This window comes from Carettochelys insculpta, chromosome 1, assembly GCF_033958435.1.
Source record: "Carettochelys insculpta isolate YL-2023 chromosome 1, ASM3395843v1, whole genome shotgun sequence".
Taxonomy (NCBI): domain Eukaryota; kingdom Metazoa; phylum Chordata; order Testudines; family Carettochelyidae; genus Carettochelys; species Carettochelys insculpta.
Window position 1 is genome coordinate 179,702,037 of NC_134137.1, and position 144,179 is coordinate 179,846,215.

General features: G+C 45.4%; 2 protein-coding genes across 3 annotated transcripts; both read right to left on the reverse strand.

The window, feature by feature from the left end:
- Nucleotides 1–14,099: 14,099 nt before the first annotated feature.
- Nucleotides 14,100–107,604, reverse strand: MRPS6 (mitochondrial ribosomal protein S6). Its single transcript, XM_074996476.1, has 3 exons — nt 107,446–107,604; nt 41,086–41,225; nt 14,100–14,691 (listed from the first exon to the last, which is right to left on the reverse strand). The coding sequence occupies exons 1-3, from the start codon at nt 107,488–107,490 to the stop codon at nt 14,511–14,513; spliced, it is 366 nt and encodes a 121-aa protein (XP_074852577.1). The 5' UTR covers nt 107,491–107,604; the 3' UTR covers nt 14,100–14,510.
- Nucleotides 84,007–107,583, reverse strand: SLC5A3 (solute carrier family 5 member 3). 2 transcript variants are annotated; one of them, XM_074996456.1, is made up of 2 exons: nt 107,446–107,583; nt 84,007–89,464 (listed from the first exon to the last, which is right to left on the reverse strand). In XM_074996456.1, exon 2 carries the CDS (start codon nt 89,146–89,148, stop codon nt 87,007–87,009), a length of 2,142 nt encoding a protein of 713 aa, XP_074852557.1. In that variant the 5' UTR covers nt 89,149–89,464; nt 107,446–107,583; the 3' UTR covers nt 84,007–87,006. The 2 variants fall into 2 exon arrangements, with proteins under 2 accessions (XP_074852557.1, XP_074852566.1); XM_074996465.1 differs by lacking the exon at nt 107,446–107,583 and adding an exon at nt 96,484–96,618.
- Nucleotides 107,605–144,179: the final 36,575 nt, after the last annotated feature.

Sequence of the window (144,179 nt, forward strand, 5' to 3'; positions counted from 1 at the left end):
GCACAAGCAAAAAAAGTGTAAATGAGACTCTGCCTAGGCAAGTAAAAGCATGTCTGAGCACAGTGGTCAGGCCCACCAATGGTGGCGGGGGTGGGGGAAGGGAGCAGTTGCCCCATGGCCCAGCTTTTCAAAGGGGCCCAGAGCTCTGGCCATCACTGCTTCCAAAGTAGTGGTGGCGGTGGGAGCTCCCGGACCCTGTGAAGTACCACAGTCTGCTGCTCTGTGTGGTTGGTGGTGGGGTGGGTGGAGGGCATGACTAAGGGCTTCCTGGCCTGGGTCCCATCCACTTCCACCATGGGCCCTGCCTCTTCCACGTGCCTGGAGCTGGGCCCTGCCCACTTTGTACCAAGGCCCACGGCAGCTGTTGGCCCCGCTGCCTGCGGCTGCGCACTCTACATGGCCCAAGTGGCATCTCCCCTACCTACTGCCATTTGTAGCAGATCTGTGCCTCTCCCAATGGGCACGTTTCTCAGCTGACTGCCAGAGCCTTACCTTGCTGCAGCCCTGAGAGAGCCTTTCACCAGCACATGCGGCTACGCCATGCAGTGAGTGTGGACACTGCCTGTTTTTCCCAGCAGTATGTAGCTACACATCCCCTGCACACTACTACCACAAGTGATGCACAATGTGGAGGTACCCTGACACATGCGCACACATATGAACTTTACACTAAGCGTATGAAATACTATTATTGTTCAGGCGTGAGCCACAACTGGAAAGAGCTATTTTATTTATTTAGCTTAGCAGTAACAAAAAGACACCTGCCAATGATCCTGCCACGCCGATAACAATACCGTAAATCCAGTGAGACCCCCAGGAGCAGCCCTACAAAGCCACATCAACAGGAGCTCAGCCAACTGCACAGCAAAGCCTTCATCCCCTCATTGCTTAGCCTCAACCCCATCAGCAGCAGTCTTAGGGTAGGTCTACACAGCAAAGTGATTTTGAAATAACAGCTGATATTCTGAACTAACTGTCCTGGCGTCTACACACCGCAAGTGCTATGCTGAAATAATTTCGAAATAGCGGTTGGCTTCTTTCAAAACTGGTAAACTTCATTGCATGAGAAAGAGCAGCTGTTCTGAAACAGCTCTTTCGATACAGGAGCTGTTAAGATAGGGAATAGGGCCTATTTCGAAATAAGCCATAGTGTGTCCAATGGCTCTGTTTCGAAACAGGGACTATCGTATGTAGACGATGTATTTTGAAGTAAGCTATTCGAAATAACTTATTTTAGAATAAGGCTGCTGTGTAGACATACCCTTATGCAATTAGTTACCCAGTGTGGGCTGTTTCCCACTAAGGGCAGCCAGCGAGTTTCAGCATCCTTTGCTTTGGCAGAACAGCGCAGGGACTGAGGCAGTCTCTCAGCACAGCTGGTTGTCTCCTAGCCCTGACGTCCTGATGCTGTGCAGCTCTCCTCCCAGTCACAGTCACCTGTGGCAACTTCGACTACAGCCGTGGTTGACAGAGGAAAAGAACGTAAGGCAAGTATTCCCCATTCTTTTCAGGAATCTTTTAATGCAGGTTAGAAGCTAGAAGCAAAGAGGGAAACAAGAGCACCAAGTACGAGGATGCTGTTTTGTGTAGGCGACAGTAGCTGTGGGTACTGGGCTTCTGCTTGCTCTTCTTCCCACTCCCCTGACCATATAAGGTAGTGAAGGGAAAGTACACGGATTGTGCATTACTCCTCTGCTCCTTCCCCTCACCAGCCAGCAGTGAGGGGAATGCTCACAAGCCACGGACTTTCCCCTCGCTCCCTGACAGCCAGGGGAACAGGCGGATGAGCAAACAGCAGCTGGATATCCACAGCTGCTGCACTCCCCCCATCCTCCCCAAAATGGCGCCTTTCATCATGTGAACCAGCAGCAGCACACAGATTCTAGTCCCATCACTGCAGCCCTTTATGATAGTGTCAGAGCAGTGCTGCTTAGTCATCACTGAAGCCATTCATTTTTAGGCAGGGAAGAAACTAAAAACAACACAGGGTACTTCACTAACTGCCAAAAAATCTGATAATTTTCTTGTCTCAAAGAGAAAAAAAAACCCTCCACGATGCTAGAACTCAATTTACATACACTTATGAAACTCTGCTCCTGAAGACAGGAAAACAGACAAACTGTTTTATCGTGAGAGGAGGTCTCCTGTTGTGCTCAAGATTGGATTGCTGAGACCTCTGCAGTAGCCTGAAAGTATGTGAAAGGGATTCGCTAATGGCAAATTGTACAAATAAACCCACAGCCTCTGGAATGAAAGCATAGTTCTGTGGCTATGCCTGTGAAATCATAGAGAACAAGGCATGTCTTGAAGCTGAAGGATGCCAGATCTGAATATGCTGAGTTGAACAGTAAATCATTTCTGTAGCACTGGCAAAGACAATGGCACTACTGGAATATTGTTAATTTCAATAGCGTTGCAACACTTTTTCCAAGACAGGGGTTCCCAAACTTCATTGCACAGCTACTCCCTTCTGACAACAAACACTGCACAACCCAGGAGTGGGGCTGAAGCCTAAGCCCAAGTAAGCCCCACTACGCCAACTGGGGGTCGTGGGGTCAAAGCCAAAGCTGCATGGCAAGAGCCCCAGGCAGGAGGCCTGAAACCTGAGCTGCACCAGCCGAGGCTGAAGGCCTTGGGCTTTGGTCCTAGGTGGTGAAGGTCAGGCTTTGGCCATGGATCACTGTCCCCTGAGAGGTGCAAGAAGCAGTGCAGGTCTCAGGACATTCTGGCTACCACTTCCCGCAGCTTCCATTGGCTGGGAAGAGTGAACCACAACCAATGGGAGCTGTGGAAAGCTGTACCTGCAGATGCAAGGTTAATATCCTGTCTGGAACCTGTTAAAGGTAAAATCCTAAGGTTTGGTTTAATGTTAAATATTTAAAGGTTTGGGTATTAACGTTCGGTGTTATAGGATATAGCAATCAGCGAAACAAAATGGAAGACAGGTCACATGTCCTGTGTCTGTCAGTTTATGATTCTCCCACCTTTGGTAAACAAGTCCCAGTATGAACCCGATTAACCCCGGAGAATCTGAGTTACCTCAGAAAATCTCTACAGGGTGTCCCTAGCAGGGGCTGATGCTACAGGGTCTTCCTTGCAGGGGTTTCCCGTCTTAGAGAACATGAAAGTCTGACAGCTGGACAGGTTGGAGCTGCCCATCCTAGAGGCAGGTGTGCAGGATTTTCCTTTGCAGGTCATTGGACTCCAGATTCAAGACATCTACAGCCATATGGAAGACTACACCACAGTCATCATCAGCCACCCTGAGCACAGCTTACCATCAGCTCCAAGGAGGGCTATGAGGGATCACTAAGAGTTCCTCCCCTGAGGCTCCCCATGAGCCAAGGAATATTGAGGTCCTGAGCAACCATCTGGGAACTAGCAAGAAGGTTGTTGTAAACTTCTGTTATTTTACTTACCTCACTAATTGGACTCAGCCACAATTATTCTTTTTCTCTGTGGGTTTGGGAGCTGATTATTGTACCATGTATTTTAACTATCCTTGCATTTCCCCCCCTAAATTCCCTATAATAAATTTACCTTTAATAAACCTGTCATGTGTTCGGTTCACATAAAAATTAGTCCTTTGATTTATTGGGTCACAGCCCCCGGTGGCCAGGTGCTGGCTGTCACAGGACTCGAAAAGCAGGTTTAGTTTGTGAGGGGGACCCCTCTGCAGCCTTATCGTTTTCCCCCACCTAACACAGCCAATGGCTTACCCTGACAAGCCCTGTCCAACTTTCAGGCCACAGGTTGCTCATCACTGCATCAGTGCAGGGAACTGGACTAGATGACTAACAAACTCCCTTCCAATCCCATATTTCTATGATTTAAGATAATATACGGGCAGAGGCATTACTCTCCTAAGGTCAGGGAGAAGGAGCCGTTTCTAATAAGATTATTCTGGACATACCCATACACACCAGCCACTCAATTTCTCCCTAACTTGAAGTCTCTTTAAACTGACTTACCAACTTTCCTTCCTCCTTCTCTGCCAATTCACCTTGACTGCAGGTTGCAATGACAACCTCTGGAATGAAAGCGCAGCTCAGTGGATATGCCCATTAAATGATTAGGTTGTTGCTGAGGCTTAACGAGGGTGCTAGCTAATGCCAATGGTACTTTTGACACTTGCCATCCAGGAACTGTGCTAAAAGCATAGCCACACCGTAAACAGATTATGCAAGAGCCCTGGAATCACAACAGCTCTCAATCACTACTGATCTGGGCTAGATTCAAACCAGTGACCTAAGAGTGAAAGTCAGCATGACCAGGCCCCTGAATTTAACCCATTATGTTAAATTCCACTTTCATTCATCAACCTGTATCATAAATAATCAACAATACCTTGGGACTGCTGTACCATATTCCCAGCCTAAGACTGGGCTGTTTTCCTTGCCAATGTTGGTTCTTTCTTCGGCCCAAATCTAACCCCCCTAAATGTATCTAAGGCTATGTCTAGACTGCAGGGTTTTGTCAACAAAATGGCCAAAATGGCCAGAGATCAGCCAGATTACAAAGTGTGTTCTGTCGACAGTAAGTTGACAGAACAGAGTGGTTTTGTTGATAGCCGTACGCCGCTTGCCACGAGGAAGAACACCTCTGTCGAGAGAGAATATACCACAAACCCTGGCCTACCATAGCCATGGGGACATGGAGTGGTGGTCGTGGGTGTGGGACCAGCTAAGGTCTCACTGCAGCGCTGTAACCATGGTGTGGCGGGACATGCTGGCCCAGCTGCCCACTGCTGCTCCCATCACCCAACACCCACCTGCCCTCCCGCAAGGTAACCTGGCCCCCCACCTGCTCAACAAAAGCCTGTAGTCTAGATAGAGCCTAAGAGGACTTTGATCAATCTCCAGATTACACTGGATGATTTTTGTTTCATTGATTTTTCTCCCTGTTTGGCTAAGCATGTCTCTTATGTAATTCTTTCATCACTATGCGGCCAGGTTTTGTTTGTAGAGGATTACAGGGATTACTAAAAAGTACCTGGGGGTAAGGGGTGGGGGGAAGCAGCAGAAATGTAGCACGCTGAAGACTAACAAAATGATTGATTGATTGATTTATCCCTGAATAAATCATTTCGCTAGTCTTTAAAGTGCTACGTCACTGCTGCTTCGGTTTGTTGGGGGTCCAGACTAACCCGGCCACCTCTCTGGTACAAAAAAATACCTGCTTGCACTGCCAGCCACTGGCATGACTTGCAATGCCCTGCGCTAGTCAACAGTTAATGAATTGGACAATCGAACAGTTCTGGTTGGGAGTCACTTCCAGCAGGCTGACGCTGCATCGGTTTTGTGTCCCAACTCTGAACCAGCTGGGCACAGACCCTCACCCACCAGCAGATTCCCACACTCCTCCGACTGCTCCAGGGGAAAAGGGAGAATGGTGGTTGTTCAGCCCAGAGTTCTGTGGCCAGCACAAGGCGTGGAGTTCTCCCCTTCCTCCACACGTGCCCATTACGCCATTGCTATGCTGCACCATCCTTCCCTCCAGGGAGCCCGTTATGCTGGCATCTCTACCAACTGAGAGTTTAGTATTGCTCCTTCCTACTCACCCACCGCCCCCTCTCCCCCGCCATCAGTCGCTGGCACTTTTAAAGTGCCCGCCACCGGGCCTTTGAGGGCCGTGTGGGCTCTGGAGCGCTCCCAGCCTACAGGCTGAGAGAATGGGACAGCTGCCCCTGGGTTAAAAAGATAATGACCACCTTGCTGTATACATTTACTCAGTTGTGGAGCTCCATTGAATGTTACACACGTGACTGGACACCTAGTTAATGTGTGCCATTTTCACCCTGCCCTTCAGACACAAAAATGGGACTAGGAACAACTGCAATATATGCTTTAGGGTTGCAGCTGAGCCTCTCCGCCCTACCTCATCCCTCAGAAATTCAGCTGCTGCCTTAAAGACCACCCGAAAAGGAAAAGCAAAATTGAGTTAAAGCCTTTAATCTTCACTTTGGAGTCCAAATGTCCCCAGTATGGCAGCTGTGGCAAAGCGTTCACCACAGAACTTCACTTAAAATTACCTCTCTAGAGCTGTTTTAGCCTTGGTGAGAGAGCAGGTCTCTGCCCGAGAAATGCTAGAAGTGTTCCAGACTGCATCACCTACCATTGTCTTTCTCAACATTTTTAATATCAGGGACCAGCTTGCTGCCTTCCTGGACTGTCGCAGGGGAATCTCAAGGACCAACCAGCACCTGTCTGCAGACTAGTCCTTAAAAGCCACCTTGCTACCACATCTGCATTGCCAGAGGTGCCTGCAATTACTAAATTCCCATGCCAATAACAATCCAGAGGGATTCTTTTGACCTATTAAGGCAGGGGTTCCTAACCTAGAGGGTCGTGGCCCAAACATGGGGTGCAATTAGATTTGGTAAGGGTCACCAGCTGGGCAGCTCTAAGCCGCATGTGGCTGTTAAAGGAGCCATTTGTGGCTCTGCTGCTGCTGCTCAATCCTCCAGCTCTCAGTCCCTACCCTGCCCTGTCGAAATGAAACACAATTGGTTTAATGGCCGGCAGGAAGGATCCAGCCATTAAACCAATTAAACTGAGTCCCTTTTCAGTGCTGCAGGCCAGGGAACTGCCCACACGATGGGTGGGGGATGGGAACAGGAGGGCTTTGGGGAGCTGCAGAGGAGGAGGCAATGGTGACCCAGCAAAGGAGCAGAAGCAGCAGCTCGCGGAACTCATGTGAGGTAGGTGGCAGGGCGGGGGGCAGGGCTGAGAGGAGTTTAAGGCTGGGTTTGGGGGATGGGGGCTCCCAGCTACTGGGTTGCGGGGCTGCTGGGCTGCAGGGTCCCTCTCACCCCCCCTGCAGGCAGGGATCACACAGCTGGCGTTGCCAGCCAGGGTTCCCCACCCGAGCTGGCTCCCAGCCACAGGGCTGTCAGGGTCCCCGCCCTGGTTTCTGGAAATCTTATGTGGGACAGGCAGCCCTGGCTGGGGATCCCACAAGTGGAGCTGCCTGTCCCGGATAAGTTTTCCAAAAGCTGACAACCCTAGCTGAGAGGGGTTTAAGCCAGGAAGAGGCAGGGGGACTGTTTTGGGGCTGAGAGGGGTTTAAGTTGAGGGGTCAGGGGGCATTTTTCCCAGGGGAGAACTTCCTCCCCCCACCTTGGTTTTGAATTGCCTTGGGTCACAAAGTCTTCCTGAACTGTCAAATTGGGTCCCCATCTCGAAAAGGCTGGGAACCGCTGCTATGGCATCTATATCTATATTCTTTAAACAAGAGTAAATTACATCCTGCATCTCTTCTACACGTACCTGACTGTTGAAGTCAATGAGAGTTTTGCCATTGACCTCACTGAGATCAGGATTTCACCTTTGAAGACTTCAGAAAGCAAGAGAATACTAGAGGAAATGTAGCATCCCTTAAGCAAGCTTCAGTTGGGAGCCTGAGCAGCCTGATGTTGACAAAAAGGAAACCAGAGAAATTACAGAGGTTAAAGAAAAATTCACTTGCAACAAGGATAGCTCAGTGGTTTGAGCATTAGCCACCTAAACCCAGAGTTGTGGGTTTAATCTTTGAGGGGGGCCATTTTGGGATCTGGGGCAAATAGATTTTTAAAAAAATGGTGCTTGGACCTGCCAAGAGGGCAGGGGACTGGACTCGATGACCTCCTGAGGGCCCTTCCAGTTGTCTGAGATGTGTGTATTTCTGTAAGCCAGAAAGCAAACCAACATACGTGTTTTGGTTTGAGAGTCAATTTTCACTTATAAAGCATCCAAACAGGATGAGCTTCAGGAGGCCAGGAAAGGCCAGCAAAATTATTTGTCCTCTGTAAGTTCCCCTTCTTCAGATGAGCAAAGTGCACCGTAGCCAACCACCATGAACTTATCATCAGACTTGTTTATTATCGTTGGTGGTTTTTCAAAAACATCCTGGAGTCCGGTGTTAAGATGAGAATCTGAACTTTAATTTCAGAATGATGTTTCCAGCCACCCTGGATGCACAGAGCAGTTTGAAAAAATGGCTGTTCAAGACAGAAAACCAGGATGCACATGAAAACAACCCCACTTAAAAATCACAAGGATTTTTTTTTTTTTGAAGCCAAGCTCAAGCTAGTTATGAGCCTGAAATTTTTAAAAATATGTTTACGGATCGCAATAATGGATCTGTTTGGCCAATCTGAGATGGAGCCGGGGCGGGGGGGAATATTAATATGAATGATTGATGACTTCTCAGGAAAAAATCAATGACAAACTGCTTCTGATCAACAGCTTTAAATTGAGATGGCTTTCTAAAGAAGGTTAGAAACTTGTGAGAAAATTGACATCGTCAATGCTAGACACAAGGTGGGTGAGGTCATAGCTTTTATTGGACCAGCTGCTGAGGGTGACCAATGTTCCCGCTAATCTTTTCCATCCCATGTGGAATAAATTTTTACATCCACTGAGGCATGTGTGAATGTGCACCACCAAGAGACACAAGAAACCTTGGTGTGAAACAGCTGGGTGGCATCTGAAGCTCCTCTGAGTGGCTGCACAAGCACAGTTTACAGGGAACACTGGTGGTAACAGCAACAAACTTTTGAGCTTGGCTTTAGCTACACTTGAGTTAGGTCAATATAACGCTGAGTACGTCAGCCTGCCCATATCTGTGTCTTGCTCATGACAACTTAACTGCCTCACTACACTGATGTAACTCCAGTTCAGCAAGAAGTGTGGGGCTTATGCCAGTGTAGTTAGGGTGATGCAGCGCCTGTGTAGACCCTGGGTGACTTACATCAGCTGTTAGCTGCCTTGCTGGACAATTTACAGGAGGTGTGAAACTGACACGAAAGTTGGACTGTCACTGGGCTGGGTGGGGAGCTCCAGCTAGAGCCTTTTGGCCACCCCCCCAGGCTGCCTGCTGGGCTGCGCACACACCCACTCCCAGCTGCCAGGTGGGCAGCTGCCCAGAGGTTTCAGGCTCCACACGGCTGGGAGCACTGCTGCTCCCCTGGCTCTCAGCTCCCTGCTCAGTAAGGGGAGCCCAGCTGTAGCAGGAAGCCAAGGGAGCAGCCTCACTCAGGGTTGGAAGCAGGGAGCTAGGTGGGCACAGCCTGGCAGCTGCCCAGAGGCTTTCCACTCCCCACTTCCTGCTGGGAGTCTGGCAGCTGCAGGGAGCGGAGAGCCTGGGCAGGCAGCACATTGGGGTGGGCAGCCAGGCTCCTGGTGGGAATGTGCCCACAGAGCTGATCCAGTCTCTCATCCCCCCCCCACGCTTGTCCCTTAGCTCAGCTGAAGCACTCACGGTGCGGATGTGCACCACTGACCCAAGGCAGCTAGTGTGGACATGAGCCGCTACAGGGAAGTTGACCCTGACTTAGCATTCGAGTGTGGACCTGCTCTTACACAGAGCCCTCCTTCAGGCCCAGCTAATGAGCAATGCGGTAAAAACCAAGGTGAAACAGTTTAACACAAGTAGTTGACACTTATTTCAAGGGATTATTCAAGATGAAATGTCCATTTCACTACCATGGGACCAACTTAGCTACAACCTTGGGCATCACCAAAGACAGGCAATACCTAAGGGCTTGTCTACCGTGTCACTTGACTGCATTGTAACTTTCTCACTCAGAGGTGTGAAAAAACACACACACACCCCCGAGCGCAGCAAGTCACAGCACTGTAAAATGCCAGTGTTAAAGAAGTTAAATTTGCAGATGACACTAAGCTAGGAGGAGAGATAGATAGGGGGCTGGAGCACATGACCTATGAGGAGAGGCTGAGGGATCTGGGCTCATTTAGTTTGCAGAAGAGAACAGTGAGGGGCAATTTAATAGCAGCCTTCAACTTCCTGAAAGGGGGCTCTAAAAAGGATGGAGAGAAACTGTTCTCAGTGGTGACAGACGGCAGAACAAGGAGCAATGGTCTCAAGTTACAAAGGGAGAGGTATACGTTTTTCCTAATATCCAACTATCTCACCAGGAGGGTGGTGAAGCACTGGAATGCATTGCCTAGAGGGTGGTGGAATCTCCATTCCCTAGAGGTTTTTAAGTCCCAGCTTGACAAAGTCCTGGCTGGGATGACTTAGTTGGGGTTGATCCTGCTTTACAGGGGTAGGGCTGGACTCAATGACCTCCTGAGGTCCCTTCCAGGCCTAGGAGTCTAAGCTACTAGTGCTGGGACCGGTGCTTCCAGCTCTCCTAGCTACTCCCCTGGTTTATCTACAGCTTTGGTGCCGGGACTATACTGCCACAACAGCGCTTTAAATTTGGCTTTGCAGACAGGTACTAGGCAGGTAAGTCGACTGCAGATACACAATTCTAGATAAATTGATTCTAGCTACACAATTGCCATATCTGCAATTGACTTACCTGGCCATCTTCACAGAGGGAGGTCGATGGGAAACACTCTCCTGTCACTCTCCCTTACTCCTTGTGATATTGAGTACAGGGGTCAAACTGCCAACCCTAGATAGTTCAATTTCTTGCATCTCTACCAGGTGCATGAAATCAAACTCCAGAAAATCAATCTAGACTAGGATGATCTTCCAAGTAGTCTTGACATACTCTAAGACTCTGGGCTACACCGGCTCCAGCAGCAAAGTATACATTTAAAATGCATCCTTTAAAATACTCAAATCTCCAAAATAACAGTGTTCTGTCAGCACTGATGCTCAAAGCTCTTGAAGTTGACACGACCATTAAAAAGTATTTGCACAGACTAGTCACATGCCAGCAACAGGCACAGACTGTGTCTTTACAGAACAAAATCACTGCAAGCAAAAAACTTACAGAAGCAAAAGAAGAGGCTCTGGTGAGGCCCTTGGAAAACTTGGCCTTGAGTACTATTACAGTACAGCATGCTGAGTCAGTGATGCTGAAGGAACTCGTGGAGATGCAAGATTTTGTGTGTGGGTGGATGTGTGAGAAAGGGTGTCAACAAAGAAGCTATTTAAGATAGAACAAGGGGACGTAGGGTCTGTTCACTGAAACCACACAGGCATACTTGTTGTCTGGCTTTGACATAGCCCATAGGAACCACTGTTGAGCTTTTGGAAGAACTGTCAATCAGTATTTTAATACTTACCCACCTCAGTGTGGTGCTGCAAGATTCTCAGATGGCAGGGACCATATAAGAAAATTATGATTTCTAGGAATACAAAACTCCTTCCCTTTCATCCTTGAGAGCGCAAGCTGAGAAAGGCTATAAATATTTTCAACATCTGTTCCTCTAGTTAATAAAATTATTTTTTTTAAAAAACATGCCAATGAATTTTGACATTTTAATGATTTAGAAGTGGTTTGGCAGTACAAAGTTTGTCAACTATCCAGCTTATGCTACACACTTGGAATTGTACTGCAGAAGATCAAGTCTCTCACAACTTATAGACCAGGGGTAGCAGAACCGGAATATCGCACTTGAAACAGCAGTGCTGTTTCAAGCACAGGGAAACGCTGCGGTGTTGCTATTTTGGGCTACACTTGCTTCCCGAAATAGCAATCCTGTGTAGACAAAGCCTAATATCTTCAAGGTCTCTTTAAACCTTCTTTTGTGGCATACTGGCACACACCCATTTAAAGCTGGGATAATTGGGTTTCGGCTTGACGTCTCTCAGGGAGGCGTACGATATTTCCACTAGCAAGTTGTGTCACACTTTGGCCCCTATTCAACTCATCTTGGAATCCCTGAGAATTCTGCCACTGATTAGACCAAGCTCTAGTCTGCCAAAAGAGGTATGAAAGTTTGTGACCTTTCTGAGGTCCCAAGCCTACAAGGACTTATGCATGCACTTAACATTAAGCATGCAGCCAATAAATGGATCTTCTTTTGGAACAGTGTACTTAAAAGCTAGGGATTGGAACCAAACCTAAGTAAGAAATCACATTTTACATTTCTACACTATACTCTCAAAAGGCATTAGGCTAACGCCAGCCAAAGCGCATTTATACACATACAGGGCTCTGTTAAAATTCTCTTCTTTCCCATTTTGCAAAGTTAAAGTCTTACAATTGGCCTTTTTGTTACAACAACACACAGAACACAAGATCCCAGCTTCAGGCAAAGCTTTATTAAACTAGATCCAAACAATTGCATTCCTTTTAGTTTCTTAAACAAATTTTACAGCAAGAAATATCTGACAGGAACCTAACAACAAAAGTGTAGTGTTCACGCCCTGGTGCAGTGAAATGTAGCATAGGTGTAGAGTAGTGTGGACAAACAAGCTAATTAGTTTAAGATGGAGCTCGATAAATTTATAAATGGGATTACTCGACAGGGTTGCCTGCAATAATATAACTGAAGAATTCCGTTCCTATCCTGCGTTCCCCTTTTTCATTTCTTCGATGTGCAAAGTAATGAATAGTTTGAAAAGGTGGAGAGGCGTGAAGGAGATTCTGCCTTATCTTAGATTAGACATTCTTGTCTTTGCTGTAGGAATCTGCAGCTGAAGGGAGAGTAGCAGGGTTATGGCTTCCTCCCCACCCTTGCTGGTCACTTTTCTTTTTAATAAAAAGAGAATTTGTTCTTATCTTTCACCTCATTTTAATTAAACTTCTTATGGCTACAGCATCACCTTTGGAAAAATGAAACGGCAGACTCCAGGAGCAAGATAAACGAATTCATTTTGCCTTTTAAGGGAGTACTTGCAGAGCAACGTAACTAACAAACCCCTCCAAAGCCCTGTGGGAGTCACAGTTGAGTTCTTAGATTGGTCTCTTGATCTCCACTTCAGGAAGGTTTACAGACACAGCAGGCCCAGTTGGAGAGCATCCTACATGGTGTGGAGAGAAGAGGGGCACAATGAGGATTTCCTCAGGGCTCTAACAGACTCATAGAAAACCTCCAGAAAGTAGTGCTCCATTGCACTGGTACCGTGAGCCCCTTCTGACAACAAAAATTACTTAAATGACCTCAGGAAGCAGGGAACTGAAGGGCTGGGGCCCAAAGTCAGAGACCCACTACTACAGTTGGAAGAAAACAAAGATCAGTGTCTTCAGTCACCGTTGGTGGCTTGTAACCCAAGCTCTGCAGACCAGGACTGAAGCCATCGGGCTTTGGTTTCATCCTTGCGTCATAGGGTGGAGCCCTAGGCTGAGTAAGTCTAATACCAACTTTCATGAGGATCATGACCCACAGTTTGAGAACTCCTGCTTTAGTGGTATTACCTACCATGTCTCCTCCTGCTTTCTCCAGCACCACAGGAATAGTGGAAAGCCAAAAGAGATTTTCTATTTTGCTTGAAATGTTTCTATATGTAAAATGTCAGGTGACTCCAGCTCATAGTAAAACAAAGGACAGTGTCTTGTATTTTTCTGCTCACTTTAGACCTGTCATTCTCAAAATTACCATTTGGAAGTCTCAAACCAGTCCAATAGAGAGTGTTGTTTTACTTAGAGGCAACCTTGGTGGTATATTCAGAACAGTACAGTAGGGCATCGATTTACATGAGAGTTCCGTTCCCACACAATCATGAAACCTGAATTTGGCATACATTGGGAGTGGCTTTTTCCCCAGGAGGAATGCATGTTCTGCAGCCAGGGAAGCAGCAGGAGCTCCTTTTGAAAGGTAGAGTCCTGGGGTTGTGGGGAAAGGGGGGTTGGGGAGGATTAAGCCTGGTGGTGGGTTGGGGCTGTTGAGAGGGGATACGGTGTAGAGCTGAGCCAGACCCACGCAGGTGGGGAGGCAGTTGAATCGGGGCAGGGGGAGTTGAGCTAGAGCCATGTGGCGGGGTGGGGACCTGGTCCACAGGAGGTTTCAACCAGGGCTGTGCACATGGAGTTTGAACTTGCGTGAGGGGGTTGAACAAGAGCAGTGGGGGGGGGGGGGTTGACCTAGAGCCATACTTGGGTGATGAGCCAGTAGGGGGTTGAAAGGGGCCAGGGGGGTTGTGCCAGAGTTGCGAGCAGGGGTGGTGAGGCAGGGCCATGCGCAGGTGGTGAGCAGGGCTTGGGGCGGGGTTCAACTGGGACCACACAGGGCCAAGGGAGATTGAGCCAGGGCCTGGTGGAGAGAAATTTTGGGTTGTGCTTGACTCACGTTAATGTGAGTAAAGTGCAACTCGAAATTGTGCATTTTGAGGGTTGACAGTATATTAGAATGCCTTATGGCAGGATGTATGTATAACATTTCCCTGCACTTTTCATAGTCTTCAACAATAAACAAAGCTTATTTTAATCACCTTTATTTTCCTCATTTACAGTTTAAAAAATCATATTACTATATAGTATTGTCCAACAGAGCTTTTCCAGTCTGTGTACATGTACAAAGTCTGAAATAATCTTACTGAAAAAAAGCTATTTTTAGTTTCCTGATGAGTAGACAGAACTTCATTGGATGTAATGCTTTACAAGCACAGCAAATCAATTTTTAACAATAGACTTCAACTATTAAGATAAGCATACCAATTAAACTATTTAATTTACAAAAAAAAACTAAAAAAAAAAACTAAAGGTTACATTAATTCCAGATGCCATAACACTAGAATAGATCACTCTATACAGCGACAAAAATTATGACTACAATTGCATTCCAAAGCAGCACTAAAATAAAAAGTTTCAGCTATGATCTTTCAGATAATCATTTTTTCTTGGTATACAGTTTATCTTCATAGTTGACTGGGATTATTCCACTGCATGCTACTGTCTTTGAGACTGGATGCTTTAAAATAGTAGACCTAATTACATCAATATCGCGTCCTAAATGGTCCATCATCGTTGAAACGATCGCAGGTGGGCCATCAAAGTCTACCAAAAAATACCTGTAATGGAAAACACACATAAACACCATAAAACAAAATATACACAGCACAAAAGCTTTTATTCATAGCATCATTCTGCTGTTACTGGAAGTTCCATTATTTTCAATAAATATCATTTATTTTGTTTTTTGAACTGTTTCAAACACAAAGCTCAGTAGTATTACGGCTTTCAAAATACAGAAGTCAATTTATATAAAGCTACACAAGTGAAAACACAATAAAGATGAGAATCTTTCCTATTCACAGGGAACCATGTCTGTGCTGAATCGGGGTCTCACTCTGTCACGACTTACTGCATGCATTTACACACCTAGTATTTTTCATGCCAGTTAGAAGTGACATTTATTTCAGTTAAACAAACTGTTTACTTTCCCTATTCGGATTCAATGCATTTCTCCTCAGAAACCCTTGCCCTGCAGAAAATGGACCAACAAACAGACGTCACTGTCAAACACCCAAAGTTTATACGTAATACGGGCAATATTTCTTCCATCCTACTGCTACTTTACAACTAACTGAGTGGAAGTTTAAAATAGCAGAAGGAAGTAAGAGGGAGGGGGAAAGAGGGAAGAGTTGGAACTAGCCCAAATGAGCATGTATTCGTTAGTGACGTGGTTTTAACGTCTGAAAACCAAGGATGCATGCTGAAATTGTGCAGAGGCAGCCCTAACTTGCACAACTGGCATCAATTCAGCAGCTCAGCACACTGTCAAGTGGTCGCGCTTCTGGTCCTGGATTGCAGAGGTCTTATTCCACTTATATAAAGTATCTCTGGTATTTTTAGCATAAGGCAAGCGTTCCTGGTTACCCTTCTGTTTATCGGTGACAGATGTACCGGATCTTGCCTACTGCAAGGAGAATCCCACTGTCCATTTATACGTCAGCTCTAGTATATCATTTCTGAAGCCACTCATTAAGTCAAGTAAAACGTGTCGGATCTTGTTCTGTTTCTCCATTTTTAATTTTGAAGGAGTCTTTTCGAATTCCAGCGTAATCAGGTGTACTGCTCTTCAGAAACATACACCGTGTGCATAAGTATAAATGCTCTCTCTGCCCCCAAGTATATGTCAGTAGAATGCAAACGTGAGACAACCACAAAGGGGAACCACATTTTCTTCACACAATCCAGAACAATCCACACTCAAAACAACCAGAGGCAAAGGTACCAACTAGTTTTACTTGGAAATTATACCTGACGTAGTATTTTTCCCTAAAGTAAGGGTCAGATTCTAATGCAATCTAATTTTAGATGATCACGGTGCAATACAAAGATGCTGATAAATGCAACATACGCCAGGCTTTCAAGATTAGAAACTGGGTCGACAGATGTGTCAGGATATGGAGTGCAGCGAATGTGTCGACAACAAAAAGTTAGATATATTTCATAATACAGAAAATATAAGGAAAACAGATATGTTGGTGGTGGGGGAGACTGGCTCCAGGCCCTCCTGGAAGGGCCAAGGCCTCGGGCAGAGAAGGGGGAGGTTGGGGGCTAGCCTGCCCTAGCCAGCCCCTCTGTGCTGCATGGACTATGCCAGCAAGGGTTCTGGTGGCTATTTAGAGGCCCCAGAGCTCCAGCCACTGTCATGGCTGCAGTAGCAGTTGCAGGGAGACCCAGATCCTTTTAATTTCCAGGCCCCAGTTTCACCTCCCCCCGCCCCCCGATCCCCAATGGCAGCCTTGGCTAGCATGCTAGCTGGAGTAGAGCTAACGCATGTCCGTCGACCCAGGCTGGGAGGCTCGCTCCTCACTACAGTACAGATATACTCTGCATGCCGCTTAATGAGCAAAAGTGGAGCATAAGTGCACTGTACAGCTGCACAGAAGTGAATGCTATGCACAAGCAGAAAGCAATAAAGGAAGATTTCCTTAACCAAGTACTCTTGAACCTCTTTAATCCAGCAACCCTGGGAAGCAGGGGACACCAGACTGAAGAATTTGCTGGGCTAGGGAGGGCGCTGCAGGCTCTGGGCATGACGGTGGGGTGCTCACCTGGCGCCTTGCTCTTGGAGACACACAGGGCTCCACACCCCTCACCGCTCCCAGGCACTGCCCCACTCCCCCACCACCACTGCTATGAGAGCAGCGGGGGAAAGCCTCAGGGGAAGCATGATACTCTACTGCTCTCCTCCCAGCTGGGGGTGGGGATGGGAATGGGACAGCAGTGTACACAGCCATTCCCTCCTCCACCTGCCATGGTCTGTACTACTGGTACCCCTGGATTACGGACACCCAGGATACAGAGGTTAAACGTATTCCCAGCCCCTCAAGGAATGTGTAGCTATGGATACCAATAACCTTGTGTAGCAGACTTCCAGCGGTTTAGAAAACCAAATTAAAGTCCCAGATTCCCCTGTATTAGGCTTGGATGGCAAAACCTCCCATGATCCTAATTAAAGGAGTTGCCTGTACTGAAGTAACTAGCTCCTTTGGGGCAGATCTTCAGCAGAGGTAAACTGTCATTGCTCTGTAGAAGTCAGCCAGAACAATGACAATTTACACCCCCTGACTTCAACAGGAATAGTTTTGTGAACAAAATTCTCTCATGATTGCTCTAATGAGATCTAACTGCAAAGTCTCCCCTCCAGAAGTTCAATGGAAAGCAGGGTTGGGCCAAATATATTTGGAAAACCTGAAATGTCTTAGTCCTTTCTTATCTCCAATAAGTAAGAGAAGTCACATACTTCAGATGTTATAAAAAATATTATGGGTAAAGCCTAACAACAGTGGAATAAATTACAACTCTAACATTTTCCAAAGACTGTGCCTGGCTAAGAAAGGAAAATCCTATTTTCTGTTAAAATATTGACTACCAAAGGAAAGATGCAGGACTCTGAAATCCTTTCATATGTAAAACCAAAAAGGAAAGGCAAGCAAGTTCTAATAGACTGTGTACTACAGCAAGCTTTGCATGCTCTTGAGCAGTTTGCAGTACCATTCATTCATAAACCGCCCTGCTTTTCCATGCTATTTTGTCTTGGATTTACAGAATTTCATTCCAGTTCTAAATGCAAGTTGTGTGCTGCTTTTTACTGTGCTCCTAAAACTGCAATAGCTTTTCTCCCAAAGGCAGGTTTACAACTCCACAGTCTCTCACACATAAGCAGACAGTGGAAATTTCCACTGACACACAGTTGATAAATGAAACGGGGGAGGGGAAGGATGAGCTGTGTCTTTTTCATAGAAGAGATATTTTATCTGAAGATACAAATATGCAGCAGTTGGAAGAATGCAATTTATAAACACCAAATACCCTCCCTTCAGTGTAATAAAGCACCAAATGCTGTGATGTATAAATAGGAGGGAGAAAAAAACAAGGGTTGGGGTTTTTGTTTGTTTGTTTGGGTTTTTTTTCCCCTCATTAATTTAATTGTACTTAAAACACAGAAACAAAACAAAAACTCTGCTGCGATTCATGAGCTGATCTGGAACCCTGGCCATAATGTCAAATGTATTTAGTCAATGACCTATCTAGAGGTGGATACAGGAATTTAAACCCGCAGTTCAATAGCGCACACAGCAGCCTAATATTTTTCTCAGTTTCTAACAGTAAGCTATGAATAGACATGCAAATATTGCAGATACTATTTGTCAGGTGACCAAAATAAAACACCAGCAATGCTGAGAGGAGGAGAAAAAAAAATCAGTGTAGAAGAGAAATAGCCTCTTTTGCAAGCACGGCTGGAAAATGGAGTTTCAGCTATCCTGGAGTTAGCTAAGTCACCACGGGAGAAATGCAGGGAAATTCCATTGACTCACTGCGAGACCACGGTTGTTTCTGTGACCCTGTTCTACTGTAAATAGAATAGTAATTTAAATACAGAACAACAGAACCTTTATTTGCTGAGAACAACAAGAAGTCCTGTATCAGAGGGGTAGCCGTGTTAGTCTGGATCTGTAGAGCAACGAAGGGTCCTGTGGCACCTTATAGACTAACAGAAAAGTTTAGAGCATGAGCTTTCGTGAGTTAACTCACTTCTTCAGATGCTGGTCCTGGAAATCTGCAAGGCCAGGTATAAATAGGCCAGAGTAAGGCTGGGGATAACGAGGTTAGCTCAGTCAGGCAGGCTGAGTTGTATTGTCATCAGTAGATCTGGAGGTGTGAACTCCAAGAGAGGGGAAGCTGCTTTTGTATTTAGCCAGCCATTCACAGTCTTTGTTTAATCCTGAGCTGAGGGTATTGAATTTGCAGATGAATTGTAGCTCAGCAATTTCTCTTTGGAGTCTGTTCTTGAAATTTCTTTGCTGCAGGATAGCTACTTTTAAATCCGCTACTGCATGTCCTGGGAGATTGAAGTGCTCTCCTATGGGTTTTTGTATATTGCCATTTCTGATGTCTGATTTGTGTGCATTTATTCTTTTACGTAGGGACTGTCCAGTTTGTCCGATGTATATGGCAGAGGGGCATTGCTGGCACATGATGGCATAAATTACATTGGTAGATGTGCAGCTGAATGAGCCCACAATGGTGTGGCTGATCCTGTTAGGTCCTGTAATGATGTTGCTGGTGTGTATATGTGGGCAGAGCTGGCAACGAGGTTTGTTGCATGGATGGGTCCCTGAGATAGAGTGACTGTGGTGCGGTGTATAGTTGCTTGTTAGGATTTGTTTTAGGTTGGCAGGTTGTCTGTGAGCAATGATAGGTCTGCCTCCCAAGGCCTGTGAAAGTGGGGGATCATTGTCCAGGATGGGTTGTAGATCCCTGATGATGCGCTGTAGAGGTTTTAGTTGAGGACTGTAGGTGATGGCTAGTGGTGTTCTGTTGGTTTCTCTCTTGGGCTTGTCCTGTAGTAGGAGGCTTCGTGGCACACGTCTGGCTCTGTTGATTTGTTTTCTCACTTCCTCAGGTGGGTATTGCAGTCTCAGGAATGCTTGGTGCAGATCCTGTAGGTGTTTGTCTCTGTCGGAGGGGTTGGAACAAATGCGGTTATATCTAAGTGCTTGGCTGTAAACGATGGATCGTGTGGTGTGTCTGGGATGGAAGCTGGAGGCATGGAGGTAGGAGTAGCGGTCAGTGGGTTTACGGTACAGGGTGGTACTGATGTGTCCACTGTGTATAAGCACGGTAGTGTCAAGGAAGTGGATCTCCTGTGTAGATTGGTCCAGGCTGAGCTTGATGTTGGGGTGGAAGTTGTTGAAGTCCCGGTGGAATTCCTCCAGAGTCTCCTTCCCATGGGTCCAGATGATGAAGATGTCGTCAATGTAGCGTAAATAGAGCCGGGGTGTTAGTGGACGAGAGTTGAGGAAGCGTTGTTCTAGGTCAGCCATGAAAATATTGGCATATTCCATCAATAATACTGAAAAGGTACAGACAGACAAAGAAAAATGGTGTTTGCGAATTTACGAGACTTGCTTTATGGATTTTAACTTTTATCTTTTAACATGTGTTGTTGACAATTTGTGTTTTAATATAAAGATTTAAATTTTTGAACCTCAACATCTACAGCCACTAAATCGTTGTCTAGAAGCCTCTACTGCAGGGGAGGGCAAACACCACTGCCGCTGTATTTTCCTGCACTTCCATCAGTGAGAGCTGTGGCAAGCAGTGTCAAAGTCCGTACCACTTCCTGCAGCTTCCATTGGCTAGAAATGGTGATCCACAATCAATGGGAGCTCTAACAACACCCCCATCTCTTCGTACCTGCAGAGGCACATGTAATCATAGCAGCAGCTACATCTGGCGACTTACCACCATTTTATTGCCCACATCTGCTCTACTGGTTGACCCCATATGATTTCCTGTAACTGTGAACATTTAAATATACGATAATTAAATTCTGCCAAACTTATCTACACTCCAGAAGAAGAGAACCAGTATGAATAGCAGTGACCACTCTTGTAGTTGTACTGGAAAATACAAGACGACATTTGTTTCTGCTCAGTCCTCACTGGACCATAGAATGAAGAATTTGAGGAATTTGCAACGCCGCATGAACAGGCAGCAGTTACACAGACAGATGCTGTAATGGTTTTGTTTGTACTACACATATGCCTTCTAAAATAATAACTTGTAAAAAACATAACAATTGCTGACAATATATCGATCCCAGCTTTATTGCGACCATCATTCAAGAAAATCCATTACATTTAGCCAGCGTGTCTGCACTAAAGATGTTAAGGAAACAAGTATAAGGGTCAACCATACCAGCACATCAGAACATCAAGATGCATACTGTGTCATTTCCTCCAGGGTACACAGAAATCGTCTCCCACAATAAAAATATGTGATGGCTCAAAATATCAATGAAGAAAGCCACATCTAGTGGAAGATGACTTTCAACCTACCAGTTTGCACCGCTACAGTACACAATATTTGAGACTGACAAGATGCAAGACAGGGTTAAAGAAAGAGAAGTTACTCACCGTAGTAATGATGGTTCTTCGAGATGTGTCCCCGTGGGTGCTCCACAATAGGTGTCGGGCTCGCCCGGCGCCACAGATCGGAATTCTTCCAGCAGTTTCTCCTGGATCGCTCCCTTGCGCGTCCCCGGCCACGTGCGCGATCCGGTCCCCGCCAGTTCCTTGACCAACCGCCTCAGATGCTCCTGAAAAACACTAGACAGAGATCTGAAGCGGGGAGGATGGGCGGGTGGTGGAGCACCCACGGGGACACATCTCGAAGAACCATTGTTACTACAGGTGAGTAACTTCTCTTTCTTCATAGAGTGTCCCCGTGGGTGTTCCACAATAGGTGACTACCCAGCAGTAACCCAAGAAAGGAGGTGGGTAATCGGTTTACATGCAGCTTGCCCCCGAAAGGACTGCTGTCGAGAGGCGGGTATCCTCTTGGAATACCCAATGTAGGGCACAATGCTTGGCGAAGGTGTCATAGGATGACCAGGTCGCCGCTCTACAGATGTCCTTCAACACAATGCCCTTAAAGAAGGCTGTTGACGCCGCCACTGCCCTGGTGGAGTGAGCCCTGGGTGGGGCCAGCAAAGGAGTCTTTCGAAGTTCGTAGCACATTTTTATATAGGATACAATGTGCTTTGAGATTCTCTGTGAAGAGAGACCTTCTCCTTTTGACCTGGGAGCGAGAGAGACTAGAAGCCTGTCCGTTTTCCGGAAGGACTTAGTTCTGTCTATGTAGAAGGCCAACGCCCTTCTCACATCCAGCAGATGCAGGCATGCCTCCTTGCTGGAGCTGTGAGGCTTCGGGTAAAAAGAGGGTAAAACTATTGGCTCGTTAAGATGGAATTCTAATGAAACTTTTGGAACAAAGGCTAGGTGCAGCCGTAAGGTTACCACCTCCTTTGAGAATACTGTGCAGGGCGGCGTTGCCATAACTGCTGCAAGCTCACTGACCCTGCGAGCTGACGTAATTGCAAGGAGGAAGGTTGTTTTTATCGTAAGGAGACATAGGGGAACCATGGCTAATGGTTCAAAAGGTGGACCCGTGAGCGTGCCGAGTACCAGGTCCAGGTTCCACGATGGCAGAAGCGGTTTCCGAGGGGGATACAGGTTTACCAACCCCTTCAAGGACCTGGTAACGATAGGATGGGCAAATACCGTGGGCCCCTCCTCTGTATGTCGAAAGGCTGATATAGCAGCGAGGTGGACTTTTAGCGAGGATAATGAAAGTCCGCCCCCCTTGAGGTCCAAAAAATATTCAAGTATGACTGGTATAGGAACAGCAAGGGGAGCTAACTGTTTGGCGGAACACCAGGCTATGAATCGAGTCCATTTCTGCTTATAAAAGTCTTCCTGGTGGAGGTCCTTCGGCTACTTTCCAGGACTTGTTGTACTCCCTCCGTGCATGTACTTTCTAAGGAGCTGAGCCATGGATTTAGCCATGCTTGTAGGCGCAGGCTCTGAGGGCTCAGGTGCACTATGGACCCCTGGGACTGCGTGAGTAGGTCCCACGCCACCAGTAGGGGGAGCGGTGGGCGGTCCGACATGCGCAGAAGCAACGGAAACCATTGCTGCCGATCCCACGTTGGGACTACTAGTGTCATGCGAGCTCTCTCCCTTCTGGCTTTCTGCAAGACCTTGTGGATAAGTGCTGTGGTGGGGAACGCGTAAAGTAGGGGGCCCTTCCATGGAATCATGAATGCGTCCCCGAGGGACCCCCGCCCCACTCCTGCCCTGGAGCAGTACTGGGGACACTTCTTGTTGTGCTGTGTGGCAAACAGATCGATCTGGGGAAACCCCATGTATGAAAGATCGGTCGTAGCAGATCGGCGTGGATCTGCCATTCGTGCATGAGTGCGAAGCGCCTGCTCAGCTGATCTGCTTTCACGTTGTGAGTGCCCAGCAAGTACGAGGCTTTCAACGTAATGTTGTTGGCGATGCACCAGTTCCACAGTCAGACTGCTTCCGCACATAGGGCACGGGATCGGGCTCCTCCTTGTCGATTTATGTAAAACATAGTGGAGGTATCATCTGTATTGATCCCGACTACTTTGCCACATGTGGTCTTGGAAATGCTTGCAGGCGTTGAACACTGCTCTGAGCTCTAGTATGTTTATGTGCAGTGACTGTTCTGTAGGGGACCATAGCCCTTGCGTCACCTTGTCGCCGATGTGCGCTCCCCATCCTATGTGGGAGGCGTCAGTAGTAAGAAAAATAGAAATTTGTGGTTGGTGAAAGGGCACCCCTGCTAGCAAGTTCTTGGGGTTTACCCACCACGCCAGGGATCTGCGCACCTCTGTCGTGGGCGACACTACCCCGTGAACGGTGTGGGATGCCGGTTTGTAGACGCTCGCCAGCCAATGCTGTAGGCTTCGCATGTGCAATCTGGCATTCTGTACCACAAATGTTGCTGCCGCCATATGGCCCAGCAGCTGTAAGCACGTTAAAACCGGCACCGTGGGGCTGTATGTAATGACTTGCACCAGCGTACTGATGGCGCGAAAGCGGGCGTCGGGCAGATACACCCTTGCTGTGATAGAGTTTATGCGTGCCCCTATGAACTCTGTGTCCTGTGTGGGGTCGGTCTTTGACCTTGCGAGGTTGATGACGAGGCCCAGCGAAGAAAACGTGTCCACTGTGACGCGTATCATGCGTAGGACCTCTGTCTTCAAGGCTCCTTCAGTAGGCAGTCGTCCAGGTATAGAAATATGAATACCCCCTGTCTGTGCAGGTAGGCTGACACCATTGTCAAGGTTTTGGTAAAGACTCTGGGGGCTGAGGAGAGGCCGAACAGAAGAACCCTGTACTGGAAGTGTTCCTTGCCGACCATGAAGTGGAGGAAGCGCCTGTGTGCCGGGTGGATCGTTATATGAAAGTAAGCATCTTGTAAGTAGAGGGCTGCAAACCAATCTCCATCGTCCAGTGCCGTGAGTATGGAGGCGACTGTAATCATCCGAAACCGTTGCTTGCGCAAGTAGCGGTTGAGGCCCCGAAGATCTAAGATGGGCCTCCAGCCTCCTGTTTTCTTCTCTGTGAGGAAGTAGCGTGAATAAAACCCTTTCCCCTGGAATTGTTCCGGCACTCTTTCCACCGCCCCTATGAACATAAGGTGGTCCACCTCCTGTTTGAGCCTCACCTCGTGGGCAGCGTCCCGGAGGTGGGGCCTGGAGGGAGGCTTCGTTGCTGGGAGTGACTGGAAGGGGATTGCGTAACCCGTGGCTATGATCTCCAGCACCCATTTGTCTGCGGTGATCTTTTGCCATTGGGAGTGAAACGGTCTGAGGCGATGATGGAACATGAGATGAGAGTGGCATTGCGCGATGGTAGTGATAGTGCAGCCCTCAACATGCCCGTCAAACTTGTTGCCTTTGGGCCTGTCCCAAGGATGTATGGCTTTGTTGGGAACGTCACCCGGGAGTTCTGTACTGTTGCTGCTGTTGATGTCACCCTTGGTCGTAGCCCCGCTGATACTGCGCACACTGTGGTTGGTATGGGTAGCTTCTTTGCTGAGGGTAATATTTTTTCTTCCTATATGGAGGGGTATAAATACTCAGGGTTCTAAGTGTAGCTCTCGAGTCTTTACTGGAGTGGAGGACCGAGTCGGTTGAGTCTGCAAACAACTTTTGCGTGTCAAAGGGAAGATCCACGATCTTCGCCTGTAGATCCCTCGGGATGCCCAATGTCTGGAGCCAGGATTCTCTACGCATGACCACTGCTGTAGCCGTTGAGCGTGCCGCCGTATCTGCCACATCCAGGGCGATCTGGACTCCCGTTCTCGAAGCGGTGTAGCCCTCTTGCACAATTGCCTTTAACACCAGCTTCTTATCTTCCGGAAGTGAATCCATGAGAGAAGTAAGCCTGGAGTAATTATCGAAGTTATGGTTTGCTAGGTGTGCCGCATAATTTGCCGTTCTCAATAGCAGGGTGGACGAGGGATATACCTTCCGGCCAAACAGCTCTAGCTTCTTGGCATCTTTGTCCGATCCCCCCGATTTCTACTGAGAAGTCTTTGATCTCTGCTGGGACGATTTGACCACCAGTGAGTTCGGTTGTGGGTGACTGAAGAGGAACTCCATGCCCTTTGCCGGGACAAAGTACTTCTTGTCCGCTCTTTTATTCATAGGCGGAACAGAGGCCGGAGTCTGCCATATGGTGGTGGCTGACTCCATCATGGCTTCGTCCAGCAGGATAGCAATTTTGGATGAAGCCGGGGGTCTCAAATTTTTCAGGAGTTTGTGATGTTTCTCCTGCACTTCTGCCGTTTGAATGTCTTGCGTGAAAGCCACCCTTTTAAACAGCTCCTGAAATTGTTTAAGGTCATCCAGGGGAGCGACATCCCCGGGGGCCATGGCCTCATCTGGGGAGGATGAGGAAGAACCGCTAGGGTAAACCTCCCTCGAACTCTCAGGTTCCTGCGGTCGATGGTGCACCTGCTCGCTGGAGGATTGCGAAGGAAAGTCTCGGGGTTCTAAAATTAACTCCCCTTGAGATAACTGAGTTTCCATCCCCGCCCGGGAGCGTCCACGGGGGGTATTGGCTGGCCGGGGGGGACCTGCACCTGGGTGTAGGTCTAGGGTGTCTGTGTCCAGCATGATAGGAACGACCATGGCAGCATGGGCCCGGGTCCGGGGACGGAGACCTGGACCACTCTTGGGGTGTGTACCCCCGATGTCTGGGAGAGTGAGACCTCCGTGATGACACAGATAGCGGTGACACTGGTTTGTGATAGTACTCCAGCGGATCCAATACCAGAAAGGGCGAAGGTGGCCCCAGCCATGGTGACATTGGTTGGAGGAACGGAGAAAGAGGTTCTGGATAGGCCGGTGGAGACCCAGGCCTTCTGGGTGGCGTGTGTAGCACAGGGGGAGAGCTTGTTGTTAGCAGCAGCACAGCCCTGTCCGGAGAAGGGCTGCGGTGCCGGGTTTTTGCTCTTGCCCTTCCCCTCCCCTGCGGGGCTGGCACCGCCCCCTGCCGCGCCGGGGATCTCGGCCCCGCTGTCAGCGCCGCGCTCTGCCCACTCAGCTGCGGTGCCCTGCGGATAACGTCCTCCGGTGCCTGCGGGCTCCGTGCCTACTGGTCCTGAACCGTTGGTGCCGCCTGTGGCAGTGCCCCCAGTTCCTGCGCTGGCCTGGCCGCCGCTCTAGGCGCTGCACGTGCCGGCTGTTTTGTAATCGGAGGCTCAGCCTCTGCCACGGTGCCGCTTGCCTGAATATGAGGCTGGGGGCTGTGTGCTCCGCCTGTCCCGCTCGCTGAGACCGCCGGCAGGGATCGAGCTGGGGAGAGCTTCCTCCGTTTTTGCACTGAGGGGATCAGAGAAGCTGCCTTCCTTTTGTGGAACCCAGAGGGCCCTTCTGATTGCCTCTCCGGCGCGTCTGGCTGGAGGGCCTTATCAAACAAGAGCATTTTAAGACGCATTTCTCTGTCTTTTCTTGCCCTGGCTGTGAGCTTAGCACAGTGGGAACACTTCTGGGTAACGTGTGATTCCCCCAGGCATCGGATGCATTCACTATGCCCATCGGAGGGCGGCATAGCTTCACGGCAGGACTCACACTTTTTAAAGCCTGAAGAAGCCATCTCGGTGAGTCTTTTACTGTTAATAGGGTACTTAGCACCTTATCCGTGCCTGTTTACCCGAATCTCAGACCCCAGCCTGCAGGGCAGCGGGCGGCCTACTGGCCTTCACGTCCACTCTTCTTCTCCGCTCCTCTCTCTCCTTTTTTTTTTTTTTTAATATTCTCTTTTTCCTCTCTCTCTCTCTCTCTTTTTTTTTTTTTTTTTTTTTGAAAAAAAGCAACAACAATTTACACGTAGAAACACTGTCTAATCTGACTCTGGCCGTAGCCTGAGAGGATTCCGTCTGCAGCCGATGGCGGTTGAGAAGGAACTGGCGGGGACCAGATCGCACACGTGGCCGGGGACGCGCAAGGGAGCGGCGCGCACCGGCGCATGCGCGATCCAGGAGAAACTGCTGGAAGAATTCCGATTTGCGGCGCCGGGCGAGCCCGACACCTATTGTGGAGCACCCACAGAGACACTCGAAGAACATTATATTACACAGAGAGAATGCATCGAATTCCAAGGTCACTAAGATGATCTAACAGATACAAGCAAAAGCAACTATGTCTGGGTGTGAAGTAACTATAACAATGTATGGATTGATTGCATCAGGAAGAGAAAGAGTGACTAAGCACACCGTACTTATACAGTAGACCCCTGATTTATGTAAGGGTTACATTCCCACGCACCCTCACATAACCCAAACTTTGCGTAAGTCAGGAAGCTATTTTCCCTGGTGGAACGTACTTTCTGCAGCCAGGGAAGCAGCAGGAGCAGTTGGAGCTCCTTATTGAATGGTAAGTCCTGGGGTTGGCAGGGGAGGGAGGGGGGCAGTGGAGGAGGGCTAAGCCTGGTAGTGGGCTGGGGGAGGGAAGGCGGGGGGTTAAGCCTGGGGTAGGTTAGGGCTTATGGGGGAGGTTGAACTGGAGCCACATGCAGAGGGTTTGCACAGGGCCGGGAGCACCCACAGCTGCCACTTCTCCAGGGCTTGGTTGCAGCTGGGAGGAGCCGCCCCGCCCCAGTAAAGGGTGAGCTGGAGCCATGTGCAGGTGGTAAGCAGGGTGGGGGGACTCAGCTGGAGCCGGGGGTGTTGAGCCAGGGCTGGGGGAACAGGATTTTGACTTGCGCTTAACTCGCGTTAATGAGAGTTAGGCCCAACTCGAAATCATGCATTTCGAGGGTTTACTGTACACGTTTATTTTTACCTGACTGCTCAGACACCAGCCTTCCAAGCACTTAACCGTGTGAAACCAACGGGACTATTTCATTTGGGTAAAGCTAAAGAGGTGGGGGGACACAGTTGCGAGATCAAGGCCTTATAGTTTTGTTTTTTGTTGCTCTGGATTTTAAACATTGTAAAGGCCCCAGAGAATTCTGTGGGTGCTTATTTTTACTTTGATCACTCCAAAGAAATAAAATTATACCCTGATGTTATGGGTTACTGAATAAAGATTCAAACCCGTTTGCTCAGATGGAAATACTGCTGTGCAACAAGCTACCTGTTCAAAAATAATTTGTACAAGGACAGCACTTAACCCCAAAATGCACAGTACCAAGAAACAGAAAAGCTTGAACAACACACTACTTGGCACTTAACAATAGTGCTTCTAATAAGCAAGCCAGTTTAAGAGCACTAAATTTGTGAAAAACACTCCTGAAGAAGTATCCCCAGTTTACACACTGGAAAACTGTGGTACAGAGACATAAAAGGAAAAAATCTTGTCCCCTGAGAAGGGAACAGAGTCATTCACTGCTTCATGTGTTCTCCTGGAGACCTTCCTCGACAGAAGAGGGGGAGCTAGAGGAAGAGCAGGTAGTCCCATGGTATCCAACCAGTTCTGAAGCAGTAGCCTGTACAATGGCTACCACTATAGCAAACTAGCCACGTTATTCTGAAAATTTATTTATTGTTCAAGCCAACTAGCCACACTCAGCCAACCAAACAGCCACGTGTGGTTAGTGGCTAGCGTGTTGGACAACACGGACCTAGCCAAACTACTCCAGGAGCCTGGGGTAACAGCTATGCAGTAGGTCCACTACAAAGAGCCTTCAAAAGCTACTCAAGCTGAAATGCCATATGACAATACCACTCTCACCTAGAAGAGCAAGGTATGCAACCTACGTTTCATGAGTTCTAGTCCTGGGTTCACCTGATTGTCTATTCCATTTTTATACCCTACTCAGGGATTCTGGTATCCGGGCATCTCAATCATAGAATCGCAGAATACTAGGACTGGAAGGGACCACGAGAGGCCATCGAGTCTAGCCCCCTCCCCCAATGGCAGGACCAAATACTGTCTAAACCCCCCCTGAGAGACATCCATCTAACCAGTTCTTAAATACCTCCAGCAATGGAGATTCCGCAACTTCCCCTGGCAATTTATTCCACTGTTTGACCACCCTGACCGTTAAGAACTTTTTCCTAACGTCCAACCTCACGTGCACCTCCCTTGCTGCAGTTTAAGTCCACTGTCTCCTGTTCTATCCTCAGAGGACAAAAAGAACAAGTTTTCTCCCTCCTCCTTATGACACCCTTTTAGATACCTGAAAACTGCTATCATGTCTCCCCTCAATCTTCTCTTTTCCAAGGGTAAAAAGAATCCCTAAGCCAAACCGTAAGACAAGCTCCAAAAATCCAATATAGCAAGAAGAAAAGCAAGATCTGAATTTGCTGTGTCAGGAAACAAACAGGCTGATAAGACACCCTAAAATAAACATAAAAAGAAAAGAGATGGAGTGGCATGTGAACAAATAAGTGAAGACTGCTACCTATGTAAAATTAAACTTGAAATGGAGGCAAAAAATAAGGTGGAAAAGGATGACAAATGGCACCTGGTACTTATACATAACCAAAATTATGCCAAGTTTTCAATGGAACTCACAAATAAGTGAAAATGACTTCTACAGAGAGTGTATGGACAGAGCTAAGAAAGTTACTGAATTCCAAACAGACTACAGAAAAAATAAACAGATAAGGTGGATGATACAATATCTTCTACTGCACCCAATCTTTCTGTTACACAGAGATAAAATTAATTAAAATGCTCAGTGCTGTTTCACAAAAAACATCTCTCGTAACAAAGCTGACCTTCTCCAGGGCACAGAAAGATATAGGATCACAGGCAGCATTCTAAAACTTTGGAATCCCTGGTACAAATTCCTGTACTCCAGTCAACAGGTACTGTTTCTCTCTGGTGTATTAGACAATTACATCACTGGAGTAACAGACGAACCTCATTTCAAAGTTCTCCTTTGCAGGCTAAATATGACAGATACTAAAATGAGCTAAAAATCTAGCAAAACATCATCCTTTAGCTGTAGATGTCATGAATGTAAGAGACCAGTAAGTAAGTTCATGCTAAAGAAAACCCACAAAGAGATCTAACATATCCTGCGCAATCCATAACTTACATTACAAAGACACAACATTTTAAAAACAATGGCAGCATAATTCCATTCCAGTGCTGGCAGAATTTGTAACCTGTGGCAGTTCATTACATACTCTAAATCTGAGCACTTCATTTTAAACTTACTTTGAACGCTCCACAAATGTATAACATTTTATGTGGCACCTACAAAGTCTCAAGCCAAACATTTGGATTTAAACACTTATTCGCTCCCTATTAAAACAGTTCATGGAACTTATTCCAGTGGCTTGCAAACACCACCACACATGTTCAGAACAATACATTTTGCATTAAATAAAAAATGAACTAGTGTGGATTTTTTTTAAAATATAGCTGATATAAATATACGGTGATGTACCTATCTCATAGAACTGGAAGGGACCTTCAGTGGTTGCTGAGTCCAGTCCCCTGTCCTCATAGCAGGGCCTAAATTTAAGAAATGGTAAGCAATATTTCTCCCATCACAATCAGCTATAAAAGAGCTGTTTTTTCTATTCAGGACATTTTTTACATTTAGCTCTCAAAATATACACACATTAATTACTACCCATGCTCTCCATATTACCTATATGTAAAGGCTCAGTTCTACTCTTAAACATGAAAGGTATACACCACCCAAGTTCCTCGGAAATCTAAGTATGGCTACAATGTTTGCACAAGACGTGTTTTTCAAGGACACAGTAGATGGTGCATAAGTAAATTTCACAGGAAGACACAGCCCTGAATTTGTACCTTTAAAGTGCTGCCCTCATTCTCAATACACACATTCCCCTTCACAGTCAATACAGCTTGCAGCCTAAGATCAAAGTGACCGTACAGGTCAACTGAGATCTTCAAAGCCAACTAGGGGATTTAGACATCCAATTTCCATTAATTTTAATGGCAATCATGTGTCTAAATCCCTTATAGGCTTTGAAAAAACCAAAACACTAAAATAAGCAGAGATCAGTTGTCTGTAAAATTCCCATTACCTGACAACGCCCCTGTGTATTTCTAAAACACAGCACTTGCCTGAGCGTCATACAGCGTCATCTGAAGCGTGCCCGGGTAGCAGTACAGATCCACACAATGGAGCAATTGCCCTACAACTGACCCCTGAATACACACTTTCCTGTTTGACTCTTCTCTGTTTACTGGGTATGTACTATGGCTGCTTGCCATGTATATTATCGTGTTCGATTATGGGTCACGTTCCTCAGCCAAACCCAGCTTTACTGTATACTGCACGTGAAGCTTCTACCTCTATTTTAAAATGGAAAGGAATATTCAGGGGGCTCCAGCTACAGTCTGAGGACCATGGAGCAATTTCTGTTGATATTGTTAAGAGCTGTCAGGGTCACCCTGTGCTGGCTCTCCACCTCATTTCCAAAAAAGAAAAAGAAAATGGGTAGGAGGGGAAGCTGAAACAAAGAGCAAAAGCAGACAGTATAATTACTGTTTTATTCATCTCAAAAAATAGTTAATTACAGTAAAGACAATCAAAACCTGGTTATATAATTTTCTAATGTTACTTTTTAATGTAAACAAACCCTGTAGATGGTACAGAACTGTTGTGCATCTATAAGTGCAAGACAGGTGGTTCTTTTGATGGTGCCTGGGATGAGATTGTCCCCCTGGATAATCTCTGTTAAAACGTGGCCTGCGCTATGAATGTTTTATTGAAGGAATTCTCACAGGCTGTGTCTACACTAAAGTCCCCTTTCCAAAGGGGAATGCAAATGAGGCAAATCAAAAATGCAAATGAAATACTGATTTACAAGTCTCGCATTTCGTTTGCATAATCTCATGCAATCTCACTTCCGAAAGAGACTGATTTCTAAACAAGAACAGCAGTGCAGATGGGGTTCTTTCAAACAAAAACCCCCTTTTCAAAAGAACCCTTCTTCCTGAAACAAATTGGGAATAAGGGTGTTTTTTAAAATGGGGGCTGCAGGGATCTGAAAGAACTCTGTTTTTGTTTCGAAAGCTGTCTCTTTCAGAAGCAAGATCGCACAAGATTACACAAATGAAGCATGAGATTTGTAAATGCATTTTCGATTTGCCTCATTTGCATTCCCCTTTTGACAGGGAACTGTCGTGTAGACGCAGCCACACTGTCTATGAGCCAGGAAGCCAAAGGGTAGCAGTGTATTCATCATACATCCCAAGCCCACAACCAACCAACCGTGGGAAGGGAAGGGCAAAGGGTATGCTCGGTGGGGCCTGGAGGACCAATGGAGCCCAGCCCAGGCTGCAACCCCCATTATGAGAGACAAAATTGAGGCTGAATTGCCACTCATGCCTGAGGATGGATGTTCTAGAAACTTATTTCCCTTGATCTACGTATCTATTGTCCCAGTCTTGTGAGACTTGCTGGTACCAATCAGAAGCAGTGCTAGAGAAGTGTCTCACAAATTTCTTAGAAGTGAGTTGCTGGGCCTGCTGGTCCAGCCCAGGCCCTCCTCTAGAACAGACAGCATCTGCAGAGAGATTTGTGCTCTCCTGTGCGACAGTTTATATCAAAAATCAATAAATATCAGTTCCTTGTCCATAGGCAGGAGGGAGGGATGGCTGATGGGAGAAGCAAAGTACCATAAAGACACTGGGAACCAGTACTGGTAAAATTTCTTCTGCTAGGATCTATTGGCTCAAAATATATGGGAGTGAGTGTCTAATTCACTCACATGCACCCTGCCCAAACTGAAGAAGTGCGTCTGTCCCATGAAAGCTCATCACCTAATAAAATATTTTGTTAGTCTTTGAAGTGCTACTGGACTGCTTTTTTGTTGTGTCATGTCTGGTGATGGCTATAAATAAATCAAGCAGCCAGAAACATAAGGAGGTAAAAGAAAGGCAACTAAAAGAAAATAAAGGACACCAAACCACACAAGGCCTTTCTGCAGTCAGCAATAAACTAACTAGGGAAGCAGATGAACACAATCAAGACAAAAAGTATTTCAATATAGAGACTGTCTACGGAATTGGCAATTGATTATGACGAAAAGCTGACAGAATATGCATCACGACTCCAATCTAAAGCTGGGAGAAAGTATTACCATTAGCACAATGGCATCTGAAGGCTGAAAAGACAAGAATCAGTGTAGCACTACTCTCTCCTGCTGCTTGTAAAAGATCCAGGCTTGTGGCCTGAAAACACAGCAGATTCTATCCATCAAAAAATTGTTCTCTCTGGTGTCCTGACTTTTGAAGAAATGCAGAAGCTGCCAAAGTCAACGCCAAAAGAGGCTGAAGGGCATAATTTTCCTGACTTCTTCTCAAATCTAAAGACTTCCAGTGAATTAAAGGGGGAGGGATAGCTCAGTGTTTTGAGCATTGGCCTCCTAAACCCAGGGTTCTGAGTTCAACCCTTGAGGATGCCACTTAGGAGCCTAGGGTAAATAAACTTTAAAAGAAGGGATGGTACTTAGTCCTGTCAAGAGGACAGCAGACAGGACTCAATGACCTCCTGAGGTCCCTTCTAAATCTATGAGATGTGTATCTCCATATATTCAACAAGAACAAAAAGAAACTGGATTGTTTGGAAGGCTAACACCCAACCACTGTATTGTTTTCTATGTTTGCTGTTTCCTGAAGGACACTATAAACAATGCAGTATGCTGGCAAAAAACAAAGGGTATTCACCAGTTGTGAAAAAAAATGGCATAAAACTATACACTAAACTTCCTGAACATGAACAGAGCATAGAATGTGAAACTCACTACTGCCAGTGGAAGCAATTATAGCAATAACGGTCAGGTGGACAGTGAGATTCAAAATTAAATATTAACAGAAGATACAAGATTGGAAAAAGTATTGTGAAGATGGTTGCATGTTACCTTATTTCTGGCTTCATGTGGTTTAGCATTCCAAGGAGATAATAATATGATAGGTGACTTTCTTGGACCTCTTAAGATAACAGTTCATTAGGACAGTATCACACGTGACCATTTGGTTAAAGTCACACAGAAGCAAACAGAGGCCAGAACAATGAAAGGCCAGGGTCATTCTCTCTCACGAGAGAGTCAGATTGAGCGTACCAAATTATGAAAGGAGGGTGCAGAAGACCATCCTTGGAGAGAGAGAGAAAAGGCCATTTTTTATTCTAGCATATGTGATGCTGCTCCTGATGCCTCTCACCGTGAACAACATGGGTTGATATTAAGAAAAGAATTGGTCTTGAGTGTTTGTGGGTAAAATTCACTTGTTGATATTGTGACTTGTGGTTCACAATAGAGAGAGCAGTACATTTAACATTAAAGAAAGATTTCTTGAGCTTATCAACTTTGATTTTAAAAAAGGACAAAAAGCTGAAATGCTCATTGGCAGCTTAATCACCAGTCCTCTGGATGACCACAGAGGTCAAGGATTTGATAAAGGCTCTCATGGGTAAGGGGAAATAAAAGGTGTTCAGGCCTGCATTAGGTCCAAAAATAACTGTCCTGTGGATACTCCTTTTGATTCCATTCCCATTCACTAAATCTTGTATGGGTTAACGGCTGTATTCAGCAACTTTGTGTGGTTTTCAGTGCTAGCCCTGTGAGGTGTAGATGATAACAGATGGGATACACTGCTCACTCTGCTCTCACTCAGACTCACACTGGAATGCACATGGTGATGCTGTCGGTCCACTCAAAAAGCATCTTCCAAATATTCTGGAAGCGCAGGAATGTACTCTTGAATTACATTTGACACATGAAGCTCAAATCTCAAGTAGAAGGCCTGAAAAGGTACCTCAACTCATTTTTTTTATCCCTTTTGATGTCCACCTTGTGGTACAAAGTTCTTTCAAGTATTGAGGACAGACACAAGATTTTATAAGCCAGAAGACTCTCTCTTGAATAAGAGGAAGCTCCCATTGTGCTCAGTGGCCCAAAGTTCTACAGAAGGCAGAAGGCACTAGAATTTGGGCACAATTGCCAAAGAGAGAGTGAAATGGAAAGATGAGACATCTGAGTCTGAGGAACCATTTTTTAACATCTCTGAAAACGAACAAGAATCTCTATTCAGAAGGAATGGTTTTGGATGTAACTTTGGACAATGTCTTCTGCAAAAAAAAAAAGAGCACAGATTCAAGACAACCAGTAATGTTTATTTTACATTCTGTTCAGTCCTAAAATATGTGACTCTGAAGCCTAGGGGACTGGAAGAAACTTCTAAATGTCTACTTCAAAGTATCCTACAGATCTTTCCAAGAATCTTCCTTGTGAAGGGTTGCACCTGAAAAAACACCCATCCAATCTACTTTGGACAAAATTATGAACTACACCCACTTATCTTATTAAATGATATTTACAAAAAAAAAACCAACAAACTAATTTTTAGGGAAGGGTCCATAGCACTATGGATTTTTTGTGCACTGCCTGTGAGAGTGGCAGAACCTGAAAGAAGAGTTTCAGCCACCTAGCACTCATCAAAAACTCCTGGCCTTCTACAATGGGGCAAGAACAGATAAACTACCTAGCTATCTTGTCTATAGAGTGTGAACTTGCAAAAGAAATTGATTTTGGTGGGCTAATTCATGATTGTGCCATGAAAAAGTTGAGAAAAAGGAAGTTTTATAGTTAATTGATCTAATCATAAAATGTTTGCAGTCACATTGCTCTATTAGAATAAAAAAAAAAAATCCAGACAGCCACAAAATATATCTTTACCATGACCACACAGTTACAAAATAGTCAGCAAACTTCTAGGACTCTCAGAGTGGGCGGTATGTTAAAACAAATAGCAAAAGGGGCATTTTTTCAGAAATGTAAAATATGTAACAATAATTTCAGAATTAAAATAAACTTTTTCCACGGCTCATGAGATTGTATGTATGGGATGGAGGTATGTGTGTGGGAGGGGGCATGTGTTTCAAGTTTGTACTGGTCTCAGAAAATTATGCTTGGGCCCTACCCACAAGCATCTGGAAACAAAGAAAAGCAAATTAGTTGAACAGTTAGCTCTGCTGAGCTGCACAGCAAAACCACCATGCAAAGCTTTGAAGGGTTCAGAACTATGTCCTATCTGTCTTTTCTGATCCCACATAATGTCATCAACACCACTGAAAGTAGCCTTTTTGGTTCCTTCATAAACAGAAGGAGACACAGTGGACTGTGACACTTAAAACCAAGTTAATGAGGAAGAGGTGCTAAATGGCATTCCGAAAATTGCCCGCTAAAGGACAGATTAATTTAAGATTATTTTAATAAAAGCTAGTTTGCTGGATGTGGATTACACTCGCTGTAATACTGCTGAGCTTTTCATGCTGTGTATCATTTTCAACAAAACAATTAAATATCCTTACAAGTGTCGCAGGAGGGAGCAAAGTGATTTTATAAAGTGGTTAAAGAACTGGCTTTTACTTCCTGTTCCGGGAATTTGCTTAATTACCTGAGTTACCTATGGTCTTTAACACACAAAGTTCCAAACACATTAATAATCCACTACAAATGAGTGCTGCAGCACAGCCTTGTCTGATGCATGAGACCAATCACAGCACACATGGACCTCCAGGGACACACTCTCCCTTATTATACACACAGCTTGAAGAGCACTGCCTGTTGTAGTGGTTGCCCAACACTTTTCAACTTAAAGACCCCATTTTCAGTGCCTCCTAACCTTGCCAAACAAACCATTTCAGCTGATATTTTGAAATGCTGGTTGTCTGCCTCAAGCTGAAGACTGCTCTGTGTGTTGGCGGTGTTTGTCTACTTCAGCTACAACAGTTCAGGGATTTCTAACAAAGGGCAAGAAAAACAAATTGTTCTTCATCCATGTTAAAAAAAAATTTAAGCATCTCACGGAACAGTGCTAGCCTCCCATGCTTTGGAGCAGGGAATTGAATTTGGCCAGGATGTGCCTTTGGCTGTGAAAAGCCACCCAAATGTGGTCACACTGTAAGTCTGAAAAACTGTAGTTTTCACTGGCTCATAGAGAGACTTACATTTCAGCAGCTAAAATCTTTGCTGATTACTTCCATGGTGGGCATGCTCGAGTTTCTCACAGCTCCTGCTTGCCACTTGCCTGAACAAGCACCACACCCACTGAGCACGCTCCACTTCAGAATCAGGTGAAGGAGAGCTGGACACACAGGAACGGAGAGCAGGGAGCCTCTCTCCCCATCTGCTCAATATCCAGTGCTGCCATCCAAGCAGCATGGAAGAACAAGCAAGCTGACTAACAGGGAGGACAGAAGAGCTGGATCGGGAAGAGGGAAAGGAGTGGACTAGGACAAGAAGACTGAGACTAAAGGGCGGGAGAGATGGAGAGAAACTGAAACTGGGACTAGCTGGGCAAAGACAGTGGGACTTGGAGCTGGGAGGGGAAAGGAGGCTGGGGCTGCAAGCAGGTGATGCAACTCAGAGGAATGAGCAGGTTTGGCTTGTGTGGGGAAAGACTTCGACCTGGATGGAGAAGGGGATTGGCTCCACACTGGGTCCCAGTCCCAACAGGGGCAGAGGAGAGTGGGAAGACACTTCTGACAAACAGCTTGGTGAGGGAGTGCAACTGGGCAAGGAGAATGGCACAAGCACCCAGGAAGGCAGCAGAGTGGGGGAAGGAGCAAAATGCACTATGGGCTGTAGCAAGGCCCATGCAGACAGCTAGTGCATGGCATACTAGCGTGCTGTGGTTTCATCCCTTGGCTTGCAGTGCATGATTTCATCATTTAAATAACCTTGTGGTTGCTGCACATCCTTAATTTGTCCCTCCTTGTCGGCCTGCATCACTGGCCTGCATTGTGATCACGTTTTCCCACAAGGCCCCTGCAGCGCACGAAACAGACCTGCTCCAGTGATGCATCTGGGTTGCTCCATAGAAGAGGTTGTGTCAGGATCCTCAACTCATTTGTTGCAGAAGTTTAAAGATGTACAATGAACGCAGCAGGAAGACAATGGGAAAGCTCACGATTAAGTCAACTGAACAGGGCCCTGGTGGGTTGGATTCTATTCCTACTTCTGCCACTATCATGCTGGGTTGATCGCTTGAACCCAAACATTTCACAGGTGGCCAGCAATTGTGTGTTTCTCATTCTCTGGATACCTGATCTGCAGCAGTGCTGAGCACTCACAGTTGCAACAGAGGTCTGTGGAAGCTGTGCTTGAATATACATAATGCAAATACCCTCAAAAGTTATGTCCTAGGCATCTGAAATTGGACACTCAAAATTAGTAAATACTTTTGACTTTAATTTATGTGTGCCTCAGTTCCCCATTTGTACCATTAATATAAAACCACTGACAACAGCCCATGAGGTGGACAGGCCCCACTGACAGAGGAGGCAAAGTGGGCCAAGCTGCCCTGGGGCACGGTGATTTTAAAGGACCCACGACTCCCAGTCATCACTCCGGTGGAAACAACAGTGTCTGGAGTCCAGACTCTTTAAAATCACTGCTGGAATCTTGGACAGCATGCACCGAGCAGCGTTGAAGGGCTGGCTGAGGGAGGCTTGTCCCTAGCCCTGCCCTTTCTGCCTGAGGTTCCACCTCTTCTGGAGGCCTGGAGCCAGCCTCCTCACACCTTGCCTATGGCCTGTCAAAGTCTACTGGCCAGTGTGGAGGTGGGTGAAGATAAATGAACATTTGTGAAGCGTTCGGATAATACAGAGCTGTGCGCCATAGGAAGACCCTCAAAGAAATGAATGATTCTGTATTCAGAGAAAGGTATGAATAGTGTGCAGTAAATGAGGTCTGGGGCCATATGTTGAACAGGGAGGGTAAAACCTAAAACACTGAATAGTCACTTATTCAGTATGCGCCAACCTTCCCATGCACTGACTAAAACAAGGGATACACTAAGGTTGCACAGGTAAACTAAATTCTGTCATTTCCTTACTTCTGAGGGCTTGACTTTGCAACTTTAATGTTTTTAACACAGGTGTTTGGGGTTTAATTGTATAGAGCACCAGACACATACATGCCAAGTGATGAAAAATGCAGACTCAGAGCTTAAGAGAGCACAATTTATTAGCTAGATTCTGTGAGCAGTTATTTTCACATTTAGACAATGAGTCTAAACACCGGATAATGGCTTTCAGGGTTAGGCAATGTGCCAGTACAAGATAATTACAAACACGAAGGAAGGGAGGAAAAAGGTGATGGTCACACGGTGCTGTTGCTTTACTTAGAAATATACACATCATGGAAGTTTCAAGGATTTGTCTGAGTGGGAGAGAGGGAGGAAGATTTGTTGGTTGGCTTTATTTCCCCTTTTTTCAACTGGCAGAGATCATTTCTCTGACTTTACCCAGGAGAATAAAAAGGTCTTCTCAAGTGGGACTGAATTTGTGAGTCAACCATGGAGAGAGAAGGAAGTTGAGAAAGGCTATTGGCTTAAAAATGCATCTTTGAAAATGTACATGATTTTTCCTTTACATATACCCAACCTATCCAAAGAAGGTTACTTTGCACATTGGCTGGACATCAAATTCCACATTTATGTTAAAAATATTAAGAAAAACACATCTAATTGTTATTTTGAGTTTTCTATGCAACCGCATGTAGTACTTGTTGCCTAGCAACATTTCTCAAGCCTTGCTGAGGTAGTCTCAAAGAGTTTAAACACAGAAAAGCACATGGTTAAGCAATCAAAAGTATGAAATCTTCATTACATTCTCACTACATCCAGGAAGGGAGTTTATGTGCAATGTAATAATGCAGCATTATCAAATAAACAGTCTGCAAAAATATTCCCAAAATAATCAAGTCATTATTACACTCTCTCAAATTTTCAGATATGCTATCTTTATTAAAGAAGGTTAACAGAAACAAATACATCTAACAGAGCACACATGGCAGGCAGGTAACGGTTCAGGCATGTCGGAGTCAAAAAACACCCCATGGCTGTTAATTAGTATTGGCATTTCATTTACAGTCAACAGTTCCTGTGTGAAGTCCTAGGCTTCTGGGGCAAAAATTACTCATCCATGAGGATGCCTAGTCAATTGTGGAAGGTCTTCCTCAGGGTACATCTACATGTCAGACATCCCCAACTGGCCCATGCCAGTTGACTTAGGTTCATGGGGTTCAAACAAAGGGGTTGTTTAATCAGAGTTGTGGCAGTGCTCCTGTCATGGCCTCTGAGTCCCACGCTTCATGGTGGCTTTTCTCGCATACCTCAGAGGCTTACAGAAACCCTTCCACTTCCTTGGTTCTTTCCAGAGGCAAGAATCTCTGCTTACCAAGTCACTCTCTTCATACTATCCCATCCTTGTGGTGGGGCAGCTCTCCGGGGGAAGGGTGGGGGAGTCCAGGGCCACCCACTAATCCAGGCTCTGGCCCAGGGATCCTAAGCAGCGGCAGATGATGGGTGCTCTTCTTCTATCGCATCACAGAGGCATTTTCTTGGGCCAGTTCTCCCACCACTTCCCTCCAGTGCCTTCTCCCTGTTACATGGCGGAGTCTCTCCTCTCCTCCAAAGCTCAGTTCTCCAGCATCACTTCAAGGTCCATTCCTCTACGCCTGTTCCTTCCTTTACCTGAGGGGATCCTTTTCAAGGGAAATCTGCCCTCCTTAACTGGATGCACGTATCTAATTCACCTACGGCCGTAGGCCAGCTCTTAATGAGCTTCAAGGTTTTTTTTCGCAGGGAACAGAAACCCATTCACCAAGCTCCTGGTGTATCTGCCCTCTATCAGGCTCCTCCAGCCCACTGCTGTCAAGTCTGCCACAGAGTACAGCTGTTGTGACTCAGGTGCAGCCCAAGCTCTGGGACCCTCCTACCTCACAAGGTCCTAGAACGCAGGCTCCAGCCTGAGCCCAAATTTCCACACTGCAATTAAACAGCCCAAGCCCCACAAGCCACAGTCAGCTGGCCAACCCAGCCATGGGTTTTAACTGCCACATAGACACACCATCAGAATACACCTTGTTTAGACACTTGACACAAACAAGACTATTTGCAGCACTCTCTGGTTTATGACTTACAATAAAAACAAAAACTCTCCCAGTATAAAAATACTTAGAACTCAGTGTTTTACATCTCGCATGCTGATGGTCATAAGAATCTCACTTGGGTTACTTACCTCTGAAATATTTCATCTGTTGCCCACAGAAAAGACCAAAACCATAAATATATACATTTTACAGAGCAAAAGAATTAAGGGATTTTATAGAGATCATACCCTCCTTTTTTGTGATCATGATTATGTTTGTAGATCCTATATGGCAGTGATCTTTCTCCCAGGTTTTCCAAGTTTCTCACAACTGCTCCTCTCTCCATCAGAGCTTCTACTGTGCGTTTCAGTGTAGCGGCCACCTCAGGCTTCCCCCGCAACAAAAAAGAAAAAGAAAAAGAAAAAAAATAAACACTCAGATATGGTTCTAAGTTAATTAGAATCAATTAATACATTGAGCTGGTTAAACTTTTAGAGGCAATTCAGCAATGCAACAAGCCGGTGAGTAAACATAAATTGACATCTTGCTTAAATGAATTTAAAAACAGAATTTTTGAAACTGTAATCCTGATTCTGCACTATTGAAAGCAAAGCAAAGCTACCATTCAGTTCAATGATGCAAAATCAGACTCTACCAAAGGAACAAAAAAAAAAAGTCAATGAGCCTACACCTTGAATAGCCATTTACACCAGTGCACTCTGATAATCTACAGTCATTTGGCATGGTATTTGCAATCGTATAAACAAACACAAATGGTTTAGAGAAATAGCGAATCAGCCCCAGTGGTTTTAAGGTTCTAATCAGATTTCCACAGGCCATTGAAATGATAAATAAATCAACACATTAACAACAATTTCTCAGTCCAATAAACTGGAAAAATGTATGGTGTTGCTCAACATAATAACCAAATCAATTAAAAAGCATACAAATGGAACAGCAAACTTTGGTTGATCGCGGATACCGCTGATTAGCAAGAGACTTATTTTACAAAGCCATTTAAATTACATAAGTGCACAAGAAACATGGACCCTTGGTTAGATTCACAGGGAAACATTTCAAATGACTTCATAAATGTTTAGCATTTGAGCAGAAGTTTAGTTTTATTTATGAAATCAGAAATTAAAAAGGATTATGTATAAATCAATTCAGCTTCCAACAAGTGATTGTACTTCTCTGACAAATGGACAGCTCAAGTTTCCTTCTTAGTGCATATCCAGGCTGGTTTGTAGTTTTAGACCAGTCCAACACCCACACGTCACCACTACCTTATTTTATCTTTACTTAAAGAAGGGCTAAAATAAATGTTACAGCTGAGCCTCTTCAGGATTCTAGGAATTTGGTAAGGAGGATTATCAACATCCCCAGGGAGCAAAACATTCATTTTACTATCTCTGACACACTAAGCCATGTTGACAGGCAATCCTGAGAACCCCAATCATGTTGTTAATAGAGTGTTTCTGGAGGCTGATGTGAGAGGTAAAATAAAGTAGTTTGGGGAAACAAAACACTGTGTGAAGAAGGAAAAGCAGAGATTAAGTCACTATAACGTCAAACTGAATTATAAAAAATTCCTGTACAGATACTTATAACATTTCACATCAAAACGTACTCCTGTGCTCACCTTCTTGATGTGATGTTAATAGCCAGAAACAAGAAAGCTATGAAATAGAGCTAGAAAAGTTTTAAAATTGTTAGCATATAAGTGAACATAGCACTGAAAAAAATCACAGTATTCCGGCTCAGTACGAAGTGACCTTGTACAATTCCTCACTTATCTGAGTCATAAAATGAGTGACTACTAGTTGCTTTCCTCTAAGTTAGCAATAGGACACCTGGGTTAACAAGAAGATAACCAGTGAAAGATAACCAGTGAAAGAGCTGTTACTAGAATCCACGGTCTCCTGGCTTACAGCTTGGTGTGTGCTACACTAGGCTAGAGGATATCTTACAAGAAAGTGTTCCCGCTCTCATTTTACCAGACATGCAAATGTGCCGCAGACACGCATCTTGTCTACACGCATCTTGTCTACAAAGCTTACTTGGAGTAGTAATGCCACAAGCCCTGGAACTGCCAAGAGCACAGGAATACTAGCTAGGTTATACCCCTCTCATAGAGCCTGAAGGGACCTTCAGAGGTCATTGAGGCCAGTCCCCTGCCCTCACAACAGGAGCTCTTGCCACTCCTAAGATTATATAATGTATGTATGCATATTTTTAATCTATTTGCCCTAGAACACTAAATGGCCCCCTCAAGTATTGAGCTCACAACTCTGGTTTTTGCAAGCCAATGCTCAAACCACCAAACTACCCCTCCACTCAAGGAGTCAATCTCTAGACAAAAATGTAGCTTGGAACTGTTTGGCAAAAGCAGACTGACAGCCAGAACCTGCTGGAGTCCTTGAAGAAACTCGGCCTGCCCATGCCACTGTCAGGATGGAAAGACATGCACACAGAAGCTGTGTCTCCACTCGCATTTCTTTTTCAAAAGAGGCATGCAAATGAGGGAAATCAAAAATGCAAATGAGGCGCAGATTTACGTATCTGATGCCTCATTTGCATATTCTTCTTTCAAAGGAGCTTCTTTTGATAGAAGAAAAGCAGTGTAGACACAGCTCTTTTGACAGTAAGCCCCATCTTCAAAAGAACCCTTCTTCCCATAAAAGAAGAGAAGAAGGGGTCTCTCAAAGATGAGGTTTACTTTCGAAAGAGCCGCGTGTACATTGCTTTTCATCTTTCGAAAGAAGCCCTTTCAAAAGAATATGCAAATGAGGTATCAGATATGTAAAGCTGCGCCTCATTTGCATTTTCAATTTCCCTCATTTGCATGCCTCTTTAGAAAGAGGAATGCAAGAGTAGATGCAGCCAGACTGTTTTAAAATCCCTTTTCCATAATGCTGTGTTCCTACTGTTAGTTACCATACAGCAACCCTTCAAGATGTGGTGATGAACGTGGCTCTCACACCCCATGCATGTGCACTCAGCATCTTTTGCATAACAGCACGTGGCGAGGCAGCAACGCTCTGTGCCTCCTCATGCCCACGTACAAGAACAAAAGGAGGGTGAAACCATGGCCTTCCCAGTTCCCTCGACTCAAAGCCTGAGTCAGCTGAGGATGCCAACGTGGGACTGATGGGCAAATAACACACAGAGGCTACGTCTACGCTGGCCAAAAACTTCAAAATGGCCATGCAAAAAGGAGCCCCGTCGAGACAAGCCACGCGGCGGTGAGCCGTGCCAATTTCGAAGTGCTGCAGCTGCCCGCATGCTAATTAGGCGCTGAATATGTATTGCATGGCCATTTCGAAGTTTTTGGCTAGTGTAGAGACAGCCAGAGAGAGGGAAATCTATAGGCTTAACTGACGAGAGAAGAAGTGACAGAGTCAATGAGTACCCATGCTAAATGGTATAATCCTCTTTATAGGGTGCCAGTGGCAATCACATCAGTACTCCTGTCCGTCAGCGATAACATCTGATCCACCCTCAGATGTAATGGGGACATCAAAGGTGTATGTGTCAGCAAGGCATGTGAACCAACTACTCTGTCAGTGCTAAAGAAGGAGAAGAGCGCACACTGAAGGATATCAGCCCTGTGGGTTTGACCAAGGGATGAGGGACAGTATGTTGGTGATCAATGACCTGAGCAGGAGCTTACCAACTCCATTGCCATTCATCTGTGCCTCACTGGGGTATATTTCCAGTCAGTGTTCCCGGTAAGCTGTGTGCTTGTGCAGCCTCTCAGGAGAAATTCAAATGCTGCTCAGCTAATTTGTAGAGCGCCCACAGCTAGGTTTTGTGTTTCTCTTGGTGGTGCACATAAAATTTATTCTCCACATAGGTGGAAAAAAAAAAAACTATGAAAAAGACTAGAGGGAGCATTGCTTGCAATTGAGATAAATAAAGCCAGATATTTCTGCACTATTATGTTTGCAAAGGAGCCTATTGCACCAAGATACTGGACCTCCCCACCAAACAAGAGTCTCTGGAAGAAATCTGGAGCTAGAAGAGAGTCCCGGCAATAATTCCAGGAACTAGGGTAAAAATAAACAAAAACAAAGTTATGCTTGGCCATAGTGCAGTGTGACAGCCTCAGAGAGCCTCCTCAAAACTTCCACTACTGGGATAAGGTTCACAAATAGCAATGAAAGATCAAGTCTGGAAAAGCTCTGCTCCTCCACGTTAGTGGCACAGAAAGGGGCTGAGCTGCCTCTAACAGTTAAAAGATTCCATTTGCAAGGGGGCCTCTAACCGTTTTGTAATTCCATTTTACATTACTCAGATGGCACAAAGTGGCCTTACTAGACCAGAGAATCTGACCCAAAACACTATACAAGTTCTTATACGATCCCCGTTACTGTAGTATCTGTGTACATACATTCATCTGAACCAAAATGCCTTTTAGAACAATTACAAAGCAGCCCTGGATTAGTACTTTACACAGTACCTCTCTTAGTATCTTTACTCAAAGGAGTATTTTCACCAGAGTCATGGGGACTTCTTACAGGAGTGAAGAATGCAAAAAATCTGACAAAGTTTGTAATGGCAGCAGTTTTACAGACTGTGTGTCATGGGCCAAAAGGCAGCACACAGAATTGCTAGTGATACCAAATTTATAGATTCAAGATGTAATGCTTACATCCGGCCTTACCGGGGCCAGGGGAGGGGGGCCCAAGGTGAGAAAAAGCTACCTCTTTTGTGCTAACAGAGGCTACAGCTACACTAGCAAAGTTGCCGACAAAACCCCAGTTTAGTTGACAAAATTGATGGAACTGTCACACACAAAATGCATTTTGTTGACAGTTTGCTGCCAAACTCAGCACTTTTTCTGGCAGCATTCTCCTCTCGGCCATGAGGCATAACATTGCAGTCCACAGATTCTGTCAAAAAAAAAGCTGTGTGGATGCTTGGGGGCAAAGTGGTGGGGTGGGGGGGGCGGGTGTTCTCAACAGAGAGGACAACCAGAACAATTGCAACCATGTCTGCTGTGCTTCCTGATGCCGGTTTCATCAAGAGAGCAGCTCAGCAGTCCAGATGTTCTGTTGACAGAGCCGAGCACTCTTCTGACTGGCTTTTTTGTGGCCACACTCTGTCAACAGAGGTTGTGTGAGGAAATCACTTCTGACAATGACTTCCACCAACAGAGCATGGTTGTGTAATCACAGCCAGAAAGAAAATTATTGATATATGCACTTTTTTCCCCATCTGATGTAAGATGGCAATGGAAACTGCTAAGAAGGATAGTAATACCTGCAATGAAAATAAACAGTGGTTTCAGAAAAACTAAAGAAAAAGAACCCAGTCTAAGTAAAACTTTAAAAATCCAAAACAGTGCAGGACAAGTGTAATGCTTCCCATGCCCAACTGGGGAATATACTTAAAAAGTTGTAAATCCTGTAGGTGAAAAGCTGAAAATACACTCTTAAATAGCAGGAGTTACCATTCCAACTTTGCTTCCACTGTATGCTGCTTGGTTGCAGAAGATACCATGATTCAGAAATTTATCACAGAAATCTCTCAGATCAGTGAATAAAAGTAGTGGCATGTTTACTGTTGTAACTTCTCTTTAACTTGTTTACATGAAATGTCAGACCCTCAGACGAATCTTTTTAAGAGAGACCTGAACCAATTATTTTTAGGTAAATAGCCACATGCCCAGCTGCCATGTTGTTTGACATATTTTGTTTTTAAAATGTAAGTTCTGGGCTAATTTATTCCTCAACCTCCCTCACTCCTTCAAAACCTGTGTTCTTTTTATCTCTTACTGATCACAGAATTTCCAAGCAGCATGGAGTTTCAAGTTAAAGATCTTTATACACTTCAAAAATGAACCCAATTTTCTACATTATGGTTAATTTATGGGTTTTGCAATGCCTTGGCTTATGGGAAGAGCGCTTTGAAGATGTAAGCTCACTGTTGGATTTGACAGGTTGCTGCTCATTTTCCCCTAAAGTCATGTGTTGTCTTGGCTATCTCAACCCTATCACCCAAACTGAATAGGGCTGGTTGGCCTTTTGGAAGGCAGATGCCCATACATACAGGTCCCTTGGTTTTCCTTCTAGGACTGTTTATTTCTGGTGTATGAGGAAAGAGTGAGGGTGAAGCTCAATGACCATATGGTAGAGTTGTAATGCTGAAAGCACTAGAAAGAGCAACTGACTCCTAAATTGTAATCCTAGTGCTCATTACTCTCATTAGTCTCAGTCTATTGACTTAATTTCCTTTAACTCTCCACCTATAAAATGAGAATGGTTACCTATTCTCATTATGGTGTTAGAGTGATTAGCAGAAAAATAGAGCGCATATTTACTATCTAAAAAGACAGAAGCTCACATAAAAGTATCCAACTTCTATGCTTATTTGGAGATTTTTCCCTTAGGAAACTTGGGGTGTGTCTACACTTGGGAATAAAAAGTCAAATTTATTAAAGTTGACTTTGTAACACCAGGTTTCATAAAGTCAAATTTGAGTGTCTGAAACTGCTTACAAAGTCAACTTAGCATGCCCCATCAGACTGCCTAAGTTTGACTGTGGCAGCCGTGCATTGTGGGTGCCTATCCCACAGTTCCTGCAGGCTTCCTGCATTTTGGGATTCTGTGCCAGTGTCTTGTGGGGGAAAAAAAGTCACTGCAAGTGGTTCATGTTTTCTGGTGTCATCATACCTCACTTTCCACTGAAAAGAAAAGGACAAGGGAATTTTTGCACCACTTTTACTTTGACTGCCACCTGCCATTACAAAGAATGAACATGGATCCCGAGACGCTTCAGTGTTTGGTGCAGTGTTCTGTGATGACTTCCCACAATGCAATGCAATATATTCTGAACATAATGCCCATGCAGTCAGTGGCTTGCTGTGGTGGGCACTAACAGATGTGAAGATCTGGAGAATAGCACCGTGGAGTTGTTGGCAGCACTGGAATCATTCCACAGCATGGAGCGCAGGTTCTGGGCATGCAAAACCAGCTCAGACTGGTGGGATCACATCATTTTGTTGTCATGAGGTGATCAGCAATGGCTGCAAAACTTCTGCATTCACAAGGCCACTTTCATGGAACTTTGTGAAGTGCTGTCTCCTGTTCTTGAAGTGCAGTGATATCAGAACGAGACCTGCTTTGACAGTTGAGGAGTGTGTAGCAATTCCTCTTGGGAAGTTTGCAATGACAGATGGCTACCAGCGAGCAGGAAATCAATGTGGAGTGAGCAAATCTACAGTGGGGGCTGCTGTCATCCAGGCAGCCAAGGTGATCAATAAACTTCTCCTGCAAAAGACAGCGAGTCTGGGGAATGTGCAGGACACAGCGGACAGATTTGCTGCCATGGGGTTCTCTAACTGCGGTGGGGCCATAGATGGATCACACATCCCCATCCTGGCACCGGACCACCAGGCCTCAGAGTACATTAGCCACAAGGGGTGTCACAGACATTGGTGGATCACAAAAGGTTATTTCACTGACAACATGGGGTAGTTGGGAAGGGGGCATGACAAGCAAATCTTAAGAATTCTAGTCTGTTTAGAAGGCTCCAGAGTGAAACTTTCTTCCCAGACCAGAAAATGAACACTGGGGGCATGGAAACACCCATAGTGATTCTGGGTGACCCTGCTTACCCCTTGTTCCCTTGGCTCATGATGCCATAACACATGCACACTGGACTCCAGTAAGGATTTCTTCTACTACAGGCTGAGCAGGTGTAGAATAGCGGTGGAATGTGCCTTTGGCTGTTTAAAAGCCAGATTCAGGTGCCTTCTGATCTGCTTAGACGTCAGTGAAGAAAACATTACCCTCATCATCGGGGCCTGCTGTATTCTTCATAATATGTGCGAGGGCTAGCTGTGGAGAAGTTCATGCCAGAGTGGAGGGCAGAGGCAGAGACCCTGGCCAGAAATTATCAGCAACCAAACACAAGAGTAAACAAGACAGCACAGAAAAAGGCAAGGTCACTCTGTGGACTCTTAAGGCTGAAGCATGCATGATTCCAAGCAGAATCATTAAGTTCTTCTGCAACTGACATTTACCTTCAACACAGTGGTAAACTATCTTCAGTTCAGAGGAAAAAAATTTGCTGTGGTGTCCAATTGGTTGCTGGTGGGGCCCAGGGGAAAGGGCAGGGCCTGACACATTAGCTTCTTAAAGCAGCACTTTGATTTAAAAGTAGGCTGCCCCAGGAATTTAAAAAATCATTAAAAGTTCCTGGCTCAGGAGGGCTTCCAACATTGTGATTTAAAAGCCAGTGAGGCTGTATGAGTTTTCCTCTGCGCAGGGTGGGTCATAGGCAAAAAATCATTAGTGACTCATGAAACTTCCCATGAATTCTAGATTGCCAAATGGCACAGCAGCCTCTCCAGAATAAGAAAAAGGGATAAGGAAAGATGGCTCGTTCTGTCCAGGTACAATGTTGGAAAATTTGCAAGAACGCTCTTTGGGGCCATGATTCCACATTACCTACTGGGGCCTTGGCACAACAAGGTGTCTTACCGTTGAAGCAGAAACAAGTCAGTTCCCCCAAAAAATCTTGTGAGGAAAATCCAAAAGTGTCTGTCTAAAACCTTCAGTGAGGCGTCCAAACAGGGTCAGTGCTCCATCCCCAGCAATATTAACAAATTGTTCTAAGGGAAACAGTTGTTCTCCTCCACCCCGCATGACTGCAACACACTATTATCAGTGGGTGGGGGAGGAGGGAAAACACACTCACCAGAAGTGCCCACTCCAGCATCCCGGTTTGCCTCCAAACCCTCCTCTAGAGATAAGAGGACAGGTTACAAGTTGAGAAACAGCTCCTGGCTTGCAGGATCTCTTCTGATTGGACCCTGCTTTTGTTCAACTCTTCCTTGTACAGCAAATCAGACCCCACTTCATCATCCTGCCAAGCAACACTGTTCAATGAGGAGTCGATGCATCTTCTGATGAATGAGGTTGCATCTGTGCCCAGAATAGCATGAAATTCATCATAACAGAAGCTTTTATTGGGAGATGCCCCCGACCAACCATTAGCTTCTTTGCACTTTTGGTAGCTTTGCCTCAGTTCCTTGATTTTAAACACAGCACTGATGAGCATCCCTGGCATACCCTTTCAGAATCATGCCTTGTAATATCTTTGCATAAATATCAGCATTTTTTTCCTGGTTTTGAGCTGAAGGAAGATAGCTTCTCCCTGCCCCCCTCTCGTGATGAGGTCAAAGATCTCCTAATGGTTGCATGCTAGGGTTCGTTTGCAACCCTGAGAACTCATGGCTACTAGTTGTGCTGCAGCTATCTGCTAGCCAAGCTGGCCAGAGAGGAAAGGAAATAAAATCAAAATTCTCAGGCTGATGAGCACTGCTTCCTATCACCTACTTCATGCTCACCTGGAGAGCAGCAGAGGTGAAGCAATGACCAGAAAGGACACATTGAGGGGCAACGTGGGACAGTTTCAGAGGCTTTAAAAAAAAAAACAAACCCTACTTTAATAACACTGCCATCTGCACTTGTATAGGTCGACATTGTAAAATTGACTTCTAGGAGTTACTCCCGGTGAATTCAGCATCACAAAAGTTGACCTTAGAGCCCCTGAAAATTAACCTATTGAGCACTGTGGTGAAGACTGATGGTTTATAAAAATTGACCCCTATATTCAACTTAATCTTCTAGTGTAGACCTGACACTTCCCTGTCCCACTTCCCTTTGGATATACAAAAATCATCAATTAAATGTGAGGTTGTCCAGGAGAATCAGTTTTTTAGTTGCCCCAAATTCTCATGCCAATCCTGTGCATAATACAGTGATCATAGCATACATGGGGCATTAAGGCTGTGTCTACACTTAGAGAAGACTTCACAATAGCCATGTGAATGGCGATTTCACAGAACACTAATGAGGTGCTGAAATGCATATTCAGCGCCTCATTAGCATGCCACCAGCCACCACACTTCAAAATGGCTACTTTTCACTCCCGCCTGGCTCGTCCAGACGGGGGTCCTTTTTGAATGGACCCCGCCAACTTTGAAATATCTGCTTTTCGCTCCTGCACGGCTCATCCAAATGGGGGTCCTTTTTGAAAAGACCCCACCAACTTTGAAATCCCCTTATCTTTAAAATCTGCTGATAGGAATAAGGGGATTTCGAAGTTGGCAGGGTCCTTTCAAGAAGGACCCCCATCTGGATGAGCAGCGTGGGAATGAAAAGTGGCCATTTCGAAGTGCCGTGGCTTGCGACATACTAATGAGGTGCTGAATATGCATTTCAGTGCCTCATTAGTATTCTTCAAAATGGCCATTAGCATGACTATTTCGAAGTTTTTTCCAAGTGTAGACACGGTCTAAATTTATTACATGCACTTGCAACTATGAAAGATGTTATGGCCATGTCCGTGGAAAGGGTAGTAAAGTTTATACCGCTTCTGCTCATGTAACAGTTTCACAGACAGAGGTCTCCACAGTTGTTTGTTAGCAGCATTCAACGGACACAAATCACAAAGAAAGTTTATTTAAAGGTTTCACTACCCCCATATTGACCAGAACTTATAAATAGACTGAGATCTCATCTATAAGTAGACCAATACTAGTTCTGAAGCACATTACCCACACTGACCTTGCTTCCCCTTTCTCTTCATCAACCTCTCAGCTCTCTCTTCTTAGAGGATCTTTTGTATGTGGAACAAATGAAGCCATTCCAGGCACAGATTTCTTCAGGTCACCATATAAGGGCTCTAAAAAGGGAGAAGGCTAGGCAGGAGAGTCCCCTTAAATCAATATTTACTCCATGTAGGAGAGCCTCACCATTGTAATTATATCTAGCGAGTGGCAGAGCACTCCTCCAAGGACATGCTCATTTAGGAGAATACTAATATTCCTAGTCTGAAAGAAGTCCACAGTTCAGTCTTTTATCAATCATGTAAAATTAGAGCAGGGTCAAGCAAGCATAAAAAAGTGAAAGGAAGGGACAGAGCGGACGTGTTTCTTATGCAAGTTACAAAAACCACCAAACAGTCAACAGTGAGGGAGGGCATTGAACAGGAATCTGTCAGTTTCTGTGCTTAAAAGCACTGTAGCATGGAAACAGGCAATAAAAGCCATTCAGTTCCAAAAAGAGCCAATGTACTCTAGCTCTGTGGCAAATTGGACCTGAATTCTGTGGCAAGGGACCCCGGCGTTTAACTATTCTGGCAACATATTCTGTGGCTGTCTGGAAATTCTGCAGCAACTTCAGATAAAGCATTTGCAAGACTGGCGCTTCATAAAAATTGATCACGCAAATTCTCAAGTATTTTAAAACTAGAAATGTCTAATAATAGAAATTTACATTAAAGATTTTTTCAATTACCTAAATACTGTAATTCCTTTGCTACTTTGATATTAAATCCAATGCAAGTTTTCACTGTGCTGGATTTTTAAATTGACATTAAACCTGTAGCAGGGTGAATCAATTAAATAAGAACAAAGTTAAAAGAACACAAGGTTTTTAAACTGTCAGTGCAGTCTTTGGGGGTGGAGGAAAGAAACCTGGGGGTGAGGGTTGGTGGGGGGAAGCAGACAGCCATTCTATACAATTAACTTTTTCCAGGTGTGAAAGATCAGCCCACCAATAGGAATCAGAGCAGAATGGATGGATCTCTACTCTGTTTAAGCAACTGAAAGGTGAAGAGTGAAGTAGAAGGGATAAGGAGGGGAAAAAGCAGCCAAAACAAGAAAAGACGCAGGTGGCCAAGAAAGGCCTCCTCAAGCCGCACTTCTTCCCAAAAGCCCTATGAGAATGGAGAGAAGATACACACAAAATATTCAGGGCAAGTTTACAGTACAAAATTAAGTCAACTGAAGTTATATTGATGTACAATCACTTCAGTAATTAAATTGGTTTGACATGCCCACGCTACAGATTGAACCTCTCTCATCCGGCATACTCAGGACCTGACCGATACTGAACAAGAGAATTTGCCAGGCCACTGGAGGTTAATATTTTCTACCACAATGCCAACACTTCACGCTTACTATGCTCTTAGAAGACATTTAGGGGTAAATTACAGCTAAATACCAATGCAGAACACTGACAGCCAACACAGGTGTGTGTAAACAAACTTTATGGAACATGGGAAACTTGGCCACACCCATGATAAATGGTAATCCAGCCGATGACCGAATTACACCGAATTACGGAGTTTGCCAGACTAGAAATTTCCAAATCAGAGAGGTTCAACCTGCAGTGTCTTCTGTCTGCTGTGCACATCCTCACCAGGAGCACTTGCACTGATTTAACTGCCATTGGCAGCTCACTATATGCAGAATCTACATTAACACTATGCTAACTACATAAACCTCAGTGGTAGCCCTCTTGCAGGGGTGGACTTATTAGGTCAATGTACTGAACAACTTGCATTGGTGGGAACAACTTTGACATAAGTTGCCTTACACTGATGTAGACCAGACTTTAATGTTAGGGTGAGAATTATATCTGAATTTCTTTCAGCTAACAATGCAATAAATACAAGACATTTAAAGTCAACGGCCATGCCTGATTAAATTATAAAAAAAGTTTCCACCATAACTGTTGTTACAATTCAAGTTATATATGGTTGGATCCTTAACAATTAAGCTTTGGCTTTGTTTTGAAAATATGAGGCAAATATATATAGGCTTTATTTAAATGATTGTATTTTTCAAATATACAGTGTTTTTTAAAAAGTTAATTTTTATTTCAGATTTCTTAGAAAGGGGATTGTTAAAATTAGTCTGTTTAATTTTTTTAGTAATTTTTTAAATGGGAAGTCCATTAAGTGTATTTTTTTTTCTTATCCCTATAAACTCTTAGCATTTGCTATGTTTTATCAAAAAAAAAAAAAAGTTTTGGGCAATCTGGTTTCAAACAACATTTTCTTCTAATTTTCCAAACCTTGAACGGCTTTAGCTGCACCAAATCAGAGGATTACTTCATATTTTTCCATTTTATCTACTTTGTGCAAGCAATCATGTTCAAGGTTCAACCTATTTCTCGAGCTCATCTCAGTTCACTTTCTTTCATCATTTACTCTATTATATCAGCTTTGAGGACTGTACTTGATTTGGTGATTGTCTCTTTCTTACAGTTTTATGTGGCACAACCTTTTTTCCTGGCACAACCAAGCCCTTTTGTTGATTTAAGTTATAAGAAGAATCATAGAAACACTATAACTGGAAAGGACCTCAAGAGGTCATCAAGTCCAGTTCCCTGTCCTCTTGGCAGGACCAAACATCATCTTGATCATGCCTGATAAGGTGTCTGTCTAACTTGCTCTTAAATAAATACCTCCAGCAATGAAGATTCCATAACCTCCCTAGGTAACTTATTGCAGTGTTTAACCACCCTGACAGTTAGGAAGTTTTTCCTGATGTGCAATCTAAACCTCCCTTGCTGCAGTTTAAGCCCATTGTTCCGTGTCCTATCCTCAGGGGCCAAGGAGAATAATTTTTCTCTCTTCTCCTCGTAACCCTCTTTGAGGTACTTAAAAACCACTATCATGTCCCCTCTAAATCTTCTCTTTACTAAACTAACCAAGCCCAGTTCTTTCAGTCTTCCCTCACAGCTCATGTTCTCTAGACCTTTAATAATTTTCGTTGCTCTTCTCTGGACCTTTTTCAGTTTCCCTACATCCTTCTCGAAATGTAGTGCCCAGAACTTAACACAATACTCCAACGCCTAATGAGCACTGAGTAGAACGGAAGAATGACTTCTTGTGTCTTGCTCACAACACTCCTGTTAATACATCCCAGAATCATGTTGCTTTTTTGGCAACAGCATCACTCTGTTGACTCATACTTAGCTTGTTGTCCACCATGACCCTGAGTCCCTTTCTGCAGTACTCCTTCCTAGGCAGCTGTTTCCCATTCTATATGTATGAAGCTGATTGTTTCTTCATAGGTGGAGTACTTTGCATTTGTCCTTATTAAACTTCATCCTGTTTTTTACCTCAGACCATTTCCCAGTTTGTCCAGATCATTCTGAATTACGAGCCTATCCTTCAAAGCAATTGCAACACCTCACAGCTTGGTATCATCTGCAAAGCATGAGCATACTCTCTATGCCAATATCTACATCACTGATGAGGATACTGAATACAACTGGTCCCAAAACAGATACCTGTGGAACCCCACTTGTTATGCCCTTCTAGCATGACTACAAACCATTAATAACTACTCTCTGAGAATGGTTACCCAGCCAGTTATGCACCCATCTTATAGTGGCCCCATCTGAGTTATATTTGCTTACTTGATTGATAAGAAGATCATGCAAGACCCTTGTCAAATGCCTTGCTAAAGTCTAGGTACACCGCATCCTCTGCCTCTCCCTTATCCACAAGGCTTATTATCCTGTCAAACAAAGCTATCAGAGTGGTCTGGCATGATTTGTTCTTTACAAATCCATGCTGGATGTTACCTATCACCTTATTTACATCCAGATGTTTGCAGATGAATTCCTCAATTATCTGGCCCAGTATCTTTCCCGGTACAGAAATTAAACCAACTGGTCTGTGGTTTCCTACGTTGTTCTTTTTTTCCTTTTTTATACACGAGCACTATGTTTGTCCTTTTCCAATCTTCTGGAATCTCTCCTAACTTCAAGGACTTTTCAAAGGTAATAGCTAAAGGCTCAGAAACCTCTTCTACCAGCTCCTTAAGTATTCTAGGATGCATTTCATCAGGCCCTGGGGACTTGAAGACATCTAGTTTTTCTAAGTAATTTTTAACTTGTTTCTTTATGTATTTTATCCTCTAAACCTACCCCCTTCCCACTAGCATGCGCTATGTTAGGCATTTCTGCACTGGCCTTCTTGGTGAAGACCAAAACAAAGAAGTCATTAAGCACCTCCGCCATTTCCAAGTTTCCTGATACTGTTGCTCCCTCCTCACTAAGTCGTGGGCCTACCCGTCCTTGGTCTTCCTCTTGTTTCTAATATATTTTTAGAATGACTTCTGGTTACCCTTTATGTGTCTAGCTAATTTGAACTTGGTCTGTGCCTTGGCCTTTCTAATCTTGCCCCTGCATACACACATTGTTTAAATATATACATCTTTTGTAATTTCTCCTACTTTCCACTTTTTATACAACTCCTTTTTTAATTTTGAGGTCATGCAAGATCTCCTGGCTAAGCCAAGGTGGTCTTTCACCATACTTTCTAGCTCTCCTATGCTTTTTGGGCCCTCTCTGCTTACTTATAGTTTGCTCTTGGGCCCTTAATACTGTTCCTTTGAAAAACTGCCCATTCTCCTCAGTTGTTTTTACTCTTAATCTTACTTCCCAGGGGACCTTACCTACCAGCTCTCTGAGTTTACCAAATTTTGCTTTCCTGAAATCTATTGTCTCTATTTTGCTGCTCTCCCTTTCACTATTGCTTGGAATCATGAACTCTATGATGTCGTGGTCACTTTCTCCCAAGCTACCTTCCACTTTCAAATTCTCAGTAAGTTCCTCCCTATTTGTTAAAACCAAATCTAGAACTGCTCCCCCCCAGTAGCTTTTTCCAGCTTCTGAAATAAAAAATTGTCATCCATGCAGTCCAAAAACTTTCTGGATATTCTGTGCCTCACTGTGTTAAGTTTCTCAACATATCTCTGGACAGTTGAAGTCCCTCATCACCACTAAGTCCTGTGTTTTGGATAATTCTGTTAATTGTTTAGAGAAAGTCTTATCCACCTCTCCTACCTGGCTAGGTGGTCTATAGCAGACCTCTATCACGACATCACCCTTTTTTTTTACCCCTTTTAACTTAACCCAGAGACTCTCAACATGTCTATCTCCTGCATCCATCTCCATCTCAGTCCAGGTGCGCATATTTTTGCCAGATAAGGCAGCACCTCCTCCCTGCTTACCATGCCTATCCTTCCTGAGTAAGGTATGCCCTTCTATACCAATCGTGTATTATCCCACTAAGATTCTGTGATGTCAATTATATCATAGTTGTGTTTGTTTATTAGGATTGCAAGTTTTTCCTGCTTATTATCCATGATTCTTGCATTTGTATATAGGTATCTAAGCTACTGATTTGCTTTTGTCCCCCCAGTTCTGCCTAGTCCCTCTTTTTTCTCTGCTATTATACCCCATGACCACTCCCATTTCCAGCCCAACTCCCAGGTCTCCAGGTTTTTTACTCACCTGTGGGCTTTGGTCACCTGTCCTCATCAAACCTAGTTTAAAGTGCTCCTCACAAGGTTAGCCAATCTTGATCCAAACACATCCTTCCCATTTATCAGAAGGTGAATTCCATCTCTGCTTAGCAGTCCTTCATGGAACAGCAACCCGTGATTGAGGAAGTCAAAGCCCTCCCAGCAACACTGTCCTCGCAGCCAGGCATTCACCTCCAGAATGCACCTGGGCCCCTACCCTGAACAGGAAGGACTGAGAAGAACGCCACTTGTGCTCCCAAGTCCTTTACCCCTACTCTCAGAGCAAAAATTGATTTGCTCAAGGTTACAGTATCATTCATGCCCACATGGATGAGCAGCATGGGATAGTAGTCAGTAGGCCGGATAATCCTTGTCAATACCTCCGTAACCTCTCAGATACGGGCTGCTCCTGGCAGGCAGCATACTTCCCAGGATGACATGTCAGGGTGACAGATGGGGGCTTCCGCCCCCCTCAGAAGAGAATCTTCTACCACCACTACCCTACGTTTCTCTCTCTCACAGTGGTCGATGCAGACCTCCCAGCCCTGAAGAAGCTCCATATTGAATTTGGTGGTTGTAGCTCTTACCATTTAGGAGTTCTTGATCAAATGGACTCTCTAAAATAAATAGTAGATTGGGGTGAACTCAGGAGGGACATAATCAGCTGCTGGATGTCATGATCACCCATCTCATTAAAACTGTTGAAATATGTTACTGTTGTAATGTATGCATTCTCACGTTTATATACAAATTAATGAAGTGTTTACATTCTACGTACTTATTTTCTTACACATGCCAAAAAGGGTTTTTTTCCTCCACATAAACAAAACCGAACTTTCATTCAGTTTGGATTACATTAGACAGGTTGGGGTACTCTGCTAATTGCAGGAACAAAAAGTTTGCTCACCTCTGTAGTAGGTACTTGTCATGGGAAACTACATTTTCTTTATATTGCCCAAAATCTCTTCTAAGTTTACACTCTGAAGGAAATACAGATTGGATGGTCATCAAATAATCTAAAAATTATTAGCGAGTTGCAGGGAATGATGGTGAATTTTTAACTATGGAACAACTTCACTACCATAAGTTCATGTGCCTGCATTAATGAGTGAGAAATATACACCCTGCAATTGTTATATAACATTTAGGGCTGGATATACAAAGGGCTTAGATGGCAGCGCCCCGATTCATTCACAAAACCTCCAACTCAGTTGCCGCCAAATGCGTAAACTCACAGTGCCACAATGTTTTTTCAATAAAAGTTCCCTGGGTGCCTAAGTATCAACCTCTGAACATGGGCACTGTTGCCTCACTTTACATGTCTAGACACATCGGACCCAGTGCAATGCATGAACTGGAAGAAGAAAAAGTCAATCTGCCTAATTTGCTTGCAGGGCATGATCTGGTTCACATGCTCAGAGGTCACTTAACTCCATGGGGGGGGAAAAAAAAAAAAAGAAGTGGGAACAGCTCCCTCATAACTTTTAACCCAGTGGGTTAGAACGCTCCCGAGACACAGATGGTCTCCTGTTCAGATCCCTTCCTCTGGCTGATGAGCAAGGACTATGAACAGCGATATGCCATCTTTTAGGCTGGGGTCAGCAACCAAAATAGCAATTCAGTAAACCAAATTCCAATTCAGTAAAAGTCTCGTTTCAAGAGCGGCAATGCTTGTGAATACAAGGCATTGCTTAATACATAAAGTCAAAACATGCTTTTTGTAACGTTTATTTTAAGAACAGCACACAAGACAATTATCTGTCATGCAATCCATGTTTTCTGCAGGACATTCACTAACTTTTTATATATTCTATTTCCTTACACTTTCAGAGTTTGTTCAACTGTGTTACTGGCTTTCACACCCAAACAGTCTCTCTCTGGAGGACGGTGGGGGGAGTTATCCAACATTTCAAGACCACATATCGTTTGCTCTTTAGATACGAGTTATTTGGGGGCCTTCAGATATTCACAGTTTATTGAAAATAATCAGGAGAGGTTTTTTGCTGTGTTTTGTTTTTCACTTTGCAATTATAGTGTTGGGAGCCACAAAGAAGTCCTTAAAGAGCCACATGCAGCTCCAGAGCTGCACATTGCAAACCCCGTCTTAGGCAATTGCCCTAGCCAGCAGTCTACAACATCTTTTGATCTGGACCCCACTCCCAATCTTTCCTGTTGGAGCTGTTCCACTTGGGTAAACTGGAACTGTCAGACTAGACTAATGGTCTCAAAACTGAGGGATGTATCATTAGGCAAGGAACAAGCCAAGCTGTACTATTCTACTTTCAATTGCTGGGCCACTTCCTAGTGTAGTAACTGAGAACATGCTGCTTTGAGAAAAGGAAGGTTCAGAAGATGTACGATAGGGCCCAGGCCACAGCAGGCAGGTAGGGAGTGCCATGCTTCGTGCCCCACTCCACCTCCAACCCAGCTCAGCCTCGAGGCCCCAGTCCACCATTACCCACAACTGCAGCTCTACCCCAAGCTTTGCTGCTGTGGAAGACTTGCCTGTGCAATAGGGTGGGGACAGGTGCAAATTCCATTACTGGTAAAGGGGTGTGTGAATGTAAAAGTCTCAGAACTACTGGACTAGACCCTCAGTCTGGAGTACAGACCTCTTGTTCAAAAAAGAGAAAAGTTACTCACTTGTGTAGTAACGATGGTTCTTCGAGATGTGTCCCCGTGGGTGCTCCACCGTTGGTGTCGGGCTCGCCCCGGCGCCACAGATCGGAAACTTCTAGCAGTATCCGTCAGGTCACGCATGGGCCGATGTGCGCCTCTCCCCCGCGTGCTCTCGGCCACGTGCGCGATCCGGTCCCCGCCAGTTCCTTGACCAACCGCCCCGGATGCTCCTGAAAAACAATGGACAGAGATCCGAAGCGGGGAGGACAGGCGGGTAGTGGAGCACCCACGGGGACACATCTCGAAGAACCATCATTACTACACAAGTGAGTAACTTCTCTTTCTTCTTCGAGTGGTCCCCGTGGGTGCTCCACCATAGGTGACTACCCAGCAGTGAGCCCAAGTAAGGAGGTGGGTAATCGAGTCATGTGCAGCTCGCCCTTGAGAGGACTGCTGTTGACAGACATGTATCCTCCTCGAACACCCAGTGCATGGCATAATGCTTGGCGAAGGTGTTGTAAGAGGACCAAGTCGCCGCTCTGCAAATGTCTTTCAATGGGATTCCTTTGAAGAAGGCCGTCACCGCCGCCATCGCTCTGGTGGAGTGAGCCTTGGGCGGAGCTAGCAGAGGGGTTTTACGGAGCTCGTAACACAGTCTTATGCAGGATACAATGTGATTCGAAATCCTCTGGGAAGATAGGCCTTCCCCTTTCGACCTGGGTGCGATAGACACCAAGAGTCTGTCCGTTTTCCAGAAGGACAGAGTTCTGTCTCTGTAAAAGGCCAACACCCTCCTCACGTCTAGCAGGTGCAGCTGCGCCTCCTTGCTGGAGCTGTGAGGCTTCGGATAAAATGAGGGTAATACTATTGGTTCGATAATGTGGAACTCCGAGGAAACTTCTGGAACGAAGGCTGGGTGTAATCATAAGGTCACCGCTTCCTTTGAGAATACTGTGCAGGGCAGCGTTGCCATTACTGCTGCGAGTTCGCTCACCCTGCAGGTTAACTTAATCACAAGGAGGAAGGTCATTTTCATGGTAAGCAGTCAGAGGGGTACCGTAGCCAATGGTTCGAAGGGCAGTCCCAACAGCGTGTGGAGTACCAAGTCCAAACTCCATGACGGTGGTAGCGGTTTCCGTGGGGGGTACAAATTTACCAGCCCCTTTAGGAACCTCGTGACGACAGGATGGGTGAATGCGGTAGGTTCTTCCTCTGTGTCGAAATGCTGATATAGCCGCGAGATGGACCTTTAGTGAGGATAAGGAGAGTGTCTCGTTTCAGCTCCAGCAGGTAGTCTAGAATTACAGTTATAGGGACATCCAGAGGAGCTAGCTACTTGGAAGAGCACCAGGAGGTAAATCGTGTCCACTTCTGCTCGTAAGTCTTTCTGCTGGAGGTCCTTCTACTGCACTCCAAGACTTGTTCCACTCCCTTTGCACATGTGCTCCCTAAGGCGCTTAGCCATGGATTAGCCATGCCTGTAGGCGGAGCCCCTGAGGATATGGGTGCACTATGGACCCTTGAGCCTGCGTGAGTAGGTGCGGCACTATCGGCAGGGGGAGCGGTGGGAGGCATGACATGTGCAGAAGCAGGGGAAGCCATTGTTGTTGGTCCCAGGTTGGGACTATGAGTATCATGCTTGCTCTCTCCCTTCTGGCTTTCTCTAGAACCTTGTGGATGGAGTGTCACAGGAAGGAACGCATAGAGCAGAGGGCCCTTCCACGAGATCATGAAGGCGTCCCCCAAGGACCCCCGTCCTATGCCTGCTCTGGAGCAGTACTGAGGGCATTTCTTGTTGTGCTGGGTGGCAAACAAATCGACTTGAGGAAACCCCCATTTGTGGAATACGTGTTGGAGCAGGTCGGAGCGGATCTGCCACTCGTGCGTGAACACAAAGCGCCTGCTTAGTTGGTCCTCCTTCACATTGTGGACACGGGGTAAGTATGAAGCTTTTAGCGTTATCTTGTTGGCAATGCACCAGTTCCACAACCGGACTGCTTCTGCGCATAGCGCTCGGGATCGGGCCCCCCCTTGTCGATTGATGTAAAACATGGTGGAGGTGTTGTCGGTATTGATCCCGACTACTTTGCCGTGCAGGTACTTCCGAAAGTGTCTGCACGCGTTGAACACTGCTCTGAGCTCCAGTACATTTATGTGCAGTGTCTGTTCCACAGGAGACCATAGCCCTTGGGTTACTTTGCTGCCAATGTACGTTCCCCATCCTATGTGGGAGGTGTCTGTTGTAAGAAAAATCGTGATTTGTGGCTGGTGGAAGGGCACCCCTACTAGCATGTTCTTGGGATCTGCCCACCATGCCAGCGATTTTCGCACCTCCGTCGTGGGCGATACTACCTTGTGGGTGGTATGGACTAGTGGACTGTAAACGCTCGCCAACCAGTGCTGCAGGCTTCACATGTGTAGCCTGGCATTCTGTACCACGAACGTTGCTGCCGCCATGTGCCCTAACAGTTGCAGACATGTTAGGATTGGCACCATGGGGCTGTATGTCATAACTTGTACCAGAGATTGGATGGTGCGGAAACGGGCATCGGGTAGGCATACTCTTGCTGTAATAGAGTCTATGCGTGCCCCTATGAATTCTATATCTTGCGTGGGCTCGGTCTTTGACTTTGCAAGTTTGATAACCAGGCCCAACGAGGTGAATGTGCTCGCGGTGACGTGCACCATGCGTAGGACCGCTGCTTTCGAGACCCCTTTTAGTAGGCAGTCGTCCAGATGTGGAAAAATGAACACACCCTGCCTGTGCAGGTACGCTGATACCACCGCCAGGATTTTGGTAAAAACTCTGGGCGCTGAAGAGAGACCGAGCGGAAGAACTCTGTATTGAAAATGCTCTTCGCCTACCTTGAAGCGAAGGAAATGTCTGTGTGCCGGGTGGATCATTATATGAAAATAGGCGTCCTGTAAGTCAAGGGCTGCAAACCAATCTCCATCGTCCAGTGCCGTAACTATGGAGGCAATTGTAGTCATCCTGAAGTGCTGTTTGTGCAAATACCGGTTGAGGGCCCGTAAGTCCAAAATTGGCCTCCAGCCTCCTGTTTTCTTCTCTGTTAGGAAGTATCGTGAGTAGAACCCTTTCCCTTGGAATTGTTTCGGTACTCTCTCTACCGCCCCTATGAACATGGAGATGATTTACCTCCTGTCTCAGCCTGGTCTCGTGGGAAAGGTTTGTGAGAGAGGATTGGGTGGGAGGTTTCGGTGGCGGGAGTGATTGGAAGGGGATCGTGTAACCCGTGGCTATGATTTCCAGTACCCTTTTGTCTGTCGTGATGTTTTGCCAGTGGGAATAAAATGGTTTGAGGAGATGATGGAACATGTGTTGAGAGTGGCATTGGGAGATGGTCTTGATATTGCAGTCCTCGACATAACAGTCAAACTTGCTGTCTTGGGGCTTGCCCCGAGGTTGCGCGACTTTGTTGGGGACATCGCCTGGGGGCCTTATACTGCTGCTGCTGTTGGTGGCACCCATAGTCATAGCTTCATTGATATTGTGCACGCTGCGGTTGATAGGCGTAGCACCTTTGCTGGGAGTAGAACTTTTTCCTCCTGTATGGGGAAGTATATATACCCAAGGTCCTAAGTGTGGCCCTCGAGTCCTTGCTGGAGTGTAGGACCGAATCGGTTGATTCTGCAAATAGTTTTTGCCTATCAAATGGAAGGTCCACGATTTTTGTTTGTAGACCTCAGGGAATACCAGACGTCTGGAGCCAGGATTCCCTGCGCATTACCACTGCTGTGGCCATTGAGTGTGCTGCTGTGTCTGCCACGTCCAGGGCGATTTGAACTCCTGTTCGCGAGGCTGCATAGCCCTCTTGAACAATCGCCTTTAGCACTGGTTTCTTATCCTCTGGGAGGAAGTCCATAAGAGGGGTCAGTCTGGAGTAACTGTCGAAATTGTGGTTTGACAGGTGTGCCGCATAGTTCGCCATTCTTAGTAATAAGGTAGAGAAGGAGTAGACCTTTTTGCCAAACAGGTCTAATTTCCTCGCGTCCTTGTCCATCCCTCCTGATTTATATTGGGGTGTCTTAGACCTATGTTGTGATGATTTCACAACCAAAGAATTTGGTTGTGGGTGACTAAACAGGAATTCCATTCCTTTGGCTGGAACAAAGTATTTCTTATCCGCCCTTTTATTCATAGGCGGGATGGAGGCTGAGCTCTGCCATATATTGGTGGCTGATTCCATAATGGCTTCACCTAGCGGAATGGCTATTTTGGATGAAGCCGGGGGGCTCAGATTTTTCAGGAGTTTATGATGTTTCTCCTGCACCTCCGCTATTCGAATGTCCTGTGTGAATGCTACTCTCTTGAACAGCTCCTGGAATTGCTTAAGGTCGTCCGAGGGAGAGATGTCCCCGGGGACACCTGCCTCATCCGGAGAGGACGAGGAGGCGCTGCTGCGGTATACCTCCTCCAATTCTTCTGACCCTTGAGCTTGTTGGTATACCCGCTCTTTTGCGGGTTGTGAAGGAAGGTCCCGGGACTCTGGACCAATGTCTGTCTGGGGAAGCTGCGTTCCTCTCACAGAGCGGGATTATATGAGGGGGTGTCGGTGGGGATGTGCCCCTGGATCTGGACCCCCGATGCTGGTGTTCAGTATGATAAGGGCGGCCATGACAACATGGGCAAGGGCCCAGAGATGGAGATCTGGACCACGATCGGGATGTGTACATATGGTGTCTGGAAGAGCGTGATCTCTGTGACGACACTGAAAACGGCAGAGATGATCTGTGATAGTATTTGTAAGGGCCCACGCTGGAAAACAGTAAAGGTTGTCTGAGCCATGGTGATGGTGGCTGAAGGAACAGTGAGAGAGGTCTGAAACAGGCCGTTGGAGTGGCTGCCTGGTGCAGCATGTGTATCTCGGGAGGGCTGGGGGGGGCTAGGTGATAACGGCAGCGCAATGATGTCCGGAGCCGGACTGCGGTGCCGGGTTTTTGCCTTTGCCTTCCCCTGCCCCTGCGGAGCAGGCGCCACCCCCTCCGGTGCCGGGGACCTCAGCGCCACTGTCAGTGCCGCGCTCGGTGCCGCTGCACACGGTGCCGCACAGATAGCTTCCTCCGGCACCCTGTGGCCCAGTTCTGGGTGCCCCTCCTCCAGTGCCGCAAGGGGTGGTGCCACAAGGGGTGGTGCCACGTGAGTCTGTGCCGCCGGCTCCGGCGCTTGCCACGTTGGCACCTGTGGCGCCCTCGGTGCAGACTGCTGATCAGTCGGAGGCCCAAGCGCAATCGTATGCGCTGCTGTATCCCCGCTATGAGCAGCCAGGGGGTCAGGGCCCTGTGTTTCACTCGCCCTGCTCACTGGTGTTACTGGCAAGGATCGAGCTGGAGAGAGCTTCCTTTTCTTTTGCACAGAGGAGGTTAGGGAAGCCGCCTTCCTCTTGTGCAATCCCGAGGGCCCCTCTTTCTGGGGCTTCTCCGGTGGTTCGGGTTGGAGGGCCTTATCAAATAGGATCATTTTTAGTCTCATTTCCCTGTCTTTCCTGGCCCTGGCTGTAAGCCTAGCGCAGTGAGAGCACTTCTGAGTAACGTGAGTCTCTTCAAGACAATGAATGCACTCGCTATGCCCGTCTGAGGCAGGCATGGTCTCGCGGCATGACTCACTTCTTAAAGCCCTGTGAAGACATCTCTGCCGCGGCTTGTAAGTCTTTAAATGTTAGAGTATTTATTGGCTAATGAAGTCTTTAACCAGATAACGTTCACAGCCTCCAGGGGTAGCGGACCGCCAAAGGCAGCCCCTACGTCCGCTCTTCTCCCCTTTGTTCCTCCCTCCTCCTCTTTTTTTTTTTTTCATATAGCACAAACGGTTTGAACAGTCAGAACACAACTAACAACTAATAACTAATTATCAACAACAATAACCACAGTTTTGTTTTGTTTTTTTGTCTCAGGAGTTGGAGCCGGAGCAAATTCTGTCTGCAGCCGCTAGCGGTTGAGAAGGAACTGGCGGGGCCCCGATTGCGCACGTGGCCGAGAGCGCGCAGGGGAGCGGCGCGCATCAGCGCATGCGTGACCCGACGGTACTGCTAGAAGTTTCCGATCTGGGGCACTGGGGCGAGCCCAACACCTACGGTGGAGCACCCACGGGGACCACTTGAAGAAGAACACCTTTTAGGTGACTAACTTCACAAGTCACTTCACAGCTAAGAATCTCAAGACTGGCACCTACATCCATGTGTGAAATTTCTCAGAGGAGTAGGACTTAGAACACATCACTTCCTTGAGCATCTCCCACTGGCTAGCTTAGGCAGGGTCTTTTTAAATCCTGTGTGAAGTACCTCACTCCCCCCATTTGCTTTACAGAGGTAACAAGCGCAAGCTTTCAAACCCAGACAATGAATCCCACTGATTGTGTCTGGGCACACATGACTAAAAGTTCAGTGAGGTGACATTCAGCATCGTAGTGCCCAAGGTCCTTTGTTAATCAAGTCCTTAAATCCCAAAACACTGGCTTTGAGTGTTTGTTTTCAGAGCAACATGCTCCCAGTTACTACACTAGGAAGTGGCACAGCAAGTGAAAGAGTAGTACAGCTTGGCTTGTTCTTTGCCTTATGCAGGTAAAAAAAAAAAAACACCTCTTGAAGTCTGAACAAGACTTTCAGAAGTAGACCTCTAAATTAAGTTCACATATCAGTTCTCTCCCAGCATATGTCTGTTTCACGGATGCACAGCATTTTACTTAACATGCTGAACAACGATGAGCTAGTGATTCAAAGACTGGTCTACACTAGGGAACAAAGTCGACCCAATATATGCAATTTTAGTTACATCATTAGCATAGCTAGAATCGATGTATCAGAATGAAATCTCTGCCCTAGTATAGAGTGGGGCTGTTCAGACTCACACCAACATTACCTACTCCATGCAATAGTGTGGAGTACCAGGATCAACAGCAAAGCCCAGAGAGATTGATTTTGCCACATCCTCACACGTGGCAAAAAAAAATTCAAACTCCGAAAGATTGAGTGCAGTACATCGAATGCTGAGTAAGTATAGCTGTACCCTTAATTTAAATTAAGTAGCCTGAACAGCTATATAGGTTCTAGAAAGCTAAATAACTGGGTTCAGGTTCAGTTAAAGCAATGACGTTAGATTTTAAGCCTTACTGAAATATTTGCTTACCCAGGTTAAACCAAAAGTTCAGTGGGTAGTGCAGTAAATGCTATAAGGACTGTTGATTGATGGAAACTAGAGATTGTAGAAAAAAGTCTGTCAGACTTACACACACAGAGATGGTGCCCCTACAGCATCACCGTAGTGCCAAAAGGAAGCTACTCTACCTGCACTTTGGGTACTCCCAGAACAGCAACAGTATTCACAGCAACTTTGAAAGGACAGGAATGGGGAGAGGGGACTTTAAGAAAATAGCCTAAATATAAAAATGTGATTGAACTCCTTGCAAAGCTAAGGCAACCAGTCTATCTATCACTTCACCTGCATGAAAGAGATAGCTTTTCAAAATGTGTCTAAAAAACACAAAAAGTGTCAGAGACCTTTTGGCTTGATTTTCACAAGCGCCACACGAGACACCTATTGACTTCATGTACTGGGTATTGAGCTAGTCTGAAAACAGGCCACAAGTCCACACATCAGGGTTAAAAACACTATTGATGCCTTTATGTTCTGGGCAATTTGAGAGACAGTCAAAACAGTTGTGTTTTAATCACAAAACACACCTTCAGTACATTTCCGAATGAACTGCATTTTCTTGCTTTTGTCACTCCTTTTCCCCTGGATTCACTCTACCTACCTCATCTACAAATTATACCTTCTATCGTCTTGTTCAGCTGTAAGCAGCAGAGACTAATGGGGGAGGGGGAAGCAGCTATTTCAGGTTGCCCATTAAATATACACCCCATTCCTCAAGTATTCAGGATCCACATTACTTCGAGAGAAAACTGAGACTCGTTTCTTTTTATAAATTTTATTAAAAACACTTAAAAACAGAATCAAGGAAACATCACCATATGTAAAGGTTAGCAATAATACATCAATATCAAATCAAAAAATTGTCTCAACTGTGGATTAAGTTAAAACAAATTATTTGTAGAGATAATCCTCGTAACGTGCAGAGAATTCTAAAAAGATATCTGGTTGTTTGGTTACACATACAACTAATAAATGTTCTCAACTGTAACTAAGTCCATGGCTTATGCTGGTCAAAAGCTTAATATGAAAATAAAAAGCTCTGAACCCACAACCTCTGAGCCAATGACACCTCTTTCCTAAAGTTTTATTCCTATGCGGTAAACTAACATTGGCTTCCCAAATATTACAATACAGACTTTAATAAAAGCCTTTTGATGAATGACAAAGACTTGTTTGCCAAGAATTACAAGGTGACAAAGTTTCTCGTCTTTCTGGAACATAGCTTTTAAGACAAATGTAGGACTATTTAACATCTTAGGAAACTTTCTTTCTGACACCTGTCCTATATGGCTGAAAAGACATTCATATGCAAGAGTATGTTCACGACCATACTCAAGACATCCAAAAACTAACATTAAAAAGGCTGAGATGCCTTCCAACTAATGAATACTGAAGACAAATGGCAGGAGGGAAAGTCACATAACAAGGGTTTCCTAAACTCTTCAGCTTTCCCCCCCATCTTCTAGATTCTCCTAGCACAGGAGCTCAAACTGCCATGAATGAAATATTGGCACATGCCTTCTCACTAGTGGTCTTTCTTCAAGGACAGGAAAATACTACATCAGCCTCTGATCAGCATAATTGGTTTGTGGTGTTAACTTCCTCTTCCTGAAATTAAGTAGTTTGGTTCTGCAAGGACAGCCCATCCTCAGGTAGCTTGTTCACTCAAAACAGAGAATTCTCAGCTTTATCAAAGAGTCTAGTAATTTGTAAATTTCACTCAGCCATGCAGCATCTTTCTCTAAGGCCTTCAGACAAAACTGGAAGCAAGGCCACCTTGAAGCCATGCAACCTAGTTCAGTCAGAATTTAGATCATCATTAGCCAACATCAAATCTGGAATCGCCCCATTTAAACGAATAATTTTGAAATTATTCAGGGTGTTGTATAGCACACAGGCTGAAAGTCTATGATCCCCAAAAACAAAAATCCAACCAGAGGAAGCTGGCATACTCTTACATGAGTAAAAGTTCTCAAGATGATACTAGGTTACCAGTTTACTGGCAGTTAATACCATGAATCCTATAAAAACAGCTGATTTAGAGATCTAAATTGTTCAATCAACAACACTAAAAATAAAATGTAACATAAGACCAACCATACTGGGTCAGACCAAAGGTCTATCTAGCCCAGTATCCAGTCTTCCAACAGTAACCAATGCCAGGAACTTTCAAGGGAATGAACAGGCCAGGTATCAAGTAATCCATTTCCCATCTCTCATTCCCAGCTTTCAGAAAACAGAAGCTAGGCATATCATCCCTGCCCATCCTGGCTAGTAGTCATTGCTGGATTTGTTTTCCGTTCTACACACCCTCACATAACCTGGATTTTGCGTAAGTGGGGGTCCAGCTCTTTCCCCAGCAGAATACATATTCTGCAGCTAGGGAAGCAGCAGAAAGAGAAGTCCTCGGGTGGGGGGGGGCAGTTGAGGAGAGTTAAGCCTGGCAGTGGGTTAGGGCCATGGGAGCCGGGGGGGCTAATTCTAGAGGGAGGGGTTAGGGCTGCAGGCGGGGCGAGAGGTGGAGTTGAACCGGAGCGGAGCGTGGGGACAATGAGCCGGAGCCCTGCTTGGGTGGTGAGCCAGACCGTGGGGGGCTTGAATTGGGGCCGCACACAGGGTGGGGGGTTGAACCAGGGCGGGGACATTGAACAGGGGCAGGAGGATGGAACCGGGGCCACACGTGAGAGGTCTGAACCAGGACGGGGCAGAGGGTGTTGAACTGGAGCTGTGCACAGGGGGTTGAAATGGAGCAGGGGGATGGAATCTGGGCTGCTTGCGGGGGGAGGGTTGAGCTGGAACTGCGCGAGTGGTGAGCTGGAGCCAGAGAGGGGCTTCAGGGTGAGCCAGCAGGGGGTTGAACCGGGACAAGGGAGACTGAGCACGAGTTGCGCCTGATGGGTGGTGAGCTAGAGCCAGAGGCAGGGTTGTGGGGGAGCAGGAGCTATGTGCAGGTGGTGAGCGTAGCTGGGGGAGGGCTGACCTGGGACCATGCAGAACCGCGAGGGTTGAAGGTAGTGGGGGAAACAAGTTAAGCGCAACTGGAAATCGTGTATTCCCAGGGTTTACTATAGGAATTGGGGGTCAGCTGCATAAAAGCAGAGTCACATAATCTAGGTTCGTGTACTCTGAGACTTTACTGTAATTCCCCCCACCTTTAGTTCTTGTATTACAAGGAGCAAAGAACTCTTCCTTATCTACCTTCTCCAAACCAGTCACAATTTTAGAGATCGCTATCCTACCCCCTTCCCGCTTAACCAGTTTCTTTTCCAAACTGAAAAGCCCCAGTCATATTACTCTCTCTTCATACGGAAACTGTTCCATATCCCTCCGTAATTTTTGTTGCCCTCTTCTAAATCTTTTACAAAAGAAATGTGCTCAACTTACAACAAATTCACATAATCTAGATCCAAAACAGGGAAAGCACTAAAACAAACTATTTCTCTCCTGATATCTTTGGCTTGTCAGAAAACTTAAAAGTCTATCAGCATTAAGATTACAAATTTTATACTTGTAAATGATTTTTTCCATTGGGACATCATTCTCCTCTAAGCTATTTCTCCAGGAGCCTTCCATTTCTATTTCACTCCTCAGACTAAAATGTCTGTGTGCATTCTACTCATCACCCTCCCATGTGCTATACTGTACTTACTTCACTAAGCTGCTTTCCCCTCCCCCTGTTCTTGCTCACCTCCTTTAAACTATTTTCTCACCCCATTCAGACACTGAGTTGAGTAACTTCAGTAGGCATGGAAGAATTAACATTTTTATAATTGACACATTACACCATTTTATTAAAATTGTCCCGCAGTTACAGGAAATCAGGAATAGGGAGGGTCAGAAAGTTATTTAAAATCTCAGTTCTTGTCACTTAAAAAGTGGAAGATTTGTAACTTAAAAAAAAAAAAATTAACACCGTATGTGAAAAACATACAAATATCTTTAAATCAAAATTTAACAAGTTTTCAAGCCAAAATTTCTCTTAGTTTGCTAATCAGTAAGTTTTTATTATTAGCGATGCCAATAAATATTTAATTCCTCCAAGGCTAGACTTAAGAAATATGATGGCCTGAAGACAAAATTGACTGTTGTGGTTTAGAGAGAGAGAGAAGCCAACCAGTTCCCCACTCACATAAGCTGTGAGGAAAGGTGTGGATGGGGAATTGCGATTAGGATTGTTTCCAGGCCCAGCATGGAAGCCTTATCTTCTATAGCTTCTGTCTATTAGATGTCTAATAAATATGGAAACCCAAATCAATACTAGTCCCTCTGTGTTGTTCTGTGCCAGTAGCCAATTTTCTTCCCCCTATGACTACCACATGGTTGAGGATGCTGGTTTTGTTTGTGTCACAGTACCACATAGGCACCCCAATCAGATCAGTGCCCTGCTGTGCTAAGCAGGGTACACACCTGAAAATGAAATGAACACCATGGTCCCTGGCCTCGTAGCTTATCATTAAAGCCAAGATTTTTTCCCATGGCTAAATTTTACTAAAAGTCACAAACAGGTCACAGGCAATAAACAAAAACACATAGAAGCCCAGGACTGCCCCTGACTTGTGCTACCAGATAACTGACAAAAAACAGGAAGGAGTGGGGTCCAGCACCCACCACTATTACAGCTCTGGAGTCCTCCACCGCTCACAGTGGCTGGAAGCTGCAAGGCGGTCCCCCCCACCCCTGGCCCTTACCGTCTGACATCTCCAACCTCACCATAGTGGGGCTAAAGCAGATTCTATGACCTCCATGACAATCTTAGGGTACAGCTACCCTACCTGTTAGGCCAACTGCAACAGGGCCAATCTTCCACAATTTAATTTCTTGTACCTAGTTCACTGTCAAGGTCAACTCCTGTACACCTTAACCTTGAGAGGAGTAAGGGAGGTAGACAGGCAAGGTTTCCCCATTAACATCCCTCAGTGAGGGCAGCCAGGCAAGCCAGCTGTGGGTAGCTGGAATTGTGCATCTACAATCAAGTCTAGTATAGACCTGGACTGAGCCTTACATATGACCTAACTGATAACCACACTACTGTACCCCTTCCCATTCCGTTCTTCTGAATTACTCCTTTGCCAGGAATCATGCCAGCACTTGCCTGTGCAGCTTTGCAGAGTTCTATGAAGCAGCTGGGTGCAGCTGCAAATTAGCCTAACCCTGTCAGTTTAATTATTTACTTTCAATTGCATCTGCAGGGTGCTAGCAATTTGCACATCAGTTTCCCCACTTAGGCAATTTAGGAAAGCTCTGAGCAGGATAGTGCCATAGGACTGGAAGAGTCAGAGCGTGCAGTCCCTTGCTACTCTCCAAAACACATTAAGCTCTGTCTGAAAGCTACTTGGGTTAAATCTGCAGAGGCATTGGTACCATGAGGTCTCCAGAAGTTGCATTGGTTTATATTCACAGCCACAAAAAGACAGGAAGTTAAACTGTAAAAACTTGATTCTGCAAAAAAATTGTATATGTTAGTGGTCCTCACACCCCGATAACTATTAGATATTAGGAACTGCAGAGGGAGGCTCTCTAGCAGTACCGCAAAATAACAGCAATGCTAGGCCCTCCTTGGGTGGCAAGAGGACGCAACAAAGCAACCCCTTACCACCTTTCAGGTCCCAGGACCCACCTCCGCAGACTTATGACGGGGTGCACACTCGGTTCACCCAGATCCCACCAACCCCCCCCAGGACAGGCAGGAGCTAGGAAGAACGAGACAGACAACCGGATTTTTCCAAAAACACTCACAATTAATTTATTAATTATTAAGAAGAAAATTGAATAGTATTGTGGTCTTACATTAACAGCAGTAGACACTTACTTGAACTAAAGCCCAGGTGTTCATGACAACACTGAAGTCGTGTGGTTTCAAAAGGGAATACAAGTTTGAAGGAATATCATAAATGTGTACCTTTTCTTATCCAAAGGAGGGGGGAGGATGTTACCCCTCTCACCTCTACCGGGATCGGGTTGCTAGTCCGACCCGTATATTAATTATGGCCAATGGAGGATTTTCCTCTCTATTGGACCAAAAAATAAAACAAGGAAGAAGGGAGGTCACGCCTTCACCTTAGCATATGTACGTGGCTGTCAGGTGACCACTAATTCCTTTATGAATAAATATTAATAATTTAACAAGAAATTCTAATGATAACAATTCTATAAACTTAACTAACTAAATAACATTAAGAAATCCTATCTGTAATTATCAACCCATAACAACAATAGTAAAGTAAATAGGCTTATTAAGGGTTCCTTTTTAAAATTAGAGTCCAGCCTGAGGCCAGAAAGGCCCGGCCCTAGGGTCAGGCCCCCAGGCACTGCCCCTACCCTGCCGAGCGGGTACACAGCAAGGGGATCAACCTTGCTCCCCCACTGGCTGGAACGAAGATGTGGTGTATGGGTGTGAGTCCACGCAAAGCGCGGGCCTAGCAACAAGGATACTTGTCCTGTATGGTACGTCACGTCCAGTAGATTGGTCAAGTCCGATAAGCTGGTCAGGTCCGGTATATATGTTGGCGGGCCCTGGGTTTCACCATACCAGCCGCACAGTACCTGCACAAGCGCAGGCCAGTTTGACAGCTGGCAGCAGCTTCCTGTCAGAGACACCGCTTGCTGGTTGCCAGGAGCGCAGGTGATGGTCATTCAGCTCTTTCTTTGCTCTTCGCCTTTTCAGGCTAGCCTGGGGGACTGGCAGATGCTCGTCTGAGCCACACCTCCCCATCAAGGGCCGCTGAATGAGCTGCGAGCCCGGCTTTTATAGAGCACCCTTATGAATATTTATGAAGGAATTAGCATGCGGGCACAGTTCTCTATTAGGTCCTCACTTTTGCAGAAGGTTCTGGAAAGTCTCCAGAGCCAGCCAATCAGGGCACCACATGCAAATCATGATTCATGAATATGTATCATTTCAAGTTGCCAGGGGAGCTAACGGTCAAAAAGTGACCGTTGAACACTGCCAGCTGGCAGGCTATGACAATTTGAAACTCCATGTGTCTGAGGAGATTTTTCTTCACAGTGATCTTTCCCGCCAAAAGCATGCTGTCCCTGACTCACGGGGGCAGTTATGTCCACAGAGATATTTTAAGCACAACAGGAACCAGAGTTCAAGTGTCTGAATGACCTTATTTGAAATCAACCTTACAACTATGATTTTAACTCTCTCATCCCTAGGACGGGGCCATTCTCCAGCATCAACTTAAAGGAACCTTCAGCCTAATGAATTATGTATGGATGCCCAAAGCCCAAGATGTATTTTATAGCTGCCAAATGCTGGGACAGCTCCAGGGATGTCCCATGCCTCAGAGACCAGAATGTACCACGACAACCCTTCTAGTTACTCTAGGGTCACTGGAAGATTTCTCTATATCAGAGTGTCATCTTGGGGAATAATTGCACCATACTTCCAACAGACCTCATGAGTGAAACTGAGTCCAACACACTTCTTTTCAACCTTGTGATTTATCTGCTCCATCACCACACCAATGGCTTGCAGCAATGCGCCCAAACATAAATAGTCTCAATAGAGTCTGACAACAGTTTATGGTTAATATCAAGAATGGCTGCTGTCATTTTAGAATTATAAAACATGATGATTTTTTTAATGCAAATTTATCATCACTCATTCCTATCATTCTGCAGAGACAATTACCTCAAAGAAACACATTTCAGTTATACTGCTTTTTGGATGGGACAGACAACTACCCGCAAATGCTCACTCTCTCCAGTATAGTGCTGTGTATATGTGCAAGCTAAGCAGGCAGCCACGTTGCTGGCAAGAGAATAAAGCAAAGGCTAAACAGTTTGTCCCCACTGTCCTCCCCTTGAGTTCTTCTCAAAGAACTCAAGAGATAAATATGGCAAGCTGGCAACTGATAGTTCTGTCCACTTCCTCTCCTGGTCTTGTACGAGTCACTTAGGGCTGTGTTGCTAGCTACAGGTCCATCTACATTACGGATTATGCAGCTTTACTGCAGTGCAGCAACTCGCTACAAGCAGATTTCTATCGCTGTCCTCAACTTCAAGTTATGGAAGTAACAGTGTTAATTAACCCCTGCCTTCATGATCTTACTAGACCCATAATCAAATGCCTACTTTATTTTAAAGGAGACAGACAACATGTGCTACACTAAGGCTGGGTCTAAACGAGGAACTAACTTCAAAGTTAGGCACTACTTCAAAGTACCCCACAGAGAGTCTACACATGCTTTCCCTTGCTTCAAAATTAACTTTGAAGTGGGCAGCCCAAGTTCAAAGTCTTTACTCCATTCACAGGAATGGGGTAGTGCCCTGCTGAAGCAGGGTGTGTGTAGACCAGCTGTTCCCCACCTCTTCCAGACAGGGACCTATTTGGACAATTCAGAAAGACTTGGTGACCCAAGACAATTCAAAAGCAGGGCAGAGGGGCAGTGCTACCACCAGCTCATTTTGCATCTGAGGCAAGAATAGAAAATCGTGCACCCTCATGTTTATATTCAAGATATTTACTTCATAGAAGAGGGGAAATATATTAATAAAACAACACTACATTTACTATAGTTAATCAGAGTGGGGAGGAGTGTCTTTCCACTACCACAAAACTGTTCCCTGCAGTTTAAACCCCACACTCAGGGGCTAGGTGAGTCATACTCAGGGGCTGGAAGGGGAGAGGGGAGTCACACGCAGGGCTAGGCAACTCACACTCAGGGGCTAGGAGTCACTCAGAAGCTGAAGGGAGCTAGGAGAGGCACAGGGACCCCCAAGGCTGGGAGGCAGAACCCCAGCCAGTACAAGGAGGAACCCCATCCGTGCAGCTGGCTAGGGCTGAGGGAGGGCCCCAACCCCCCTGGCGGGAGGCCAGCTAAGACAGAGCCCTGACCAGCAGCACCAGCTGTGAAACCCCCGGCCGAGGGGTAGAAGGGAACCCCCAATCCCCATGGCTGGAAGCCACGTGGGGCAGAGCCCTGGTCGTGGGTGGGGAGACACCTACCCCCCCCACCACCACCACCTTTCCCCTACCTGGCTGGAAGCCAGCAGACCTCAACTCCTGCAGCTGGAAATCAGCTGGGGCAGAGCCCCTCTGGCAATGCCAGCCATGACAACCCTGTTGGGGGCTGGCAAGACCCCACCTCCTGCAGAGGCTAGAAGCCAGGGAGCTCATCAGCTCTGCCCGCCCTCCCTCCCATCCTCAGACACAGGCCCCCACCTTACCTGATCTGGGTACTGCTCCTCAGGTATGCAGTTCCCTGTCCTGCAACTGAAATGGCTCAATTTAATTGCTTGGCTTAACTGCCTGACTGCTATTAATCCAATTAAGAAGTTGAGAACCACTTCAGGAGTGTGAAGGCTTCTTAAGAGTTACCTGTGGAGCCACCAAGCCCAGCCTCGACCCTTTTGAAATGCAACTGCAACCCATATTTGGGTCCTGACACATAGGTTGGGAAACCCTGGTGCAGACGCTCAACTTCGAAGTTGGTTACTTAAAGTAAGCAATTTTGACGTTATTTTTGTAGTGTAGACACAGCCTAAGTGTTTTACAGAACTTAGCCAGAAATCAAAAGCTAACCATCGTGTGCCTTCTTAAGTTCCTCTTACATAATTTTAAGTAGACTGGCATATTCTTACTTTCCTTGGATGGATTCTATTTAAATAATCACTAAGTTTCACCCTAGACAGAGCTGCATTTTTAGTGGTGGGTGAGTAGGTGAAGAGTGAGAGACTACAAGGTTACAAATAACAAAATTCAATCAGGTTAAAACATAAGACAACTTACAGTATCTACAATTTTTTTTCCCGAATAATTTCAGAAACACAGAGGTTTGGGTTCTCCCCTCACTTTTATTGAAAGTTTACAGAGTACTTTTTAACAAGACAAAAAGCCATGGTAAAGGAATGTGAACTACAGGAAACAAACAAAGTATCCCAACAAATAAATACTCTCTAATAAGAGTTTTAGTTTGAAGACAAATGCAGTAGGCAAGATAATATGCCAACAGTATACACAGGGTCAGCAGTGAGTACAAGAGTTTTGCAGATGTACTTCAAAGTTGTTATAACAATATAGTACTCTATTCACTAAATCAAAAATAACTTATCATACATCATTTCTATGACAAGAGCTTGTAAATATGGACAGTAATAATTTACAAGTATAACTAAGCTATATTAAACTCATTAAACAGAGCTAAAATCTATATTCCCACTACAAGATTTAACATCTTCTGTCTAATAAGAGCTTACTAAACCCTTAAAACAAACACCAGACCAAAAAGAGGCCTGGACTCAACTTAGATTTGCCTGGTCTACGTGTCCATTCGGTTCATTCTGTATCAGTCTGGGGCAGGGGGACTGACGGAAAAAAAAAAAAAAAAAAAAAAAAAAAACCCAAAAACCAAAAACAAAATTCAAATGCTATATTGTTTGGTTTTGTTCAGTAATGTATTTTAATTGAATAGTTAAAAATAAGGCAGTTCATTAACTGATAATTTATATAAAAGCTGCAGAAAATACAACAGAAACTGAACAGTATTTCACAGAAATCTAAGGAAAAAAGGTATTATATCAAATATACAAGTAAAAGCAGCATCACTTTGACACTGTGCTTAAAAAAAGATGAAAAGATTTCTGTACTGATATTACAAAAAAAATTTGCTTTCTTCTTGAAGAAGACTACTAACATTTTGCACAGCAACTATTTTTAATAATCACCTCATTTAAAAACATGTATTCATAGACATAGAATTGTCATAACTTCATCACCATCTTTGCTCAGAGTGTCTGACTTCATACAGGGAAGCTGACAATTTAAAAAAAGTGTCACACAATATCCCTCCATAATCTATTTGATAGAACAAAACTAAAGCAAATGACTTTTAAAGCAACACCATAAAGAAAAATTCCACGTTGTTTTGTAGAGAAAAAACTAAAACATGAGCATTCTGAGATCTCACAGTAAAATCAGAAATTCTAGTTATATATTTATATTCTACAACTAGCCTAATTAAAGCACATTAAACCACTGAATACACAAACATTCTTTTGAAAAACGTTTTTAAAACAGTGCACATAAGTTTACTTTAAAACATCACATGTAACAAGGTTAGTATTAATTTCAAAACAAGTAAGTTTAAGGGCACAGAACATACAGTTACTGAAGTAGAGTATTTTTGTTTTGTTATACATTACTAAAGCCAAAGTGCCCCTCTCAAACAAAACTAGCGATTAATGATATCAAAGATGTTCAAACTTCTTCCATGCAACCTTTTCCTCTACAAGACTTTCTCCATCTAACTCTATTATCTTAAGATGGAAATATGAAAAAATTAAGCTGAATGTTTTAAACATGAAAGTATTTCACTTTGGGTGTTCAAGCAGAAGTTCTTCAGTGGCTATCACCACTCCACCTTCCTCTCAAACCTTGAGAAATATACTCAATGCTAGCCATGTATATGACTTACATGAAAAATATCATCCTGGCCCTTATGGTATTTGTGGGTAGGATGAAGAATGTGAAGGAGAAGCAGGAAAGAGAAGCAGAGTGGTGGGAAGTACATAAAGCGTAAGCTGAACCCTCACATTTCCTTTTGGGTAACAAACAAAAACTTTGGCAGAAAATGGCATCAACAGAAGTGTCTCCAAAACAGAAAGAGAGTCTCCAAAATCAAGTGCACAAGAAGCGTTTTCATTTTAAATAAAAAGATATTACTACCATCACCAAGAAAAAATTAAAAAAAGGGTGCCATTTAAAATTAAGCTGTAAAATGTCAAAATAGGGGTTATCAAGTGTCATGATTCAAAATCCAAGGCAATAATAAATGGACAGCTATGTGTGGTTGGGAAAAAAAATCATTCTGGATCTCTTTTCCCTAGTCCAAAGTAACACACATTGGCAAAAAAGAGAGGACAACTACTAAAATTTCATGGACCAGTAGTCTTTTTATAGAAAATACTATATTTGCAGTTCTGCAAGCCCGGAAGCTAATGGTATACCAAAGCATGACATATAATTTGGGTTCACATCTCTTCTGATGGTACCATGAATCACAAGACCAAGAGGCATGTTTACACTATAAAAACCCTAAAGCAATTTCTTATGCACTGTAGTCCATAGCATGGTCCAAGTTAAGAGTGTTTCTGCCCATCAAATGTAGTATTAAAGTGGCAACGAAGAATGTAGTGAAGTTGTTACAGTGGTTCAGCAGTTTATTCCAAGCTCACTATTAATACAAGTCTTCATTTTTAAACTGAATGCCAAGAGTTCCCTAAGTCACTATTTTAACATTCCAAGAGTTATGCATTACTGCATCAGATATTGCTTTCTATACATAAAATTGGTGTTCATAAACATCAAAATAAAGTGAAAAAAAAACTGTTCAGATACCCTCTTTTATACCAATGGGAAACATTACTTAGCAGAAGGTTATTCTGCACCACACAGTAAAAGAATATTCACATGAAAGTTTGGAGATCATGCAGAAGATAGAGCGTAGTTGTATGAATATCAATGATTCTACATTAAACATTAAAACCATCAGTGTTTTTAAAGCAAAATAAAATCCCTCTACTCAAGAACAGCCATTAGACATAATGGATGAAATTCTAGTCTCATCTACCACGGACTTCGGTGGAAGCAATATTTAACACCGTAAATGAGACTGCAATATAAGATTCTGGTGATCATCCAGTTTCCAGTCCTTTTAAAAGATGAGAAATATACCTAAGTACATTTGAAAATTATTAACCATTCTCTCCCTATGGCATAGATTGAGGTTTGTTTGTTTTTGAAAAGGAGCCATTAAAGATGTTCATCACAGCTGAGTTGCACTAATTTAACATGGCCACAGTCAACTATGAAAAGATCAGCTGTAAAACTACCTCACAGCAGCATTACAAGATGCATGGGGAAGGAATGTTAGTAAGCACAGAGATAAGGAACAACAGAAAGAAAAGCCAGTAAAATTTCATTTCTATATAAAACTAGTGTTTTCATTTACTGAAAAAACAAGCTATTTAAAAACACAACTGACATTTATTTTCTCATCAAGTACACAGAATGTTTAGCAGATTATCTGTCAGTGAAGAGCATTAGCAAGCTCTACAGTGACAGCTAGGATGCAGAAATTAAGCTTGCTTGGATATGAAGAAGTAACATATGTTAGCGGGGAAACAAATTTCTTAAACAGCTCAGTATGAAGACAGGTGGATAGGCTTTTTAAAAGCTTTGTAAGAATACGGGCCTATCTACACTACAAAAGTGAAATCAAGTTGACATCCAGCTGCCACAATAATTCAGTCAGATGTGTCCACTCCAAATTCATTGAGTCAATAAATGCGTTCTCACTAAATATGCTTGTACTGATACACAGAACACAGCGCTAGCTAACCCACAACAAAACTGGCTGCAGGGGGTGGGAAGGATTTGCAGTGCCTCAGGGAACAGGAACATGGCTTTGACTTCCCATGATGCAGTTTCCCCCCTTCCCCAATATCAATGGGGAAAAACAACCCATATTTTCTCACCTTGTTTTCTGAAAGCTTGGCTTAGCCACACACAGCCCATAACCAGAGAAGAATGGACCACATTGAGCTGTGCACTCTTTTTGCAATGCTCACAACCACCTTATGCTTTAGCGTGCAGTATTTCCAGAGCCAAGCCAGAAGCCACCAACATGGAATGTTGCATGTCATGTAACTAGCCCTACTGAAAATTAGAGTGAAATAATTTCAGGTTGCTTCTGACCGTTGCATAGCAATCTAAAACGCAGTTCTGTTTCTGGTCCCAGGAACTGACTCGCAAGATCCCACTGTCATGCAACTATGAAATGATGAACAATTGGCTATGGAACTTTAGGAAGAGCATCCCAACCCCGAAGCACAGGAACACTAGTTAAAAGGAGACCAGCTTTGAAAGCAGAAAAGCAAGTGGAGATCACTCTGTGGAAATTTGAAATGCCAGTCAGTGAAGAACCAATTTGGAGTTCATAAACCCACTATGGGAGCTGTTGTGAACCAAGTATGCAAGGCCATTACCTTTCCTAGCAGAAGCTGAGTAGTGACTTTGAACAAAGTGCAGGACATTGTAGATGGTTTTGCTATAATGAAGTTACCTAGCTGGGGGTTGGGCGGTGGGGCGGGAGGGAAGAGATCATAGAATCATAAAATTCTAGGGCTGGAAGGGACCTCAGGAGGTCATCTAGTCCAGCCTCCTACCCAGAGCAGGACCAACCCCAACTAAATCATCCCAGCCATGACTATGTCAAGCCAGGACTTCAAAACTTCTAGATGGAGATACCATCACCTTTCTCAGTAACACATTCCAGTGCTTCACCACCCTCCTGGTGCAATAGTTTTTCCTAATATTGCATGCATGTGCTTATCTTGGCCCCAGATCACCTTGCCAAAGAATACATCAATCAGAAAGGATATTTTGCAATCATGGCATTTCACCAACATCAGTGTGGAATGGTTGGTGAAAGTGCATGACATGCACATCTTCAGAAACACTCGGCTGTTTAGAAAACAGCAAATTAGGGACTTTATTTCCGAATTACAGCGTAACTACGGATGTTGAAGTGTGGATAGTGATCCTGGGAGACCCAATATATTCCTTGCCACGATTCATGAAGCCACGCACCAATTCAACAAGAGCAGACTAGTAGCTAAATGTGCCTTTGGTTGTTTAAAGAATCACTAGCATATTTTGCTTACTAGGCAAGACCTCAGTGAAACCAATGTCCTCACTTATCACTGCCTGCTGCATGTTCCATGAGATTTCTGAGGCAAAAGGGAGAGAATTTTCTTCAGAGGTGGGGCACGGAAGGGGTTTAGATTGGCAGCTAACTCTGCCCTCGCAGCTGTCTGTTCAATAAGAGCCAATCAAGGAACTCTAGATCTCTAGAAGACTTCGAAAGCTCATTCCAGTAATGTGGCCGAGTCATGAGCACTGCTTATCTGTGTTGTGCCTTCCCACACCATGCCCTCTGTTGCATCAGTTTTCCCTTATCCCCCAAGCTTAGAATAAAGAGCAGTTCAGTCTCCAACCAATGTCTTTCACTGCACAAGCATCAACTGAAAAAACAGGAAGATAATCTAACCTTGGGCAAATGGTGCAATAAAACTGGGAGGAGAGAAAGCAAATCTGCTGGTCTCTGAAAGCACAGAAGTCTTGCTCAAAAAGTCTTCAAATGACCACCTTTTATCCTTTGTACCTTCCCCTGGTGTTGAATACCAGGGCTTCTTCACTTTCTCCTGCTGCTTCCCGGAATATTTTTGAAAGGGGAACAGAGGGACACTTCCAGGCCTGTAGAGGAAATCTAGCTGCAAGTTATTTTTTCTTGAAGCTCAACCAGACACCGCAAGACATCTGGTCATTCGTTATCTACAGCACCTCATCCTGAGTGGTATGCTCAGGCTCCTGGGAAGCAATCCTGCTCTCCATATTCACGTTCAGCTTTTCCAAACAATGAAATCCTCCCAGCTCCGAGCTCCACGTCAGCTGTCCCAGAGGCAGTCATTATCTCGTTGAACATGTCACACATTCTTTTCTTCCTCCTTCTAATGTTCAAGAGCCCATTTGCCACTGTGGAGGTGCTGAAGACCAAGCTTTCCACTATAAGGTATGCAAAGCACAAGACAACCAGTCAGTACATACTCTGTGGTTTCTAGTGCTAATTAAACATCACTCTTCTTACTACACTAAACTAAGCTAAAACAAATCAGAATCTCTAGCTATTTAATGAGCCAGGTTGCCGATTCAGCCATGGTGAATGTGACTAAGCAGTTTGGGTTACAGGCCTTGTGCTGCAACTTATGGGAAAGGTGCACTGGGAACATAGATGGGTGAGGCGTACAATGCCACCTTCACTAAGCAACATGGACATTTCTTTGGAGACAAGAGTTAAGCATTAAGTTTGCCTAACTGGGATTTTTGTTGACGGTGGGGGGGGGGGAGGGAAAGAGGTTTGCAGCCACAAGCGAACACATGAAGCCCACCCACCCCTTTAAGGCTGCTGGGATTACAAACTAAGTTCAAAGCTGATCCCTTCCAACCAAGCCACCAACATGGTAGCAAGATTACGGTTGAGAGAGAGTGGGAAACTCATGGTCGGGTGGGGGGACCCCACACATCCTCAGTTTGCAGTATGAACACTTGTGGACCCTATATGGGACTTCCCTAGTATTATACCAGTGTACTGTGGGCAACAGAGGTAGCACAGGGGCAAATGTCTCGAACATCTGACTACAGACCCGATCCTCATGCACTTGTGCTGTGCGCCACATTAATGCCAACAGAGAGACTAGCAGAGTGCTACAGGAAAGTGTCCTACAGTGGTGGAAGAAATAAGGCAGCCCCCTCCCCCTGCAGAAACCTTCTCTAAAGCATTGAAGATTACCTCCATGAAAGTTGCATGAGTATCTCCATGAAGGATTCCCAGACCATCCCTGGACACAAACTTGATGGGGTTGGGATGAATATATGCATGGAGTGGGCACTGGAAAGCAGAACAAACATTTGGAATTGCTAATGTTCCCTGTAAGCTGAGCATTGGGGCAGCTGCTGAAGAGAGTTCACTGCCATCCATTTGCTTCGAGGGCTGACAGCTAGGTTTCTCCTGGTGGTACATGTTCTCACATTTTAGTGCACAAAAAATTTATTTCACACAGATGGAAAATATTAGAGGGAACCTTGCCTACAGCACATAAAATGTTTAATATGAAGAAAAAGTTATTTATATATAAATAACTTGTAATCCATGCAGTTTGACTGGAATTGGACACTCACCGGAGATGCCGTCCCCAGCATCATGTTCCACCGCTGTGCTATCCTGTGATCAGCTGGACTGCTCTAGGGTTAATACCACCTAGTTCTTGCAGAGAATGGATCCCCTGCTCACCCATCATCCATTCTGCTCATCCTCCTAGGCCAGAATGTCATCTTCATTTTTGCTGAGGTTGTGAGAGACAGACTCCTGGAGTTAGCCACACTGTATATGGGGGTAGTTGTGCAGTTGCCAAGAATTGCATGCAACTCACTGCAAAAGCAGCACATCTGCAGTGCTGAACCAAAACAACCATTCATCTGCCTTGTCTTCTGGCACACCTTCCAAAAGTCTTTTGATTTTAACACAGCACTGCTGCGTGTCTCTGGGGTAGCACATCATTTCCCTACGCCTGGGACAATACTTCTGTAGATAGCTCCAATTTTTTTTCTCCAGATCAAATGTTGCCCGATTACACATTTCCAGTTCCAAATGAGGTGTGTAGTAGATTGCTCAGTTTGTAACTTTGGAGAATATAATTCTGAGGGTCTACTATACTGTAGACATGTATTAGGTCATCAAAAGGAGGGTTCTGTCAACCTAAGTTTACAGTGTATCCCAAGGCTTATTTATGAAGACAGAGGGAGAACACAGTATTTTTAAAATCAACTGAGTTGCCAACTATGACAAGAGGTAACCATAACTAACACTAGGTTGTCTTATTTCTCTGAAGCTTCTTAGTAACAGACTAGACCAATCAGCATAAACTTTTAGAACTATGGTGATACGGACTTTTAGTATGAAAAAAAAAAAATCTGAAGTGTAGAAAGATACAGCTAAAAAGACCTACGTAAACTGTATTTTAGTATTCAAAACAAGCCAATACACTGAAACTACTTAAAGTGTAGACTAAATGCATCCATAATTCTTGATGCCTATTGTATGGTGTTACAGGTTAAAATTTCATTGCTGATCGTAAGAGACCTGGGCCATATACACCTATTCTACAGTAAACATTTAATGTGGGCTTTGGAAAAGAACTAGGGAGGACATTATACTAGGCAGTTTGCTGTTTAAGTGGAGACGAGGTATGCTTCTGGACCTATGACTGTATGGGGCTCCCTAGAGAGAGATAAGAGGGACTGAAGCAGTAGCAGTTAAGCAAAGGGTCCCTGAGAGAGAGGGTGGTGGTGATCCATTCATTAAAAACAACACCAAGAAGGGCAAGTAAACCCTCCAATGCCAACTGCTGATGAAAATGTTTGTACTTAGTAGGGGACAGTGTCTGTTAACAGCCCAAAGAGGGCAGACCACAACTCCCGCATGTGCCACTGAGCCCTAGTATTTTAGCCATTTCCTGAAAGTGCATATGGAAGCTCTTGGTCCATAGCCCACTCTGTCCAAATACAAAGGGGAACAGGCTCCTGAAGTTCCCCATTCCCCATCTCTTCCTAATGTATCCATCTAGACTTAGGGCAAACCCATCCAAGTTTTTTGCTGATGGAAGAGAGTTACATTCATTTCTCTTTCTATACCATACGGTCATTTCACCCAATCACACCTCCAATAACTAACTTATGAACCTGAATTTCCATTTGTATAGAATCTTTACTATGCTAAAATTTTATTTTAAAAAGATGTATTTTTCCTGTATAAAAACACCCATTAAAAACAACTGTTACACAGCAACATGAAAACCAAGTCTCAGCCATGTACTGTAACTGCCGTCATCTCCAGTATTCAGCCACAGCTTATCTCTCAATTGCAATACATAGTGTTCTATCTTGCAGTTCAGGATCTAAAATACCTAACAATGAAGAGTAGCTGTGGTAGACAACACAGCTCTATTCATATCCACAGACATATCAGCCTCAACTGCCATTTTAAAAGTATGGTAAATTACCAATGCCAACTGATAAACTAGTTATTGTTGGCTAAGCAAAAGCTGTTCAGTGACCCAGTGGAGTACCATGCAGCAAGAGGATTTTCATTCAGCACTCTAACTACATTCAACCCAGATTCCATTAACCTACCAATTTGTATTTACAACAAGTAGCACATTATTCTGCTAGATATCCCATTAAAACCAAATGGGTTACTCAGGGTAATTAAAATAAGTATTAAGCTATTTCTGATTGGGCAAATCACTGATGCAGTTGTCAGTAACAAATCTCTAGGGGAAAAAATACTTAAGTCTCATCTTTTGCACATTCCTGTAATTTGAAAGTGCTTAGTTAAAGCACAAAAAAGTCATTTTGCCTTTCCACATATACATCAAAACAGAGAAGCCCAGCTGAAGTTAATGAAGTTGTCCACAACATTCCCTCCATGTGGGCTCTTTCATACTATTCTTTTCTTAAGCAGAGTAAGTTAAAATGAAAGAGTAATGTGCCAAATCAAGACTTATTTGTTGCTTGCACTTCCCTGTTCCAAAATAGCAATTTTAAACAAATATCCACAGTACACATTAGTTAACATTTAACGGACTGCATTGCATATAGCTCGGTGACAAGGTTGCTAAATGTTTCAGGGGTTGGGGGCTTTTTCGTTTGTTTTAAGTCCAGTTGAAGCATATTCAGGTTTTCACTTCAGTAATTTTTGAGCAGATCTCTTTAATAGCATTCATCTGGAGCTTGCTCCCTAAGGAGAATCTAAACCTGCTTATGGACACAGCAAAATATTACAGGAATTTGGAATGGGGTAGGAGTGAATTTGTTTTGGTCCGTGTTTACTAGAAAACAAAAAGGTACAGTATCCACCCCTTTTCCTTCCCTTGCTAAGGTCATAAATTAAAGTTTACAAAAAGTTACACAGAATCTCTCTCTCTCTCTCTCTCTCAGGATTGGCTCCACCGTATCTCAAAAAATCTTTCACCATACCAGCATTTAATCTGGAGTAAAGAAAGCTGGTATTTGTGACTAAGTATGTTTGGTCTCTAATCTTATAGAGAACAGCATAAAACAGCTGCAGAGTGACACATTGTTTCTACATGATAGATGAGGAGATAAAGCATTTTGAATGCACTTTTTTTGTTGAGTATAAATGAATAGTGGAATTTAAAACACCACACATTTTTATATACAAAATCCACTGCAAGCAAAACAAAGCAGCAGTTTGTGTAAGTATGAGGCACAAAAATTATGCATGGGTATCCTTATAATTAGATCAATAGCATTGGTAATGCCAATTATACACTTATACACTTAATTTTATTTTCATTTTAATACTGGACTGAACATCTTAATGTTCTTCCTTAAAAAAAAAAACAAAAAAAAACAAACAAAAACACAGCTATCATGTCTTTCTTTGGTTTACAAACCCCCCTTTCAGAACTGCACTAAAAATCACATTCTTCCATATTGTAAAAAGACCTAATAGAATAATACACATCTCAAATGGTCTTTAAAATTGGCTGACAAGTTGATTTTGAAATTATAGCGTAAACAATGCCAGAAATGCAATTAAAAAAAAATTCTCCAGAGAAACTTGCATCAGCTTCTGTATGTTCAGCCATACCCTTAAAGCTTCACCACTCACAATGAGAAATAGACGAACATGAATATTCCAAGTGAACAGACACAGAATAGTCCAATATTTAGTAATAGTTTAACTTTAGGCGTCTCTTCCAACATTTGTAAACAGAGAGTCTCTTCCTCTGTATCTTGGATGACTCTTTTGTTCATGTTTCTACTTCTAAAGCCACAGAACCAATCTATGCATTTCCAATGTTTCTCTCTATTATCAGTCTCCTGCTCACGCTTTCTCTCACCCATGAGAGCCACCTGTCCATTTGAATAACAATCAACGGGCGTCTCAGCTTCAGAATGACTTACAGAAATCACTGGGTTGGTATCTTCTCTGCAAGTAACTAGAAGATTAATATCCTCAGGCTTAATATTTTTAATATTTTCTTCAGATTTGCCATTTGACAGGATATGATTAGCATTTTCATTACATTTCAAGATAGTCTTTTCTTGACCTTTATATGGATCCCCTTTTGAAACATTTTCTTTTACCGATCTGAATTTTATAGACCAGAAAGTGGTTGTTCGAACCTGTTCCTTTGTAGGTGGTGGTGTACACAGGCTTACTATCACAGTCACAATTCCAGTGATCCAAAACAGAGCAGTAGCAACATACATATAATGGATATTTTTGATGAAGCCTGGCCTAGTGTCAGGCTGGTTACACTCAGGGGCACGATAAATAAATGCCAATACCAGCCTTACAGATCCAAGAGCAAACCCAACCATTCCACCATAAAATGCCCCTTGCTCATTGCAACGCTTCCAAAATATACCTAACAGAAACAGAGCAGCCACTGGTGGAGTTAAATAATCTGCTACCTCTTGTATATAGAGATACATCTGGCCTCCTTGCATTTCCACTATTATGGGAACCCAGGCAATGCTTACAATTACCATAAAAGCGACAAACACTCTTCCTACAATCATTAGTTCTCTAGATGACGCACTCTTGCGTATGAGTTTATAGACATCAAGTGTAAATATGGTGCTGGCACTGTTAAATATAGAGTCCAAGTCACTCATTAGTGCTGCAATCATTACCGCCATCATAAGTCCCCTCAGACCAACTGGTACAAGTTTCATCACCAAACGTGGATAAGCAATATTAGAGCATCCAGCTCTGCTTCCACAGACTTGCATGCAGTGTTCTGGATTGATACAGGCAATGTCATCTGCAAAGATTATACGGGAAATCATCCCTGGGATAACTATAATAAACATAGGCAACAGCTTTAAAAAACCTGCCATCAGCGTGGATCCTTTGGCATGAGCAATATTTTTTGCTGCTAAAACCCTCTGAACTATGACTTGGTCAGCACACCAGTACCATACAGATGCTGGGGTCTGCCCCAACAGAAATCCAGGCCAAGGAATATCTTCATCTGTTGGCTCACGCAACATTTTAAGAGCATCGGGCTTTGGGTGAACATGACAAGAGTTGGTATTGGAAAGATTGTATGTCAACAAGATTGATGTAATATTTGGTGTTGCCAACATATATCTTCTTTTAACTTCTTCAAACCCACCAATCTCCATAATGCTTATGATCATGAGTGTGAGTGCACCAATAATCATAAGCAGTGCTTGAAGAGTATCTGTGTAGATGACAGCCACAAGACCTCCAGTTACAGTCAACAAAGCAGTCATTCCAATAAGCAGGATAACTGATAAATAAAGGTTCCAACCCAGAGATTCTTGAATAAAGAGTGCACCTGAATACAAATCAACAGAAAGCTTGGTGAAGATATAAAGAATTAAAGATAATGCTGCAAAATATATTTGAATTCTATGTCCTCCAAAACGTTTGGACAAGTATTCAGGCATGGTATATACTCCTGACCGTATGTAGACTGGGACGAAGACCCATCCTAGAAGCTGTAAAAGCATTAAGGCGTTGAACTCCCATGCACCTACTGCAAATCCACTTGCTGCTCCAGATCCTGCGAGCCCAATGAAATGTTCACTCCCAATATTGCTCACAAATAGGGATGCACCAATAGCTAGCCATGTCATAGAACGGCCTGCCAAGAAGTAGCCACTTACGGTGCTCCGATTGTATTTCCACATGGCAAAAAAGCCTATGCACATAACAAGCACAAAGTACAGTGTCACAATGGCAATGTCAGCTGTTTCCAAAGAAGGCCTCATTTTTACGAGCAAAGTGACTTCCAACTGCCGATGTCCAATTTTCACCCCCCAAGAAGTCTTTAGAGTAATATGTGAAGCAATTTACATTTATCAATACTGCAGATCAAGTTCTTTGTCCCTTGGTTTGCTGTCTTGATGGTGGTGGTTGTGGTACACTTTGAGAAGACAGATATATTTTCTCCGCTTCTTAAATGGAAATTTGAGAACTTAGCACGCACTTTTAATCGATTTTCCACAACAGCATCTGCATTAACTCTGTTGATGTAGGAGAAATTCTTAGCTGCAGCTAAGTCTAGTGAGGCCTACTGTACCAACCCTGCAAGGCAGCAAAGACAAAAGACAAAGGTTGTATTAGAGAAGGATTTCACTCAATTTATGAGAAAGATTTGAAGTCTATCAAAACAAGTGGCTCAATACAAGTCTTTTCCTCTTTTAAATTTTATTTGTGCGAGACAGAAAACAGAATTCGTTACTCAAACTGAATACTGTCATTCATAACTAAGCTGAAAACGGTACACCTCTCACTGGATACATCAACACAGAGCATAAAGATTAAAATGCCTATTTTTAATTAAAGTTAAATGCAATTGCTCCCTCCACTCTCCCCAAATCCTCACAGATTAAAATCTATTTTAAGAGACATTAAGATAAACCTTTCCTCATGTGAATGAAAATACAAAGACATTTTACATTATGAAAGTTTATTTGGATAGTCCTTTTATGAATTTCCCCAAGTAAACAGCCCAGGATCTCGCATGCTAGATCCTGAAGTGATGTCACAATTCTATGTGTGAGGCACCAGACTGTTGCCATGACTAATACAAAAATGAAGTCATAACACCACCACAAATATCAAATAAGTTGAAAATCTCTCATCCAGCAACATCTATCATGATTTTTGTCAGCCAGACGACCACTTATGGGTGTAGCCAAAGTTTCCCATGGTCCCATAAAGTTTAACAGCCACCAGTCCTGGCTTTCAATGTTTTGTGATTTTATTCCGCTGGAATTTTCCCCTAAAAGTCTTTTAAAAACCCAGTATGCAGAAGTGCTGGTAATGCTGCTAGACAATATTGACCTCCAGTGGTCTGGCAAATTTTCTTGTGCAGCACCAGTCAGGTCCCGAGGGTGCCGGACTACAGAGGTTGAACCTGTAACACTGCAGATGTATGACTAACTGTAATACTGACGTTTTTCCTACAAGTTGGAGAATAACCATCTGCTTCATGTGCACTGTACCACATTTAACTGTGCTTCGAGTGGAAAAAGTATCAGAATACATGAGTGAACTGTGACAGGAAGAGGAAAGTTTTCTTCATACTTGTAGAACAAGAACAGCAAGGCTTAAACATACCTTGATTACATCTCTCTCTCTCTCTCTAAAAGACTGCATCCAATGAATTCTGAGTTTTCATGTATCATTGGAACATATCAGGTATCAATGGGAACACCACTAAGACAACCAGAAAACTAGAAAAAGCCCGAGATCTACAAAGTGCCCATTTGGGGCTGCAAGCAGAGATCCGTACGAGGTCAGAGTTAACTCAACCAGTCATTATTCAATACTACAAGTTCATTTGCAGACTTCAATCCCATTGGTCAAAGTGAGTCAGCAAATGAAGCTGCAGATTAGGACCCAGGTTCTTTAACAGAATTGGGAGGTATGCGGGGGGGGGGCGGTGAAGAGGGAAAGGGCCAGGAAGGAGCAAGAAGTGGAATAATAGGGGCAGCTTCAGATCAGAACCTGAAGCAGCTGAGCAGGAATGAAGCGAAGGACTTGCAACATAGCTCCCTACGCCAGGCTCACACAGGATCACTCACCTTCGCCAAGTCAAAATTGTTTTCATTTGTCTACACCACAGGAGAAAGAACTATGGGAGACAGTATGGTTAAGCTTACTGGAGGGAGTCCTATCTTGATCCTACCCTGCACAACACAAGCCAGCTCTGCCTCCATACTAAAACAGTTACAGTAAACCATCAAAATACATGCAACTGTCTCGGGTTAACGCGACTGCTGACCCCGACAGAAGTCAGGCTGCCATCCCCGTCAAGAGTGGGGAAACTGCTCCTCTCAGAGGCAGCAACCTGACTCTTCTCACCTAATAGGAGTGGTTTTCTGCTCCTGTCAGAGGCGGCAGCCACTCCTCAGAGGCAGCAGCCACAACTCAGGCTGCTGTCCCTGACAGGAGCAGTTTCCCGGTCTCCAGAGTGGCAGGGAGCTGGGAACCAGGTTGCCCCTGGCTCCCAGCTCCCTTCCACTGTCTGGAGCCAGGAAACAGACTAAGGCTGCTGCCCTGGTCAGCTTCCCTTCTCTGCAGGTGGAGGGAAGCCCAAAGCCAGGCTGCTGCCTGGTTCCCAGCTCTCCACCGCTTGTGGGACCTGGGGAAACTAACCAGCTGGTCATTTCCCCGGGGTCCTGCAAGCAGCAGAGAGATGGGAACCACGCTGTCCCTTGGTTCCCAGCTTCCTGCCACTCTGGGAGCCAGAAAACTGAAGAGCCCACTAGGGCTGGTCAATTTCCCAGCTCCTGCAAGTCCAGGGAAGCTGGGAATCAGGTGGCAGCCTGGTTCCTGTCTCCCTTCCACTTGCACAAAAATTAGAGTTATGTGGGGGTTGCAGGAACACAACCCCCAAAGTAACAAGGGCTTACTGTATTGTAAACATTATTTACTAGGCCAATGAGCTCCACAAGCTTCAGACTGCTCTAAAATAACAAAGCTGTCAGGCCATACAAAACAAAAAAAAACTGGCCTTAAAACAACGCTTTAAAGGTTGAGCTGCAGCTATATAACATCAAACCATCATATAGCAGCAATTCCTGAGCTTCTTGTTGAGCATTTGTGTGTAGAATTAGACAAATTACCCTGGAGTCTCCGAGATAAAACTATGTTAATAAGATGGAGCTAAGGCTGAGAGTAGGGATGAGTACCTTAAATGGTTAAAATGATGTACACCCTTTTGCTGCTCCAGGGAACGATTATAGGTAACCGCCATCTGCTTATGTGAGAATGTGCACTTCTCACTCAGGCAGAGGTGTTAACAAGGAAAAAAGTTGCACATCTTCCTCAACAGTTTTTGCATATATATCTGTATGAACTGGCCATTTCAAAAGTGGAACGATGCACAAAAAATAAAGTATTTCAGAACCAAGGAAGATACTTTTTTTTTTTTTTTTTTTAAACACACGAGAGTACTTATGTTCTCATTCTACTGAAGTTATATCCAAACATGATGAGAGACTACACAAATGTGATACAAAAGCAGTTACAGTTGAGTGCTCTATTTATCAAAATCATGAGACTCGACAACAGATGTGTTTTTAAATTCTTCATGGAAGAATTTAAAATTTACATTCATGTCCAAAATATGTTGCAGCTTAACTGAGCCATTCCCTAGTTTAATATAGTTCTAAACAAGACAGTACACTGAATGTTTCCAAACTGTATAAAGCTCCTGGATATGAATGTAATACATTGATTAGGTGCATGTACTATTTTCATTGTATTTTAAATGCCAAAATGTAACAACATTAATACCAAGTTTTCATAATTAAAGAAAAACATATGCAAAAGCAGCTGTTCCCCAATACCAGAGAATTTATGCAAGAGAAATTATGCTTGTCATATAATTAAAATGGTAAGCAAGAGAAGAGTAAAATTTTAGTTCCTTACCCTTGTATCTTATTAAAAATACTTTTGGAATTAAACTAGCACTCTAAATGATCAGTCACAGCCAGGTAGCTGCGTTAGTCTGTATCTTCACTAAACAAAAAAAGCAGTCCTGTAGCACTTTAAAGATTAACAAAATAATCACCACCTAATAAGTTATTTTGTTTATCTTTTAAAGTGCTACAGGACTGCTTTTTTGTCTAGATTCTGAGTGATCATGGCTGCAATTAGAGCAGTGAAATCAGCTGTGCTGCAAGAGTGTACAAAACGGCAGCTAGCACGCTTCTTGTACAGTACACTAAACCCTCAATTTAATGGGCAAATAGGAAGGGAAAGGGTGTCCATTAATTCCAAAAGTCCATTAAATCCAAATGGTTATACTGTATGATGATACACTGACCTTCCCAGCCCATCGCTCCTGTCCTTTGCCCCCACTCTTCCCTTCACACCTCCCAATTATCAGGGAAGGAACAGCATGCCAGCCTGGCTCCTTCAACCCACTGCTCGAAGCTCTCTGCACACTCAGCGCTGCGGCTCCTCTGGCCCTGGCAGATCAAGCCAGATGCCAGCATTTATGGGAGGAGAGAGTGGCAGACAGCCTCTTATTTCCAAAGTCCATTAAACTGGGGTCTGTTAAATCAAGGGTTTACTGTATAGCATTTACAATCCTTACAAAGAGTATTTGTTCTTAAGTAAGTTGTCAGACCTCACAATTGAAAAACTCTCACGGGATACATAGTATTTATTTTGGTTATAGTAAAAACTTGCCAAATAGAAGCAGGGTCAAACCACGCTTTAAAATAGCTACTTTTCTAAAGCATCACTTTTTCAACTTTCAGGCCTGGCGTGCAGTATACAGCCCACTAAACTTCTGAGGGTAATTTGCTGGGTAGAGATCAACGGAACAAAAAGACTTATTTTAGTAAGCAAAAGGGAAGAATTTCCAACATTATGCTGGAATTTATTTTGGTAAGAAACTGACATAAGAAGTTACTATGAACTGCAGCAGTAAAGTACGTCTACACAGCCAAGAAAAACCTGCAGCTATTTCAGTGTAGTGTACACTTCTGAATTAGGCTAAAGCCCAGGCTTTGAGACCCAGAATCTACACAGCAGTGAAGGAGTCCTGCAGCTGAAGCAACATGAGCCAACGCAACTGATAGAGGCCAGCTACAGGTTCTTCTTTGCATTGTCACCAACAGTAAATCCACAGCGCAACATATCTGTGGTGACTACTGAAAAGTGTCTCCCCGTTCCTGATTTTAGAAGGACTCAAAACAGATACACAGGAAGTCTATTAAGTCACAGGAATAGTGTTTGCGACACTCACAAAACTTGCTGCACGTCAAAACTGGTACCAGTGAATTTCAGTCCCGGCTATTTTGTCTGGGCCACGTCACAGGCACAAAGTTTTCCTTTGTGTCCTATGTAACCGTGACAATTCCGTGCAAATATTAATATGCTTCCCCCAACCCCGCCAAAAAAGGCAGTTTATTAGCTAAAGACAGTTTTCAAGAAGGATACAAGATACTGTACAATGGATTCAGGACAGGGTTTATATATTATGAGAAATATCAGAACACGCACTTATCCCATTTTTAGAATGATGGTTTATGAATGACCCATTTTCTAAGATCTGTAGTCTCAACTGTTCATGTGGATGATCCAACCACCATTTAATATTTTAAAGCTCAGAATGCTACAGATAAGATGACAACAGTTTATGGCACAACTTAAGAAAGACTGATGTAGGACTGACATTGCATTGGTACATTAAATGCAGCTAGTAGCGGACACCAAAATTATAGTAATTCTAAGATTATTACAGAAAACAAAAACAGCTGTTTTGAACACTAAGTCTTTCCAAAAAAAGGACAAAATAAGACCCTACAGAAATTCAAATATTTCACAAAGCTTTAGAAGTGCTCGGTCACAGCCGAAATTCAGAACTGTTGGGTCACTCTTTTGAAAGGAAGCTTTCCCAGCATAATTGTCTGATACGTGGTCCTTTAAACTTGGCAACCAAGGAGGGGAATGCAGACGGAAGGAAGGGAATCCCACAGCTACAGCCTTAAAATGCTGCTTCCCCTATTACCTTTCCGTCCAGCCAGTAAGCATCCCTGCTATGTTTTCCTGGTCTCTTATCGCCAAAGATATAGTTCATGATTTCCCAAACTGGGGTGTATGAAGAAATTACAAGGAGGTCATGAAGTGACTCAGCCAGCCCCCCTCCCCCACACACACCCCTACTCCAAGAATGGGCCAGCCTTTGCTTCCAGCTCTCAGCCCCTGCTATTTTACATGGGCAACCCGGCACAGCTGCTATAAAAAGCAAGCTGCCAGCAAAGAACCATGAGAGCTAGCTGCCTCCTGCAAAGGAGTGTGGGTTGGGGGGAGGGAGGAAGAGGAGGAGGATGGGGTTAGATGGTGTGCTGGGAGAGCCTGGCTCAGGGTTGGGGCTTGGGTGGGAGGCTTGTGGGGCTCGCATGGCTGGCCCCAGCAGCCTGGGGTTCAGTCGACTGGCCCCAGTTTGGGCTGCCAGGCAGGCAGCTGGCCCCACCATCAGGGGGCTTACGCTGCTGACCTGCTGTTTGGATGGGCAGCTGTCTGGTGGGCGGCCAGGTGAGCAGGCAGCCGGCCGCTCTGGCAGGGCAGGGATCAGGTGGGTGGGTGGCTAGGGTGGACATTTCTGGCGGCTGGCACAGGGCTCAAGCAGCTGGCCAGCTGGGGCTGCACCAGGAACCTGAAAGGTGGGGGCTTGCCTGGCCAATCCATAGTTGGCCTCCGGGCTAGGATGGGGCCGGCACCGTGTCCAGCTCCCCAGCCAGGGCTACAGCTGTTCTCTGCAGGGCCCAGGCCATGCCTACCACTCTGGGGCCATGCCAGCAGCCCATTCAGTGTGGAGTTGGTGTCCATAGGGCCCAGGCTATGTCCACCATGGGTCTGGAACCAGCCACTGCAGCTTGTGGCTGGGCTGGTGCCAGCCCAGCAGGGGTCAAGGTTCAACAGGAGGTAAGGGAGCGCCGGGGCTGGGAAATGACAATAAGGCTTTGGCGGTTGACGCGTGGTTCAGGGTAGGCACAGTTCCGTTGGGTCTACTATTCACTATTTTCCAGACAACTTTTCTGGCAACCCCATTCACAAATTAGTAAGTAATCCATTCAATGTTGATGTCAATACATTACCAGAATTACTGCAAGAACGAGCACTCAAAATATGATTCAAGTACAAAAGAATTTTGAGAACTCAAACTTGGAGGAATTTTGAATAAAATATTTCCCAGTGTACTTGAAAGTTGAGGAAGAAGTGCTACATATTATTCTTCCATTTTTGTAAATATACCCTGTGGAAAAACCTTTTCAAGTATACTCAAACAAAAAACAAAACAAAGAAAATCGACTGGATGTGAAAAATGATTTGCGTTGTACACTTTCATCTTTCAAACCTAGGATTTCCCAACTTGTGAGGAAAATGCAGCATCATCCTTCACATTAAATTAATTTTGTTTCTGCTATTAAATTACATTTTTATTACATTTTGGGGCCAAGAAAAACTATTTGTGCTTATTTTTAATTTTAAGTAACATTTTTATATCCAGTTTGTGTTTATTTTGAATTATGAATTGAATTTTTGGTTGGGGGAGTCACATGTCATTAAACTTCTACCTTTATTTGCAAGTTAATGGACACATCTGTGCACAGTCTTGTGAGGTTAAGAAGTATTTGTCTGGAAATGACGTTCAATGATTTTCCATCCCACAGGTTCTTCACAAAGCTAAGCGTAACCTCTTCTTCTAAACCTAGAACCCCGAAAAAATGGATCATGAATAGCAAGCTCAAAAGCTACATAACAAATCCTTTCCAAAGTAGCAATATCTCCCATTTCAAGGAAAGGTGCAGCCAAACCTAGTAGTAAGACTCAGAGTACATATTAGTATTAGTAGTTATCCAGTTTTTGTCTACTGAAGTGACCCAGGTAACTTTACTACCATATTAAAAATTCCCTGTGTTATTGAAGCTATACAGCAAGTTCTTCCAGTACTGCAATAATACATTTTTTCCCCCATTCACAGTATTTCGAATGAGAGTCTAAACAAGTGAAAAACACCTCTGTGGATCAAACTGCTTTTCTGACAAGCTACATACAGTCTGTATAGGGTAACACTCTGCATTTTGTCCAGATCCAGTGCATTGCAGCAATTTTAAGTATGCACTGTTGAAGACAAATTTAAGAGTTCCTGTCTATGCAACAGAAGCAAATAAAATATGTAGTAACTGGAGCTATATGGCTCAATGAAACTGAAGAATAAGGTGAGTCAAAGAACTGTAGTTGGGTTTTGCATGGGTCCCCCTTAATATTTTTAATAAAAGCACTTTACTGAGACTTTCTACCTATGAGTTCTGCAAATATCAACACAGTGGTCCTAAAGAAAGTTAAAAATTGTGATTTCCCCCCGCCCCCTCGCTCATTCATCAGCTCTGTTGATGCTTAAGCCAAAACAGATCTGGCTCACTGTCTCATAACCATTGACTCTGCAATGTGGGGGTAAACAGAATAAAATATAAATGGAGTAAGTGCAGAAATCAGAATTGTTGAGTAAAGGTGCTTAAATACTCATTTTTCTGAACCTAGCCACATTTTCAGCTCCACAAACCGCAATCATTTTACTGAAGCAGCATGTAACTTGAATCATCTGTACCTAATTAACATTAGTAGTTGAACAAGCATGCTCATTGGAAAATAGACATCTAAGAATAAAGGGTAGTAAGCACAAAAACTTGACAGAGGGAGGCTATGAGAATGGAACACCCTGTAAACATATCACATGTAGCAGGCTTTAGCATGTTTGGGAAAAATATGAGCCACAGCCAAGGACTGGCTACTCTTTCCAGCAGTCTTCTGTTGACCCTCCTCCTCTAATCTCCCCGTCCCACGCAGATATTATATGGTGTCCAACCATGGTTGGCACAAGAGACAACTACAAAGGTGCAAGACAATTATGTATGTCCTGTTGAAGCTGTGCTATAGGCATTGAACAAGAAAGTGCAAAGAAGCAACCCCTTTATGTAGCTGCTTCCACTTTCCTTCCCTAAAGCCCGAGCCACAGCCCCACCCCTTGAAATACGGTGTTCTCACCAATCTCCATATTCCCAAAACCCCCCAAAGCTGAGGAAAAACAGCTTCCAGCCCCCACTTGTTCACTAAAGCAAATGTCTTAAACAAGTCTTTTGTTCTTAAGTAAGTCACATATGACCATGGGGACTCTAGGCATACTATAGTAGTATGTCCATTACCAAATAACATGAAGATTCTGTTTCCATGTTTTAATAAAAACTCACGAAGTTTATAAACTTCATGCCACAAAGATCCCAAATACGAGCGACTTACTTTTCACATGGACTGAGCATCCTGTGCATCCCCTGAACTCAGTAAGAGTCACAAATGCTCAAGGCCTCTGAAAAGTAAGCTCTACCAGAGTCTGAGGGCTTCAGCTCTGGGTTGCAGGAGTCAGGTTACAGGGCTCACGCCTGAGGCTGTAGTCCCTTGGGCTTTGGCTCTGGCCCCCACAGGATGGCCGGGCTCAGGGTTTGGTCCCCCTCCTGAGTTCACACATTCATTTTTGTTGTCAAAAGGAGGTTGTGAGGCAATGAAGTTTGAAGGCCTCTGGTGTAGGCAACAGATAAAGGTTGCAGGTATGCACTTGTATCATGTGTATAACAACTTGAAACAGTTTTAAACTCCGCAACAGTGAGAAACCAGGAAATAAGAATTAAGTCTGTTCATGTAAATTCTGCCCCATCCAACCTTCCCAATGACCATAAAAAGACTCTAGGGTACCACACCTAAAGAGGAGCTATGTGCCTCTCACCAAAAGAAGTTGGTCTAATAATCGATGCTTACCCACTCCCACCTTGCCCTCCCACACAATGAATCAGTTTACTAAGAAAACCCAAATTACTCTTTCAAAGAGTTAAAATCTATTCAATGTTCTGAAACTCTTGCCCTGGAATGAGAACTACCACTGGTTTATAGTAAAAGTATCATTAGCTTGACAGTATCTAGTTTGATAAGATTAGAAATTTAGTTACTAAAAAAAGTCGTTACATAACATACTTAAATGGCTTACAATAGTCTGACTTGGTATTGTGCAATATTTTTTGATTAAACACACTAGGAAGAAAAATAAAATATGGCACACATTAATGGACTGAAACCTGGCTAACTCTCAAAAATGTAACCATAAATGAGGAATACTCATTGGGCATGAGTGCAAAGGATTCCTGAAGGGATCTGTTCCAGGCCATTAATGAAGAAATTTTAGGTAGCATAGGGCCAAAGAAGAAAGACATCACTGAATCTTTGCAGATGACACAAATGGGAGAGTAGTAAATAATGAAGAGGACAGGTCAAAGGTCACTAATTCTGAACCCACCTGATAGATGTGCATGTTTGCACTGTGAATGTCTGCTCAGTTTAAGAGCACAGACCAGTGTTTCTTAAACCATGTTCCGTGAAAAATTTGCATATGTGCCACAAAAATTCACTGGCAGTATATATTTTCTGTTATTAAAGCCAGATATTTTACTATAATATCTGATTACTTCCTTTTGTTTTTGCTGTATGTTGCTGGGTTTTTGGAGGGTATTTTGTGTTTGGGTTTGATTTTTTTTTTTTTGGCCTGAAATTTTTTGAAGAAAATTTTCATAGGTATTCAGTAGTCTCAAAAAGTTTAAGAAACACCACACTTACAGGATGGGGGACCTTCTTTTAGGAAGCTGTATTTATGAAACAGATGTGGGGGGGCGGGTCATGGTGGATGATCAGCTCAACAAACTCCCAGTGTGATGCTGCAGACCAAAGAGTAACTGCAATCCAGGTATACATGAACAAGAATCTTGCATAGAGTACAGAGGTTAGTTACTGCTGTATCTGAAACTGGCGCTACCCTGGCTGAAATACTATAACCAGTCTGGTGCCTACAATTCAACAAGGAATTGGAGAAGTCAGAGAGGGTTCAGAGAAGAGCCAAGTGAATTATTACAATTTTTAAAATCTGATTTACAATGATCAGATCATCTTTATAGCTAATAGAGGTTTAGGGGTGACCCAATCACAGCTTATACAAATCTACATAGGGAGAAGATATTTAATTGTAGGATCTTTGCTCTAGCAGAGCAAAGTATAACCCAGGGGTTGCCAACCTACCACTCTGGAGCCACATGCAGCTCTCTAAAGAGCCACTTGCGCCTCTGGGTGCTGCTGCTGCTGACTCCACTCGTGGCTCCCTACGCTGCCCATACTGAAATAATGGAACTAAATTAAATTGGTTTAGCATCAGACATTAAACCAATCCAATTTAGTTCCATGATTTGAGCGGGGACAGTACAGGGAGCTGCCCACGCGCGTCACATGAGGGAGTGATCGGGGGGAGGAGCAGCTAAGTCTTCCCCTGCTGGAGCTGCCCAGCCATGCTAAGGAGGAAGAGACAGGGGCAGAGGCCTCCTGCAAGTGCAGCTTCGCTCCCCTGTGGGGCCACACCTTCTCCCCAGCAGTATGGCAGCCCTCAGCTCCTCCTTGCTCTGCAGCAACTGCTGGAGCCTGCAGCGATGCCCAGCAGTGCAAGGTCAGCTCCCCCAGGACCTGGCCCAGCTCCCCATCCAACCCCTGGACCCAGTTCGTCCAGCACCAGTGCCAATGGGAAGTGAGCAGCTGGGAAAGTTGCAGGGACTTCCTGGCCTGAGAAGTTTGGCGGAGGGACAGCAAGTAAAATCCAGATTCAGCGGGCAGGTTGGAGCAGAGTAGCTGAGGTGGGTTAAACCTGGGGGTTGAGGGGGGGCCCCAGGCACGATTTGGTGCTGATAGGGGTTAAGCCTGTGGGGGGTGGATAGAACAGGGGTGGCTCGGGGATATACATATGACGACAGCTTGCGGGGGGTGGTGGTTTGGGGATAGAGGGCAGATTTGAGGGCTGAGGCCGGTAAAACCTGGTGATGGGGGTAACAACTTTTTAAACAGGTACCAAACAGTGTGTGTGCTATTCTCAAAAATACAGATTACAAAAAGTACAGTTTGATGTTATTTATTAAGGATCATCTTGTACTCACGTGCACTGTGGCTCCTGAAGTACTGATTTTGTATCTGAATTTGAAAAAATTCTCACTATTTTAGTTGCAGACCCGTGGTATAACATAATCCAATGGCTGCCAGTTGAATTCAGACAGAAGTATTATGCCTTGTTTTTAAGCTGCGAAAGACATTAGCCATTGGAAAAGCCTACCAAGGGTCAATGATGAAGCCTCCACTGTGACAAATTTTAAGACCAGGATTGGATATTTTTCTGAAAGCTGTGCTCTAGGAATTGTCTGGGGAGGAAAGTTCTATGATCTAAGTTATACAAAAGGTCAGACTAGATGATCATAATGGCCCCCTTCTAGCCTTAGTATCTATGAATCCCATATACACACCTGTAAAATAATCATCTAGTGGTCTAGCAACCTGTACGACACAGGCCATAAAATTTCCAAGATAATTTTAGTTCATTTATTTTAGAAAGGCATGCAATCTGTATGTTAAAGTTGTCTGTGCATGAATATTCATCATTTCCCTTGGTAAACTGCTCTAATGGACAATTACCCTCAGTGTAAAGGAAAAAAAAAGTATGCCTTAGCTCCAGGCTGGATTGGTCTAGCTTCAACTTTCTGCTATTGGATCACGTTATGCCTTTCTCTGCTTGATTGTAGAGCACATTTTACAGGTGGACAAACTGAAGATTAAATGACTTGTCCCATCATAAGTGAGTCAGGATTAAAATTAGAAGAGGAAAAAAGAAAAAAAGTACTGTGCATTACTTCACACCCCCCAGTCTGGGGCTCCCACCACTATTCTTCATTTACTCAGTCCATTGCCTTAATCTATTGGTTCTCCTCAACCATAAAACCTGCTCATGTCTAGAGTCCTCTATGGAGAGGAATGTAAATCCACAGATGCGGATATAGGCTGATATCTACAGAACCACAGGGCTCTCCAAGGAAAACTGCAGCAACAAAAGAAGCTAAATGTGGGGCCACCACTTCCAGAAGCTAGTGCCCCACACTGGCTGCTCCTCTGACACAGCTGTACCACACCCAGGCCTGCCACAAAGCTATGTGCATATCCTGTCTAGCAGTGTGCCAAGCAGCCTCTTGCCCACCTCAGAGGGCGAGGCTGGAACCAATATAGCTGTGCTGGAAGAGCTGCTGGTGCAAGATGATGGCTCCAGAGAGCTGTGGCTCCACATTCTGTTCCTTTTGCCAAGGCGGTTCCCAAGAAAGCTCTGAAGTTCCACATATACTGATTATATCAGCAGTAACTTCATTATCTGGGCAGGGTTGTAACTATATGAACCATGAGAGACACAGCTGGTCATCTCCTTTCTCCCTGCCCAGTCTCCACCTCAACTCAGGCATAAGGAACTACCAGCATGAAGCCCAATGCTGGGCTAACACTCACCTAATCCTCAGAGAAGTCAGTGGGAACCTGCATGAGTCTACACACAGAGGCTACGGTTACACCCTACCCTAACTTGAAATAACTTACGCAATTAATTGAGTAAGGTATTTTGAGGCTTCCGATTTAGAAACCAGTGCAGGTTACACTGCACCAGAGTTCAAAATAAGCGCTTCTTTCAAACTTCCCGCTAACCCTTGTAGGACAAGTGTTACCGGGAATGAAATATCACACTCAAAATAACTCTGCTATTTCTAGCACAGTGTATCCCAAAATAGAAACTGTAGTGTAGCCTTTGCCAGGGATTCCCTTACAAGAATCAGGAATTTTCACATTTCAGATATAAAGTTCTGTACCTCAGTGAAGGGCTTAATAAGTATTAACCCATGTTATCCTGTACACAGTGTGAAAGTCTGTTACTTGAAGAAAATGTATTAAATCAATACATCAAAGGTTTTGTCCTTCACTAGGATTAAGACAACAGTAAATTTCAGTAGTTACATCCTCACTCCTTAAATTAGGTAAACCAGCTATTCAACCAAGAGTGTGTGAAACTATTTTCTGAAAAAACAAAAATCCTCTGTTGCTAGGCTGCCCTTTTGTCCATAGCCTGGGCTTCCCTAAAACAGCTGGATGTTCTCCACAGCAGCCAGAAAATTTACTGAAATAGGGCAACCTGCTTGGAAGGCAAACATGTTGAGAAGCAATTAGCATGTGAACAAACTAAAGTCAAAGGGAAAAAAAGCAGCCTTAGAGCATTACAAAATATTAATGAAGTTATCTGCTGTAACAGGAGAATTGCATATAACAGAAGTGAACTGACAGGCAATTCTTTAAAAACCTGAGTTCATCCCAAAAACCCCTGAATATTTTCTTCTCTTGGAGGTAATAAAATATTTACCATGAAAGTAGACTGACATTTAAAAGAGTCCCATGCCTGTCCTGTACCTTCAGGAAATGCTGCCAGCTTTGGAAGAATGTCTCACATTGCCCCCTTCAGGTCAATCTGAGGAATAGCATAAAGCAAGACATTTCCAAACCCTCACTGACTAGATCATGGTTTCCCAAACTGGGGGGCATGAAGAAATTCTGGGGGTGAAAGGAGGCAACCCAGCCCTCCCATCACTCACCCACCTAAAGAAAGTCAGCATTTGCTTCTGGCTCTCAGCCCTTGCCATTTTATGTGGGTGACCCAGCACAGCTGCTATAAAAAGAAGGTGGTCAGTGAAGACCCATGTGCAAAGGTGAGTGTGGGTTGTGGGGGAGAGGAGGAGGATGAGGTTAGATGGGCGGCTGGGGTGCCGGGTTCGGGGGATGGCAGTGGGGTAAAAGTACGGGGTTGGAGGTGCCTGGCTTTGTGGGAGCAGAGGGGCTCAAGTGGGCAGCTCCTGGGGTGTGGGGGGCTTGGGCAGCGAGCCAGCTTACAGGATTGGGCAGCCGGCCCCAGCAACGCAGGGCTCAGGCAGCTTGTGCTGGTGGGCAGGCAGCTGGCCCCAGAATTGCAGGGCTCAGGTGGCTCAGGCAACTCAGGCTGGTGGGTGGGGTGCTAGCCCCAGCAGCATAGGGCTCAGGCAGCTGACCCTGGCAGCATGAGGCTCAGGTGGCTTGGGCTGGTGGGCAGGCAGCTGGTCCCAGCAGCACAGGGCTCAGGTGGCCAGTGGGCAGCTAGCCCTGGAGGTGCAGGGCTTAAGCAGACAGTTCTGGCAGTGCAGGTCTCAGGTGGGCAGATGGCTAGCACAGGCAGCTAGCACAGGGCTCAAGCAGCTGGCCAGCTGGGGCTGCACCAGGCAACCACAAGGGCCAAGAAAACTATTTGTGCTTATTTTTAACTTTTATATTAAGTTTTTGTATTTATTTATTTTAAATTATGAATTGAATTTCTTCACAGGGGGGTTGGATGATAATAAAGAGGTTGGGGGGGGGGGGGGGCCATGAGGATTTCTCAAAAAGCAAAAGGGGTTGTGATGCCGAAAAGTTTGGGAACCCCTGGACTAGATTAAGGTTCATCACCACAAGTGGAAGTCTAGGCAGGAAGTTTCCTGAAGAAATCCTCTTTCCCAATACACTTAACACTCCCTCTCCTTGCCAAGCCTCTGCAAAAATGCTTATAATGCTAGTTGAATGGGAGTTGGGAACTTAGTATTGTATGAATTTTGTTGCAGATCACTACCCTCACTTTTCGAAAAGCAGTCCTTTGGCACCTTAAAGACTAACAATAGTATTTACTAGGCGATGAACTTTTGTGAGACAGAGCCACTTCTTCAGATATTCTCCAGATCTGATTAAGTGGGTTTGTCCAACGAAAGCTCATCACCAAATAAATCATGTCATTAGTCTTTAAGGTGCTACACGATTGGAGTTTTTGTTTTGTGAAGCTACAGACTAACACTAAGTCTCTGAGACTTTTCACCTTTCATGTCACGTGTAATCTGGGGACTCAACTTTTCAGGATAGGACACAAGACTCCATATGTTTGTGTGCCAACTATTATGGAAACCCTTTATCTACAGGCCTGCAAATCCACAAATATCCAATTTATAGCTGGGACTCATTTTTGCAGACACAGATACAAAAGTTGTATCAATCTAGAACCCTGCATATTTGCAGATGCATGCATTATAGCTGCGGGAATCTGCATCTGTCTATGTGAATATGGATATCTGTGGATCATTTTGGCAGATGTGAAAACAAATATCAATTTGATATCCACTAAGGGCTCTACCTTCATCCTGATCCTGTACCCACTAGCCACATGTGGCTGCCTCAAAAAAACATTGCACTCAAAAATGTGATGATTGCTGTTGATTACAATCAATGTTGAAGCATTTTGTTGGAGAGGTAGAGCCCTATGTGAATACAAACATTGATATTTGTATGCACATCTGCCCAAATGACAGACACAGCTACCTCACTATAGAAGTGGCTACTAACTGAACATTACTAGATTTTCAAAAGTAGAAGTAGCAGGACTCAGGCACCATATTCCCATTCAAAGTTGTGTGTCTTTGAAAGATCTCCTTCAGAGACATCAAATAATTTTCACAAAAATTAGTACCCCAATGGCAGATGGCAGAACACAAGTCTCGCATGCTTTTCCTTGGATTACAGTTGTAAAGAGGTCTCAAATATAGAAAACACTTTAAAAACTTTGCCTAGAAAGTCACCTATTTGCTCAGGAAATACTAAATTAAAATCTCATTTATTCAGGACCCAGTTGTATGTATATAATTAATTACAGGATTTCAGACTATTAGCCCAAACTGAATTTCCTTGCTTTGGTTTGTTGACGTCACAGCCTTAGCAATAGCTTTGTGGTTAAGATTTTTTAAAATACACACAATTTCTAAACTGGCATGCTGTACAGAGAGAGTTCTTTAGATTCAGCACCAGCACTTTTGGGAAGCAAGGGCTTAAAACGGCACAGAAAAAAAATCATACTATAGCAAGATATTTGTAGACAAGTTAGTTTACCACGAGCAATTGAAACAAGACTTGAAATGAATTCTACATTTTAACAGTTATGATACAAGGAGTAAGACAGAAACGACTTTTCTATACCTCCCTTCATTTTACCAAAATATAGAGCACTTAACTCCATTATTTTAATCTACAGAAATGTCTTAAGTAAAAGCATTTAGGAAAGTACATAATGGAGACTGATTTTTTTTTAAATATTTGAGTTGTTTCCCTAATGTTTTATTGTAAGTGTGTAACATCCTATCAGAGGCATTCTATAGATAAGCACATCTCCATTTCAGTGTTCTAAGCCCAGAAATGTCTGTGAAGCTCTTCAAAGCCACAGTATTTTAAGTCATGCTTACAATAAAATATTTTGTTTATACCGCTCTGTACTGTCAGATCTGTGATTCAAAGACAGAACGCTTACAGTGTATAACGTAACCTCCATATCTTGCTTTTTTTTAATCTAATCTACAGGCTACAACTGAAGCGAGTGGAAAAATACTAGTGTTTAGCACAAGATAATATGCTTAAGTAACAGAAAAAATTGAATTAAACTAGAAGCAGAAAATTAAACATGTCAGCACTATTATACATATGTAAAAAGGACAGTTAAAGATGAAAGCCAGCAAAAACATGTAATTTGTATAATTTAAGACTTTAAAAGGTACCTACACTAACAGAAAAGCTGCTGCATTTAGACACTAACGGTTTATAATAGGATTGCATGGAGTAGGCTTTATCCTGGGGGATAAAGATGGGTTGTGTATGTAGTCTGGCATAGCACAAAGCAGTGAAAAGACTAATACCAAACATTCACCTTACGTTAAGGGCCTGTTTTAAAGTCTTCCCCATATTTGTGAAATTGAATTTAAAGCAGTTTGGCTCCCAAGCACAAGCCTATGAATAATTTTGTGGGGGGGTTTTTTTGGGTGAGGTTTATTTAAAAAAACCAAACAAAAACAGAAACAGAGAAAACCCCACAAAATCATATAATCCCGTTCCCAGGCATTGAAACCTGTGGCAGGATCTGGCAACCCTTTAACATCAAAGACACTGGGAGAGCTCTCTCATTTATCGAACAAGCTCAGCTAGCGTTCGCAACAACAGAAATAATTTCTAGGATTTCTCTAGCAGGGCCAGGGGGTCACAAACAGGAGACCCTTATGAAAAGGGACATCAGGCCGTCACCCTGCCTTGGTGTAGGCTCCTAGTGCGGGGGGGGGGGGGGGGGGAGAGAGAGAGCGCGAGCGAGCGCGCACGCACCAAGCTGCGGCTGCTCCAGCTAGCCGAGTACCTACTACCCTCGCTTGACTGCTGCCAGGGCTGAACCCCGCCATCTCTCGGCTTGGCACACGAGCGACGAGAGTGAGGAGCTAAACGCACAGCGCTGGAGCCCTGGCAAGCCGCCCCGGCCATGGCGCGAGGGGACAGCGGAGGAACCCGAGCGGGGCCCGGCGGAGAGGAAATCCTCTCACCTGCCCCGCTCAGACCCAGCTCACTTGTCTCCCCTGCCGCGCAGCACCAGGCACTGGCACGCAGCCCCCACCCCCCATTCCTGCCTTTCCCCGCGCGCAGCGCCGGCGGCTCCAGCCGGGGAGCCCCCCACGTGCGCCACCCGCCGCGGCCGCAGGGACGAGGCGGGTCAGGGGCGGGCGCCGGGCGCCGGGCCCCGCACTCACCCGCTGCATGGCTTTCAGGATCAGAGCCAGCTCGTAGCGGGGCATCCTGCGGCGGCGGCGGCAGCGACCAGAGCCCGGACTGCACAGGCGGGAGGCGGACGAGTGTCGCCGCTTAAAGGGCGCCGCCGCCGTTGCCCGCGCAGGCTCCGTAGCGCCTTCCCCGCGGCAGGCGGTGCCGCCTCTTCTACCCCTCCCCCCCGAGCTAGGCACGCGCCTCCTCTCTCCCCCCACCCCCGCAGCCCCCCGGTCCCCCACGCGCCCCCCGCCTGCTCGCAGCCTCCCTCCGTCCTCAACGGCTCCAGGACTGCGCGCGGGAGGGGCGGGGGGCGCCTCGGGCACCCCTAAGCGGGCGGGCGGGGGGAGGGGGGCGCAGCCGCGTGCAGCGTTGGCCCCGCCCCCTCCTTGCGGTTTTCGCTCTGCCGCCGCTGCAGGGAGTGGAAGTTTCCACTGTGTCCGCCCGTTCCCCCCCCGCAGCTACACACTCGGGCCCAGCTCGGGAGCCAACCCGTGACAGCCAACCCGCCCGGTCCGGCCAGGCCCGCCGGAGCCACCCCTGCCCCACGCGGGGGCGCGGAGCGGGCCGCCGCTTGCAGGGTGTTCCAGAAACATCTGCAAGACACACGCCGCGCCACAGCCACGGGCGCACCTCCGCCCCGCCAGGGCCGGGTCCCGCGCACGCGCCGCTGTGCCCCTCGGACATCGGGGTCATGTGCTAGCCCCCGAGCGGTGCATCCAGCCTCTCCCGCCCGGGTTCCTGCCAAAGTTAGGATTGCTCCTTAGTGTGCCCTCTGCGTGACCCTCCCTGCACCCCTCCCCCCACGGGCATCCGTGGCCTGTGCCCCCAGACAGCCAGTGCCGGGGATCCCCTAGGCAAGCTGGCGCCCGCGGCTGCCCGCCTTTGAGAGACACGCTGCTCGCACACCCCAGTGTGCCAAACACCTCCGCCCCTCCCCACTGACACACACACTGAGCGGGTGGAAAGAAAACGCTTCAGTGCCAGAGAGCCCTGACACGGACCAAGGCAACTGCATTGGGATTCTCCGTCTGTGCTCCCCCCAGCACAGCTCCACTAGGCTCATGGCTCCTCAGTGATCCCCAGTCATGGGCAGAGACCTGTACCTCCTCACCTCCCAGCCAGGGGTTTTCCAGACAGTTCCCTGCCAGGGCTCCCAGCAAGCCAGGCTGCTAGAACAGGCCAGCTTCTGCAGGTTGCTTTCTCTCCAAATGTTATGAAGAGTGTAATTGCCCATATGTATAAATTACCACTGAGCACATTAAAAGCCATGAACACACAAATGGGTTTTCCTTATGCTTCCAAGTTTATAACTGTCTCAGATCCACAACCCAAACTGGGCAGATCTGCCTGTTTTCTTATACAGATCAAGCAGGCCTTTGTGATCCAAGCTCCAGAAACAGATACGCAGCAAACAATTATCTTCTCAGGATAGAGCATCGAAAGGCTGGGTTTTTGTATAACCAGAGGTGGGAATTTCCCTTAACTGCTCTCCAGATGCTTCCCAGAAAACCATTTCAAACTTACTGTCCCAAAAAATCCATTCTTGTCTGGCACAGTTGTATTTGCTCTTTGAACTCTGAGCCCTTACATCATATATTGGCCACAAGAGAAGTTGCACTCCCAGCCCACAATAATACATAAACTTTGCATTTCATAGTGGTTCGAAAGATATTTCAAGGAATTGCTATATCTGTCTTGTATGCACACACATTTTACACCTCCAGGCAGTGATACACTCTGGCAGTGATACCATTGCCACGCATATGTGTCAATACTTCAAAAACATCCATACTCTTCTCTGTGCCCACCAAAAAAGAGACCATTAGACACACAACTACCTCTTCCAGACACATGCACAACCTGCCCTGTGATTCAGAAAGAAGCAGTTACCCATTCCTGAAGTCCCTCTCACCAGGGGTGGTGCATGGAGGGGAAAAGGGATGTGAGACACCCCCACCACTGCGGGTGGGAGGGGTAAGGGGCCAGAACCTCAGGACAGCCCAGGGGACCAGTGGGGGACATGGCACCCACAGCAGGGGTCAGGTCCAGTGTTCCCTGTAAGCTGAGTGCTTGGACAACCACCCAGGAGTGATTCAGGTGCCACCTAACTGATTAGCAGAGTGCCCAGAGCCAGCCACGGTGTGCAGTATGTGTTCTACTGGTGACTCACATCCACACATGCCTTAGTACATATTACAAAATGTATTCTATCCATGGGAAAAAAACAGAGGAAGCACTGATCTGACCCTCAAACTCACCGGCCGCGGCAGGTGGGAAGTAAATCAACACAGCTCCACTGCAGCCATGGCTCTCAGCTACATCACTGTGGGGAGGCGGTGGAACTGATCCCAGCACGGCCTCACAGGAAGCAGAGCAGGCGAGCAGAATGAGCTTGGGCTGCGTCGCTCTGCTTCTGCTTCTGCTTCCTCCCCACTCTTGGGGTGGGGGGAGCTGACCCCTGCTAGTTCCCCAGGCTGTGTCTCTGAGAGGAGTGGGCTTAAAAGAACAGATGGGGACAAGGGTGGAACATGGAGGAGGAGAGGGTGAGGTGGGTGGGAAGAGGTGGGGCAGGGACTGGTTGGAGGGGCCTTGTCTTAGCCCCTCCCAAGACTAGGGGTGGTGCGTGGAGAAATCATGGGGAGGAGGCGGCCAAAGGGATGGTGTCCTGCTGTGTCCTTCTTCACCAGTCGCCCCTGCCTCCCATATATATGCGTACATTTCTGAAGCCCTTCATCAACACACATACAATCTTTATGCAGTCAATGGGCATGCACTAGCCACACCCACGCAGACACTCTCCACCTTACATTTGCACACTGCTGTGCTTGTGCTGGCTGGTGCCCAGTGAGGTGCCAGTATAGCCAGACCTTCCATATGCCTGCCTGGTAGGATTGCCAACACTCTAATCCTGCAAGCCCAAGGATCCTTGCCCCACCTCTTCCCTGAGACCACACCCCAAACTGCCCCTTCTCTAGGGCTCCATCCCCCCTCCCTCCATCACTTGCTTTCCCCCACCCTCACTCACTTTCACTGGCCTGTGGCAGGGGATTGCAGTGTGGGAAATGTGAGAGGCAGGTTCTGGGCAGGAGCTGGGGTGTGGGGTGCAGGCTCTAGGCTGGAACATGGGTTTGGGGTGTGGATTCTAGGAAGGAAATTGGGTGCAGGCTCTGGGCTGGGGCAATGGGTCAGGTTGCAAGAGGGGATGAGGGGTGCATTGTTTATCTCTGTGGCTCCTGAAAGCAACCAGCATACTCTTCTGGCAGCAGGTTCTAGGAAGAGGGCCAGGCGGTGCTCACCACTGCCCACAGGCTCCAGCCTCACAGTTCCCATTGACTGCAGTTCCCAGCCAATGAGGCACTCAGGGCAGGGGTACCGTGCGGAGACACTCTCCCACCAGGAGCTGCAGAGATGTGCCAGATGCTTCCAGGCATGGCGCAGAACAAGGGCAGGCAGGGAGCCCCCCTTAGCCACTCTGCAACGCCATGAGCAGCAGCCAAGGGACCTTGGAGTCCTTTTAAATCACCCAGGCCCCAGAGCAATGGCCCTCTTCACCCTGTCTCTGTCCCCCATCAGTGGGCCTGGGTATACCCACACCTTGAAAACTGCCTGCAGTTCTGATTGCTCCTTCCTAAGTGTATCGCTTTGCATTTGTCCTTGTTTAATTTCATCCTGTTTACTTCAGACCATTTTTCCAGCTTGTCCAGATCATTTTGAATTACAACACTATCCTTCACCAAAGCATTTACAACCCCTCTCAGCATAGGATCATCCACAAACTGTGTAAGTATTCTTTATGGCTGGGTCTACATGTGCCCTTTCCTTTCAAAAGGGGCATGTTAATGAGCGGGTTCAAAATATGCTAATGAGGCACTGCAATGAATGTGCAGCGCCTCATTAGCATAATGGCAGCTGCAGCGATTCGAAAGTGCGGCTTTTCGAATCGCGCGCTGCCCATGGAGACAGGACCTTCTGAAAGGACCCTTCCACCCAGTTTTCGAAAGCCCTTCTTCCTAACATCAGATAGGAAGAAGGGCTTTTGAAAACTGGGGGGTCTTTCGGCAGGTCCCGTCTCCACGAGCGGTGCGCGATTCGAAAAGCTGCACTTTCGAATCGCCGCAGCTGCCATTATGCTAATAAGGCACTGCATATTCATTGCAGTGCCTCATTAGCATCTTTCGAACCCACTCATTAACATGCCTCTTTTGAAAGTAAGGGGCACGTGTAGACACAGCGTATGCCATTATCTAAATCACTGATGAAGACATTGAACAGAACTGGATGCCGAACTGATCCCTGTGGGACCCTACATGTTATGTCCTTCTAGCATGACTATGAACCACTGATAAGTACTTCCTGGGAATTGTTTTCCAACCAGTTATGCACCCACCTTACAGTAGCTACATCTAGGTTGAATTTCCCTAGTTTGTTTATAAGAAAGTCATACAGGAGTCAAGACAGTATCAAATGCCTTACTAAAGTCAAGCTGTACCACAGTTACCAGTTCCACCCCTCATCCATAAGGCTTGTTACCCTGTCAAATAAAGCTATTAGGTTTGACAAATCTATGTTCTTGACAAACCCATGCTGTTATTTATCACCTTATTATCTCCCAGGGGATTGCAAATTGATTGCTTGTTTGAGGTCCAATTCATTTTCTAAAACACACTGAAGCAGGGGCCCACTCTTGTCCCCCACACACATCATACCCTAAGTCACTCCTATAGAAGCCTGTACCTGAGGGGTTCCTTCCCCTCCAGCACCTGCTCCCCAGTGCTGTACTCAAGGCCCAAAAGCACACTGTCCCTACCAATAAAAACAACAAGTCCTATGGCACTTTATAGACTAACAAATATTTTGGAGCATAAGCATTTGTAGGCAAAGACCTGCTTTATCAGCTGCATGGTGAAGTGGGTCTTTGCCCACGAAAGCTTATGCTCCAAAAAGTCTGTTAGTCTATAAGGAGCCACAGGACTTCTCATTGTTTTTGACGATACAGACTAACTCAGCTACCTCTCTGATACTTGTCCCTACCCATAAGCATCATGTCCACCAGCACTTTTACCCCTACCTGTATGCTTCTATACACTCTTTTCTGTACCTAAGTCTCACACACATGGACCCTTCTACTATGTCTGAGTGCCACACTTACATGCTTTTGCAGGTCAGCCCCACACATACACATCTATCTACCTCAGGCTCCTCCATATGTGCTGCCCTACATCCGAGCACCCGACACCACCTCATTCACCCTACCGACCCCTTTGCTTGGTGGCTACATAGATGTAGTGTTGCAAGTTCTTATTAGTCTATGTCAGATCTCAGAATATTTAGTATTTTTCTCAAAACCTCAAGTGAAGTAAATTGCTAACTTTCATGGCTGTAGACAAAAGCTTGACAACAAAAAGCAGCCACACTCTAAAGGTTCAGAAACCACAGAGACAAAGTAAAAGTATCCCACGTGCAGAGGTGGGAAGAGTAACCAAAAAGTTAGTTGAGTAAAAGTGCAGCTGCTTGAGGGGTCATATATTTAAGTACAAGTTCTGGTGTCTCTCTGGTAAACTTCTTGAGTAAAATACCAACAAGCATTTGCATGCGCGCGCGCGCACACACACACACACGTGTCACATCTAGATTGTACTCAAGTATCCAGAAGTGAAAGTAGCTGTGCTTGTAGTCAAGGAACGTTTTGGGTACTTTTTCCACCTCTGCCCACATTTTAAAATAACGATCATCTTTACACCAAACTCTTGATTTGAGTGGGACCTGACATAATTTTTGAATGCTTAGAGCTGGCAGTACTGCCTATTCTCCATCCTGCACCTGAGGGATAGACACATACCTACACCCACACACTTCTGAGCTTAAAGGCAGCCCGGACATCACAAGTGATGCCATCCTTTCTAAAAGAGTGCCAATAAATACCACTCCCTCTTCTTCTCTATGGACCACCTATTTTGCAAGAAAAGCTCTCAGAACTACTTTACAGAGTTTAAACATTTGGTACTAGTTTTTCATATCACTCTCTCTGTACGACCAGTCTAACTGTACAGGACTCAGAAGGAGAAAAAAATAAAAACTGTATGACTCAGAAACCTCTAGAAATGATCTCTTATGGCTTTTCTGTACATAGGTGCTGGAGCTAGGGTCCTGGGGTGCTGCCACACTCGTTGGCTTGAAGTGTTTTGCAATGTATATGTAGGGTTTAGAGTTTGGTTCAATGGCTCTCAGATATCCCCCACTATAAAAATTGTGACCCCCCTCCAATTTTCTCATATAATTTAGTTGCTCCTGTAAGGCCTGTTATCTTGGAATCTCCAAGCTCTAGAAGCAAGTGGTCTCTTTCTTGTGGAAAAACAGGAAATCCCTTTTCCAACAATATAAAGCCTCTCTGTTTAGCCCTTATGGGTTGAAAAATATCAAACTTTAAACTTGTCAGGGCATTAGGGCTGATGTTTTCTGTTCTGCTCCTCAAAACAAGGTAGATTTTTTGTGAGTGGAGTTGGGGGATAACAGAAATTCCATTTTGAGGGTGGAAGGGAGGAATAATTTTGCTGCCAAGGGTATTATTGTAGGTTTGATGCTTATCTGGAAGTGCGCAGAACTTTGGAATGTCAGAATGGTCCGGTGGCCCCAGAGGGACAGATTACTGGGCAGAGGGCAGGCAAAGCAGCATTAAAGCTGCTAGCCTGGCCAAGTTATAAACTTCTGGAAAACTGCAGTTCACATATGACCAGTCAAATCTTCTTAGACTTCTCTCAAGTTTATATTTGCACTGGGCATGCTTCATCCCCTTACAGCTCCTGCTGCTGATCAGGCTATGCATGCACCATCCTGTCCTCTCCTCCCCCTGCACCTCAACCCTCTGAGAGCAAGTGAGCATGCTCCAGCCACAGACTACAGGATGAAGCTGGACTTTCTCTGTAATTGTCATTTTCTCCTGGGGATGGCACCAGAACTTAGAGCAAGGAGCCTATTACCATCCCCTCGCTAACCCCCCGCCCCAGGTTCTCAATAATGTCCTGGCTGGCACCCCAGCCAGTGAGAAGGGGGACCTTTTGGCTATGCCTACACAGAAGCATTATTTTGGAATAAGATATTCCAGAAGAGAGATTCCAGAATAGCTTATTTCACAATAGCTTGTCTACACACAAAATGAAAATCGAAATAGTGCTCAGCTATTTTGAAATAAAGCCTTTATACTGATTGGCCAGCAGAGCACCCTGGGTGGACCTGGAGGCCCCCTATTTTGAAATAGCCCCATACCCTGGCTACACAGCCCCTGTTCTGAAATATCCATTTTGGAATAGGTGCTATTCCTCATAGAATGAGGTTTACAGAATTCGAAATAAGCCGTCCACTATTTCGAAATAGCAGTTTGGTTGTGTAAATGCCCGCAAAGTTATTTCAGAATAGCGTCTGTTATTCTGAAATAACTTTGCATATAGACGCACCCTTTCTGATCAAAATGAAGAATGAGCAAATGCTAAAGCAAAAAGGAATGGAATAGCTTGGGACAAGAAGTCTGGAGAGTCTGGACCTGGAGGGGGTTGAGAAACTGGGAATGGGCTAATTCCCAGGAAGAGACTGGGAACTGCAGAGGTGAAAACTGGCATTGACAGGGCAAGCCATGGGGAGCCAAGGAGGAGGGAGGCTGGAACTTAACACTTGGCAGGAGAGGAGATGGGAGTAGGAACATGGGATAGGGAAAGGTGGGCTGGAACTGTTTGGGCAAGAAGAGTAGGACGGGGAACAGAAGGCTGAGGCTGGTTGGATAAGGAGAAAGGGATCTCTGGGGAGAGGATACTGGAAGTGGTTTGCAAAGAGTCTGGGACTTAGCGGGGATGCAGAGATGGGAAGGTGGTGGACACGGAGATTAGACAAAGGAGTGGAGAAAGAGAAGATTGGGACTGGCTGCACAAGGGGACCAGAACTAGGAACCAGTGTGGTACAGGAAGGGAGGCAAATCTGACAGGGAGGTGGAGTGGAGGAAGAACTGGGACTGGTTGAATCAAAAGACGTGGACAGGGAGCCAAGAATGGAAAAGACTTGGACAAGGAGCCAGGTGGAGGGTGGTGAAGCCTGTAATTTGATAAGAAACCCAAAGAGGGAGACTGGTGCCTCAAACCAGTTGATAGGGGAGGGATTTGGGATGGGAACACTAGGACTAGCTGGTCAAGGAGCGTGGGAATGTGATGAAAAGCCTAAGTAGCAGAGATTAGGACTAAGACAAGGAGCCAAGAGTGTGGCAGAGAGAGGACTGGAACAGGATCAAGTTGAACTAGATGGAACAGCCAGGGTGAAGCTTTAGGGGAAAGAGGCAGAACAGTCTGTGCCCAGCAGAACACACTTCATTCTAGAACTTGGAATGGAACCGCAGATTCTCACCATTCACCTGGTATCAGAAATTGTCTGTGAACTGACTGGCAAAGTTTGTGGTCTTGTCTCCTTTTAGTGCAGGGCTGCACAGGACATGGCAACCTGCTAAAGCTAGCCGTTATTCCATTAACTCCAGTGGCAGAAAGAGGCCTGTGTCTGGAGCTAAAGATTCTACCTCTGATGCTGACCATTATGATGGCCATTATGATGTCACATAACAGAATTTGCTTGGTTAAAATCTAGGAAATTACACACCGAAAACCACATGAAAAATAATGTTAAGGTTGCAAAATCAAGCATTTAAAAGTAAGGAAATACCAGAATTTTAGGTTGTGTGTACATGACATGTGAGTTCAGTATCAATATTTTTTCTCTTTCGTGTAAAAGATGGAAAAGAACACATATATCGAGCCTGTGTTTGTAAAGTTTCGTGATTATGAAGCAGTGGATCTGTCTCACAAAAGTTCATCACCTAATAAATGATTTTGTTAGTCTTTAAGGTGCTACATGACCGCTTTTTTGTTTTCGCGATTGTTATATAGATTCACTGTGTGTGAGTTTGGGTAACAAAGGAGCATTTCAGAAACTGGGACTGAATCACGGACCACAATGTCCTGAGAGTCAATTGAGCAACTGTCATTTGTGAAGCATTTGTGAAGAATTTTTAATTCAATTGACAGGGATTATTATGTATTGTGACAGTGGGAAGAGGCCATTTGTGCTAGACACTATTCAAACACATAGTGAGGTAGATTGCCTGACAATCTACATAGGCAAGTCAGAGGAAAGGGAAATAGAGACACAGAGATGTACTTAAACTCACAAAAAAGGATATTAACTGAGCTGGGAACAGAACTGGGGATCTCCCAAGTCTTAGTCTAGTACAGCTTGAACCTCTCTAGTCTGGCACCCTTAGTATCTGATTGGTGCTGAATGTGAGAATTTTCCAAACCACAGGAGGTCAATATTGTCTAGCACATTACCCACACTTCTGCTGCTTACTGGACTCTTAGAAGACATTTAATGGTAAATTACAGCTAAATAAGAGCACAGAAACGCTGAGAGCCAGGACTGTTGTCTGTGAACGAGCTTTGTGGGACAAAAGGAAACTTGGCCGCACCCACGACAAGTGGTCATCAAGCTAACTAAAATCATGCTGTATTACAAATGTTGACGGACGTTCAGGAGTAGAGCGGTTCAACCTGTACATCAATCAATAGTCCAAACAGGATTCATGATACAGCATATCGTATTTCATCACAAGTTTTGTTTACACAGCCCACAGGTAAAATTTGTGTTGTGTGTTCCAAACACAGCTACAGATTGTTCACTCTGTAAAGAAGTGCCACCAGTACTGCGAAAGCTACAAACTAATTGTGAGTAATAAAATGAGTGCTCCCACTGTCCCTCTCTCCACAATCAAACTTCCTGGTATTAGGTGAGTGCTAACAATGGCACTTCTTGATTATAAACTGCATTGCAGAGATGTAATAACCTGAATATGCAAATTTAAAACAATCCAAATTGTTGCATTTTAATTATCATGGGTACACTGAAAGAGAAAAAAAACCACAGCAGCAAGTCCAGATTCCAGGTCAGCTGACTCAAAGGTTAACTCCTAAGCTATAAATAGCAGGGTTGGCATATGGGCTCAGGCTGGAGCTCCAGGCTTTGAACCTGCTGGGTAGAGGGTCTCCAGCCCAGGCCTGAACATCTACACTGCTCTTTTTACCCTTGCAGCACAAGCCCATGACAGCTGACCCCATCTCTAACATTCAGTGCTGCAGTGTTTTGTTGTCTTTAAAAAACAAGGAGTCCGATGGCACTTTAAAGATTAATAAATGTATTAGGGCATAAACTTTCATGAGCTGCAGCCTACTTTGTCAGACACATGAAGTGAAAGAACCAGATGGCAGGGGTAAACACACACATACAGAGAAGGGAGTGTTACAACAGTGTTATGAGGCTAATTTAATCAAGGTGGATGTGGCCCACCTCTACAAGTGATAAGGCGAAGCTATTGAAAGAGAAAATGACTTATTGTAATGAGATAGCCATTTCCCCACCTCAGCTCAGACCCATTCTGATGGTGTCCATGGAGGTTAAAGTGTTCTCCTACTGATTTTTGTACATTACCATTCTTGATGTCTGATTTGTGTCCATTTAATCTTCTGCGTAGAGGCAGTCCGGTTTATCCAGTGTACATGGCAGAGAGGTATTGCTGCTGGATGATGGTGTATATCAAATAATCATAGAATACTAAAAGTGGAAGGAACCTGGAGAGATCATCAAGATCAGTTCCCTGCCCTCATGGCTGGACCAAGAACCATATAAATCATCCCAGACAGATGTTTTTCTAACCTGCTCTTAAAAATCTCCAGCAATGGAGATTCCACATTATCCCTGGGTAATTTATTCTAGTGCTTAAGCACCCTGACAGCTAGGAAGTGTTTCCTAATGTCCAACCTAACTCTCTGTTGCTGCGATTTAAGCCCATAGCTTCTTGTCCTATCATCAGAGATGAAAGAGAATAATTTTTCTTCTTTCTTCTTTTAACCTGCTTTTAGGTACTTGAAACCTGTTATCATGTCCCCTCTCAGATTTCTCCATTCCAGACTAAACAAACCCAATTCTTTCAATCTTCCCTTATGTCATATTTTCTAGTCCTTTAATCATTTGTGTTGGCCTTCTCTGGACCTTGTCCAATTTGTCCACATCTTGCTGAAATTTGGTACCCAGAACTGGAACAATACTTCAAGTGAGGCTTAATCAGCACAAACTAGGGTGGAAGAATTACTTCAGGTGTCTTGCTTTCAACACTCCTGTTATTATATCCCAGAATGATGTTTGCTTTTTTTGCAATAGGGTCACACTGTTGACTCATATTTATCTTCTGGTCCACTGTGACCTCTAAATCACTTTCTACAGTACTCCTTGACAGACAGTCATTTCCTATTTTGCATGTATGGCACTCATTGTTCCTTACTAAGTGGAGTATTTGCATTTGTCCTTTTTGAATTTCATCCTATTTACCTCAGACCATTCTTCCAGTTTGCCCTGGTCACTTTGAAATATCATCCTGTCCTCCAAATAACGTGCAGCCCCTCCCAGCTTCATGTCATCTGCAAGCATACTCTATGCCATTAGCTAAATTGTTGATGAAGATATTGAATACAACAACCACAAAACTGATTCCTGTGGGACCCCACTTGTTATTCCTTTCCAGCATGACTGTGAACCACTGACAACTACCTTATAATAACCCCATCTAAGTATATTTTCCTATTTTGTTGTTGTAAGAATGCCATTCAAGATTGTATCAAATGCTTTACTAAAGTCTAGGTATATCACAGCTACTGCTTCCCCCTTATCCACATGTCTTATCCTATCAAAGAAAGGTTGGTTTGACACGATTTGTTCTTTGCAAATCCATGTTGACTGTTACTTAGCTTATTATCTTCCAGATGTTTGCAAATGGATTCCTTAATTATTTGTTCTATTATTATCGCTGGCACAGAGGTTAAGCTGACTGGTCTGCAGTTTCACAGCTTGTCCTTATTTCCCTTTATCACATTCATAGATGCACAGGTGAAGGAGCTCTTGATTGGATGGCATGGCTGATGTAGGTAAGTCCTATGATGTGGTCACTAGTTAGAAGGGTAGACAGAGCTGGCAGTGGGATTTGTTGCAGAATTTGGGTTAGTATTTCTGTTGTGTGGTACGTAGCTAATGGTGAGTATTTGTTCAAGTTTGAGGGAACTGTCATTAAGCAAGACTGGTGTCCCTCCCAAAATCTGTGAGAGCGAGGGATCATCATCTAGGATAGATTGTATATCCTTGATGATGTGTTGGAAAGGTTTTCAATGGGGGCTGCAGGTAATGGTGAGGGGTGTTCCATTGTTTTCTTTGTTGAGTCTGTCCTGTAGTAGATGACTTCAGCATACCTACCTGGCTCTCTCAGTCTGTTTCTTCACTTCCCCAGGTGGATACTATAGTTTTAGGAATGCTTGGCAGAGATCCTGTAGGTGTTTGTCTGCATCTGAGGAACTGAAACAAATGCAGTTGTACCTTTAGGGCTTGGCGGTAGACAATGGATCATGTGATGTGTTCTGGATGAAGGCTGGAGGCAAGCAGGTATGTTTAGCATTCAGTATGTTCAAATATAAACTACGTCTACACTAGAGCACTACGTCAAAAGAGCATCTTTCAAAAGAGAGTGATCAAAAGATGCTCTTTCAATGCATAGCATCTATACACGGGCCAGGGCTGGCGCCGTCGATGAATGACGTTGAAAGAGCCATGCAGCACATTGAAAGGGGCCATCCTGGACGTGGAAAGAGAGCATCTGCACGTACCAGTGGCCTCTTTTGAAAGAAGAGGCCAGGAAATGCTGTAGATGGGGTTGCAGGGCAGCCAAGCCCTTCCAGGGTCACAGCAAGCTGCTCCTTTAAAGGGCCCCTCCCCAACACCCTAGGCCTGCATAACACAAGGCCTGTGGAGTTGCCACAAGCTCCGCAGACACCGTGCCCGCAGGGACAGTGATGGAGCAGTAGCAGCTCGACACACTGCTGGCTGCCACCAACAGAGCGGGTGCCCTGCTAGCCTCAGCACCGGTGGCCGCCCAGCTTCTCCCTGGGGCAGAACGGGGCGCCCCAGACCATCGGGCCCTCCTGGCCCCACTCCCCCTACCCCATGTGCTCTGCCGGCTCTGGAGCCACCCCAGCTCTGAGAGGTGGGAGCACCTGGTCATGGGGGAGTGGGATGATGATCAGTGGTTCTGGAATTTCCGGATTCAGCAGCAGACATTCCTGGAGCTCTGCCAATGGCTGACCCCACCCCCCCAGCACTGAGACACCAGGACACCCAGATGCAGTGCGCCCTCCCAGTGAAGAAGAGGGTCACAATAGCCATCTGGAAGCTGGCCACTCCAGACAGCTACTGCTCCGTGGGACACCAATTCAGTGTTGGCAAGGCCACAGTTGGAACTGTCGTGATGGAGGTAAGGAGGCCGAGGCACACACCACATGGGAGGCAGGGGTCCAGGGTGGGGCTGGGGTGGGGCCAGGAGGCTGGGCACACCCTGCACACCCTCATGAATGCCTACGTCCCCTTCCTGCAGGTCGTCCACACACTAAACACCATGCACCTCCTGAGGGTCATCCACATCGGGGACCTGGGCACAGCCATTGTGGGCTTCAGCACTGGGGTTCCCGAACTGCTTTGGGGCCCTCAACAGGATGCATGTCCCTATCCATGCTGCGGAGCACAGCGGAGGACAATTCATTAACGAGAAAGGCTACCATCCCATGGTCCTGCAGGCCATGTTGGACAGCTGGGACCGGTTCCAGGACACATATATGGGCTGGCCTGGCTGCACCCATGACGTGTGGGTCTTCCACAACTCGGACCTGTGCCACCATCTGGAGGTGGGGACCTACATCCCCCAGAGGGAGATCCGGCTGGTGGACACCACCGTGCCCCTCTGCCTGGTGGCTGACGCAGCATACCCACTCCAGCCATGGCTCATGCGGCCCTATACAGGCCACCTCACCACCGGCCAGGATCGCTTCAATGGCCAACTCAGCTGTGCTTGCCAGGTGGTTGAGCGCACCTTTGGACACTTGAAGGGGCAGTGGCACTGCCTCCTCACCAGCCTGGACGTGGGCGTCCTCAACGTCCCCCAGGTGGTGGGCTCCTGCTGCACTCTGCATAACGTTGTGGAGAATAAGGAGGAGGCCTTCACACAGGGATGGGTCGTCAAGGCCAGCAGGGGCTACCCCCAGCCAGCCGCTGCACCTAGCCACCAGGCCCACCAGGCTGGGATCCACGTGCAGGAGGCCCTGAGGCAGTACTTTGAGCAGGGGCCCCAGTGAGTACCACCCCGGCCACACCCAGCGGACCTCCTGCACACTCCCCCCCACCACCATCAAGCACATGGCAAAGAGTGGTTTGGGGAAAATAAAACCATGTATTAGAAACTACAAATCTATGGCTAATACTTATTTTTCACTACAGCACAGTGGGGACAACTATTTACAGGAGCAGGGGATAACTATATACAGAGGGAGGAGGACCTAGGTGGCCCGGGCAGTGGGCCATCTCTCCAGGGCAGGGGTGGAGGGCCGCAACCCACGTCAGCTCTGGGTCCCGGGTCCCACCTTGTCCAGGGTCCCCGGAGAGGCTGGGTTGGGGGGCAGGGAGTATGGGGAGGTAAGGCCGGAAATTGGCATCAGGCCAGCAGTCTGGCCAGCGGCCTCCTCTCCCAGGGGGCTGGCAGGTGGGGCCATGGTGGGGGGCAACATGAGGGGGTGCACAAGGGGGCAGCTGGGCCAGGAGCTCTCAGTAGAAGCCAGCTTTATCTTTAAAGGTGGCCATAAACTGCCCCCCAGGCTGCCTGACACCAGGCAGCCTCCCCCTCCTCAAAATAGAAGTGCCTCTCTGCCAGCTCCATTTGGCACCAGATGGAAGCGGTGCTATGGGGGTCCTCGGCTGGCTGCCTCAGGCTCCACTGAAGGCAGGCCCCTCCAGGTTCTGGTGGTGGCTCCAGGCAGTTGCCGTCCCTCGCCCCCCGGGGGGCTGTCTGGGACTACAGACGGAGCGAGACTCTCCTGGCCCTTGGATGTGCAGCTGCAGAAACAGGGAGTGAGAGAAAAAGGCCATGAGTACTGACCCCTGCCCTGTGGCCCACGCTCCCTGTCCCACTGTGGGTGCCTGGTCCCTGTCCCCCATCTGTGGGTATGGTGGCCCTGTGGGCATCCCCTTTGTGTGGTCTGCCCCCCCCCCAGGGGCAGGGCGCAACACTGTCTGTGGGAGTGGGTGCTGATGGGCACTGGCAGCCGTGCCGCCGTCCCGGGGTCGTGGTCTGACTGGGCCTGGGTGGGCCAGGGTCTGCTGGATGCGTGGGGAGCCCCTGGTCGTGTATGATGCCCCTGTCCCATGACCTGGGGGTCTGTGCCTTGTGGGGTACATACCTGAGGATCCACCACCAAGGTCAGGGGAAGCCCGTCTGGCTGATGCCCAGCCAGAGGTGTGGAAGCGGAGGTCAATGACCAGGCACCCTTCCTTGCTGGACCAGTCCACTGCCTCGGTGCCCAGCTCCGGCTCTGGCCCTGGTGGTGCGGGGCTGGCCACAAGTCCCAGCTCCTGCTCCTTGATGGGCTGAGGCTCCTCAGCTGCGGTGTCCAGGACAGCTGGTGGGGAGGAAGTATCCCAGGAGCCCAGGATGGTCCTGAGCTCCCAGTAATAGGGGCAAGTGGCGGGGATGGTTTCTGACCGGCTGGCTGAGTCCCAAGCCTAGGCATAACCCTGCTGCAGCTCCTTCACCTTACTCCTGACTGGTCAGGAGTGAGGGCAGAGTGACCCCAGGTTGTCGGACCCTCAGCCAGCCGGGCAAAGGTGGCCACGTTTCACCACTTACTCCCCATCACCTGGAGCACCTCCTCCTCGCTCCAGAGCCCCAGCAGGTCCCGGAGTTCAGCCTCGCTCCAGGAGGGGCCCCGCTTCTTTCCCACCCCAGCCAGACCCTCGAGAACCCTGGGGTTGCTTGGAGGGGAAGCCCTGGGACTGCTTGGGTGGCTGGCTGGTCGCCATCGCTCCCCATGGGCTGCAAGGGGGTTGCACTGAGGCATGCAGAGGCAGCACATGTAGCAGCTGCTGCCTGCACACTCTCAGCTTCCTGCCACGTGGTTTCTGGGTCCGTGCAGCTTTAAGAGCTGCTGTGCACAGAGACCATAGACCCCTGCAAGGGCTGGGCATCATGTCTCCGCATCCCAGCTGATTGCTGCCAGGGTGGATCCCACTCCTTTGAAGTAGCAGGACGCCGCGCGTCTTCACACACTTTTTTTTGAAGTTAGACCTCAAAGTAGCGCCCTGTTCCTATTTTCTGTTTGAAATAGTGGTTTTGACGCCTGCGGTGCCTAACGTTGATTTCGTCTTCGAAGTAGTGTGTAGACACAACATACACTACGTCGAAGTGGGGCCTGCTCTTTCGAAGTAGCAGGCTCGTGTAGCCGTGGCTATAGAGTGGTATCTATGAGACCATCACTTACTTGTATCGTGATGTCCAGGAAGTGGATCTCTGCTGTGGACTCCTCCAGGCTGAGAATGATAGTGATATTGAAATTGTTGTAATTCTGGGGGGATTTTTCGAGAGCCCCCTGCTGTTTTGTATGGATGAGGAAGATGTCATAAGTGCACTGCAAGTCGAGGAAGGGCACTTGGGGATGGGAGTTGAGGAAACGTTCTAAGCCAGTCATAAGAATGTTGGCATATTGTGAGGTCCATGCATCACCATAGCAGTGCCACTGACCTGAAGGTATAAATAGTCCCCAAATCTGAAATGGTTGTGGGGAGAACAAAGCCACAAAAGTCGGCAACTATGCTGTGACCTCTTTGGGGATACAGTCCCTGATGGGTTGTGGTCCGTCTTTGTGCTGAAAGTTGGTGAATGCCCCTAGTGCCCAGGATGGTGTTTTTGGGAAGAGCACCAATGGAATGTAGTTTCAAAAACAAAGTATAACATGAAAGCGCTGAGCTGGAAATCATATGCAAATTTGACACTATCAGAACGGGCCTGAACAGACACTGCAAACCACTCTCATTACAATAAGTAATTTTCCGTTTAAGTATTCTCACCCTTTTATCATTGTTGGAAGTGGGCAACCTCCACCCTGATCAAATTAGCCTCATTAACTCTGTTGTAAAACTCCCATCTTTTTATAATCTCAGAGGGGTAGTCTGTAGCTTCACATACAACAATCAGTCCTGTAACACCTTACAGCTTAACACATTTATTAGGTCATGAGCTTTCATGAGTAAGCCCCACCTCTTCAGATGATTGAAATAGAAATATAGAATCCAGGGTTTATATAGCAAGGAGGGAGGGGTTGCAAGGTGAGGGGGAAGGGTTACTTGTCACTAGTAGGACTAGTTGATGAAGCAAATTAAAGTACAATGTGTCCCATTCCTGTGAATATCAGAGGTGGAGAAATTGCCCTTGTGGTGCATAAGATAGCTGAAATCTCAGTTCAGGTCTAGGTTAAACCCAGCATATTTGCAAATGAATTCCAATGTAGATGTCTCTCTCTGTAATCTAGTGGTGAAATTCATTTGCTGAGGAATTGCTACTTGTACATCCATTATTGACTGTCCAGGGAGGTTAAAGTGTTCCCCTATTGGTTTATGTGTATTCTAATTCCTGATGTCAGACTTCCGTCCATTCATCTTTTTGCACAGAGACTGTCTGGTTTGTTCAATGTACATGACAGAGGGGCATTGCTGGCACATACTGGCATATATAACATTAGTGGATGTACAGGTGTATGAGCCACTGATGGTGTGGCTGATGTTGTTAGGTCCTCTGATGGTGTAACTTGTATAGATATGTGGACAGAGTTGGCAATGGGGTTTGTTGCAGGGATAGGCTCCTGGACTAGTGTTTCTGTGTTGTGTGTGGTTGCTGATGAGTATTTTCTTGAGATTGGATGGCAGTTAGTAGGAGATGACAGGCCTGTCACCCAAGTCCTGTGAGAGGGAGGGATCATTTTCCAGTATAAGTTGTAGGTTGTCAATGATGTTCTGGAGGGGTTTAAGCCGAAGGCTATAGGTGATGACAAGTGGTGCTCTGTTGTTTACTTTGTTGGGTCTATCATGAATTAGGTGACATCTGGACGCTCATCTGGCTCTGTCAGTCTGTTTCTTTACTTTCCCAGGTGGCTAATTAAGTTTTAAGAATGCATCACAAAGATCTTGTAGGTTTTTATCTCTGTCAGGGGAACTGAAGCAGATACAGTTGTATCTTACGGTTCAGCTGTAGACAATGGATCGTGAGATGTGTCTTGGATGAAAGCTGGAAACATACAGGTATGAAAAGCAGTCAAGGGGCTTCCAGTATAGAATGGTGTTTGCATGACCAGCATTGATTTGTACTCTAGCATTCAGGAAATAGATCTCTTGTGTGGAATGATCCAGGCGGAGGCTTATGGTGGGGTGGAAATTGTTGAAATCCCTGTGGAATTCTTCAAGGATCTCCTTACCATGGGTCCACATGATGAGGATGTCATGAATGTACCGTAAGTAGAGGAAGGAATGGTAGGGGACAAGAGATAAGGAAATATTCTAGGTCATCCATAAATATGTTGACATATTGTGGAGCCATGTGGGTGCCCATAGCAGTACCACTGACTTGAAGGTATAAATTGTCCCCGTATTGGACATAGTTGTGGGTGAGGACAAAGTCACCATAGCTCAGCCACCAGATGTGCCATGGCATCATCAGGGATGGTGTTCCTGATAGCTCATAGTCCATCCTCATGCAGATTATTGGAGTAAAGAGCTTCTGTGTCCATGATGGCAAGGATGGCATTTTCAAGAAGATTACTGATGTTCTGTAATTTCCTCAGGAAGTCAGTGGTGTCTTGGAGATAGCTAGGAGTCCTGGTAGCATAGGGTTTGAGGAGAGAGTCAACATAGCAGGATAATCCTGCTGCAAGGGTGCCAATACCTGATATGAGAGAACATCCAGGGGTTTCTGGTTTATGGATTTTGGGTGGCAGCTAGAATGCTCCTGGTTGGAGCTCTGGGGGTGCGTCTGTGTGGATTTCATCTCAAGCTGAAGAAGGGAGTTCCTTGAGCTGATAGTGTAGTTTCTCTTGGTACTCCTCCATGGGTCCGGAGGAAAAAGAGCTATAGAATTTGGTGTTGGTGAGTTGCCTGGGAGCCTTATGTTTGTAATCTGACCTATTCTTTATGACTACAGCACCCCTTTGTCAGCCTCTTTGATTATATGTCAGAGCTCTTTTGGATGTTGTCAATAGCACAGCATTCTCCAAGGCTGGAGTTATGCGTCACACCGTGTTGTTTGTTCACAATGGCAGCTAGCCTGTGCACATTTGTGAAAGTATACAGTGTAGAAGTCCCGACTGTCATTACAACTGTCAGGAGGAGTCCATGTAGAATACTTCTTCTTGTGGTGTTCGTAAGAGGGATCTAGTGGGTCAGTGCAATGTTCAAGGTATTCCTTCAAATGAAGACAACATCTCGCTATGTATGTAAATATCCATACCATCTGGTTCTTTCACTTCATGCACCTGACAAAGTGAGCTGCAGCTCATAAAAGCTTGTGCCCTATGTGATGTAGTGGGGGATACATGTGTATGCATGTGTGGCTCACAGAGGGTGTGGGGCTCCTGCTGAGGCTATCAGGTGACCAGGGCTACGTCTACACGTGCACCCAACTTCGAAATAGACTATTTCGATGAATAACGTCTACACGTCCTCCAGGGCTGGCAACGTCGATGTTCAACTTCGACGTTGCTCAGCCCAACATCGAAATAGGCACAGCGAGGGAACGTCTACACGGCAAAGTAGCACACATCGAAATAAGGGAGCCAGGCACAGCTGCAGACAGGGTCACGGGGCGGACTCAACAGCAAGTCGCTCCCTTAAAGGGCCCCTCCCAGACACACTTTCATTAAACAGTGCAAGATACACAGAGCCAACAACTAGTTGCAGACCCTGTATATGCAGCACGGACCCCCAGCTGCAGCAGCAGCAGCCAGAAGCCCTGGGCTAAGGGCTGCTGCCCACGGTGACCACAGAGCCCCGCAAGGGCTGGAGAGAGAGTATCTCTCAACCCCCCAGCTGATGGCCGCCATGGAGGACCCCGCTATTTCGATGTTGCGGGACGCGGATCGTCTACACGTCCCTACTTCGATGTTGAACGTCGAAGTAGGGCGCTATTCCCATCCGCTCATGGGGTTAGCGACTTCGACGTCTCGCCGCCTAACGTCGATTTCAACTTCGAAATAGCGCCCAACACGTGTAGACGTGACGGGCGCTTTTTCGAAGTTACTGCCGCTACTTCGAAGTAGCGTGCACGTGTAGACGCAGCCCAGGTGACACAGCTGTACTGCAGACAAAGGAGGAGGTGGACCCTGAGGGGTTAGAATTGAAACTGGGAGTTGGAAAGCAGTTAGTCTGGGCTGGGAGAGAGATAGACAAAGGAGAGGGCAAGCCCCCGGCTCAGCGGGCCTCCTCTGGCCAACATGAATTGGACTGACTGGCTCTGCTGTACGGACACCTCTGTATGATGCTGTGCCCTGTTGGCTAATAAACCCGCTGTTCTCCTGCTGAGTGAGAGTCACTCCTGCCTGCGAACAGGGTGCAGAGTTTGGGTATGCCTGAACCCCATCACACCCTAATACAACTGCTAGTCTTCATGGTGCCACTGAACTCCTTGTTATTTTTGTTGAAACTAACACAGCTACCTCTCTGAAACTTGTTTTGTTATTTTCTATGTAGACTTACCCATTGTCACAGAGCAAGCCTCAAAGCCAGGCTAATTCAGAGAAAAGTTTAATTCCAACATACACAAATATATTAACTATATTATTAATTATACCATGATATAGTCTCAACCTTGGGAAGAGTTTAACAAAACAACAACAAAAGTCAAATAAATGCAAATCCCTCCTGGTTGAACAGAGTCCACTTCTGTCTAGCCAGCCCTGTGGTGGAAAAATGTTTTAACTTCATTAAGTGGACTATCAAGGTTTTCAGGGTCATTTTTTCTCCCTCCAAATGTTCTAATGGAACTTAGCGGGGCTTTTATGCTGGGTCACCTTTCCACTAAGGTTTAAGATCATCTTTCTGCTTCAAACGCCCACCCTCTCTCTAGTCTCATTTAAAGCATGAGCTGCTCAGTCACTTCTTTTCACTGAGCCCCTTTAGGTGACAAATATCCATAAAAAGGTATCTCGTCCCACTACTGCCATCGAAGAATGCTTCCTACTTTAAAGTGTAATTGCACCCAGTGCATATTTTTTAAAAAAAAAAAAAAGGGGAGCTGGTACTCAGCCAGTGCCCTGTCCCCGGGCCAGGGTTCCTGCAGCTGGGCTTGCCGGCAGGGCTCCATTCCCCAGACAGCTCCCTGCCACCCAGTCAGGGATCCTGTAGCTGAGGCTGCCGAGGTGCTGACATGCAGTACTGGCAAGTACTGGCACAAAAAAAGCACTGATTGTACCAAAGGCGCAGACAGAAGGGCAAAGGGAGCAGGTCAGAAGCTGTTAGCAAAAGAGAGCATTCAGAAAAATGATCAGATGATGCCAGGGAATGTGGTCATCGGGGGGTATGTCTATGCCCTCCTTACAGATTGGCTGGTGAGCAAGCCACAGGCAGCAGCCAAAGCTAGCTGGGGACATGTTTGCTGCAGCTCAGAGAAGAAGCATTATGCATCCCACATCATGCATTCCACAGGCTTCAGGAATCCTGTCCTGGCATGACATAAGAGTATTCACCCAGCAGCTTGTCTGTACCCTCTCACTGGGCCAGCCAGAGCGGGATTTAATCCTTGATTGTCATGGAAAAAAAATCACACTGCTCTTTACTAAATACATACATTTATAAATTCACTAACCAAATTCTACCCCGCTGTAACTTCACGGACTACAAGGGTTGTGCTATACAGGACTATGGTCCACAAAGTCATAGCAATGTAATATGAATAGATGTAACATTATGAATATTCTAAAAATTTTCAAATCTTTTATGCAAATATAACCCACATTAGAGGCTCATCCTTTCAGAGCAAGCTGTCCAGGGCTCAGTCCTCATGGATGGTATGACCAAGGATATTATTACAAGCATTCATAGTACAATGTACATATTTAGAAACATCTTTTTATCCTTCAAAGAATGCATCTTTTTAACAGACATTTCATAAGATGGCACTGACAACAGATGGCTAGGAAAGGGTGGTGTACTGCTCTTCCAGAGCTATTGTGATTTTTTTTTTTTTTTGTTAACTACTGCTTCTTGCTTGGATGGGAAACTCAGCAAGAAACCCTTTCTAGTGTTACTTCAGAACCAGGAAGTGCCACGCAGGCACTTTGCAACAGAGAGAATGAAAAATTGTGGAGCTTTGGACCAAATGAGGCAGATCTCTGGACATGCCCTTATTCTGCAAAACAAAAATCACTTGGACACATTTTGTGAAACTGCCCTCAGACCCTCACCCTGCCCAGGCATCCAGAAAGCTTTGGCCTGGGTTTCAGGCCTTCCCAGGCAGCTGGATTGCCAGGTTGCTATGCTATGGGCCTCTCCTCTAGCCCTTGCTGGGTAGCCGCTCCACCACCCCCAACCCCGTCCTTTGCTGGGCAGCCCTGCCACACACCTTGCCTTCCCCAGGGACTCGGGAAACATGGACAAAACAGTTTTGGGAAGGCAGTGCCTTCCCTTGCTTACATTACCCACCCCCCATGGGTAATGCAAAGTCTCATTGTCAACTGTAAGCATTTCTAATCCTGGATGCTCCGAGAACAACTAAAAATATTCATTCTAAAGCAGGAGATACAGATGAGAGCCTAACCAGAGTCTGTGCCCTTTGCAATGCTTCAGCACTACAAAGGAGCCAAAAGATGGCTTACAGGTCCGTATGCAAGAATTTCTGGGAGTGGGTGGTTTCTGGGTAAATGTGGACCAACTCCCTTTCACAGCAGGCCCTGCCCTTCTCCCCTCACCCACGGCTCTCCAGGTGGCCCTTTCCCTGCACTCCCCACTTCCACTCCAGGCAGCCTGGCCTTGCCTCTCTCTGCCAGCATCCCTGCTGCTGGTGGCCACGCCTGTGTGCACAGGGGCCACTGCTGCCCCACCCCTCTCCCCACTCCTACCTACCCTTTGTGCTGGGGTCCTGGCTGCTGTGCACCCAGGGCTCTCCTAGCTACCCCTAGTCTTGTCCATGCACTGGGGCTCTCCTGATGGCATGCAGGGCAGGGGAGCAGTGTTCCCGCTAGGGCTACATCTGCACTAGAGGGTTTTGTCAACAAAACCTGGGGAGTGTCCAAATTCCCAAGGAGATCTGTCGACAGTGAATTGACACAACACAGCACCTCTATTGACAGCCATATCCTGCTGCCCATGAAGCAGAACACCTCCGTTGACAGAGCTCTGTGGACAGAAAGCCAGTCTGAATGTTCGGGGTTGGGGGGGGCCAACACACAGGGCTTCTGGGACCCTGGGCAGCCCCGTCTGCTGTGGGTCCAGTTGGCCATTCTGTCGAGAGAGCAGCTGAGCAGTCGGGCCACTGTCTGTCAACAGAGCAAATTGCTCTTGGGATTCGCTTGGCAATTTGGCCGCGATCTGTTGACAGAAGTTTTGTCGGAAGATATCTTTAGACAAAATCTTCTGTCAATAAATTGCTGTAATCTAGACATAGCCTAAGATTTTCCGTCCTTGGGCAGGCTGCATTTTCTTTCAAGCAGGTTAAAATTCCTTATGTACAACACCAATACTGAAGTAGTGTGTGGATGTGCACCACCAGTACGAACAAAAAACTTAGATATAAATATATATTGTAAACAGTCCATCTGTGTGAAAGAAAATATATTAAAGTAATGGATAATTAATGAGGAGCAATGCTTATGGTATTTATTTAATATGAAATCCAATAAAAAAAAATGAACACTACTCTTGTTGTACCTATATCACCATCCGTTCTAACAACTCAAGCTAGTGAACACACCAAAATGCGTATTGTCACACACATAGCTCAGCTTTAAGATGATAAACAAATCTACAAGTCAATTAGAAGTACAGTAAACTCTTTCATACATGGTAATCCTGGGACTGGGAAGGTGCTGGATAGTCAAATGTTCTAGATAATAGAGAGTTATTCCTAGCAATGCATAACATGAAAGGAAAACAAGATGAGACGTTAAGAAACAAACAAAAATGTATGCAGAGTCCTTTATTTACCAACAGCAGGAGTACTGCACCCTGTAAACTTACGTTAGTTGAACCTCTCTTGTCTGGCACCCTTGGGATCCAACTGGTGCCCAATGAGAGCATTTGCTGGACAGCGGGATGTTAATATTTTCTAGCACATTACTAACACTTCCACTGCCTACTGAGCTAAAACATTTAGGGGTGAATTACAGCTAAATAACAGCACAGAACACACAGAGCCAGGACTGATGGCTTGTCAAAAAACTTTATAGGACCACGGGAAATTTAGCCACACCCATGATGTGGGGTCATTCGGCTAACCAAAATCACGCCGGATTATGGAGTTTGCACACCGAGGGCATTTCGGCTTAGAGGGGTTCAACCTGTGGTGTATTTGCTGTATTTATTTGTATTTGCTTTCACTATACTGCACTTATGGAAAACAGAACTAAAATTTACTTATGGTTAAAAGGCCAATTATTTGAGGTTTCTGGATGATAGAATGCTGAATATGAAAGATTTCACTGTACTCCAAAAAATTCTGAGATGTGGGAGGCTAAGGGCAGTGGGCTGGGGATATGGGGATGCAGGAGTCAGGGTTGGGGTATAAGAGGTGCTCAGGGTGTGGGACTGGTGTGAGTAGGGGGTGAAGAAGTTAGGGCAAGGTGCTGGGGACATGGAGGTACAGGAATCAGGTTTGGAGTGCAGGACAGGCTCAGGACAGGGGGTTGCAATATGTGGCAGTGCAGAAGTTAGGGCAGGATGCTGGGGATGTCAAGAGTTTACGAGTAATGGTTGGGCTGTGTGAGGGTCCCAGAGCAAGGCATCGGGGTTTGTGAGGGGGTCAGGGAAGGGTGTTGGGGTGGAAGGTGGTACAGGAGACAGGGCAGGGGGCTGGGCATGGGGAGTTAGGGTAGAGTGCATGGAAGAGGAGGGGACAACTCTGGACCTAGGTATTCTTACCTGGCTGTTGATTTTAGATCAGGGTGCCCTTGTGAAGAATTTATTTTAAAAAAATAACTATCTGAAGATTCAAGTTTTTAAGGCTAAAGCTGAATGCTCAGAATTGTGCACCTAACTATCTATGCAAGGATTTTCTAGAGATGTGATTTTAGAAGCTTCAGCCACAAACTAATGAAATATTTAAAGCAAATTTTAAGCTAAGTTCCTGTGGACGGCATACACACCTGTTTTTGTCAATAAAATTCATGGTTGGCACATGCCTGTTAAATGCTTTTAATTACCACTTAATGTCTTTTTCAAGGTTCTATGTTATGCTAGTAGGGCTGAGAGGCTGGAAGAGTTTTCACTTTTATGAAAAGTCTGTCCAATGTACATAGTGGCAGGGCATTGTTGGTACATAATGGCATATATAGTGTTGCTGGAAGTGCAGGAGAATGTGCCTTTGGTCTCGTAAGTAACGTGGTTAGGTCCAGTGATGGTATCCCCAGAATAAATATGTGGACAAAGTTGGCAGCGGAGTTTGTTGCAAGGAGAAGTTCCAGGATTAGTATTACAGTGGTGTAGCCTGCGATTCTGGTGAGAATCTTTCTTTGGCTAGGATGTTGTCTACGGGAAAAAATAGTCCTGTCACCTAGGTTGGTGAAAGTCAGGCTGCCACTCCTGACAGGAGCAGTTTCTCTGCTCCTGTCAGTGGCAACAGCAGCTCCTGTCAGCGGCGGCAGCCGACAGTCAAGTCAGTTTCCCTGGTCCTGTCAGTGGCGGAGTGGGGGCACCTGGCTCCTGGTTGCCCACCATTCACAGGAGCCGGGAAACTGATCAGCACTGCTACACTGATCAGTTTCCCAGCTCCCCTGAGTGGTGGGCAGGCCAGAGCCAGGTACCAGCTCCCTGCCTCTCAGAGTCGCATTAACGCGAGATTCACACAACTTGAGTGCGCATACTTCAGGGTTCTACTGCACTACCTGTATAAACCTGGTGCGTGCAGGTTTTACTGTGTCCCTGCAACGTCTGAATAGAGCATTCATCAAGTTTGCACAGAGTTAGCAGACATGCTGAATCTGGTCAAAAATTCCTTGTGATGCAAGATTGAATAGATACCTTTCAGCCTTTATTTTCATTCATGTTAGTCCTGCAGAGCTAGGTCTAGAGGAAGTTTAAAAAAAAAAACTGAATAGTCAGTGCATCTTCTATTTTGAAATAAGTGCTGTTTTTGCATAGCCACTTCTAAGAGTACAACTGCACCTTAATGGATTTAATCCAATACAATCCCAAATTCCGAACTATTTGTGGTTCACCCTTCAATACTTTATCTTGCACCTCATTTCAACTGGATTATTTAAGGTCTTCACACACACTTCTTGAACTCCACTGAACAAAAACAGGTATCCATCTGACCTTCATGAAGTAGCAGAACCTCCTTGAAGTCTTTTATTATAGGAATTTATATGGTAGCATTAGTGTAATATTTAGATGCAATGTACATAGTGGTGGTATAAGTGAAAACCATTTCCTATATGTAAGAAAATGGTGTACATCCCATGACCAGTCTCAGGACTACAAACATAAAAAACATAGAGATCAGTAGACATAACACGTGTTGAAACCTTTTTTTCAGATTTTCTTAAAGTTGCAGCTCTTCTGTGACAAATGCCCCAACCTTCGTTCTTGGCTTTCTAGGAAGCCAATAGGATTTGGTCTGTATTTTCAACCCTTCTTGTTGCACTCTGTAATTTGACACTCTTTAAGCAACTATGGTGCCTGAGGCAGGAAGGTGAACAGTGGAATTTTCCATCACCAATGCAAAAAAACAAGGAAGTTAAAACAGCTTTCAGTTTTATACGCACTGCTGCACAAAAAAACATTGTGGCCACTTCACCTTGAGAATGCTGAATTAGACACAAAAAAACGACACTGGGGGACAGTGAATTCTATCACTGCTCTCTAGGATGTGTAACTGTCTGGTTTGTGAACTAGGATGATACAAGCCTGGGAAGCAGAACAACTTGTGCTATTCCTCTCAGTAGAGTAACTCATGCCAACCACAAGGAATGTCTTTCACCGTGTAAAAGATCTCAAGCACATATAGTCCCTCTCCTCCAATGCAAAAATGTGTCAAAGAGAAGGTGCTACCAGTGCTGCTGGAAATAATGGGCTGTTCCCTCCCCATGCCTCCAGTTTTCACAGAAAGTCAAGATTCCCAGGGAGATGACAAACACTGCCCCCCTGCTCATTTTAATGTGGATATAATGTGTGCAGTTATACACCGTTCCCCACAGCCCTTTCCATGCTTGTACCAGCAGTACTGCAGTCTGAAAAGGTTGGCAGGCTGCCACAATTGCCTATGCTCAGTGCCATTCCTAAATGTAAAATGGAGGTGATAACACCTCCTTTCTCCCACTCTTCATCTAAAAGGACTGTTTCTTACTATGTGTATTACAGTGTTTGTTACAAGGGGATCCCAATCTCTGTGTGGTCCCCAGTTGCTACTGTAACCCTTCTGCCAGGTGGCGCTAGAAGCAGCCAGGCCAGGTTCAATATCTAGGGGTTCATTTCCATCACCCCAACACAGAACTGACTTGACCACCCCCCATGCAGTAACCTGGGAAAGTCACACGCCACCCCGGGTGCCTCTGAGAGCAATGCCTCCCCACACACAGGCACAGAATCTGAGTGTAGAAAAAAAACTTTAAATAAAAGGGAAGGAATAACTTTGCAATAACTTGGGAAAGCCCCTCAAACATGGTTTGTAAATATCAAGTGAAAGTCCCACCCCAAGGAGGTTGGGCAATGTCCTCTTCCTCTCAGGTTCTTAAGTCCAGCAATCTGCATGTTTCCTTCAGATGCCCAACCCTTCCCTGCATCCCACTCACAGTTGCTGCCCTTGGTTCATGCAGACACAGAGTTCAGAGGCGCATCTGCAGAATTCACCTCCCATCCTGAGGGGGAGGGCGGTAAAGAGGCATCTCACTTGCTCCACTGGCCCACTCTCTGCTCTCCTGTCCACTAGTCACACCCTCTCTGCTGCCACCCTTCTGGCCACTCGTTGCACCTCTCTGCCTCCACCCACTGGCAGCCAGTCACCATCCTCTGCCATCCACCTCTTAGCTCTGACCTCTGCATGTCAGTCTCAAGTGATTCCAGCTCCCATTGGTTTAATTTTTTAGCAGGCAGGGGTAGACAAAAATACAGTTCTACCACAATTAGCATCAGAAAGGGGCTCCTAGCGGGACTCAGTCAAACGAGGCCGGGGGGTACCCTTGGGGAGGGTATAGCCTTCTGACCAGAATAACCTACCCTCACCCTTTTTTCTTTCTCATAGAGCTCAGAAAGTTGAGCCCTGCTTAGCAATGTTCCCTCTGCTAGCTGTGAGCCCCTTCCTTTGGAGCAGATAAAGCATAGTCCTGCTTTTTTGGATTCCCACAATAATTATAAGCATTGACACCTGTATTTCACTTACACCTGCATTTAATAGAAACAGTTGGTGTTGAGTCACAAATTAAGTTGTGACAAATCTGAGGAAAGGAGGAGCAAACGGTATGTACACGGACACAGCCAAGGCCTCTGCTTCCCTGGATCCAGACTTATGGCTCAGGGCTCCTCTCTGTAGAGTCCAGCCTGCAGCAGGATGGAGGGGGTAAAGCCCTGAGCCTCGCAGGCTGGATCAGGCAAGCTGCAGTCTGGATCCAGACCATGGGCAGAGGAAGGGGATCAGGCAGTGAAGAGCAGCTCTGCCCCACCTGGTTACCCTCTAATTTCCCTACTGCCTGCTCGTATGCTCCTGAGGAAGGACTAGACAGTTACATTTCAGAGCAGTAGTCTTCATTTGAACAATGTAGTAATAGCACTTATCTTGGACGCCAAAGTACAGATCTCCCAGTTAGTTGTTCCTTCAGCATCAGCTGCCAGCTTAAAGTACTGCCCTTCCAAGTGATGATCATTTGAACAGTAATGTTATTTATATGGTGCCAGATCCCCATGTGTGCCATGTGCTTTACAGATGGAGTGTAAGACAAGGCCATGTCCCAAAAAGGTTACAATCTAAGGACTGGCTCTGCAGTCCTGTACCACTACAGAGACCACTCATTCACACCAGGACTCCTATAGGACTACCATCTGCAGGGATACGTGCATAAATTCTATGTAGTGTGAGTAATGGCTGCAGAGCCAACCCCCTAATAAACAACATAAGCCAGTTATGTGAGAAGAATTGCAATCTAAACAAAGTGAATTTACTATTAACCTACAAAAAGTCAGCAGTTTTACCGACAGCATTACTGAGCTTTTGATAATCAGACAAACAACACTGGATAATAGACGAGCCTAGGAAACGATCCTGCTTTGGAAGGAGGGTTAATTAGGCATGCAACAGAGGAGGGCATCAGGGGCAATTGCATAAGGGCCCGCTGGACTTAAGGGGGTCCAGGGCTGCTGCTGCCACTGCCTGTGCTGCAGCCATGCCTGGGACCTTTTTAAGAGTGCTGACCTAGCACACCTGCGGGGAGCCTCAGCGCACAGATCCGCGGAGCTGCAGGGTGGAGGGGACCCGGAGGTTGTAACCGTAGGAGTGAGTGGGGAGAGGAGAGCTGGGCTGGGAAGGGAGCAGGGAGCCTGGTTGGGAAGAGAAGATGGGAGGGGAGCTCTGAGGTAGAGCCAGGCATGGGACTGTGGGGAGCAAGGGCTGAGGGAGCGGAGTAACCAGACTGGGAAGGGGAAAGCGTGGAGGAGCAGGGGCAGAGATAGGCAGGCATGGCTGGGAGAAAGGAGCCGAGCGGTGGGGGGACAGAACCACAGGGGATGGTGGCGATTGCAGAGCTTGACAGGGAATGTGTGGGGGATATAGAGAGAGGAAGGAGCCAAGCTGGGCAAAGGACTGTTGGGGGTAGAGTTGTGCAGGGTTGACAGCGATGGCAGAGAGGGGAAGGAGGGTGTGAGGGGTGCCTCCAGGCAGTGGCGGATGGGCTTGTGACCAACTTGAGGGGCGGGGGGGCTCTGATTGAGGGATAGCGCTTGGGGTTTCCCAGTGTGGGGAGTGAGGGAAATGGCTTGTGGCTTTGTCAGGAGGAGAACAGGGGGTCCAATTATTTTGCTGCCCCGGGGCCCAGAATTCCTGTCAGCGGGCCTGAAGTTGACTCAATGAAATTACAAATCTGTCAGCTTTGGTTTCTACAGTCTACGGTATCTTGATGCTGAACTAGCCAGTCATCTGCCCATGGATGTCAGGGAATCTTAAACTTGCATTTACAATGTTCCAAAACCCAGGGGCTTTCATCTCTTTGCGGTCGTGCCATTGGTCAAATTACTATTGTAATCAATGGAGTTAACTGTCAACTGTCAGAAGGGCAAATGGTGCATCTGATAATATATCTGTCTATATCTATATCTATCCTTGTCAAATAAATATCAAAGTGTTTATGGAGGAATTAAATGTACTTTGTTCTTTCCAGAATATCACCACCTACAGCTGTTTATCACCCACACTGGAATGTTCCAATTTAAATTGATATTCTTTGATTTACCACCTGGATTTGCCAAAAAGTCTGGATGTTGAAAGGATTCAAGTGATGAGTTAGACTTTTTTCATGCTGTGTTTCCTCCACAGGTCACTCCTTGGATAGAGGACTGCTAAACAATAAGCCTCACCAGGAAATTTTGCTTTCCCTTACTGGGCCTTGGTCAACTGAATGAACACTCAGTTATCCTTCTACCTGAATTTTATCTGAAAGGCTGATCTGTGGGTTTCTTTTTCTGATTTCCATTTCAGAACAGAGAAATAGATTTCCATACTTGAATCTTGGGGTGGAAATAGGAGCGACTAATGTTTACTCTATAGTTTGACACTGTGTGCTTTGACAGTGGAATTCTGAGACAAAAAGGAAATAAAAACAAGATGGTCAATGGAATTTTCCTTTGTGATATGTTTTATCTGTAGCTGTAATATGCTGAGCCCAAGTTATTAGAGATGAACTGAAAACCGAAGCAATAAAATGCCATTAGCTTTAGTACCATCAGAGTTAGAAACAGAAACGATCCATTAGGTTCCTGCTGGAGAAAGACTATTCCCCACAATAATGTGACCAATGTACCAAACAGAAAGAGTAGGGGAGATATTCAGCATAATGGAAAAGCATGCAGAAAATTTTAACATCCCCCTGCATTTAAGCTTTACAATCTCCCAACATACCAGTGTTAATCCTTTTTACCATCTCCCAGTTTACACTTTTCTATGTTCACTAGGTATTCCAAGGGTCTGAGAAAAACACATGGTCGTGTCTAATATAGTTGCCAGACACAAAAGGCACAAGTCATGCATCCGTTTCTGTGGGAGTGAGGGGCAGAGAGAGATGCTATTGGAAAAGCGCTGAGGGGATAATGAGCCATTTAGCGATGTTGAGCTACTCACCACCGTATGAAGCTGGAGGTGGAACCATATTTCAGCAGCTGTGCAACTTTCTGTCACATGGATGAAGCACCATTGTCTCAACAGTATTTATTTCTCTCCCTCAATCTGATCTCCAACACACTCGTGGGGGAAAAGGCACAAGCACAAGAATTAAACCCTGCTCCCACTCATGCGTCTGACAAAGCAGGTCTTTGCCCATGAAAGCTTATGCTCCAAAATATCTGTTAGTCTATAAGGTGCCACAGGACCTCTTGTTGTTTTTGAAGATACTGACTAACATGGCTACCTCTCTGATGCTTGTCATCTTTGTTGTGTACATTTTCCACATGATAGGTTTACTGCCTATGCATCTGGGGCCTGATCAACTGCCTACTAAAGTCATTTGAAAAAAATCACTGACTTCAGCATAGGTTGGATCATAGCTTAGCATGCCTGCCCAGCTCAGCAAGTACACAGCTCTCCTCTGCAGTGGTGAGCAACATTAACTGTGAGGACCACATTTTGGTTGCAGATGTGATATATACATATAAATATATATATATATTCCAGATGTGCACACAACCAAAAGACTTGAAGAAAGCACTGAGAAGCAAAACAGAAGTGGGCCATCCTCTTTCTGCTTCCCCTAGCATGTCAAGGTAAAGCCTCTACATGGGGCCTGTACAACTGCTATTGCACGTGGTCAGAACTGGGCAGGACGCTGAAGGAGCGGAAGTAGCAATTAACAGACTTGCACAAATGTCACAGCCATATTACCTGTTCCCTCCAAAATAATTCCCGCTCTCAGTACAAATAACCCAACACATTCTATTCTATGCAGGACAGTATATGCCTGCAGCTGGCCTGAATATAGTTACGTGTTAATTCTACACATTTGTGGGAAAGGTTATGTCATTTTGATCCTAAACATATTCTCTTCTGCAGATATATTAAACTTGTAACATTTTAAACTCTAATACAGCAATAGTGAGAGCATCCTTTTGGGCTGTGAAGTACTGGGAAACATTAACATGGAGTTTGGCGTTTATCATTATTCAGTGTCAACCCTGTGGCTCTTTGTTGCTAATGTTCATAAAACCACTCACAGACATGAACAGCAGAGCTTTGCTCATGCCACCCACAAGTCAAATGCTGTACAGTGATTAAGGTTAGAAGGTCACATATTCCATTCCCTTTGTTTCTCATGCCTCATTCTGTAAAAATGTATCTTAGAAACCCATTCCGTGGCTTCCATAGTGTTGACTGCAAAATACACTTTTATAAATAGTGATAGTAATTAATTCGCCAGTCTATGAAATTACACAGCAAACTGTTTTCACTATGTGATCATTTTTTGAAACAAACTAGACTTTTAATCTCAAATAGCGCAATTTGTAAACAACTATTTGATGTCACTAAAATTTGAGGCTTCAAATCCTGCCCATGTGCCCTGAAGTCTGTTCAGCAGAGGACACTAGACATGTTGGTAGGTATCTCCAGTTCATAAGAATCACAACTGCTACAAGGTAAAATTTTACAGGGCCGCTTATCTCTATGCTCTATGGGACATTCTTTGCTGCTCTTTCCAGCATGCATCAAGTGCTCATCCCTCTTGCCTTTGCTGCTAAGGGCAGTATTTGTGTATATTAGCTTGAGAAACAGCCTCTCCCTCTGTTTGCAAGTAAATCACAGTTACTTCAGACCACAAGCCAATGTATAAGCACAGCGTATCTCCTAGTGCACTCTTGTGCACAACAGAGAAATTGTGGCCTGGCAGTCATATTGCACACGAGGCTACTTATGCTCAGCTTTGTGGCATTACCCTACCTGCCTGCACACAGTCCCACTTCCCCTTTGCCCATCCTACCCCTTGTCAGTTGGCTCTGGACCCCTCTGAAGTGCTGCAGCAGCCCTGTTGTCTGTGGCTGTGAGGGAAAGGGAGGGCAGCACTGCAATGCAAGTGGCATTGAGGGCTGACTGCCCTAAGCCCCAACCTTTCCACCTTTGGCTCCACCCCTTCTGGGGGCATGCCGCCGGGCATCCCTCCTGTCTTGCCCCTGGGCCCACAGTGGCTGACGCCCCACTGCCTGCACACCAATGCAGCTGAAGACGGCTTCCAGTTACATGTCACTTCCATTGCCCACCCATCAGAATTTTCTGTGCTCCCCCTTTAGCTGTCCTCCCCACCAACCTTACTGCTCCTCTATATCCACTCTGGTGGGCACCTCCAGCTCACAGTGCTGTGTGGGGAACCAGCCCCTGGTTGGCATGCTCAGCTCACCAACAGCCAGGCTGGCAGGCTCCTTCCTTCTCCCACTGCTTCTGGACAGTCTGGCACTGGAAAAGCCCCAAGACCTTCCAGCCTGGAACACTGGCCAGGTGGAGCAAAGGCCTGCTGTGTGTGCCGCAGCCCTGGCACAGGGAAGCTTCTCCATCCCTCAGCTAAGCTCTAGAGTGGCAGAGCGGAAGCTGTTCCAGCCTATGTGTGCCTCAACCCCGCAGACTCCACAGCAGCACCCTGGGCAGGGGCTTCGTCCTCTCTTCACCCATTCCACTGGGAACATGGGGCTACTCTATCACCTAGTCGCACACCCCTGCTGAGCCACCTCTCTGGTTGGGTTCCCTGGGCCCTGGTGCACAATGCACCCTTAGGGCTTAACCTCTTCTTGCCTTCACTGAAGCTGGTGGACATGAGATGGCTGGGTTATATTGGTGACCAGCAGCAGCCTGGAGGTGTTAGCTGCCTTTCAATACTCTTCAGACAGGAAGGGACAAATTGCTTCCAGCCACAAGGGAGTAAAGGAGGGGAGGGAAGAGAGGAGCTCTGCAAAGACATGGGCCAGGGCATGCCCTTCGCAGCTCCGAATCCCTTTGAAGTGCCACTTGGCATGGCTGATGGATCGTGGAGGACCGTGCCACAGTCTGATATGACATGGAGGCCCTAGGCGTCATCTCTTCCAACCATGTTCCTGTACCTTCTGGGGACACAGAGCTGCCCCCAACCTCGCATCTTGCCTCAGGACCTGAGGTAGTTGTCAGCACAGCTGCTGACAGATGTTCCTCTAACCTGCTCTTAAATATCTCCAGTGATGGAGATTCTACAACCTCCCTAGGCAATTTATTCCTGTGTTTAACCACCCTGACAGTTAAGAAGTTTTTCCTAATGTCCAGAGGAAACCAACTACACGATATTTCTTTTTAACAGGGGCCAGTCAACTGGATGATAATCTGAACATTTATACTACATAGTTCTGACTGATTGCTGTTGAACTCATTTGAACGAGTAATTTTACCACGTGTCCCATATTCAGCTTAGGGAAACGTGGACGTGCTACTCATGACTCTTCACCGGCTGAGTTTTGTTGAGAAACTCACGACAGAGCGCTGTAGCCATGTAGACGCTAACGAGTTTTGTCAACAAAACTGGGCTTTTGTTGACAGAAGCTGCCCACATAGATGCGGCCTATGAGTTTCCTTGCTGCTAGTTCTGAGCTACACCACTAGTAAATTATGATTATAAAGGCAGCTTAAGCAGGCAGGATTCCTCCTTCAGCTGACTCCTTCTGAGGAAAAGCATCTGTGTTTCTGCTTGACCTATCTAATCAAGCAAGTAGGTTTTGTTTTCTGGGTAGCTTATCAAAGGATATTAAGAGCTGGTTTCCTTTCAGAAGCGTGAAGGAGAAAGAGTGTAGTAGACCAGTCCCTCAAATACAGCTGGCTGTGGAGGAGATTGTTGTCATTGTTAGGTTAGCTGACACTAAATCGATTATTTCTTTATTTTGTACCATGCTTGCCAAACAGAGGAGGAAGAGTCTGGTTCTGTTACTAGGATCATTTATAGTTCGAATCAATAAAAAGCTCAGTCAACTCAAATCATCGGGAGATGTGTATTTTATAGGAGGAAACAAATAAACGTGTCTGGACTTGCAGCTGTTCAGTGGTGCTGACCCTGGACCTTCTGTACGGACTCTGTGTGTGTTTTAACTTTCATCCATATCTTGTACTCAAAGCCAGTACAAGTGAAGGTCAGATTCTTCCCAGCAGACTAATTAGGCAAAACATTTAGAAATACTGGAATTCCATTCGTGCTTTTGCCATAACATTTAGGAAAAACAACAATGCTGCTGGTAGTCACCGCTGCCCCTTAAGTATCTAATAGCTCGTCCACACTTGAAAGTTGTGCACCCATTGTTCACCAATGGTGTATCCAACAGTGTGTGCAGGGGTGTGCAATTTTTCATGGCTTAGTGATAAAAATTCCTGACTCCTCTCTCTATTAGTATTTATACTTTTCCCGGGACTAGTGTAGCTGCACCGTTGGTGGAAGATGAATATAGAATTTGCTGGCATGGACACACCACAAACGTCCTCAGTTTTGAGTTAGAAGGCTCTCAAGTATTTATTCAGTAAAAGGGGAGGGACATCTTCAGAGAGCAATATTGTTTATCAACAAAACAGTGAGACAGGTTTATTATGTGCCAAATTTGCAAATATGTATTTACAAAGTTTTTCTAATTCTTTCATTGTACACTCTTCACCCAGGCACAGAAAGGGCATGTTAACAGCAGTAGCTGATGTGTGGCATTGCTTAGCCTCCAAGTCAGTTTAAAAAAGAAAAAGAAAAAGAAACAGCCTCATAAATCTTAGCATTCAGATGAACGATTCCACTTTCATTAGACTGTAACAAAACCATTAACTACTCCACTTGGACATTTTTGGTCAATATAAATACTCCACTCTTCTTCTCTGTCAATGTGTTTCATGATGGGAAATGTCACTACAGCATAAGAGTCATGTTCAAGAGCTGAGACATATGGTTCCAAAAGGGTATTCAAGCTAATGCCCAAGAGTTTATAGAGTGACTGTGCCAATTCCAGTACTGATTTATGGAAATACAGATTGGAGCACAGATTTTATTTCTGCCAAATGAGATAGTTGGAATGTCTAGTTATTTTCCCATGTGAATCACTGGGATACAAAAAACAGCCCTGGAACACTCAGAATGAAAAGACATTGTCTCTTTTCCATTAGGCTGTAACAAAACAGCATATGCCCCAGCATTTATTTTTTATTCAATTGTTTTTAATATTATCTACAGTTATTTAATATAAATACTGAACAGTTACATTACATAATCTCATACAGGGATGTGTCTTCTGCTCCTTCACTGTCCTCCACCCTCATTTTTCTGTGTTTGCCTAATACTATAAACACCTCAAATGAGAATTTTGAATTTCACTGTGTGTGCTATCAAGTGGGAGTGCATTTTATTTTCTGAAA

Bases quoted from the DNA above. Each gene is read 5' to 3' on its own strand.
- SLC5A3 (XM_074996456.1), bottom strand. From the start codon at position 89,148: ATGAGGCCTTCTTTGGAAACAGCTGACATTGCCATTGTGACACTGTAC.
- MRPS6 (XM_074996476.1), bottom strand. From the start codon at position 107,490: ATGCCCCGCTACGAGCTGGCTCTGATCCTGAAAGCCATGCAGCGG. The intron at 41,226-107,445 runs GTGAGTGCGGGG...TTGCGGGGGAAG, and splicing joins TCCTGAAAGCCATGCAGCGG to CCTGAGGTGGCCGCTACACT. The intron at 14,692-41,085 runs GTATGATCTCTA...TTTCCATTACAG, and splicing joins CATGATCACAAAAAAGGAGG to GTATTTTTTGGTAGACTTTG.